This window comes from Bufo bufo, chromosome 8 (genome assembly GCF_905171765.1).
Source record: "Bufo bufo chromosome 8, aBufBuf1.1, whole genome shotgun sequence".
NCBI classification, from domain to species: Eukaryota; Metazoa; Chordata; class Amphibia; order Anura; family Bufonidae; genus Bufo; species Bufo bufo.
Genome location: NC_053396.1, coordinates 17,958,534 through 18,098,338, shown reverse-complemented (window position 1 = coordinate 18,098,338; position 139,805 = coordinate 17,958,534). Strand labels below are relative to the sequence as shown.

At 45.6% G+C, this 139,805-nt stretch overlaps 4 protein-coding genes across 4 annotated transcripts; 1 reads left to right on the top strand and 3 right to left on the bottom strand.

The window, feature by feature from the left end:
* Positions 1 to 41,815: 41,815 nt before the first annotated feature.
* On the bottom strand, positions 41,816 to 50,649 carry LOC120978027 (torsin-1A-like). The gene is made up of 3 exons (XM_040406264.1): positions 50,522 to 50,649; positions 43,135 to 43,259; positions 41,816 to 42,432 (listed from the first exon to the last, which is right to left on the bottom strand). Exons 1-3 carry the CDS (start codon positions 50,647 to 50,649, stop codon positions 42,188 to 42,190), a joined length of 498 nt encoding a protein of 165 aa, XP_040262198.1. The 3' UTR covers positions 41,816 to 42,187.
* Positions 50,650 to 53,773: 3,124 nt separating this feature from the next.
* LOC120977043 (torsin-1A-like) lies at positions 53,774 to 90,245 on the bottom strand. The gene is made up of 6 exons (XM_040404772.1): positions 90,174 to 90,245; positions 82,770 to 82,903; positions 78,653 to 78,915; positions 63,191 to 63,366; positions 62,673 to 62,797; positions 53,774 to 55,375 (listed from the first exon to the last, which is right to left on the bottom strand). Exons 1-6 carry the CDS (start codon positions 90,182 to 90,184, stop codon positions 55,131 to 55,133), a joined length of 954 nt encoding a protein of 317 aa, XP_040260706.1. The 5' UTR covers positions 90,185 to 90,245; the 3' UTR covers positions 53,774 to 55,130.
* A 23,449-nt stretch (positions 90,246 to 113,694) lies between these two features.
* SPOUT1 (SPOUT domain containing methyltransferase 1) lies at positions 113,695 to 131,197 on the top strand. The gene is made up of 12 exons (XM_040404848.1): positions 113,695 to 113,734; positions 125,320 to 125,362; positions 125,732 to 125,857; positions 126,204 to 126,363; positions 126,448 to 126,537; positions 127,334 to 127,383; positions 127,468 to 127,598; positions 128,123 to 128,192; positions 128,642 to 128,740; positions 128,821 to 128,923; positions 129,882 to 130,029; positions 130,996 to 131,197. Exons 1-12 carry the CDS (start codon positions 113,705 to 113,707, stop codon positions 131,068 to 131,070), a joined length of 1,125 nt encoding a protein of 374 aa, XP_040260782.1. The 5' UTR covers positions 113,695 to 113,704; the 3' UTR covers positions 131,071 to 131,197.
* Positions 131,176 to 138,455, bottom strand: ENDOG (endonuclease G). Its single transcript, XM_040404849.1, has 3 exons — positions 137,912 to 138,455; positions 131,655 to 131,764; positions 131,176 to 131,583 (listed from the first exon to the last, which is right to left on the bottom strand). Exons 1-3 carry the CDS (start codon positions 138,389 to 138,391, stop codon positions 131,301 to 131,303), a joined length of 873 nt encoding a protein of 290 aa, XP_040260783.1. The 5' UTR covers positions 138,392 to 138,455; the 3' UTR covers positions 131,176 to 131,300.
* Between the last annotated feature and the right edge of the window lie 1,350 nt (positions 138,456 to 139,805).

Genomic DNA, 139,805 nt, shown 5'->3' with positions numbered 1-139,805 from the left:
TGTCTCTCGCCAAAATCGTCCAAAAAAGACTTTTAAAACTTATGCTAATGAGGTTCGGCAAGTGCCCAGGGGCGGCGTTACTGCAGCAAGTGCCCAGGCCCCTCGGCGATGTGCCCAGAAAACCACACCTCTTTCACCCCTCTGGCTCGCCCTCCTTTCCTATAATTACCTCCTCCTCTCCCTCACAAATCTCGCTCCTGCGCCGATCCACACTTGTCCTGCACCTGCGCACTGCTGTGCCCATTATGGGCAGAGGAACTGCGAGTTGGACTGCGCATGCATCGGTCCGTAGCTCGAAATCCAGCGGGCGGAAGTAACCAGCCGCTTACAGAGGACTGCAGTGAAGCCAAAGAAGGGGTGGGTCGGTGCAGCAGCGTCTTTCCTCTAGCAGGCGCGAGATTTGTGAGGGAGAGGAGGAAGTAATAATAGGAAAGGAGGGCGGGCCAGAGGGGTGAACTAGGTGTGGTTTTCTGGGCACATCGCCGAGGGGCCTGGGCACTTGCTGCAGTAACGCCGCCCCTGGGCACTTGCCGAGCCTCATTAGGATAAGTTTTAAAAGTCTTTTTTGGAAGATCTCGGCGAGGGACAGCACAAATAAAGGTACCATTGTAATGAGGGCACAGGAGTCTATAACCTGATCTGAGCGGTCTAAAAGGCTCAGATTAGGTGACAGACTCCCTTTAAGGGCAGCTCAGGCAAGATGGTCACCCCCATAATTATGTTCAGAAAATGGAATTTAAAAATTCTACAATCGGAAAATAAAACCAGATGAGAAAAAAAGGATGCATATCGCTTGAAAAAATATGGGTGACATATTCCCTTTAATATAAATCTGTAAGTCGTTCTATGCCATCAGGTTGTTGGTTTTATTCATCTTTCGTTTTAGTTGCACTCATTACTGGGGATGTTCGGTGACAACCTGTGGACACCATTGCAGTTTCAAATGAGGCTGTCACTCACAAAAAAGGCTAGGTCTACATGATGACCTAGGATTGTGTGACAATTTAGTTTTTTTAGCCAACGGTTGGGTTACGGTTGCAGCATCTTGTGGGTCTCTATCATTATTGGTGTTGTAGTAGTGGGACGTTGACGACTTTTGGGAGTTTGTCATGCAACGTCACGTTGTTGTAGAATCCTAGCCTATGGCTGGCATCGAGCACCCGGGGATATATTGCTGCTTAAAGGGGTTTTCTGGAAGTACAAGATTGATGACCTATAGGCCAACAATATTAGATTGGTGAGAATAGGACTCCCGGGACCTCCATCAATCAGCTGTTTGAAAGGGCATCTTAAAGGGGTTGTGATGGATTTTTATAAAATTTGGCTACATGTAGGAAATACAGTAATAAAAAATAATCATACATCCTAATCCTAGGTCACTATGGTTATGTGTCAACAAATGAATCTTAAAGGAACACTATATATATATATCACAAAATAAAATTAAACCAGCACCTCCATAATGTATATAAATAAAGGCACAGGTGCACGCTACCTTGCTGCAACATAATGTGTAGAACTATAAGTAGCAGCACACTGATTAATTAAACATAATATAAATTTCAAGTCGTCCAGCATGGGATTGGCCATTCAGCGCAACGTCAATGGAATATTTTATTTTTACAGGACTGTAACAATTGTTTTTTTTCCCTCTAAGTATGATTTATTCAAGCAATGAACCAATCATAACCTGTTCCAGGAAGAGTAGGATTGCTGTTTACTGACTTACCCAAATACTCATGACATGTTGTCCTGGATATTCCCCAGGATCTCATGAAAAGAAAGGATGAGATACTTAAATATGTAAATATATGAAGCAATTGAAATTGTACAGACTAAACTTTACTTGATTTATTAAAACTAAATTTTGCAAGATCTCCCTTAGTCGCAGGCAATAGCCCTTAGGCCTGGAGAAGTTTACTGATCCTGCGTGAGAGTGAGGTTTCTGCAGATACTAGGATGTTGGCCAAACATCTGTTCCCTTTAAAGGGGTGATATCACAATACAACCTGTCCAACATTTCATCCATAGGCTATGTGATAAATGTCAGATCGCTGTGGATCCCACTGCTCGGACCCCCACCAATCACTAGAATTGAATCCGCAAGTTCCTCCGCATGAGTGGTGGTCAAGCAGGCTCCCTGCTGTCCAATCATTATGTAAAGGGTTGATAAAAGCAGCCGAGCACTGTACTTGGCGGTCTCCATCAGTCCAATAGACTTTCAATGGTACGGAACAGTGGCCCCTTATATACTAGTGGGCAAACATTCTAGTGGTGCCCCGAATGAGAGTTCCCAAATCTGTCACCCACTTCCACTGTATTAAACTAATGGCAGTGCTCTCTCGCTCTGTGTACCATTATTAAAACTATACCTTTGTAAGTGATATCTATCTTTCTGAACGGCAGACAATACATTTCATTTGGTCTGCTAATAAGCCTCCAAAGTGCCCAGTGGGGGATGATTAATGATTCCAGGAGCCCAAGCCCACCTCCTCCAAGGGCCTCCAGTATTGGGCCCCTTGTGCCTTCCTGTCTGCTCCCTCTTCTGTGCGTGCTCAGCATGTCCCTCAGTGAAATCTCACTAGTTTGGGACAGGGACAGGAAACTGCCTACACTTGCACAAAGACTTCCATGCAGTGGGCATCATACTTATTGGAGTTACAGCGCAAGTGTCGAGTGATGGCGGTTTCCTTTCCTGCTCCTGCATAAAATTTCCCAAAGGGACACGCTGACAACAACATTAGGATTCATTCACACGTCCGCAAAATGGGTCCGCATGTGTGAATGGACCCTTAAGAGGAGAGGGCATAAATAAAGGCGCAAGGAGCGGTACTGGGAACATGTGAAGCGACAGGCTTGGGCTTTTAATGGCGGCTGGCTTGGGCACTTAGAGGAAGGCTTAGGCACTAGGAACCGTTAATCACCCGAGACGCCCTCCAATCCGCTGTTTGAGAAGCCGTCGGCGCTCACAGTAACGCCATGGCCTTCTCTCTGCTCACCAAGCACAGCGCCATACATTGTATAGCAGATGTTCTTGGTATCACAGGTCAACCTCATATACTTCAATGGGGCTGATCTGAGCCTAGGTCATGTAAGCAATGTATGTGACCTCACATGGCCTAGGGAAAGCTGAGAGAAGGCTGTGATGCTACTGTGAGTGCTGCTGCCTTCTCCAACAGCTGACCGGTGGGGGTCCCCGGTTTTTAGATACTGATGGCCTATGCAGATGATAGGTTATGAGTACAAAAAAACTGGAAATCCCCTTTAAGTCTATGAGCCCATCTTCAGAGAGATGATTACAGATGAAGGGGCACAGTGCACACTCCCCCATCAGCTCAGTGACTGCTGGTGGTCTCAGCATCCGGACCCCCTCAGATCAGAAAAATAAGAATTAGTACAGTTACTCTTTACAAGCAGATGTCCACCTGCTACTCTTCACTTGAATTATGATCACTGACTCCAGCTAAGCTCCACCTAGTCTGAAACCCAGCTTCTGATCAGACCCTCCAGGTGTTCTGTTCCCATAACCATGCTTTACATTGCAGCTCTGCTTGCTTGAATTTAGATTAGTTCCAGTACACAGCAAAAGCCCACCACAAGAAGACGGTCAACGTAGGGCTAAGTGGAGCAGACATGTTGGGCCATCTTAACCAGTAAATTGGGATTTGACACCCAGTTATGATTAGCCGTTAGGGTACTTTCACAATTGCGTTGTTGGATTCCGGCAGGCAGTTCCATCGCCAGAATCCAATCCGGCAATCTGTATGCAAACGGATACCATTTGTAGACAAATCCGGATGCGTGTCCATCTCACAAATGCATTGCTATACCGGATCCCTCTCTCCGGTTGACATCTGGAAAAACTGATCCGGTATTTATCCTGCAAAACCGGATCCATTTTTCCAGAACACTTGGGGCCGGATCCGGCATTAATACATTTCAATGGAAAATAATTCCGGATCCAGCATTCTGGCAAGTGTTTCGGAATTTTGGACGGAGAAAATACAGCAGCATGCTGCGTTATTTTCTTCACCAAACAAAACGTACAGTGCCTGAACTGAAGACACCCTGATGCATACTGAACGGATTGCTCTCCATTCAGAATACATGGGGATAAAACTGATCCGTTTTTTTTCTGGTATTGAGCCCCTAGGACAGAACTCAATACCGGAAAAGTTTAACGCAAGTGTGAAAGTACCCTTAGTCAGACACCAGCTTATCAATGGACAAATCCAAGGAAAGTTCACATACAGGGAGATTTATCAAAACTGGTGTAAAGGAAAACTAGCAACCAGATTCCACCATTCATTTCTGGAAATATGAATGGTAAGATCTGATTGGATGCTAGAGTCAACTAAGCCAGTTTACCTTTACACCAGTTCTGATAAATCTCCCCTATATATATGTTGCTGCGAAAATAATCTGAAGCCAGGTGGAGGATGACTCTGCTGCTCCTGCCTGATGTTTTGGCTCCGCTAGGCTGACACAGGTCGGAGACACCTTATCTGCCTCTATTCAGTGGCACTGACATTTCACAGGAAGAGGCACGGAGCGTGGTAATGGTTGTGACAGCAATCAAGTAGAGCTCGGCATTTCGTGCGTTCATTCGTAGGCGAGGAGTAATCAAGATGACAGTCCAAGACGTGGAGACAGGTAGGGACCTAAGAACACAGAGGCACGTCAGCCTGAAGTATGCATATAACATAAAGAGTTACAAGAAAAGGGGGCAGACATCCCCTCAGACATGTCGCCATTCAGACAGACTCATACGACCTAATGACACTACATTCCTGGAATAATAATAATATTATTATTTCCTTTCCTCATCCTCCATCCAAAAAAAACATATATTCAAGTTATGGAAAATGTCATCATTATGTTTTGCTTGCCTAAAGTATTCACTGACTACAAAGAGCGTCTCTCTTTCCTTCTGGAGGAATTGACATATACATGTCATACACTGACAGCATTCATTTCAAATGACACTGTGTGGTACTTCTGCAGTGCCCTGGAGCAGAGGTACTTTGAAGTGTGGACATTTGCCTGGTTCCCCTATGCAAAGTCATCAATCCTTACTTTATTTCAATTTAAAGGGTTAACTTGCATTGACTTATGCTGTTTAATACTGTGTAACTGCATTTTACATGTTTGCTGTGATATATATCCTGTTGAATTGCACAGTGTTTGCACAGCACTATGGAAAGGGTTAATGAACACAGCTCTGAGGACTTTCTAGCTAATATCGAGAAGCTGGCAATTTTTCACAGCTACCATAGAGTTTAAAGAAGAGCATGTTTTGAAGGAAAAAAGCCAGACTTGTTTACCACCAAAACCAGACACACTGACCTTTTGAATGGCAGGTGCAGCTATGTTATTATGTCTGAAGATACTTATTGCCATTGAGAATCACTGAAGCTCTAATGCAAGTCTATGAGAGACGGAAAGTGTAACATTGTATTTGTTTGTGCTGAGTTTCTTCACTCCACCTCTCCCACTAAAAGGTTCTAGTTCAGCCAGAAACTGTAATGACCGGCATCACGCACAGGGAGGGAAAAGGGAAAGCCCTGCCCAAGGGAGAGGGAAAGGTGGTGACCCCTGACTCACCTTGCGGCTGGCACCTGACTGCCCTGACGTCCCTAGACGGGTTCCTCACCCGTGCGGTGATCACGTGCCTAAACCCTGGCTTTCCCTAGAATGAGCCCTAGATAGTGAACGGGCCGGTGGGATCGCTAGTCCGCACCACTGTCACTAAAAGGGAAACACCAGGGAGAGGACAGACAATACAAACACATAAACCCAGGTGGGCGACCACAGCAGACCACAAAGGTCCAACAGGGATCCGGAGGGAAACGTTCTGGACCAACAACCAGAGAACGCAGCAACACAGCTCCAGTAGGTCAGTATAGAAGTCCAGGCAGGAAGCTCTATCTCTGGCAACCAGAGAAGTGTGAGAAGGGAATATAAGGAGGTTGGGAGTGCTGACAAGGAACAGCTGAGGAGAAAGAGCTACGGATCCCTGAGTGAGCCAAAAAGGGTTGCAAAGAAAACCCAGAAAGTTACCATAAGGAAACAGCCCTATCTTCCTACATAGAGCGTGCAGCCAACCGCTGCGACTTCCTGACCCCGGGTATAACGGAGTCAGGCGTGGTTCTTGACACCCTTGTGACAGAAACTGTATATAAGGAGAGCAGTCAGAGCCCCTAGTGTTCTGCAGTTAGGGATCAGTGCTTAGAAGAGGAGACTCTGACAGACTGCACGAGTGACCAGAAGAAGACGCTGAGACGAGAATACTCTGCTACAGACCCTGGGCCACCAAACTTTGTCCAGGGTACTAGCCTTCTGAGAGAGAGAGAGAGAGAGAGAGAGAGAGAGAGAAGGACAGCTAGCTTAGGCCTTTCCTCAGCAACAAACCCTTCTTCTGCCCAGAAGGACACTAGAGAAGCCAGCCCTGTGCCTCGCCTGTATTGTTTTGCACCTGAATTCCTCCAGTAAAGAAGCACCCTGACTCATTGCAGACCCTGACTCTCTGGACTAATTTACCTTTTGGGTGCACCACACCTTACCATCCCTTCTGGAGAGCAGAAACATGTGGTGACACCTCGACAGTGTCCGGGGGACCCAGCATAGCTTTGGGGCCACCCCACAACTGTCCACTGCACTTCATTTTCCCTGCGGGGATTCTGCAGGAATATTTAATAGTTGGTGCTGATTCCTTGTCATACAAGGACAGCATTGATTTTACAAGAAACTGTAATACATCAGTTCCTCTGTGGGGGTGCTGCAGTAATATTGAGTAGTTGCTGCAGAGTTCTCCTCATACACAGACAGCATTGATTTTACAGGAAACGGTGTAATACTTCATATCCCCTGTGGAGGTGCTGTAGGAATATTGAGTAGTGGCTTCTGAGTTTTTGACATACAAGGACAGCATTGGTTTTATAGTAAACGGTGTAATACTTCATTTAACTTTTATTTGCCCAGGAAAGTTGAGCAATTGCTGCTGAGTTCTCCCACAGTTTACAACTGATCAGTGCTGGGCACAGCAGCAGGACACCCTGTAACCAGCTCAGTTTATGGAAGACCTTCTGACAAAACACCAAGGATGACAACTATAAATGCTGCTTTTTCATGTACTGGAGATATTAATTTCTATCTTCTTCTGAAATCCTGGAAATTTTTTGGGCATCTTGAAGGGAATGATCACCAAACTGGTTTCAAAGGGATTGTACAGGATTAGAAAAACATGACTGCTTTCTTCCAGCTCTTGGGTTGTGTCTGGTATTGCAGGTCAGCTCCATTGAAGTGAATTCGGCTAAGATGCAAAACCACACACAACCTGTTAACCTGCATGGTGCTTTTCTGGAAGAAAGCAGCCATGCGTTTCTAATCTTGTACAAACCCTTTAAATTTTGCTGCTGATAAGATGCTGTAATAAATTATATCCATTTGGTCCATTCCACTAAATGTCCACCAAGAGTTGAAATGCAGTGCTCGCTATACAGTATGTAGATAATACATACCACCTGTCACTGAGCCCTTTCAGTCAGATAGAAATGGAGGGAGCATGCCTATTTGAAGCATTTAGTTTGGGTCATAGACATTATTTCAAAGTCTGATGTTCAGACAGTGGTGGCATCAGCACCAGGCAAAACTGGGGAGATTCCAGTGCCCGCTGGGCTTGGGCTGCCAATGTTGATTTGAGTAAATATATTGTATGCTTGTCCAGCCAAGGATTTTGATGGGGAGGGGGGGCACCAATGTGTCTCTAATCTGAGACTGGTAACCTATCCAGAGGATAGGCCATTAATACCTGAATGGTAGAAGACCCCTCTAACATGCAGCTGTGTGTATGATTACACATATTTTTTGTATGTGTGAATATTTGTGCCCAGATTTGTCTGTACATGTGTGCATGTTTATCTCGGTAGCTGTACTATGTCTATGGTCCTGTGTGCCAGGGTGCAATCTATGCACAGGGGAATAGTACATGTGAATTATGTAGGAAGGATGAGGGCGTAGTTTCCTCTGTTTTACACTGTAACAATGGTATTACTATATCAGCGCTCATTCAATTGCGGGAAATGATAGATGCCAGAGATCCCAGGTTAAAAAGGAAGAGTGGGATCCAGAATGAAAAATGAAACAACTTTGCAAATAGTCTTACATACTGTGGACCTGTATGTTTCTATGGTAACAGACTACAAACAAGCCCTGTGTAGTCTGGTCCTGCAGTCATTCACCTTCCATCTGTTCCTTAAAGGTGTTGCCCCCATCTAGGCCTTTCATGGCCAAGGAGGGAATAAACACAGTAACCGCGAACCCTGGTGGCCAGAATTATGGAAACATGCGAGCCGCTGTTTCAATCTGCTGTTTCTGTAACTCCCATAGCAGCAAATAGGAGATATGCAAACAGCGTAGCGCAGCAGGTGACGATTTTTTCCTAACTTGGGAACATACACATGTAGTGTCCCACTCCAGTTGGATGGGAACACTCCAAATTGCGCTCTTCCTTCGCAGCGCCGCCGGCATCCCACGCATATAGCCGAGCGAGGACGCGATCGGCGTCCTTGTCTCCATGGTGACCCGGGGGGCAGGGAGGACCCGGCCCCGGCGTCCTCCGTCCTCTAGACAATGAGCAGCAGGGGATCTGAGCGCTCAGCTGTATTATGTGCAATACGAGTCACGTGACGCTGGCCACGTCACGTGACTCACCTGTACGTGACTCACCTGTAGGCCTGCTGGCCACAGGTTGCTTGTGATTGGTCTTGCTACCCTCACCAGCATATTGTTATATTGTGTACTCTGTGTGTTTTGACCTCGGCTCTGTTTTTAACCTTGCCTTGTGACCTCCTTGGATTTGACGTGACCTCTTGGCTTCTGACTTTGGAGTGTATTGACCTGTGTACCTGCGTGACCTCCTGGCTTTGACTTTTGCTTCCCTGACTCTGTTCACGATTTTTCCTCTTATCATCTTTAGGCCCCGGCAGGGACAAGTTGTACGCCATCAGTTAGGATGGGTCGTGCAAGTAGGTGCGGGTGGATTTCAGGGCTGCACTCTTACCTCCCTTTCGTGACAATTGCTGAATTGTTAAGTGCGGGATATTTAGTTACAGAAGAGCTTCACTATATTGAAAGGCTGAGTAACCAGAGCAAGATAAGGTACCAAGTATAGTAAGATCATCACTCCTACACAGATGAGCTGTAAACCTACCTACACCACATCACTGAGCCTGCTATTGGGATTTGCATTTCTACCATCTTGATGTATGACAAAGTGCTGCTATTGGATGATACTTATTGCAAGACTACAATTTACAAGTAAAGTTCCTGTTTGGTTCAACTACTGCCTCTCTCATCATTCTACTTTATCTCCTAATTGCACCTCACGGTGCTGGCGTCACGAACACAGGGGCCCAGCCACCAAAGCACCCTAAGTGTACCCATTACCATCAAGGGCACCTAAACTTCCATTTGGCTGGTGTTCCCTGCAATAGAGAGTGCCCCGGAGGATTTAGTGCTGTCTTCCTCATCACTGCATGCCGACCCAGGGAGCTGCAAAACCGTGAGTACGACTACTACCCCCATCAGCCCACCGTGCACTCACATACTGCCGCTGCGGTCTGGTCCGCTGCACACAGCAATGACAATGTTTCCAGAACTTGGGAGTTATAGAAACAGGTAGCTTGCTTTGCTACGATGTTTGCGTAGCTCCTATTTACAGAAACAGCGGAGCACGAGCCACTCTGCCATTTTTGTAACTCCACCTCCCCTGGCCGGCACCTACTGTGGTTACTCCCATCTCAGAAACAGCCGCTTAAATTATCTTTAAGTTGCATTTGATAGGTTTGAATGAACTGGGAGATAAATGGATGACAGTATGATTGCAGGATCAGACTACACAGTTTGTATGTTGTCTGTTACCATGGAAACACATAGGTCTGCATAGGAGCTGCAGACCTAAAATGATACATTTTTAATTAAAGGGTCTCTGAGTTTTCATAAAACTTTTGATACGTGATAGAGACATATCAAAGTTTTGAAATCCGGCTCAGCATGGACATGGTCATATGCCCTACTGCAGCCAATGACTGGCTTCAGTGGTGACTTCAGCATACACACACCTGGCACCCTCACTAACTAACTATTTCAAGCTGCTGTGGCCCTGGGAGCTGACAGTATACAGAACAGAAGCCGAATGCTCTGTACACCATGTCGTTGCCGACGTACTAAAACTGAGCTCCCATTCACTTGAATGGGAGCTGAGCTGCAGTACCACAGCATGGCCACTACACAGTGGCCCAGATTCAAGAAGCACTTGCGCGGGAACAAGTGTGATTTGCGCCGCGCAAGTACTGATTTGCTCCTATGCAAATTTGCGGCTGATTCTGTAAACCAGTTAAGCCTGAAATGCGGCCATTTTCCCGCGCACGCAGCCTAGCTGTTCCTGCGCAATTTTCGTGCAATTTTGCGCGGGGTGTAAGTTGCGCCTTCATGGAATTCCCTCAGCGAATATGCAAATTAGGTACTGCCGATGATTCAGAAACATGCGCGTGTGATGCGCATCTTGCGCTGGAAGCGTGCAAGCTTTTTTCCCTGGGCAAACTTGCTCCTGTTAAAAGCAGGGGCAAGTTAGCAAAAGATGGCCAAATGTCATCTGAAGGAGCGCGCAACTTCAGCAGCACCTAGACAGACGATCTGAACAAGCAGAGCACCCACATTTTCGGGACCTCACATCTGTGCACCAACATGCCAGGGGCAGCTATGGTTCTTGATATTCTATTGACTGAGCCGACTCGTAGGAGGGCACGGGAGAGGATTTACAGAGGGCGCTACAACCTTTTTCAGATGACTGATACTGAGGTGTATCGCATGTTTCGCTTTAGCCCTGAAGTCATCCTTGAGTTGGTAACAATCCTGCAGGATGACATCAGCAGCCCGACCCATCGGGGACAGGCAGTGCAGCCACTGGTGAAGGTAGTGGCAACCCTTCATTTTTTGGCAACTGGCTCATTTCAGCGCACAGGTGGAGTGGTGGCGGGGATGTCCCAATCCAGCATGAGCAGGTGTGTGCACCAAGTGATCCCTGCAATACTCAGACGAATGGGCACACAATTTATCAAACCAACCACGGCTGACGTGCGGCAGAAGGCAATCAGTGATTTTTATTTATTAGCCAGATTTCCACGCACTGTGGGTGCAATAGATTGTACCCATGTGGCACTACGCCCCCCCCCCCCCCCCCCCCGGCACCTCGAGCATATCTACTGCAACAGGAAACATTGGCATTCGATAAATGTGCAGATGATTGTGGATGCACATGGCCTCATATGGCATGTCCGTGCCAAGCACCCAGGGTCAAGCCATGACAGTTTTATTTACCGACACAGCCCCATCCCAACCGAGTTTGACCAGAACATGTATGGAGACAGCTGGCTGATTGGTGAGTGACATGGGTGTCAGGTATGACTGCCCCCCCCCCATGATGCACACATCACAAGGGGCACATGCACGACTAACATCCTCCTGTCTTTTCCCTTCCAGGTGACTCTGCCTATGCCCTGGGACCTCACATGATGACCCCATTTCGTAACCCTCAAACACCAGGAGAGGAAAGATATAACGAAGCCCATGCACGTACCCGTGCGGTGGTGGAGCGCACATTTGGCATCCTTAAATCTCGATTCAGATGTCTGGATAAATCAGGGGGGACCCTATTGTATTCACCCAACTTTGTATGCCAAATCGTAGGGGCATGTAGTATTCTCCACAATTTAGCTCAAAGAAGGGGCATGCACATTGAGCTACGCAATGACCTTACCCCCGAACCACGCAACCCCCCCCCCCCCCCCCCAAGAAACACTACCGGATCTTCTGAGGGAAGAGCAATCCGGAATGGTCTTGTGGAACGTCTCTTTGCACATTAAACACACCCTGATCTTGTCACAGGTATAATGCATGTATGTACACCACTGTAGTCCCTAGCACACACCCGACACATGCACCCCCAATTGGATTAGACCCAACAATACCCCATGGTATTAGGGAGCAGCAACGCAGCGTCAAGGCTCCAATTATGTTGCTGTCCATTCATACACCTTTCACATGGCAGAGGGTGACACCCATTTTCCAGCAGGAGTGCCACCCCCCCCCCCCCATTCACACACCAGTCACACTGTAGTATACACTCCTCACCGTGTGTAGGGACTACAAATAAATATAAAAACTCATATCCTGAGCATATAAAAAAAAAATAATCTCATACCCTGAGCATATAGAAAAATAATAAAAAAAATCATATTGTGTTGAGCAAAAAAATGTAGACATAAAATTATTTTTTTGTTTTTTTCTTTGGGCCAAGGGTGCCCCGGCTCTGGCTCCTCAATCTCCGTGGTGCGGAGGAGGCATGGGGTGGGGATGGAGGGGTGGGGGGAGGAGGGGGGGGAGGAGCATCAACCCCTACTTCCACACTCCTTGCAGGTGGTGGCTGCATGCCCTCCATGGCGTTGGCCAGGCGGGCAAGGATGGTGTTGGTCTGGGCCAACATCCGCATTTGGCGGGTGGTGGTATCCCGCTGATGCCGGCGGGTAACTCTCGCCTCCTCCTGCACTGCAGCGGTGTTGGCCTGCACCGCAGCTGTCATCCTGCTTAACAAAGCTGGTGTGGTCTCTAGAGCCACCAAGCAGGTGACTATGGCCTTAGAGTTGCCACTAATTTCCCCCAGGCTCTGTGCCACATGTTTGTCCCGGTCCTCATGCAGGGTGAGGGCATGCTGCATAGAGGTGGAGGTGGATGCCATGCTGTCCGCCAGACGACGCACCTCTCCCACCATGGCCCCTATATGGCGGGTCTGCAGGGCCTGCTCCTCCAGCAGACCGTCACGGAGGCTGGAGGATATACAGTATGCCTCGTTTTGGACAGAGCCTTCCTGGGAGGAGAGGCTCGGCCACGGACAGAGGGAGAAGGGGAGGGGTCCACAAGGGAGGGGCTTGCCCTGGAGGGGGATGACGTGCTGGGCGGGGGGGTGGTGGGTTGCACAGGGATGGTGGTATCCTCCTGGAGGGAGCCAGAGTCCTCCTGGATGAGGAAAAAGGAATCCTCCTCCAATACCACTTGCTCCTCCATACTTGGCCCCGGTATGATCTCCTCCTGGACCAGCATAGCCAGAATGTCCATGGGGCCTGACTGGACCCCTGGCTCTGGTCTGGATGGGCTGGGTCGAGCCGCAGCCGAAGACGGCCCAGCTTCTTCTTCCTCATCACCACCTGTGGATGACACCAAAACGACATATTTTGCTGGTGCAACACACTTCTCATATGTTCACTTGTACCCCCTCCCATGATGCACAGCAGATATGAAAGAAAAATAACTTACCAGTCCCCAAGTTCCCAACAGTGGAGTCGTACCCTTCAAGTCCCTCCACCTGCTCCTGCACGAACGTTTGTGCAATAAGCTGCTCCTCCTGATTGAGCCGGATCATACATCGCGGACCACCTCCCGTGCCACCGGTATGCTTCCTGATAAGAGCCAGTTTTTCACGGACCCTGCGCCTCATATCATTTAATTTCTTCTGGATGTCATCCCAGGTACGCACTTCATTACCCAGGGCATTGATGTCCAGGGCAATGGCTTCATATATAGCCCTCCTTTGGGCAATGGTGGTGTTTGCCCGCTGGGCACCATATAGGACTTCCTTATGCTGCTGGAGTGCAGCAATCAGGATGTCCATCTCTGCAGCCACAAAGTTGGGCTTCCTTTTTTTGGTCCCTTTGGGAGGTGCCATGTCTTGCAAAAGGGCTGAATTTCCTTGCTCAGGGGGGGTAGGAAAAAGCAGGATGAAATTCAGCAAAGAACCTGCGCAAGTCTGCTCCTATTTATTTGCTCAGTGCAAGCAGCTGAGCAGGATTTGCCCTGAAATTATGCTAGCAAACCTCTGCTGAGCCGAAAATTCCTCATTTACATAGGGGCACACCCACTTTGACTTGCACGGCCTTGCGCCCTCAGCTTTGCCTTAAACAGGAGCAAATTAAATGAACAAACGATTCCTGAATCAGGTGGCAATTTGGCAAAATTGCTCCAGCGCAGAGAAATTCAGCTGAGCGGCTCAGGTGTAAGTAATGGGCAAATCTACCTGAATCTGGGCCAGTGTATGGAGCTGTCTGCCTTCAGTTCCGTACAGTGCATTGTTTCCAACACTGAGGCAGCCAAAACAGCTGATTGGTGGGGTGCCTATGTCAGAGCCCCACAAATCTGATATTCATAACCTATCCGCAGAATAGGTCATCAATATATGTAGACCAGAGGACCCCTTTAATCCCAACATACAGTATGTCATAGCCTTACTACTGTTCTGAACTAAGGTTTTGTACACTGCCAACATGTATATTTCAGTTAATTGGATAAGAACTGTATGGATGTTTTTCCTTTAGTTATATGGAGGGACCATGCAATTAAGAAATGAAGTGTTTGTACTGAAGCTCTTTTAGGCTCAGCATTAGTATAGGATGCATGTAGTGACTGGATACTTACCTATGTAATTGCATTTGATATGTAGTGCTTAAAGGGTCATTTCCATCTGGACATTGATGGAATAAGGGGACTTTCACACTAGCGTTGTTAGAATCCAGCAGGCAGTACGGCAAACTATATAACAAACGGATAGCTTTTTTCCCCCGGATCCGTTAGACGGATCCGGTGTTATACTAGATCCGTCTCATCCGGTATCATCCGGAATAACGGATCGGGTATTTAAATTTTTACAAAGATCAAAAGCGAAACTAGCTCCTCCTATATTCAGGAAAACCGGATATGCGGCAATTTCCAGAACACTTGGTACCGGATCAGGCATTAATACATCTCTATGGAAATCCAGAAAGTGCGGTATTGTTCCGGGATTTTGGCTGGAAAAAATACAGCAGCAAGCTGCGGTATTTTGTCCGGTCAAATACCGTACAATGGACGGAATGGAAGACATCCTGATGCATACTGAATGGATTGCTTTCCATTCAGAATGCATTAGGACAAAACTGATGAATTTTTTTCCGGTATTGAGACCCTTTACCGGATTTTAATACTGGAAAAGAATAACGCTAGTGTGAAAGTACCCTAAGCCATAAACGTCCGATTGGTATGAGTCCCACCTCTGGGATCTGCACCTATGTCAAGCATAGAGAAGTGGAGCGCATGCGCAGCTCTCTTGATTCTTCTTTCCCTTCTATTGTAGATCCAAAAACAGCTGAGTCCTATTGGACCTTTTTGCTATATCCTGTGGATATATAAGTGTGGAGATGAGTATACACCTTCCACTAGCAGCATCCCAATGAGCGAGAACACCTATTGTAGAGTTGACGCAGTTGAACCCTTAGTAAATGGCCACCATACAGATCGGTCAGGGCATAACAAGAAGGGCGCAGGATGGAAGCTGTGGGCAAATCTGAAAACATGTGGACAGTCCAGCGCCACAGTGTTAAAATTGCCAATTTTTTCGCATCTTCTTGTTCAAAATCCACATTGGCACTATGGTATGCTTAGGCGTTTTGAGGCGTTCCGGCTCTTACAGAGAGCTGCAAGAGTACCGTGGGGCCAATGCGGTATGATCATGTGCATTAAGAGGGTCATTTATCATTTTAGGTTGTTTTTATGTTAGTTCTAAGTCTGGCTTTGCTTTGTGTGCCTGAACCAAATTTATAAACTGGTGCACATAAATAATATATAATGTGGTTTACACTTTTAGGTGTAAAAGTAGACCAGGGGGTTGCCTGGTGTAGGTTGAGACTTTTTTGTGACTTTTGCAAAAGTCATAATCCAGGTCTAATCTCACTTTTAGCTCTAAAACATAGACCACTGCAAAATTGGGAAGGATCCCGACATGTCGCCACAAAACTGACATATCTGCTTTCATGAATGGCCCACTAAGTTTCAATGTGAAGTTGCTGTACCTTCCACACATTGTCTTTGGAGACTGGGTTTTTAATTATTTCCTTAATTCATATACTTACAATTCAATGATGGCAAGCAGAGATCTTCAAAAGCATGGGGGCTTGATAAAGTATCTAAAAAAAATGGCATCATGTATTTATTTATCCCAAGAACATCTTTAGCTCCTTATTGATAAGAACGTGTTAAGAACGTGGGTTTATCTCAGGGCACACGGATCACGGGGTGACTGGTACAGAATGCTGCTCGATTACAGGCTCAGCTGCCAGGGACCTCCCTCAGCACTAAAAATGCCCATCATAATTACTGGTATATGAAGAATAAAGGTTATGTGATGTTCAAAGAAAATTTACTCTTAACCCCCCCCCCATCCCACACACACACCATTATATATAGCTGTCCTCATCTCTTAAAAGACTAATACACTGTCTTATGCCTAGAGGCCCTCTGCACTTTAATTGACAGGACCAGACAGTGAAAACGTCATAATGTGTGACCCTGTCAAAGTGCAGAGGACGCAGCGGTTACAGAGAGAGCAGAGCCTCTAGGTGTAACGGTAACACCCTCGTTGCTCCTAAATGCTAATTTGCATATATTAAGACAACATTTTTCTCAGCAGTGCAGGCACATATGAACATGGGACCAACACAGATGCCTTCAGCTGCCAAGTGCACATGTAACAGGTCAGCCAGTGTCATAGGTACAAAACTGCTGACAGATGCCCTTTAAATTGCTCTTCGGCTATATATGTTTCTTTCAGCCCCAGAGGAGATTGTCATCCATCTCTCCTGTGTTACTGCGTGACCATACTTACCAACATTGTAGTTGGTAAATTCTTTCCTCCTTGGGAACACCTTCAAACTTAATGGGACCGCCCATTTATGGATGGGGGCTTATATAAGACCCACCTATTTTTGGCCCAGGACTGTCCCTGCAAATTTTGCAACTATGCCTGACTAGTCAGATATAATGATCAATCAAAGGGGTTGTACAAGAAAAAATAATAGTGGCCCTTCTCCAATGCAGTCCCTCCAATGGTTCTGTACTTGTAGGTAGGGTTTCTCAATACATTTCTAAAGTCTACCTAGTGGAAATACTGACTCTCCTTAGGCTACTTTCACACTAGCGTCGGGGCTCCGCTTGTGAGCTCAGTTTGAAGGGTCTCACAAGTGGCCCCGAACAGATCTGTCCAGCTACTAATGCATTCTGAGTGGATGCGGATCAGCTCAGAATGCATCATCTGGCAGCGTTCAGCCTCCGCGCAGCAGGCGGACACCCGAACGCAGCTTGCAGCGTTCGGGTGTCCGCCTGGCCGTGCGGAGGCAAACGGATCCGTCCAGACTTACAATGTAAGTCAATGGGGACGGATCCGTTTGAAGTTGACACAATATGGCTCAATTTTCAAACGGATCCGTCCCCCATTGACTTTTAATGTAAAGTCTGGACGGATCCGTCTGAACAACTTTCAGACTTTGAATTTTTTCTAAACTATAATGCAGACGGATCCGTTCTGAACGGATCCAAACGTCTGCATTATAGGAGAGGATCCGTATGTGCAGACACCAGACGGATCCTCTCTGAACGCTAGTGTGAAAGTAGCCTAAGGGAGACCAGCTGTGTATGCAGATGTAGCGGGATAATAATATGCAAAGAGGTTTCTCCCAGGCAAAGAGAACTGTCTCACTAGCGCCACTTTGTGGAAGTGGCTCCCTATTAGTCAAAGTCATTTTTTTTAAGGGAAAATAGCCAAACTCAATATCCATCCGCAGGTGTTTCGGGTGCTTACCCCTCATCTTTGACTTATAGGGAACCAAGTCTAAAAGGTGGCGCTAGAGAGACAATTTTCTTTGCCTGGGACGTACGTCTATGCCTAATGTCTACCTAAAAATTGTTCCTAGAAGTTGCCAAGTATCATCTGGGTAAACTATGGGCCCCAATAGGAGGAGTGACACGGTGATAAATCTGGTTGGCATGGTCTAAATCAGTGATGCCCAACCTACGGCCCGCGGGCCAAATGCGGCCTGCGAAGACTTTATCAGCACAGGGCGCGCTGCGAACAGCACAGGCAGCAAAGCGATGCTGCCTGTGCCTGCAATCTCCCCGCCCACCGCCGCCTTCTAGCTAATTTATTCACTGCCCTTGCCTCTGTGAAATTTAAGAGAAGCGCCGTAATCTCGCACAGGCGCACTGGCAAAGGCATCGAAGTGCGCATGCACCGTCTTCCTGGCCTCTGCCAGTGCGCCTGTGCGAGATTACAGCGCTTCTCTTCAATTTTACAGAGGCAAGTGCAGTGAATAAATTAGCTAGGAAGCGGCTCTGGGTGGGGAGGAGATCTGTGGATGACACAGAGGGGGGATATCTGTGGATGACTCTGATGGGGGAGATCTGTGGATGACTCTGATGGGGGAGATCTGTGGATGACTCTGATGGGGGAGATCTGTGGATGACTCTGATGGGGGAGATCTGTGGATGACTCTGATGGGGGGGATCTGTGGATGACACTTACGGGGGGATCTGTGGATGACACTTACGGGGGGATCTGTGGATGACACTTACGGGGGGATCTGTGGATGACACTTACGGGGGGATCTGTGGATGACACTTACGGGGGGATCTGTGGATGACACTTAGGGGGATCTAGGGAGGGGTGTGGGGATGTTGGGGGGGAGGTCCTGGAGGGGTGTTTGGGTGGGAGTTCTGGAAGGGGTGGGAGGTCCGATAGGTATGTGGGGGTGGGAGATCCGGGAGGGGGGGCCCATACATTTTTTTGCTATGGGGCCCAGTCATTTCTAGCTACGTCCCTGATTGGTAAGATTGGGCGGAGACTGGAGCGATAGAGCGCCCTGCTGTAGGAGAAGCCGGAGGGAGATGAAGGGAGGAGGGGCCAGCTCCTGGTGGTGTTGGGCACGCGGCGCAAGCATGGCGGTGGAGGATCTGACTGAAGCCTAAAGACCAGACATCAAGGTAGACCTGCAGAAGAAGGTGACAGCGCAGTGTGTGATGTATACATATGCGTAATGTATGTAGTGCAGTGTGTGATCATCACATACTGCACTACATACATTACACACATGTATACATCACATGCCCCCTCACAGTAATAATGCCAAGAAAAGTGCCCTCTTCACAGAGATAATGCTCACACATGCCCCCTCACAATAGTTATGCCCAGATATGTGCCCCCTCACAGTAATAATGCCAAGATATGTGCCCTCTTCACAGTAGTTATGCCCAGATATGTGCCCCCTCACAGTAGTTATGCCCAGATATGTGCCCCCTCACAGTAGTTATGCCAAGATATGTGCCCTCTTTACAGTAGTTATGCCCTTATATGTGCCCTCCTCACAGTAGTTATACCCTGATATGTGCCCCCTCACAGTAGTTATACCCTGATATGTGCCCCCTCACAGTAGTTATGCCAAGATATGTGCCCCCTCACAGTAGTTATGCCCAGATATGTGCCCCCTCACAGTAGTTATGCCCTGATATGTGCCCTCCTCACAGTAGTTATGCCAGATATGTGCCCTCTACTTAGTAATGCTCACACATGCCCCCTCACAGCGTTTGCATTTCTTTCTGGCAAAGCTACCTGGTTCCGGCCCGTGAAGTTTATACCAAGTCTAGTGCGGCCCTCAGACGAAAAATGGTTGGGCACCACTGGTCTAAATAATAGACGGATTAGTAAATCTGCCCCATTTTATGTTAGTGCCATATAAATCATAGGAAACTAGAACTGCCTGGTTCTGGTGGCAAATGATTAGCACGATCCGGTCTTATTTGGCTTAATAAATCGTCCTAAAGGATAAAATGACTGCAGATTCTCAGGAAATGTTTCTCACTGATCCCAGAATACGTGAATCTCGATGACTTGTATACACTTGCAGTCTGCCCACCCGTCAGGACCTGTATACAGTACAGAGGCACATGGGATTTTGCAATATCCAGCGTGGTAAATAACTGGAAATGTATAACTTGTACCAGGGTGTAACTCTCACTAATTCACTAAAGTGCCCATACGTACTATACACCAGTAATGTGCAGGGAAGCTCGAAGTCTCAGATCGGAATTTGGAGGAGCCCCTTTTCAATGTGAACAACAAAGACAAGCAAACAAGCTTTTAGCCCAAAATCACAGCATGAAAAGAAAACGGTGGTCCTTGTGGCCGCTATGAGGTAATTAACCCTAAGAGGACCTTGCAATTTTCCATTTTTGCATTTTTGTTTTTTCACTCCCCGCCTTCCCAGAGCCATAATGTTTTTATTTTTCCATTGACATAGCCTGATGAGGGCTTATTTTTTTTTGCAGGGCAAGTTGTACTTTCTAATGGCACTATTTAATGCATATGATGTAGTGGGGAGCTGAAAAAAATGCCAAATGGAGTAGAATTAGGAATTGGAATTCTGACACAGTTTGATGTTTTTTTTGTTTTTTTACAGCAATCCCTATTGACCTTCATTCTCCAAGTCAATACGATTACAACGATGCCACACTTGTACAGTTGTTCTTGCGTTTTAATACTGAAAAAAAAAAAAAAAACCTTGAAAACAATATTTTTTTTCTTTTCATCGCCATATTCTGACCCCTATAACTTTTTTGTCGTTTTTTACATTTTTGGGGGAGGTGAAGTGACCAAAAAATGGCAAATTGGCCATTTAGAATTTTTTTCTGTTATGCCATTCGCAGTATGGGATAAATATTGTTATACATTAACCCCTTAAGGACCAATGACGTACATGTACGTCATTTCTGTCCGGGACTTAAAGACCCGTGACGTACATGTACTTCATGGTGATCGGGGGGGTGCAGCAGCTGCGCCCTCCCCAATCAGCGGCAGGGGTCCAGCAGTCACTGATAGCCGAACCCTGCTGCATGCGCCGGCATCGGTGAAATCACCGATGCCGGCGCATTAACCCTTGATGTGCCGCGGTCAGTGCTGACTGTGGCACGTGCGATGTCGGGCGGGGATCGGAGCTGCCATCGGGTCCCATTGCTGCTGTGACGGGGACAGCCCGATGCCTTCCTTATGCATCAGGGCTGCCTTCCGGTGGAGAGCCTGTGAGATCCAGCCCCCTGGATCTCATAGACAGGAAGCTGTATGAGTAATACACACTGTATTACACATACAGCCAATGCATTCCAATACAGAAGCATACAAAGTATTAGAATGCATTGTAAAGGGGATCAGACCCCCAAAAGTTGAAGTCCCAAAGTGGGACAGAAAAATAAGTAAAAAAAAAGTTGAAAAAATACACTCCCCCCCAAAAAAAATTAAAGTTTAAAGTAAAAAACATCAACTTCATTTCCCCCAAATAAAGTAAAAAAATTTCTGTAAAAAAATAGGGAAAAAAAATTAAATAAAAACTGTGATAAATAAACCATTTTTTTGTCACCTTATATCACTAAAAGTACAACACCAAGCGATCAAAAAGGCGTATGCCCGCCAAAATAGTACCAATCTAACCGTCACTTCATCCCGCAAAAAATGAGTCCCTACCTAAGACAATCGCCCAAAAAATAAAAAAACTATGGCTCAGAATATGGAGACACTAAAACATAATTTATTTTTTTAAATGCTGTTATTGTGTAAAACTTAAGTAAATAAAAAAAGTATACATATTAGGTATTTCCGCGTCCGTAAGAACCTGCTCTAGAAAAATATCACATGACCTAATCCCTTAGGTGAACACCGTAAAAAAAAATTAAAAGCAATTTTTTCTCACCTTACATCACAAAAACTGTAATAGCAAGCGATCAAAAAGTCATACACACACCAAAATAGTACCAATTGAACCGTCATCTCATCCCACAAAAATCATACCCTACCTAAGATAATTGCCCAAAAACTGAAAAAAACTATGGCTCTCAGACTATGGAGACACTAAAACGATTTTTTTTGTTTCAAAAATGAAATCATTGTGTAAAACTTACATAAATATAAAAAAGTAGACATATCAGGTATTGCCGCGTCCGTAATAACCTGCTCTATAAAAATATCACATGACCTAACCTCTCAGGTAAATTCCGTAAAAATATAAAAATAAAAACGGTGTGAAAAAAGCCATTTTTTGTCACCTTACATCACAAAAAGTGTAATAGCAAGCAATCAAAAAGTCATATGCACCCTATAATAGTACCAATCAAACCGTCATCTCATCCCGGAAAAAATGAGCCCCTACACAAGACAGTCGCCCAAAAAATTAATAAAACTACGACTTTCAGAATGTGGAGACACTAAAAAATCTTTTTTTTTTCAAAAATGCTTTGTTATGTAAAACTGAAACAAACAACTAAACAAAGTAGTCATATTTGGTATTGTTGCATCTGTAACAACCTGCTCTAAAAAAATACTACATGATCTAACCTGTCAGATGAATGTTGTAAATAACAAAAAAATTAAAACGGTGCCAAAACAGCTATTTCTTGTTACCTTGCCTCACAAAAAGTGTACTATAGAGCAACCAAAAATCATATGTACCCTAAAATAGTACCATCAAAATTGCCACCTTATCACGTAGTTTCCAAAATGGGGTTACTTTTTTGGAGTTTCTACTCTAGGCATGCATCAGGGGGGCTTCAAATGTGACATGGCAGCTTAAAATTATCTGAGTGAAATCTGCTTTCCAAAAACCATATGGCGTTCCTTTCCTTCTGCGCAATGCCGTGTGGAGGAACAGCAGTTTACGACCACATATAGGGTGTTTTTGTAAACTACAGCATCAGGGCAATACATAGAGTTTTGTTTGGCTGTTAACCCTTGCTTTGTAACTGAAAGAAAATGGATTCAAATGGAAAATCTGCCAAAAAAGTGACATTTTGAAATGTTATCTCTATTTTCCATAAATTCTTGTGGAACACCTAAAGGGTTAACAAAGTTTTTAAAATCAGTTTGAATACCTTGAGGGGTGTAGTTTGTAAAATGGGGTCATTTTTGGGTGGTTTCTATTATGTAAGCCATACAAAGTGACTTCAGACCTAAACTGGTCCTGAAAAAGTGGGTTTTTGAAATTTTCTGAGAAATTTCAAGATTTGCTTCTAAACTTCTAAGCCTTCTAACGTCTCCAAAAAATAAAATGGCATTCACAAAATGATCCAGACATGAAGTAGACATATGGGGAATGTAAAGTAATAACTATTTTTAGAGGTATTACTATCTATTATAAAAGTAGAGAAATAGAAAATTGCAAATTTGCAAATTTTTCAAACATTTTGGTAAATTTAGATTTTTTTTATAAAAAAATAAAATAAATTGGACTCAATTTTATCACTGTCATGAAGTACAATATGTGACGAGAAAACAATCTCAGAATGGCCTGGATAAGTAAAAGCGTTTAAAGTTATCACCACATAAAGTGACACATGTCAGATTTGCAAAAAATGGCCTGGTCCTTAAGGTGAAAAATGGCAGGGTCCTGAAGGGGTTAATACTACGGGCATTTCACATGCAGCAATGCCTATAATGTTTTTTTTATTTTTGTTTATTTACTTTTCTTTTAGTTTTGGAGGAAGAGGTGTGATTTGAGAACACTCCATTTACTATAAACTAATACAGTGCTGCCACCTGCTGGCATGTATTGTTATATTCCATTAATAGCTTGATACTCCAGGCCAGGGCCGGTATAAGGCAGGGGCCGAAGGAGCGGGTGCCCTGGGCGCTACCATTTGCGGACAGGAGGGGGGCGCAGGTGAAGTGCCAGCAGCAGTGGCGTCGCCAGGGGGGGGCCAGAGGGGGCCACGGCCCCCCCTACATCATGCTGTGCCCCCCCAACTAAAATGACCCCCCCCCCCCCCCAAGTGAGCAGCCGCCGCCGGGCACAGGGAGATGAGCGCTTCCATTGCGCTCATCTCCATTGTAAACTGTCTGTGCCAGCGGAGGTGCAGGGGAGGGAGAGGCGTGTCCCTTCCCTTTCCTCTGATAGGCTGCAGGCAGGCACCGAAGTGGAGGAGAGGCCCCGCCCCCTAATTACTCCTGTTTACCTTTCTAAAGCTAAAGGACCTTTGATGATGTCATCACAGGTCCTGTAAGGGAACTGCACAGTGTAAAGTGTAGTTCCCAGGTTAGAACAGTGCATCTGCCAGGACCTGTGATGACATCATCTTCAACATCACAGGTCCTGCAGAATCTAGCAAAGGAACTGCACCAAAAATGGTGTAGTTCCTAGGTTTCAAAGGTACATCTGCCAGGACCTGTGATGACATCATCACAGGTCCTTCAACCCCTAACAGCAAGTATTAAAAGTTCACAAGCAGCTCTGTATTGATCCATACAGACTGGAATGGAGAGGTAAGAGGAGGTCCTCCACTTCTCATCATTTACCCCCCCCCCCCCTCCATGCCCTGTTTTTACTCATTGCTCACTCATGTATACTACTTCAGACAGTTACCACTACCTCATGTACCTCACAGTGACTAATGCATAACTGACCACATATTTCTATAAACACTGCATCTACAGTATTATACCTTCTATGTGTCACATCAATACACTGCTCTGTATATATATATATATATATATATACACACACATACATGCACACACACTGCATATATTACACAGTATTATACATGCAATATGTACAGATATATAGTATATACCGCAGTGCACTGATATGTGAGGTATGAGGTATAATAGATGCTGTGTGTACAGATATCAGTACACTTCTGTATATACTATATATGTGAGGTACGAGGTATAATAGATGCAGTGTGTACAGATATATAGTATATACAGCAGTGTACTGATATGTGAGGTACGAGGTGTCAATACACTGCTGTATTTACTATATACCTGTACACACTGCATCTATTATACCTCGTACCTCACATATTACACTACTGTATATACTGTATACACTGCATATATTATACCCCGTACCTCACATATCAGTACACTGCTGTATATACTATATACCTGTACACACTGCATCGATTATACCCTGTACCTCACATATCAGAACACTAGGGAATATACTATATACCTGTACATACTGCATCTATTATACCGCGTACCTCACATAACTGTACACTGCTGTATATAATATACATCTGCATCTATTATACCTCTTTTGTGTGCCAGGGCTGTTTTGTAATCCCATTCCGGCCCTGATGGCATAAATTATAAAACGCAGCAGCAAGAATAGTTCATGGAACAAAGGGAGGGGCTATAAAAGGGGAATGGGGGCCCAATTTAGATTCCTGCTATGGGGCCCAGTGATTTTTATGTACGCCCCTGGCTGCAGGCACTAGGCCGGCAGCCTATCAGAGGCCGGCGCAATGACGTCATCGTGCCGCCTGAGCCTTACATTACAGCGTGGGACACAGGAAGAGGCTGCATCGCATCGCTGACACTTAGGTAAGTATAAGTGTTTTTTTTTTGTTTTTTTTTACAATAGTGTTACTGGCACATTGGGGGGGCTTATTACAAAACTGGCACATGATGATGGGGGGGACTTTATACTGGCACATGATGATGGGGGGGAACTTTATAGTGTCTGTGACTTTCAAAGTCCCACAGTCCTTTGTTCTATTGCTTTAAGTATATTCTTGTTTTGAAACAACATTGATTCTTTCTTACAAACGGGGGTCGGGGCACAGTTTGCCATCTTCGCCCTGGGCACCAAATGGCCTTGTCCCAGCCCTGCTCCAGGCGATTAGTGTAACGTAACAGCTTCTCCCATCTCAGCCGGGGAACACTGTTATGGGCTCATCTGAGGGGTTTAATGTATGGAAACAGCAGAAAACCTGCAGCTATGTTGCCAGCTGCACACATGAGCACGCTCAATCTTTAAAGTGGCAACTTCCTCCGTACATGTACGGTGGAGGTCGCCAAGGGGTTAAAAATTGGGTGGCAGTCAATGTGGCTGCTTTGGGTACCATCATAAATAGGGGGTAGTTCATGTCGCTGCTATGTGGTAATTATAAATTGGGGACAGTCCATGTGCGACGCACGAGCAATGACCAGGGGTCCCTTAAAGCAGTGGTCCCCAACCTTTTTTGCACCAAGGACCGGTTTCATGCAAGACAAATTTCCCAGGGGCGGGGGAAGGGGGCGGGGCTTAGGGGGTGGGCGGGGCTGACTGATTTACGCGCATAACAAAACACAAGGTGCTAGTTTTAGAGGAGAACAATAAGAAAAAAATATTTTTCATTACACCTCAGGTCAGACCAGCAATCAGACCTCAGATCAGACCCCCAATGGCTCAGATCAACCCCCAAACCTTTAGACATCTATCAGCCCCCAATGTCAGCCATAACCCCCCCAATGTCAGCCATAAGCCCCCCCAATGTCAGCCATAAACCCCCCCAATGTCAGCCATAAACCCCTCAATATCAGCCATAAGCCCCCCAATGTCACCCATAAGCCCATTAGCCCCTCATGTCAGCCATAAGCCCCCCATTAGCCCCTCATGTCAGCCATAAGCCCCCATTAGCCCCTCATGTCAGCCATAAGCCCCCTATTAGCCCCTCATGTCAGTCATAAGCCCCCATTGGCCCCTCATGTCAGCCATAAGCCCCCATTGGCCCCTCATGTCAGCCATAAGCCCCCCATTAGACCCTCATGTCAGCCATTAGCCCCTCATGTCAGCCATAAGCCCCCCCATTAGCCCCTCATGTCAGCCATAAGCCCCCATTAGCCCCTCGTGCCAGCCATAAGCCCCCCATTAGCCCCTCATGTCAGCCATAAGCCCCCCATTGGCCCCTCATGTCAGCCATGAGCCCCCCATTAGCCCCTCATGTCAGCCATTAGCCCCTCATGTCAGCCATAAGCCCCCATTAGCCCTTCATTTCAGCCATAAGCCCCCCCCATTAGCCCCTCAAGTCAGCCATAAGCCCCCCATTAGCCCCTCATGCCAGCCATAAGCCCCCCATTAGCCCCTCATGTCAGCCATAAGCCTCCCATTGGCCCCTCATGTCAGCCATAAGCCCCCCATTAGCCCCTCATGTCAGCCATTAGCCCCTCATGTCAGCCATAAGCCCCCCATTAGCCGTTCATGTCAGCCATAAGCCCCCCATTAGCCCCTCATGTCAGCCATAAGCCCCCATTAGCCCCTCATGTCAGCCATAAGCCCCCCCATTAGCCCCTCATGTCAGCCATAAGCCCCCTATTAGCCCCTCATGTCAGCCATAAGACCCCCATTAGCCCCTCATGTCAGCCATAAGCCCCCATTAGCCCCTCATGTCAGCCATAAGCCCCCCATTGGCCCCTCATGTCAGCCATAAGCCCCCCATTAGCCCCTCATGTCAGCCATTAGCCCCTCATGTCAGCCTTAAGCCCCCCCATTAGCCCTTCATGTCAGCCATAAGCACCCCATTAGCCCCTCATGCCAGCCATAAGCCCCTCATGCCAGCCCCATGTCCCTCATGTCAGCCCCATGTCCCTCATGCCAGCCCCATGTCCCTCATGTCAGCCCCATGTCCCTCATGTCAGCCCCATGTCCCCCAGGTCAGCCATCAGCCCCCAGTGCAAATAAAATAAAATAAAAAAACCACTTATCTCTCCTGCTCTTGGTCACCCTCACCATCGCTATCCTCTTCATTCTGCTGTCGGCTGGCTGTGTATAGCGGCGCACAGCGTGAGGTCACAGAGAGACCTCACGCTGTGCGCAGCCCTGCACAGCCGATAGCCGAGCCGAGGACCAAGAAGTGGTGAGTACAGTTCCTTCACCGCTTCCTGGTCCTTCTGTACTAATGAAGCGCTTCCATAATGGAAGCGCTTCATTAGTACAGAGTTAAAGATGGCCCTGATCGCCGCGGCCCGGCTAACAATCCTCCACGGCCAGGTCCTGGGCCGCGGCCCGGCGGTTGGGGACCGCTGCCTTAAAGTAAATGTTTTTTGTGACGCCAGTTGCAGTGAAGCAACAAGGGCACAGGGTCCCTTTTAATGATGTAGTAGATAGTACCCAGGGGTAGGAATGCCAGAGTGGTGTAGGGTGGCCTAAATGTCCCTTAATGTTGGTGCACGTGTCACCGTGCTCCTACCTGGATACGCTGAATCCCAGGCATTGTCGTCCGAAGCAGAGCAAATAGAGTGAATAATTGAAGGATTTTAAGAAATAAATTCAGTCCAGACTTTGTGATGAAGTTGAATAACCGCTTTACTTGGCATAAACGTTTCTCCAACAGTTTGCAGACTTTATCTTGGTTCCCAGCAGGCTTTGGCATTAACTGTGGCAGGCAAACTCATCTCTGCTACATCTGTTGCTCTCTTGCTCTGCTGTGCTGATAGGATGGCTGTATAATTCAGCTTTCTCTCTGGGTGCTGCAACTTCACTTTGTAGTCTGTCTCTAAACTAGTCCAGGGAACTTTACTCCTGGCTTCAGAGGCTTCCAGCTTCTGCCTCCATATCCTGCTGAGCTGAAGGTGCTCCAGCTGGCCTGGGCAAGGCACACCCAACAGGGAAGTGCACCTGCTGCCTTCCCCTAAAAGGGGGTAAACTAGACCTTCTCTTAGCAGGGGGTAAGCTGGACTAACTCTCACTGGTCCCCACCCTTCTGACAGGCAGTGGGACACGTCCACCACACCACAGAGGGGGGTTGTTAGAATGGAAGAAAAGCTCCACACTGTCCCTGTAGCTCTGCCATTTATGCTGCCACCTGCTGGTAAACTAGGCATATTACAATTGAACATAATTGAGAAATAGGAAATGCACATTTTGAAGGACCTGGAAATACACAAGATGACACTAGGTTAACCATAGGAGATAGCAGTGAGGTGCAGAAGTAGAAATGCCACTCTGGGGCGTTACACATGTGGCTGCTATGTGGTCATTATAAATAGGGGGCAGTCCTTACAGCTGCTATGGGGCTCATTATAAACACAATGTGATGGAGCATCTCCATTCCTTCAACCCCCGGCAGCTTGGGGCTCGGGGCACACCCTGATGTTGGGACTCCACCCTAATGGTAGTTGTGGTGCCCTTGGTACTGTGGGTTTGGTGCGGATGCCAGGCAGAAGATGTAGGGTGCAGTGGCCGGTGTATAGTGCTGGAGTTAGTAACCAGGCCAGGTGTACAAAATAAATAAGTCTCCCTTTACTTCATAAGTGTTAGGAATGAGCCGTCTCATTGAAATGAATAGGACAGCTTGGGTGTAATTACACCTGCTCACCGCTGCGGATGCGATGGCGAGCAGGTAAACAATGAAGAGGAGGAAGCGCTGGCACGGCACGCGCCTTCTCTTCAAAACAGCTGATCGGTGGGGGTGCTGGGTGTCGGACCCCTGCCGATCTGATATTGATGACCTATCCTGTGGATAGGTCATCAATAAAAATAACTTGGACAACCCCTTTAAGTGCAGAATGGGAGTTGTAGTATATCCAATGGTATCAAACACATTTCCAAGCAATTCACAGGTCATATCTTCCCAGATACAAATGTATGGATGCAGGCCAGAATAGGCGTAGTAGTACTCTTTCCCTCCTTTTCCAAATTTTCTCTAAATCTGGCAATATTATTCTTGTAAGCTTGACTAAAATTCCCACCTTAGGGGTACAGGATTAAGATACGGTTGGCCAGATCGTGTAAAAGTGAGGAAGAGTGTATTAGCAATGTCCCTCTCAATAAAGTCTATCAGCCTTAAAGGGGTTCTCCAGGAATTAAGAAAATGAAAATACGTAAATATTACTTTATTATAAATAGATTCTCAAATATCTTTCATTAGTTATAATGGCTCGTTTTCTCTGGGGAGCAATCGTTAGGAGAAATAAAATGGCCGCCGTCCTATTAGTACACACAAAACCTGTCCTAATCACACAGGAGGACAAGTTACTTCAGAATACTGAGCTAAAGAGCTGCCTCATCCTCCTCTCTGCTCTGCTTTTCAGGGATAATGGTCCGGAATACTGTTTAATATGATCTTCAGCTGAATCTCTGAAGGAACGGAGTTCATGAGGATAAATGAAGTACAGACAGGAGGTGGGGATGTGGCTGTGTTCTGCAACTCAGGCCTAGTACACCAAAATGTCTGCGGGCGCTGAGTCAGAATTAGTAAACCCCGATAGATCCATACAAAACTATATAACCAAGGTTAGGGCGAGCACACAACACTTAGACCACAATATTGAATAATGTGAATAAAATTTAATCAAATCACAATCATACTACACGTGTATAATATAAAATCTACAATTAGCATTGCTCCCTAAAATACAAATAAAATCAATGAGATTAAAATCAATAATAGTACTGGATTCCGCACAATGGAGTTAATAAATGAAATCAGTCCCTTATATTCACAACACGCTGGAATGTAGGTATATCTATACCATATAGGTTGCTTAACAGTTACTGAACTTCAATATCCAGTGCGCACGCACAAGTTGGTAATGAGGCTCCCAGCTCCTACACACTAATCTGGTGCTTATATAGTCTGTGGGTTCAAATGTGGGCAATACGAATCCACCCAACTGAACTCCTGCTCATATGGTGTCTCGGACCTCAGTATCGTTGAGCACAAAATGTATACGGTTATTTATGCTGGTTTTAGTACAATACAAAACTATACTGGGTACAATACAATACATTAAATAACATCACAGAAGTAGCCTATTTTGGGGTACTGCATCTGACCTGTAAATTCTTCTCAGTATAAGGACCATACAGTAAGGACAGTATAGAGGGGGTAATCCAAAGGGAAAAAAGTCTAGCAGGCATATCTTCCATTGAAATATTGCAAGCTTTATTTCCATACTTTTAAAAACAGTGTGCACATCATAAAAATCTGATGCGTTTCGGACACACGATGTGTCCTTAATAGTAGCCAAACATTTGTAAATGTATCCACAATACAAATGTATTCAAATGTGTAATGACGTCACAATAGTTCCACCCACAAATACAAATCTCTTGTTCATCACACTGGGTAATGCAACCCAAATATCATAGAGCATGTATCCCTGTATTTCAGACCACAGACCAGACTCCGATATTCAAACCTCAGACTAAACTCCATTATGCAGTCCACAGAAAAAACACAATAATTCAGACCCCAGACCACATCATTCAAACCTCATAATACAGACCCCAGCACCTTATTATTCAGACCACAGATCATACCCCAGATTCCAATCAGTGGCGGATATAAATTGGGACGTTTGGGTCGGTTGCCCCGGGCCCGACATCGCTAGGGGGCCCAACGCCGACCCAAACGCCATAAAAAAAACTACCGCGGGGCACGGGAGCGCATAGTTCCCTGCCCCGCCGCCGTCTGCCGATCAGCGCCATAGGCTTCAGGCCTAGCAGGCCTGAAGCCTATGCGGTAGTAAAATACCAGCGCGGGCGGGCGTGATGACATCATCGCGCCGCGCCTGTGCCCGGACGCAGCACACTGACATGTGTGCGCAGATCGACGAGTGCGCGCCGACTGGGACCCAGGTAGGTAAGTATTAGCTTTTATTTTTTATTTGCCAACTGCCAACTTTGGGGGACATTACTGAAGGGACAGTGGGGGGCAAACTACTACGTGGGGGCAAATTACTAGTGTGGGGGAAAATTAGTACTCTGGGGGCAGTGTGGGGGACATTTAATACTGTGGGGGCAAATTACTACCGTAGAGGGAATTAATACTGTGGGGGCAGTGTGGAGAAATTAATACTGTGGGCCGGGGGCAGTGTGGAGAAATTAATACTGTGGTGGGCAAATTACTTAATGGATGGCAGTGTCAGGGCAAATTATCTAATGGGGGGCAGTGTGGGTGGTTATTACTTGATGGGAGCAGAGTGTTGGGGGCAAATTACTTAAAGAAGGGCAGTGTGCGGGGCAAATTACTATATGGATGGCAGTGTCAGGGCAAATTATCTAATGGGGGGCAGTGTGGGGGGTTATTACTTGATGGGGCAGTGTGTGGGGCAAATTACTTTGTGGGGGGGATTACTACATGGGAGGCAGAGTGGGGGAAATTACTATATGGGGCAATGTGGGGGAAATTACTACATGGGGCAGTGTGGGGGAAATTACTATATGGGGCAGAGTGTGGGAAATTACTATATGGGGGCAGTGTGGGGGAAATTACTATATGGGGGCAGTGTGGGGGAAATTACTGTATGGGGGCAGTGTGGGGGAAATTACTATTTGGGGGCAGTGTGGGGGAAATTACTGTATGGAGGCAGTGTGGGGGAAATTACTGTATGGAGGCAGTGTGGGGAAAATTACTACATGGAGGCTGTGTGGGGGAAATTACTATATGGGGCAGTGTGGGGGAAATTACTGTATGCGGGCAGTGTGGGGGAAATTACTATATGGGGGCAGTGTGGGGGAAATTACTATATGGGGGCAGTGTGGGGGAAATTACTATATGGGGCAGTGTGGGGGAAATTACTATATGGGGGCAGTGTGGGGGAAATTACTATATGGGGCACTGTGGGGGAAATTACTATATGGGGCAGTGTGGGGGAAATTACTGTATGGAGGCAGTGTGGGGGAAATTACTGTATGGAGGCAGTGTGGGGGAAATTACTGTATGGGGCAGTGTGGGGGAAATAACTATATGGGGGCAGTGTGGGGGAAATTACTATATGGGGCAGTGTGGGGGAAATTACTATATGGGGGCAGTGTGGGGGAAATTACTATATGGGGCAGTGTGGGGGAAATTACTATATGGGGCAGTGTGGGGGAAATTACTATATGGGGCAGTGTGGGGAAAATTACTATATGGGGGCAGTGTGGGGGAAATTACTATATGGAGCAGTGTGGGGGAAATTACTATATGGGGGCAGTGTGGGGGAAATTACTATATGGGGGCAGTGTGGGGGAAATTACTATATGGGCCAGTGTGGGGAAAATTACTATATGGGGGCAGTGTGGGGAAAATTACTATATGGGGGCAGTGTGGGGGAAATAACTATATGGGGGCAGTGTGGGGGAAATAACTATATGGGGGCAGTGTGGGGGAAATTACTATATCGGACAGTGTGGGGGAAATTACTATATGGGAGCAGTGTGGGGGCGTTTCTATTAGGGGACATTATTTTTGGGGACACTATACAGGCATTATTACCTGGAGCACAATATAAGGTGTTATTATTACTGGGGGCACTGTAGGGGACATTATAATCGCTGTAGACACTATAGGGACCTTTGGGGTAATTTATCAAACTGGTGTAAAGTAGAACTGGGTTAGTTGCCCATAGCAACCAGATTCCACCTTTCATTTTTCACAGCTCCTTTGGAAAATGAAAGGTGGAATCTGATTGGTTGCTATGGGCACCTAAGCCAGTTGTACTTTACACCAGTTTGATAAATGACCCCAATTATGAGAAATCGTCTGTGTAACAAACTCCGTAGAGACGAGATGCGGGTGAAAGAATTTGTCATGGCGTTCTGGGTCAAACGGAGGAGAAGAGGAAAGAGAAGATCTACATGACAGAAGATGTCACTGGATGTAACAGGTGTGTGAAGTTGTATTCTACTATATGCAGAGCGGGCTCACTACTGTGACCTGTGTCTCATCTTCTCCTCTCCTTTTTTTTATCGTAATCATATGTATTTTAAATTTGCCACCTAAAATTTTTATTTGTCACCTGCAGTCCTATGTAACAGCCCAGATAACAGTGATAACTTTCTGTGTACAGATAATGTAGTAGATGTTCCATGCAGTCCTATGTAACACCCCACATACCACAATAATTCACTGTGTTATGTGGGGTTTTACATAGGACTGCAGGTAACATCTATGAAATCTGTACTCATAGAGTTACGAGATCGTGGGGGTCTGACTCCTGGCACCCCCGCCAATCAGCTGTTTGAGGAGACCATGATGTTAAAGTGAGCGCCGCAGCCTCTTTGCTCGTTACCAAGCACAGCGCTGTCCATTTGAGAGCACTGCGCTCGGTATTACAGCTGCGCTCAGTATTACTCAGATGGGACAGAGCTGCACCTAGGCCATGTGAACGTTGTCATATGGCCTAGGAAGAGACTTTGGCGCTTACGAAGCACCGCAGCCTCTTCATACAGAAAAAAATAAATAAATAAAATGGGGGGATGCCGAGTTGGGTAGACAGCCCCGGGCCTATCATGCACTTAATCTACCCCTGACTCCAATACTCCTCAGGTCAGACTTCTTTAATTACTCACCTCTCCCAGCTCCTTTTCTGCAGACCAGGCTCCTCTGTGACTCCTTGAGGCCTCATGCACACGACCGTTGTGTGCATCCGTGGCCGTTGTTCCGTGATTTTCTACGGACCCATTGACTTTCAATGGGTCCGTTGAAAACTCAGAAAATGCACCGTTGTTCATCCGCGGCCGTGATCCGTGTTTCCTGTCAGTCAAAAAAATATGACCTGTCCTATTTTTTTGATGGACAACGGTTCACGGACCCATTCAAGTCAATGGGTCCGTGAAAGAACACGGATGCACACAAGATTGCCATCCACGTCCGTGATCCGTGGCCGTAGGTTACTTTCATACAGAGGGATCCGAAGATCCGTCTGCATAAAAGCTTTTTCAGAGCTGAGTTTTCACTTCATGAAAACTCAGATCCGACAGTGTATTCTAACACAGAGGCGTTCCCATAGTGATGGGGACGCTTCTAGTTAGAATATACTACGAACTGTGTACATGACTGCCCCCTGCTGCCTGGCAGCACCGATCTCTTACAGGGGGCTGCTGCCTGGCCGCACCTGAGGGGTTAATTGTGCATATCATAGCCCCCTATAAGAGATCAGGGGCTGCCAGGCAGCAGGGGGCAGACCCCCCTCCCTCCCCAGTTTTAATTTCATTGGAGGCCAGTGCGGCCCCCCCTCCCTCTATTGTATTAATTTCATTGGTGGCCAGTGTGCGGCCCCCCCTCCCTCCCTCCCTCTATTGTATTCGTTTCATTGGTGGCCAGTGTGCGGCCTCCCCTCTCCCCCCCCCGCGATCATTGGTGGCGGTGGAGAGTTCCGATCGGAGTCCCAGTTTAATCGCCGGGGCTCCGATCGGTAACCATGGCAACCAGGACGCTACTGCAGTCCTGGTTGCCATGGTTACTTAGCAATATTAGAAGCATCATACTTACCTGCTGCGCTGTCTGTGACCGGCCGGGAGCTCCTCCTACTGGTAAGTGACAGATCATTAAGCAATGCGCCGCACAGACCTGTCACTTACCAGTAGGAGGAGCTCCCGGCCGGTCACAGACAGTGCAGCAGGTAAGTATGATGCTTCTAATATTGCTAAGTAACCATGGCAACCAGGACTGCAGTAGCGTCCTGGTTGCCATGGTTACCGATCGGAGCCCCAGCGATTAAACTGGGACTCCGATCGGAACTCCTCGCTGCCAACAATGATCGGGGGGGAGAGGGGAGGCCGCACACTGGCCACCAATGAAATTAATACAATAGAGGGAGGGGAGGCCGCACACTGGCCACCAATGAAATTAATACAATAGAGGGAGGGAGGGGGGGCCGCACACTGGCCACCAATAAAAATAATACAATAGAGGGAGGGAGGGGGGGTCGGGGGGGGAGGCCGCACACTGGCCACCAATGAAATTAATACAATAGAGGGAGGGAGGGGGGCCGGGGGGGTCCACACTGGCCACCAATGAAATTAAAACTGGGGAGGGAGGGGGGTCTGCCCCCTGCTGCCTGGCAGCCCCTGATCTCTTACAGGAGACTATGATACACACAATTAACCCCCCTCAGGTGCGGCACCTGAGGGGTTAATTGTGCTGATCACAGCCCCCTGTAAGAGATCGGGTGCTGCCAGGCAGAAGGGGGCAGTCATGTACACAGTTCTTAGTATATTCTAACTTGAAGCGTCCCCATCACCATGGGAACGCCTCTGTGTTAGAATATACTGTCGGATCTGAGTTTCACAATCTAACTCATATCCGACAGTATATTCTAACATAGAGGCGTTCCCATGGTGATGGGGACGCTTCAAGTTAAAATATACCATCGGATTGGAGAAAACTCCGATCTGATGGTATAATAGGGACTCCTGACTTTACATTAAAAGTCAATGGGGGACGGATCCGTTTGCAATTGCACCATATTGTGTCAACGTCAAACGGATCCGTCCCCATTGACTTGCATTGTAAGTCAGGACGGATCCGTTTGGGTCCGCATGGCCAGGCGGACACCAAAACGATTTTTTATTCATGTCCGTGGATCCTCCAAAAATCAAGGAAGACCCACGGAAGAAAAAACGGACACGGATCACGGACCTACGGACCCCGTTTTTGCGGACCTTAAAAAAAACCGGTCGTATGCATGAGGCCTGCTGAGTTCACACGGGCGTTGCGGGAAAAGGTGCGGGTGCGTTGCGGGAACATGCGCGATTTTTCAGCGCGAGTGCAAAACATTGTAATGCGTTTTGCACTCGAGTGAGAAAAATTGGCTTGTTTGGTACCCAATCCCTCCAGCGCTATTGTACTAAGCATTCTGTATTCAGAATGCTATTATTTTCCCTTATAACCATGTTATAAGGGAAAATAATAATGATCGGGTCTCCATCCCGATCGTCTCCTAGCAACTGTGAGTGAAAATCGCACCGCATCCGCACTTGCTTGCGGATGCTTGCGATTTTCACGCAGCCCCATTCACTTCTATGGGGCCTGCGTTGCGTGATAAACGCACAATATAGAGCATGCTGCGATTTTCACGCAACGCACAAGTGATGCGTGAAAATCACTGCTCATGTGAACAGCCCCATAGAAATGAATAGGTCCAGATTCAGTGCGGGTGCAATGCGTTCACCTCCCGCATTGCACCCGCGCGGAATACTCGCCCGTGTGAACTCAGCCACTGTGTGCACTACCACAAATTGAGTGACGAGTTAAAGAAAAACTGCCATGCCTGTGTTAGGGCGACAGTGCCAGGACAAATATTTGATGGGATCACCCTTAAAAAATAGGGACAGTCACAGCAAATTTAGGACTGTTAACAATCATGCCTCCCTGGTCTTGTATTCTGAATCAAACCAAAAACCCACACAGAGCTGAGGCATAGTATGTCCCTTGCCTACCTAATGGCATAAGGGTCACATACACCCTTTCCACTAAAGTAATAGGGGGTATGCACCCAAGCATTGGGTCCGAATGTGCTGTGACAGTAAGTAAATCAGGCTTTCTCAAACTGCAGCCCTCTAGATTATATAAGCCCCTAGTATGTACGCAGGATATTGTAGGGGTCTCTAGTGCTATTACTCTCAGTTTTTCCATAGATCTCTATTAGGCCTCATTTTATTAATCGTACAGTAGGACATGGAGACATGTAGCTCTGTTTAGCTAAATTTTAAAGACTCTGCTGCCCCCTACTGTTCAAAGACAACAAATATTAATTTGTGACAGCACCTTGTCTCACCATACAGTAACTCAATGACTAGGAACTTAGTATAGCTGCCACTGGGGAAGTGGATGCTTTAACCACAATTGGTTTGACCCATGAATCATCCTTCAACTTTTCATAAAAGAAAAAAAGACTCTCCCCAAAGACCGGACAGAATAGAGCACTGCAAAGGTGCCTGGCATGTGGGCATCCAAGAAGAGTATGGTTAGTCTCTTTTACCCAATCAGTTTGGGGCAACACGTCACTGTCAACTGGCACCTTAAAGGGTTTCTCCACTTTTTTCTTACTAGTGATCTATCCTTTGGATAGGTCATTAGCATCTGATCGACACCTGGGGCCCTCGGTGATCAGCTCTTTGAGAAGGTAGCCAATGACATCACAACTATGTATTAGGTGCCTTGTTTAGTTGAACAGTGCGGTGTATGGTTATACAGATGGTCAATTTAGATACCCATGTCGGCCATTTTTGCTTTCTCACACTCTGGCAGTTTATGCGATAGATTTATTTTGTTGGGTTAATTTTTCACATAGTCCGTTGGTTTGTGGGCGATAGAGAGTCGTACATATTTTTGGAATATCTTGAAATAGGAATAATTGTGAGCCCTGGTCAGTCAGAATCTTTTCTGATGGTCTGTGGACTTCAATAAACCTCTTTTCAAACACATCCACAGTGGTTTGTGCTGCTAAGTCTTTTACTGGTACCACCATGGCATACTTACCATAATGCTCAATGATTGTTAGAGCGTACACATACCCATCTCGGCTGGATCTTCATTTAACGAGGTCCAAAGCAACAAGCTCAAATGGCCTAGGACTCTTAATAGGGTGCATGGTGTCTTTTGTCTGGGATGGTCATCCCTATTGATGGCATAGATAGTACTCGTGACACAATTTCTCTGTCATCTCATATTCCAACCCATAAATATCTCTGTCGGATTAGTGACTCTGTTCTTTGGCACCCAAAATGCCCTAATTAATTTAGGTAGGATCCAGGATCAGATGAGCATCCTATCTGGGTGCTACAATTTGCTTAACATGGCAATGTATCAGAGGATCAATGGTTTTTCACGTTGAAATTGGGTCCAATCCATTCTGGCTGTTTGTGGGTGGACAAGATTTTGCTGACTGTGCCCTCTTGCAGCGATGGCATTTTAAAAGACAAAACATGCAATGCGACAACTCACTGCAATATAGAGTACAAAATTGCATAATAATTACAAGTGCTACACTATAAGTGAGAGATACTTGGCAAATCGTTTTGTACAAAATTATTTAAGCCTGTCTGCCGCACGTCAAGGCGATCTCTGTTAGACGGGTTCCTAACACTAAATTCTACCTGTTAAGTGCCATGAAGGCTACCATACACTTCAGGGAGTGTAGGTTCCACATGCATGCTGGGTCTGCCTCAATAACTGTCATTTTGGGTGCCAAAATGGCCTCCACTGTATTCAATGAGTGCAGGTACCAAAATGCATGCAGGCCCACTCCACAACACCCCAGGCGACAAATGGCCACCAAAGACTGCAGTGAGAGTCCACAAACTATCTCACTCCTGGTGCCAAATGGCTTCAGTGAGTGAGGGGGAGCAGGCCTGACTATATACTCACACTAATTAAAATCAGCCTATAGGGCAGACAAGGTGGTCAGGAGTGCATGACTGAGGAGGCAGCCACACCTCCAGTACAAACTGCAAAGAAAGACAAAAAAGGGGGTCAGTCAGCACATACCAAACCGCAGGAGCACATTGCTATGGCAGGGAACAACATTAAAAGACAAAACACAGGTAGAATTTAGTGTTAGGAACCCGTCTAACAGAGATCGCCTTGACGTGCGGCAGACGGGCTCAAATAATTTTGTACAAAACGATTTGGCAAGTATCTCTCACTTATAGTGTAGCACTTGTAATTATTATGCAATTTTGTACTCTATATTGCAGTGAGTTGTCGCATTGCATGTTTTGTCTTTTAATGTTGTTCCCTGCCATAGCAATGTGCTCCTGCGGTTTGGTATGTGCTGACTGACCCCCTTTTTTGTCTTTCTTTGCAGTGATGGCATTTTGCTTGAGCCCGAAGGCGAAGAAGGCTGGCATTTCAACATCCCACCAGTAGTCATCAGGCTGTAGGTAGTCTTGACAGTGCCTTTGCATTAATTTGCCAGAACGGTATTTGATGGTAAGTTTATACTTATCTAGAGACCCAATGCTGTTCTATGGCACCTATACTTTCAGTGGTAAGATAAGCCAACAGGTTGTTGCCAGTATAGGCCACAAATTCTGTAGCCAAATATTCCTTGAATTTCTTTGTAACCGTCCTGGCCTAGACGAGTAATTCTAGTTTAAAAGAGCTTTAAAGGGGTTTTCTGAGATTTTTTTTTTTTTACTGATCACCTATCCTCAGGATAGGTCATCAGTATCTGATAGGTGGGGGTCCGACCCCCGGGAGCGCCGCAGATTTCTCTCGGTTTTTCCTAGGCCAGTGACGTCAGGTTAATCGTTCACGTGGCCGAGGAGCAGCTCAGTCCCATTAAAGTGATTGGGGCTGAGCTGCGATACCAATCATAACCGCTATACAATGTACTGTGCTGTGCTTGGTAAGCTGTGAGAAATCGGCAGCACACACAGGAGCGCTGATCGGCGGGGGTCCCAGGTGTCAGACCCCACCGATCAGATACTGATGACCTATCCTGAAGATAGATCATCAGTAAATAAAATCGCAAAAAACCCTTTAATTAGCATTATTCCTCTCAGTTGGCCTAAGTGAGTTACTGCCATATACAATGACTCTTTCCTGTTGGTTCTGAACGTGGTCCAACACAGCTCGCAAGCCCGTTTTACATGCCTCAGTATACAGTCTGAAAGGCTTAGTATAAGTCTGGGTAGGAGAGAATAGGTGCTTAAGATCATTTACATTTGAGTTCATTAAAAGCTTTATCCTGAACATCAGTCCACGCCATAGCAGTCTTATCTGAACCTCTTTTATTAGGCTGGCCTTTCAACAAGTCTTGCAAAGAGGCCTCAATCTTAGTAAAGTGCTGAATAAATCCTAGAAATTTCTTCACCTCATAGAGGCAAATGTCCACAAACGACCAAAGTACCCCTGCTCCAGGGCACTGCAAACACAGTTAGTAATGTAATGTTATGTAGCCATATGACATTACACCACAGATTAATAAAAAGCAAAAAAAAGTTTATAAAGTGTAAAAGTCTCCTAATGAAAATAGATAACATTTTTTTAAATAATTAAAAATAAATAAAAATTGCTTCTATGGAGATCCATTAGGTTAAAGCGCTCTCTCCAATCCAAACCGTCCCCCTTAGAATACCTTCTGGGTAACCCGGCTTTCTCCCCTGGACTTCAGTCTGGGGCCTTCTCGTGGTCGGTTGAAAAAAAATTGTGCTCCCTCCGGGCTTTCCTAGTGCGGGGTAAAATCCTAACTATGCCAGATTTCATTGAGAAATTCACTCCACCAGTTTGTGAGCAGTTTAATGTCCGGAGAGTTTTCTCCTTTCTCCACTCCGTAAAAAATGGTTCCCATGAAATTGACTATACCCCTTTTGAAAGGCTAATGTCTTTCTCTCTATATAAGCAGGGTATACTGTCTCGGATTTATTCTACCCTCACTGCACCCCCAAAGGACTCTAAGCTTCGCTATATGTTGGAGTGGGAGGCTGATCTATTAGAGGAATCCAGTGTATCTAGATGGCACCAACGCTCCCAGACACTCTCCAAACCACTCTGGCGGAGACCTCAATTAAGATCCTTCACCGGACATATCTGGTGCCGGCCAAACTACATAACTTCTACCCAGAGGTCCCTTCTACTTGTTTCCGGGGTTGTAGAGAGAAGGGCACGATGTTTCATACCTGGTGGACATGTCCCATAGCCTCCAGGTTGTGGGGTCGCATTGGCGATCTGCTCTCATCCTTGTTGGGGCACACCCTCCCCCATACACCCTCAGTCTTTCTTCTTGGTGACAAGCCATCTAAATTAACAAACGCTAAATTTAAATTGGCCCAATTTATCTTGCTCGCTGCTAGGATCCATATTGCTTCTCAGTGGCGCTCCCTATCACTAAACTACCAAGCGGTGATTGATAGGATCAACAAGATTTATCAATTTGAATGGTTGTCAGCTATCCGTTCGGATACATTTCCCTTATTTGAGGGAGTCTGGGAGCCTTGGTCGTCCTCCCCCCACTCTGCCAATCTTTCTCACTACCCAGAACTTTGATAGGATACAGTATATCTTATACGCAACTAGGAGATGGATAAGAGGGTGGGTCTTCTCGTCACTGTTCGCCACCTGAGATTAAACCCAATAGATGCAGAACTGCATGAATGCTACCCCTGATTTTATGCTATCCTTTTTATTTTTGTATAATTTGTTTTCTGTCTTTATGTCTTTTATTTTATTTGTCTCGATTGCCTATTTGACTGGACAATTTGTGCTTTATTTTATGCACAATGTAATCTGTACCTTATTATTGTGTAAAACTTTAATAAATACCATTGAAACATAAAAAATAAATAAAAAAATAAAAAAACAGCTCTGGCACTCTCGCTGCAGCATCTTCCTAGGTCACACTCACTGAGCTGTGAGGAGGCTGCCGCACTCACTAGAGCTTGCAGGGAGTCGGACCACCACCCTTTAGATATTGATGTCCTATCTAGAGGTTAGGCCATCAATATTGAAGTCCCAGTAACCCATTTAATTTAGATGGACCACAAAAAAAAAATCTTAAAAATCTACAAATAAAAAAATGGACGTAAAAGTATGTAAAGAAAGCTTATAGCTAATAAAGTGCAGTGAGGTTAAAAAAACAAAAATTACCAAGGAGTTAAAAATTAGCACACCGCCACTACGAAAAGTAGAGAATTGGAATTGTGCAGTACAGACCAACAACGAGCACTATGGTCCCTTCAAAGAGCTGGTCGTGGGAGTGCTGAGAGTCGGACAGCACCAATGTAATATTGCTGGTCCATTTGTAAGTCCTGGATTAAAGGAACAGACTGATTTTTGTGGCCACTGTTTTGCAGCCTTTCACAGAGCAGACCCTCTCCCTCTCAGGGTAGTAGGACATTTCTCCAGCGATTTTAGTGACCAGTTCTTCATTTATCGTTCTGTCACGCTGACGAAGCTCTGCCCTCACACACATCCTTACGTGTTCCTCTTCCAAAGGAAGGAACGGTACAAAGACGTCAATCAGATTTCTGTCTATCAGACTACAGTGCCAAAATCCACCTAAAAGGAAATACATACAGAAGCTTTACCAGGGTAATAACGCGTGCGCATGGGCCCTATAGACAAGCTTGGAACATTCCAACATGACATCCTTTAACATAAAGTGGTGTGGTCAGACCCCACCAATCTAGTAGTTATCATCTATCCTATGTTTTTTGGGGCTTAAGTATTGATCACCTATTGTCAGGATAGGCCAACTCCCAGCACTCCACCGATCAGCTGTCTGAAGTGGCTGCAGGGCTTGTGTGCGCTGTAGCCTCCTTCTTGACCTATGACATCACATCCTTCAGTCGCATGGTCTTTCTGTACCTTAGTCCCATTCAAGTGGATTGGACTGAACTGTAATACCAAGCATGGCCACTATACAACGCACAGTGCTACGCTTGGCATACTATGAGGAGGCTGCAGTGCTCTGCAAACAGATAGATGTCATAACCCCATCGATCAAATATTGATAACTGATACCTAGTATAGGTCTTCAATACTTAAAGGGATTGTCCAGGATTTTGTTATTGATGGCCTATCCTCAGGACATGTTTCAGAATAGCTCTGGCACTGAAAGTCACTGCTGGAACGACACCACAGTGTACTGGACAGAGCTGATTGCTGCAGTGCTGCTCCCATTAAAAGCAGGGGTGCAGGATTTCGGGACACCATCTATCTGATATTAATGGTACAGCTGACACAGGTTATTTCACTTACCCTGTATGTCGAAGGAAAGCTTTGATAAATGGCTTTCCACATCAGACAGTTTAATGTCTTCTCTTTTCTTTTTATTCCTCCAAAACTCCAAGGCCAACTCCGTAATCTTCTCTCCCCCAGTATTACTGTAACATAAAACACATGAAGTCTGAAGATGCTGTGATACTCCAGAGGTTATGGAGTATCCGGCCAAGTATCACAGAACATATGACCTGCAAACAAACCAAGTTTCTTCTCCGCAGGCTCCATACCTAATTGTCAGTGGTGCTGCTGCCACCATTCACCATAAAAACAACCTACTGGCTTTGGTATATAGTACAAGCTGTTTTCATTGCTGCTAAGATCCAGAGAACAACAGCCACTGCCTGGAAGTTGGCACCAGGCCTATGTCACCATCAGCGTCTACACTCCACTAATATGGTGTTGGTTGTGGCAGGCGCAGCAATATGAAGTGCCTTTTGCGCTGTGGCATTAGAAGAATTTTGATATCTCTAACTTTTTAGTCCAACCAGACTGTTTATTACTCTGTAATTCCTCTAGCGCCATTCTATGGAAACAGTAGGTTTAAAGAGCAGACCAAATGCTAAGATAGCTTCTTTATTAACTTCAACTTTTCTTCATATATAATATCCGCAGCAGATAGTCCATGTACAAACACGTGTTGCATAAAGATTCACAAAATGTCTGCATGAATAAGATGGTGGTTTAACTGTTCAATCTTGTCATTCAACCTAAAATGGTGGATATATTTCTCTCTTCAGTATCTGTACTCTCACTTTAAGTTTTTTAAGCACTTTATATTCTCTCCGAGAGGTATATCTGAGATTTGCTATTGGTTTGTTTGTATGCAATTATTTGATGATTGATTGCTTTTATGGCTCAGTATGATCTGGTATAAGCAGTTCGTATTTGTATGGTGGAACTGTAAACAAACAGATCTAATCATGATATTAACAATAGGAACATTATATAACTGTCCTAAAGACCTATTTTGGCCTCTTTGCTTCCATAAAACACAGCTCTTAGTGGAGTGAATGTCTGTTCAGCTCCTCTCCTCTGATGTAATGATTCTAGCAGCTCCTGCTAGAGGAATTTCCCACACAGGCTGTGTGGGAGGCTGGCTGTGATTGGTCAAGACTCTTGCTCAGTAACAACAGTTTAACTCTGTTGTGTCTGCTGTGTCATTGAGCTTACCCTACATTCATATAATGAATCTATTATATGACATCCAAAACATGAAGTCACTGTAAATAACTCTGCGTTCTGTCTCTAACATATAAACATAGGAACTGTATTAAGGTTATTAACAGGTCTAGCTGTATAAACATATAAGCCGTATTAGCAACCTAGGACAGGTCTTAGCCGGCCAGCTACACTGGTTGCCCCTGTGTACTCCCCCTACATCTCACTAAAAATAAGAACTGTGCATATCAAAAAGCTCCAGCATAGGCGGTAGGGTTGCCTCCCATTCCTACATCCCTATGCAAGTGCTTTCAAGCATCTCTGTAGGTGTTGGTCCTTGGCATGGCAGCCCTCACTGATCACAACATTGAATTATCTTGCAGCTACAGTGAGTCCCTAAGGAGCCAGTGCAGAGGATGAGAGTGGTAGCGGTCATGATGAGATGTTGTGTCATGGTGTACTCCCTCAGGCCGTCACTCCATGGGGATTAGTGCAGTAGAATTGTAGCTTGAAGAACCAGGCCAGAAGTAAATATATAATGTATAGCACCAATTACTGAAGTATAGAGGCAGGTTTGATGGCAACAGCTTAGGACTTGAGGGTATAGGTGTTCACTGTAAGATTCAGACTTCAACTTTATCTGGTCTAGTGGTAGCTTTGGGTGATGGGTGTCTGAGCCGTAGTCCCTCGCCTTGCAGCAGTGTCTGAAATGCAGGATTTTCACTCTGCTGTTTTGTCTCTAAAGTGCTTTCTTGAGGCTCACTTGAGTTGGTCCCCCTAGAAACTCTTCACCAGGAGCAGGAGCTCTGCAGTGTGCTTCCTCTCTCTTCTAGGTTACATTATCCCTCCTGGCAGGACACAGGATCAGCCCACTCCTACCAAGAGGGGAGGAACGTGGTGGTTAGCCCTGTTCCTGCCAATCATACCTCTCACTGGAACTTACTACCAAAACAACATAAAATATACATAACATTATAATACATGAACAATAAACAATTTGCAGATACCCCCAGGTATTGCACAGTCCCCTGGCCAGGAGGCGTGAGGTGGAGTGGATGGGGGTGGTAGTTAAGACAGTGGTGGAATATCTGCTCCAGTGCTCCCCTAGAGCCGTGCAGGGGAGGGACACACACTTTTTTCCCTGTTTTGGGTGTCCCCTGCCTCGTGGTTGCTCAGAGTGCTCTTGGTGTTGGTGGGTATTGAGTTGTGGAGTGCAAGGCAGTGTCCCGTATAAAACCAAACAATTTCCTACTGCTGGAGTGTAATATCATGGTTGCCTCTGGTTTTGGTGAAACAGATAACAGTTTGTTACTGAAAAGTGAAAATATACTGTGACACAGTGAGGGGTTGTGTCTGGCAAGGCAGGTATTTTCCTCCCAGCATGTGCAGCTGGGCTGGTTTCCAGCCAGGTGAGGTCAAATACGGGACCGGAGTTTAAGTGCCGGTCCGGGTTTTGTTCAGAGCTGAACCTGGACATACCTCCATTTTCACCCCGGCAGCCCCCCTGACAGGAGCATCGGAGCAGTTCATGCTCCGATGCTCTCCTTTGCCCTGCGCTAAATCGTGCAGGGCAAAGGCATTTTTTTTAGATCCGGTGACGTACCAGGGCTCTCCATGGGGCTGCCAGGTAGCCCGGTGATGTCACCGGCACTGATGGGTGGGATTTAGCCCTGCACTAGCCAGTAAAACTGCTAGGGCAGCGCTAAAGCCCGCCCATCAGAGCCGGTGATGTCACCGAACACACTGCGGTTTCCGCCCCGGCAGTCTGTTATTAAAGACAAAAGAGACCTTGCCCTGCGTGATTTAGGGCAGGGCAAGAGAGCGCATCGGAGGATGAGATGCTCCGATGCTAGCCTCAGTAGCGGCTGCCTGTGTGAAAATAAGGGTATGTCCAGGTTGAGCTCTGAACCCGAACAACCCCTTTAAATAGGCAGCTGGGCTCAGAAGAGATGTCTCTGTTTTTGGGATCTTAGACTTTGTGCCATGCTGGAGGGCTGAGAGACGCACGGTGGGGGAAAAGGCCCCCTAAAGCCTGCTGTGGACTACCGGAGGCAGAACTGCCAGCAAGGTGACTTGTGTTATATGAACTTTCCATTGTGTGTGAATTAACACCAAGACTGTAAAGTTACGTGCTGTTTTGTGCAATTGCTTGTATTTTTGAGAACTTGTATTTTGCCTTTGTACTGCGCCCGCTTACCCTATCTACCATAGCGAAACCCCACAATACTTACTTGAAAAGTAACCATAGATCCTGTCAACCAGTTTTTCCCAGAGACTGTGAATAATCCAAGCCATCTTTCTGTTCCAAAAATCTCTCAATTTCTCTCTCTAGCTATATCGAAGAAATACTACAGTGCCCAGCTGAGGGTTGTAGTCCTTTAGCAGGTGACCAATCTGCCTCTTCAGTATGCCTGGGAACCCTGAAGCTTCTGACCCAGACAACTATGCTGTAAAGTCCATAGCCACACGTCCAGCACTCTGCCTTCGTAATGGCTGCTCAACAATCCAGAATAAATTCTCCTTATCTTCCTCGGAAGCTGTTTTTTGGCATTTTCTCCTGCTGACATTCCCCGGGGCTGGCTGCTCACTCCACTACGGACTGATTTCTAGTGACAGGTAGCTCACCAATGATCTTCAAGGTGAACTACTCATTTGGTTCACATTCCTGACAAAAGATTAGTTTGTCAGGACCAAAAGCAAGTGGCAGGGTGAGGCAGTGAGGGACACATCAGCTCCAGCAGACTTGCTCACTATTACTTGCTTTTCAGTTCCTGCTGCTATAAAATGAAAGTAGAAGAACACAGCACCGCCAATACAAATCTAAAAAAATTCCCAGATTACGTCGCCTGGACAGAGCCCATGTGCCAGTGTGTGTTCACCTGTTTTTGCATCACTGGAGGTGATTTATCAGAAATAGGGCAAAGGAAAACTGGCTTAGTTGCCCATAGCAGCCAATCAGATTCCAGCTTTCATTTTCCAAAGGAGCACTGAAAAATGAAAAGTGGAATCTGATTGGTTGCTATGGACAACTAAACCAGTTTTCCTAAATTGCCCTCTGTCAAGGCCTGTACTGTCCTATCATGTGGAATGGATGTGCAAAGTGCAATAGTATCTCATGTAATGCACCTGTACTCTGGTGACCAAGAGAAATCTTTTATAGCCCTTAAAATATCACTGGAGTCACAGACAAAACCAGACAGCCCATACTTGCCAACCTTCCAGTTGGTAAAATCAGGGAATCTAGCCCCCGTGAACGCCCCCACTCTAACCGTGAACACCCACTTATGGGCGCAGTTTGCGTTAGCGTCACACATTGTTGGCCCAGGACACCACAAATTTGCTGGGACTGTCCCTGAAAATCAGGGACAGTCCTGGCAAATTCTGGAGAGTTGGCAATTATGGACAGACGTTGAATCAGGGGTTGGAGGTGATCATCCAACCAAATGCCCAATTGTTCAAAAAGGGAATCCACCTTTCGAAATAATTGTGTATTTTAGGGAGGGGATGAAATATAGGTGTCTTAGGCTGGGGTCACATCTAAGGTTTTGTCTCCGGCAGTCTGTTCCTTTGCCGGAGGTTACCATATCTGGCATGGCCGAATACCACCGTGCACCGCCGGATCCCCATACACTGCAATAGGATCCGGCGGCGATCTGGCCGCTTAGCGGCGTATGTGCCAACTTTCGGCCAGACAATAAAATGCTGCATATGGCATTTTTTGTCCAGCCGAGGGCTGGCATGTACACCAGATACAGTGAATTGCGGCAGTAATTCCCCTGATGGAACAGACTGCCAGAAATAAGGACGCAGATGTGAATCCAGGGTGAGGGTTGTTCATGTGATCCACCTCCTGTTTTTGTGTTAATATCCCTAATGTTAAATGGATTATCCCATGATTAATGTAAAGTACTGAAAGTCACACAATCTAGTAAATCTAGAACCAGCCCTGTATCTCACTCACATGGATCCAGAGATCTCCCCATTCTTTGCTGCAATTGTTCTGCTAGATTTATTTCATGCTGGCAGCTCACAGGACGTGTCCTTTGTCAGAGGGTTTGTCCTTTCTGCTGTAGCTGGTGGCAATTGAATGATGGAACTGAGCACGTGCTTCCGTCTCGTTGAGCAGGACAAAGAAATTAGAAAAAAGAGCAAACAGCAGGTGGCGCTATACAGATAGATTTCAGCAAATAACAAAAGTAGCTATGATACATTTTTAATTACATGCAATTACAAAGGTATTCAGATCCAGATGCTGGTTTGAAATTGTAGAATACGTTTTGTGGGACATCTATTCTTGTTGTATATCACCCAGGTCACTGTGGGGTTTTCTTGATAACCTTCTATATATCTTTTTAGCATTTGGGTTTTAGCACTGCACTGAGAGCTGTACAATGGGAACCATGACTGTTTCAACATGACCTGGACAAGGGAGCCTACCATTTGCACCAGGCCGAGGCGCATGTGCACTTCGCTCAACGAATACGCTGCCAGGAGTCCGCGGTGCATCAGGCTGAGCATAGTGCGCAGGCGCCGGATCTGGCAGAGGGCCGGCCGGATCTGGCGGAGGCGAAGCTGAGGTGAGGAGGGCGGCGATTAAGACTGGGAAGGAAGCGCTGGGCACCAGACGGCCGGGCACCCTGTATTAACTGACGTCCCCTTGGGCACCTTAGGTAGGCGATTGACCGGTTATAAAAACCATTTTTTTGGGTTAATAGAGCCACAAGCAGGTTTAATAAGGCCAGTTTAGGATTCATGTTATTAGTACGGACATGGGCATATGTATAGCGTATAGGGCTAAAATCTCATGACAGAATCCCTTTAAAGTCAAGCCTGTTACAAGGATTACAGTTGAGATATTATTTGGATTATCATCGTTGCCATATAAATGAACTGTATTGATGACTGAGGCAAGTGATTAAAGGGGTTGTCCCATCTACCGTTTTCATACTTACCTGCTGCGAGCTGCGCTGTTCACTTCCTGGTTTCCGGCTTGTGTGGCTGGGCGGGCTTGGTCAGCTTGATTGAAGGCTTGTCCCGGCCGGGCGCTGTCTTGAACGCACACGCCGTCGCGCATGTGACATGGTGACTTCTTCCTGGACAGTATAGTACAGACCCGGCGTGCGTGTTCGCGGGCCTGTACTATACTGGCCAGGAAGAAGTCATGATGGCGTATGTGTGGCGGCGTGCGAGTTCAGGACAGTGTGCGGCCCAGCCGGGAGAAAATAAGGTGTCTTCTGCGCAAGCGCGACCACAAAATTCGGGAGAAGAGCGGTGGCCGTAACTACGGGAGACGAAATGACAACAATGAGGTAGGAGGGGATGAATATTCTCAAGAAGAAGGGTGGTAATTGGTTAATAAAATATATTTCTAAAAATGATCACTGTCAAATCATTACCAGATTTAACAGTGATCATTGTGATGGGAATACCCCTTTAAGTAAAGGTTATGTTCAGATGTAATGTGCCTGGTTCACCAGAGGTGGCAGCAAACATGGCAGTGCTAATGTTGCATAGGATGGAACCCCTCTTCCCATTCTAATTCTCCCTCTCTAAGGAGAGGAGGAAACTAGTTAGTTGGAGGGAGAGTGGAGTCACCCCCTGTCAAGGAAGGAAGCAGTTCCACGTCCCTGCTGGACGGGTCCTGCCTAGGCCAGCTAGAGCACCTTCAGCTCTATGCTGGATATGGAGGTTACCGCTTGGAGCCTCTGAAGGCAGGAAGAAAAGTTATTTGGTATTAATTTAGAGTCAGACTACAGAGAGAGAGAAGTTGCAGCCTAAAGCAGAAAGCAAAGATTCCATTGGAGCATCTCAGTACAGCAGAGCCAGAGAGCAACAGATGTAGCATGGTTGAGTGTGTTCGCCTGCCAGAGTTGATGCTAAAGCAACCAAGATAAAGTCTGTAAACTGTTGGAGAAACGTTTGTTCAAGTAAAGCTGCTGTTGAACTTCACACAAGGTCTGGACTCAGTTTATTACTTTTCCTTTGCACCTAACGGTGCTGGTGTCACGAACACCAGGGACCCTGCCGCCAAGGCACCTTATCAAAAACCCATTCTACTCAGGGCACCTCAAACACCATCTGGCGGGAGTCCCTGGACAACAGAGTGTTCCCTGAAGGAAATGGTGCTGTCCTTCCCTTCACTGCACGCCGGCTCAGGGAGCGCTGCTAACCGTGAGTAAAACTACTACTACCCCCATCAACCCACCGTAGCTCACGTGTTGCCCCTGCAGCCTGGTCGCTGCAGATCCTCCAAATGTTTTGGGCCTGAACAGTGACAAAGTTCAGACAGTGGTACTGCGGCTCCCTGGGGGAACAGCCGTGGCTGGTAGGCATCGCTGGCCCAGCGAAAGGTAATGAGCCGGGGGCAGATGGTCCCCAGCTTAGGGAGTGCCATGTCACGATTGGGGTCGGGCTACTCCTATGCTATGTTTTTATGTTTAACAATAATGGGTGGCACAGTATTGCAGTACAATGGTATTTATTTTTCACATTTTAATGGCATACAATACAATAGCATCCCAACTGGGACACTGAAAGAAAAGAAACAAAAGCATGAGACATCAATTAAAGACACAACCCTGGTGTCGCAGTAGTCTATCACAGGATAAGTCCAAGAAGATCACATGTGTAAGTCCATTCCTGGCTGCATCCCCACAGGTAGTACACTCACACACATGGCTGAGCACCCCCCAGCCCGACCCAAGCCGATATCTAAACAGTGCTTTGTGCATGGAGCCAAACACCTAAAATCTTCTCGAAACGATCCGGAGTTCCTCTAGCAGCATATGTTAACTTATACATGTGTAGCTCTGTATTTATATATTATATCCACTGTTTGAGAGTAGGGGTCTTAGGTGACTTCCAGTTAAGGAGAATAATCTTCATCCCGTAAAACATTAGCAGGCGGAGCAGGTTTCTGTCATGTCTAGCAGGGACCAGGTCCATCACGAGGCCAATCAAACACACTATAGGAGAGAAGATCCCCGGGAGTCCCAGCCTCGTATTTATGAAAGTGCAGATCTGACCCCAGTATCGCTGTTAAGTGGGACAAGCCAGACCCCATTATGCAGTCCCCAGACCATATAATTCAAACCTCATAATTCAGACCCCAGCACCTTAAATTACCAGACCAGACCCCAGACCAGACTCCAATACTAAAACCTCAGGTCAGAACCCTTGAATTACTCACCGCTCCTAGCTGCCAGCTCCTTTTCTGCAGGCCAGGCTCCTCTGTGACTCCTCAAGATGCTGTGTGAACCGTGAGGAACAATTTAAAGAAAACGGCCATGCCTCTGATAGGGCGAGAGTTCCCAAGACAAATATTTGAAGGGATCGCCCTTAAAGAATAGGGACAGTCACAGCAAATTTAGGACTGTTGACAACCATGCCTCCCTGGTCTTTCATCCTGAATCAAAACCTACACAAGGCTGGCCCAGGTACCTACCCAACGACATAAGGGTCACATAAACTCTCCACTAAAGTAATGGGGGGGGGGTCTAAGTACTGGGTCCTTATGACAGTAAGTGAATCAGGATCAGGGAAGCGACCCTCTGGATTATTTAAGCCCCTAGTATGTATGCAGGATATTCTAGGGGTCGCTAGTCCCATTACTCTCTGTATTTACCTAAGAGCCATATTAGGCCCCATTTTATTTAGCCAATTGCTGAAGACTTTGCTGCCCCCCCCCCCCCCCCCCCCATTCAAAGACGGAACAAAAATTTAGGCAGGACTTTGTATGAAACAGAAGACTCTCTCCAAATTGCACAGAACAGTGCAATTAAATAGGGTGGTCATGCCCGGCATTTGAGCAAGGGTGGGTTTTCACTCACAATTTAAGATTCAAGTATAGTTATGTACACTCACCTAAAGAATTATTAGGAACACCTGTTCTATTTCTCACTAATGCGATTATCTAGTAAACCAATCACATGGCAGTTGCTTCAATGCATTTAGGGGTGTGGTCCTGGTCAAGACAATCTCCTGAACTCCAAACTGAATGTCAGAATGGGAAAGAAAGGTGATTTAAGCAATTTTGAGCGTGGCATGGTTGTTGGTGCCAGACGGGCCGGTCTGAGTATTTCACAATCTGCTCAGTTACTGGGATTTTCACGCACAACCATTTCTAGGGTTTACAAAGAATGGTGTGAAAAGGGAAAAACATCCAGTATGCGGCAGTCCTGTGGGCAAAAATGCCTTGTGGATGCTAGAGGTCAGAGGAGAATGGGCCGACTGATTCAAGCTGATAGAAGAGCAACGTTGACTGAAATAACCACTCGTTACAACCGAGGTATGCAGCAAAGCATTTGTGAAGCCACAACACGCACAACCTTGAGGCGGATGGGCTACAACAGCAGAAGACCCCACCGGGTACCACTCATCTCTACTACAAATAGGAAAAAGAGGCTACAATTTGCACGAGCTCACCAAAATTGGACTGTTGAAGACTGGAAAAATGGTTTCTTGAACATGACAATGAGTTCACTGTACTAAAATGGCCCCCACAGTCACCAGATCTCAACCCAATAGAGCATCTTTGGGATGTGGTGGAACGGGAGCTTCGTGCCCTGGATGTGCCTCCCTCAAATCTCCATCAACTGCAAGATGCTATCCTATCAATATGGGCCAACATTTCTAAAGAATGCTATCAGCACCTTGTTGAATCAATGCCACGTAGAATTAAGGCAGTTCTGAAGGCAAAAGGGGGTCCAACACCGTATTAGTATGGTGTTCCTAATAATTCTTTAGGTGAGTGTATATGCATCTTCAAGCAGGCCAGCATTTTCCTATGCCACCACCAGGGGGAGCTCGATGCCAAGAGATTTTACAGCTGCCACTGTGTTCAATGGTAACTGTGTAATAATTTCCAATGCACTGAATCTCCAGTGTGGACAACAGTCCAAAAGATAAAGACAGCATATGATGTTGATGGCCAGGTGGAGAAAAAAAATGTAATCCATAGTAATCGTATCGCGTGGTGCAACGTGTCAGCCTCACGCAAGCCTTTTTCAAGTATGCACCACTGGATACGATCGCCATGGATTCAAGTTTCTTCTCCACTTGCCAATCCGGATTGTGTGCTGCCTTCCTCATCTTTTGGTTTGTTTGTTGCGAGTCACAATGGGCCTGGCTCTACTGGGTGTTCACCTGACTGCATTGGGTGTGCACTGACTATTCTTCATAGATTTTGTCGGAGTGCTGTCCGAATATCTTTTAGGGGTGTCTGTACTGAAGGGAAACAGGAGATGAAGGGCTGCATGGGGGAGATTTATCAATGCGTGTATAGTATTTTCCTGGAAATATGGTGTTCAAAATGAGCGTCATATTTATGAAACATGTGAGTGAGTCAGAACATGATTTTTCTATTTTTTTCTTTACAGTCAGGATGAGAGAAAACTCCTATCCCATCCATATAGCATTTCGGCACCATCGTCAATGCAGATCTGTTGCCGGGACAACAACCTTACTGTCAGGTTAATGCAGATCGGGTGCTCACAAACAGAGGGGGCTCGTTTTTTCACCTTACTGATTCCTATGACTGACAGTTTTATACTGTGAGTCCGGGGCCTAACTATGGTCCCCAGAACTGCACTTATAAGTCCCTGTTAGGGAAATATATACGCACAGTAAGTAACATCATGTTATATAGCCATATGACATTACACGTGACTAATAAAAAGAAAACAAGTTTACAAAGTGTAAAAGTCTCATAAACTACATAAAAATATTAATAGAAATAATTAAAAAAATAAATCAGTGACTCAAAAGACCAAAAAAAATTATTTTATAAAATATTTTTCATTGAATAAAAATAATCTAAAGGTAAAGAACATACTATTTGATATTCCCAAATTGAAATGGGAGAATTTTATTCCATTCTTCTATAAAAATCCATATAAATTTAACTTTAAAGTGGTTGTCTGGACATTTAATATTAAGGGTGCATTCACACCACCGGATGTATTTTGCAGTCCGCAAAAAATATAGATGACGTCCGTGTTGCATCAGTTTTTTTTTTGTATCCATGTCCGAAAAACAAACAAGACTGGGACATGTTCTATTTTTTTGCAGGGCTACAGAACAGACATACAGATACAGACAGCACACAGTGTGCTGTCGGCATTTATAGTGAAGCCATTGGAATGAATGGGTCTGCATCCGGTCGGGAAAAAAGCGGAACGGATGCAGACTGCAAATACAGCCGTGTGAATGGCTTATTCTCAGGGTAGGTCATCAATATCTGATCCGTGGGAGTCTGACTCCTGGGTCATCACGATCATCGGTCACGTGGTCTAATAACTGTTGAGTTCTATTCAAGTGAATGGGCCTGGGCTGCAATACCAAGCATAGCCACCATACGATGTACGGCGCTGTGCTTGGCATGCTATGAGGAGGCTGCTGCACTCACGGGAGTACTGTGGCCACTTCAAACAGCTGGCTGGCGGGAGTGCCAGGAGTTGAACCCCCACTGATCAGATATGGATGACCCATCCAGAGGATACCCCATCAATACCCCATCAATATTGAACTTCCAAAAAAAACTTTAAATTATATCTCACCCCAAAAAAAATTGTAAGAAAACGTACATAGGCACGTAGAAAAAAGTTATGGCTAATGTGTGTTGTCAGGCAAAAATTCCAAACTTGAAGGACTTATCCAGGTGTTAAAAATGGATGCAACCACTACAAGTATGGAACTGTGCATTACAGACCAAAGTAAACAACGAGCATTATGGTCCCTTCAAAGAGCTGGTCGTGGGAGTGCTGAGAGTCGGACAGCACCAATGTAATATTGCTGGTCCATTTTTAAGTCCTGGATTAAAGGAACAGACTGATTTTTGTGGCCACTGTTTTGCAGCCTTTCACAGAGTAGACCCTCTCCCTATCAGGGTAGTAGGACATTTCTCCAGCGATTTTAGCGACCAGTTCTTCATTTATCGTTCTGCCACGGTGACGAAGCTCTGCCCTCACACACATCCTTACGTGTTCCTCTTCCAAAGGAAGGAACGGCACAAAGACGTCAATCAGATTTCTGTCTATCAGACTACAGTGCCAAAATCCACCTAAAAGGAAATACATACAGAAGCTTTACCAGGGTAATAACGTGTGCGCATGGGCCCTATAGACAAGCTTGGAATAGGGCCCCATTCCTCCAAGACATCCTTCAACATAAAGTGAGTTCTGGCGATTGGTGTGGGTCTCAGTGGTCTAGCAGTTATCACCTATATCAGGGATGGCCAGCCTGCGGCTCTCCAGCTGTTGCAAAACTCCCAGCATGCCCAGACTGCCTACAGCAGGGCATGGTGGGAATTGTAGTGTCACAACAGGTGGAGAGCCGCAGGTTGGCCATCCCTGACCTATATGGTGTCTTTGCCAAAATTCCATATTAACACTTAGAGGACCAAACAATTTTCTGTTTTTGATAATTTTTATTTTTTTTTTACTTCCTGCCTTCTAGGATTCATAGCTTTTTTACTTTTCTGTTTAGATTTTTGAAGACTTATTTTTTGCTGGACAAGTTGCACTTTCCAATGGCACCATTTAATATGGCATACAATGTAATAGGCAGATGGAAAAAAACCGTGCAATTTTCACGCACGGTTGCTAGGAGACGATCGGGATGGAGACCTGATCATTATTATTTTCCCTTATAACATGGTTATAAGGGAAAATAATAGCATTCTGAATACAGAATGAATAGTAAAATAGCGCTGGAGGGGTTAAAAAACAAATAAATAATAATTTAACTCACCTTAGTCCACTTGATCGCGCTGCCGGCTTCTCGTCTGTCTCCTTCTTTGCTGAACAGGACCTGTGGTTAGCATTCATTGCAGGAACAGGACCTGTGGTGACTTCACTCCGGTCATCACATGATCCATCACATGATCTTTTACCATGGTGATGGATCATGTGATGGATCATGTGATGACCGGAGTGACGTCACCACAGGTCCTGTTCCTGCAATGAATGCTCACCACAGGTCCTGTTCAGCAAAGAAGGAGAGAGACGAGAAGCCGGTAGCGCGATCAAGTGGACTAAGGTGAGTTAAATTATTTTATTTTTTAACCCCTCCAGCGCTATTTTACTATGCATTCTGTATTCAGAATGCTATTATTTTCCCTTATAACCATGTTATAAGGGAAAATAATACAATCTACAGAACACCGATCCCAAGCCCAAACTTCTGTGAAGAAGTTCAGGTTTGGGTACCAAACATGCACGATTTTTCTCATGCAAGTGCAAAACGCATTACAATGTTTTGTACTCGCGCAGAAAAATCACGCGTGTTCCCGCAACGCACCCGCACATTTTCCCGCAACGCCCGTCTGAAAAAGGCCTAAGGGTCTTGAAGATGCAATGTTCAGATCACTTCTGCCTTACATTACAATGAATTATCATTGCAATGTATTGCAGACTATGTTCCCCGATCTCAGCGCTGAGAAAGCCGTTCGACCGCTGGGAGTGCAGCGCTCTGGGGAAAGCCACAAATGTCTGTGATTGACGTTATTGCAGATACAGTTCTGATCAAAAGTTTAAGACCACTTGAAAAATTGCAAAAAATCTTTTTTAGCATGGCTGGATCTTAACAAGGTTCCAAGTAGAGCTTCAACATGCAACAAGAAGAAATGAGAGTGAGACAAAACATTTTTTGAGCATTCAATTTAATGAAAACAGCGAATAAACTGAAACAGGCTGTTTTTCAACTGATCAAAAGTTTAGGACCACAAGCCTTTAAAAGGCCAAATCTGTGCAAAGATGTGGATTAATTGTCATTTTCTGTCAGGTAGTCACACGTTGTGATGGCAAAGGCAAAAAAAACCTCTCCCTTTTTGAACGTGGTCGGGTTGTTGAACTGCATAATCAGGGTCTCTCACAGCGCGCCATCGCTGCTGAGGTGGGACGCAGTAAGACAGTCATTTGGAATTACTTAAAGGATCCTGAGGGTTATGGAACAAAAAAGTCAAGTGGAAGACCCCAAAAAATTTCATCAGCACTGAGTCGGAGGATCCAATTGGCTGTCCGTCAAGACACTGGACGATCCTCGACCCAAATTAAGGCCCTTACTGGTGCTGACTGCAGCCCCATAATGTCATGCCCTGCTCAGACTATGTGCAGAGGTCTGCCAGATTAGCAGCACGTGTCTAGTCATTTGTTTTGTTTTGGAGTTGAGCTGTATCCGCCTCCCTTCAGGTGCACTGGGTGGGGTCATTGGTTTGAGTTTAAATTACGCCCACTCCCTGTGTCCTGTGCGGGTTATAGCTTCTGTCTGGCTGTGGAAGCAAGGAGGGAAGGATTGGCTTTTCCTGCTCAGATAAGATAAGTTGGTTTCTGATTTATTTGGTTTGCTGTCTAGGCTGTTTGAGTGTCGTCTGTCCCCTCCTGGTTCTGAGGGAGCAGGCTGCCCCTTTTCCCCTTTCACCATCTCAGGGATTCTAGGGTATTTTCAGCCCAGGCACGAGAACACATTATTCTCATCTTTAGGGTCTGAATGTGGGCATAGCAGTATAGGGAGAGCTGTTAGGGATTTGCTAGGAGGTGACCTTATCCCCAGCTTCTCGCCTAGAAAACTTGTTTGTTTAGTTATCTGTGTATCTTATATCCTGTCCGCCGTGACATTATAACCCGCCATACTTTGACTGCCATTACTCAGCGGTTTTGTGATGGCGTCAATTAATGCGCTAGTTGACCGCATGCAGGGATTATCTCTAGAGGTTGCGGATCTGCGTAGTTCGGTCACACGGTGTCAGAATGCTCTGGCATCAGGTGCAGGTCAAATTTGTGGGGAGCCTAAAGTCGCTCTTCCTGAGAGATTTGCTGGGGGTGCGGATGACTTTATCCGCTTTAAAGAGTCATGCAAGTTGTATTTTCGGCTGCGTCCATCTTCGTCAGGTGATGAAAGTCAGAGGGTTGGTATAATCATTTCTCTGCTTAAAGGGGACGAGCAATCCTGGGCCTTTTCTATGCCGCCCGGTTCTCTGGCCCTCCGGTCGGTGGAAGAATTTTTCAAAGCCCTGGGATTAATTTACGATGACCCAGATCGCGTAATTTATTACAGGGTGAACATGCAGAGGTTTACTGCGTTGAGTTTAGGAGATGGGCTACAGAGTCAGAGTGGAATGACCCCGCGTTACGTAGCTACCTCAGTATCTCTCAGATTTTGCGGATGTCTTTTCGGAGGGTGGGGCTCAGGAATTGCCCCCTCATTGTGACTATGATTGTCCAGTTAATCTCATCCTAGGGGCTAAGTTGCCAAAGTCTCGGCTTTACAATCTTTCTCAACCCGAAAGAGAGGTCATGCGGAAGTATATCGCCGAGAGTTTGGCAAAAGGTCATATTAGGCCATCTAAGTCTCCGGTGGCAGTAGGTTTATTCTTTGTAAAGAAAAAGGATGGATCACTGAGACCTTGTTTGGATTTCCGGGAATTGAACCGTATTACAGTCCGGGATCCGTATCCCCTTCCTTTGATCTCCGACCTTTTTGATCAGATTGTTGGTGCCAAGGTGTTCTCCAAGTTGGATTTGAGAGGTGCCTACAATCTGATCAGAATCAAGGAAGGGGATGAGTGGAAAACAGCCTTCAATACGCACGAGGGTCATTTTGAGAATCTGGTTATGCCTTTTGGGTTGACGAACGCGCCAGCGGTATTTCAGCGATTCGTCAATGACATTTTTCAACATTTGGTGGGGAGGTTCATGGTAGTTTACTTGGATGACATTTTAATTTACTCTCCTGATCTGAAGACCCATCAGGATCATGTGAGACAGGTTTTGACGATCCTTCGGGAGAATAAATTATATGCCAAATTGGAGAAATGTGTGTTTTCTGTGCAGGAGCTTCCGTTTTTGGGATATCTGCTTTCTGACTCTGGTTTTCGGATGGACCCCGAAAAGGTCCGGGCGGTTCTGGAATGGGACGGACCAGAGAATCAGAAAGCTTTGATGCGGTTTTTGGGGTTTACTAATTATTATAGAAAATTTATTTTGAACTATTCTACCATTGTAAGACCTCTCACTGATATGACTGTCTGGTCGGATGAGGTATTGCAGGCCTTTTCGACTATTAAGGAGTGTTTTGCGTCTGCTCCCATTCTGGTGCAGCCCTATGTGTCTCAGCCATTCGTGGTGGAGGTTGATGCATCAGAAGTGGGGGTTGGAGCGGTGCTGTCGCAGGGTTCATCTCCTGGCAAGTGGGTCCCGTGTGCTTTTTTTTCCAAGAAGCTCTCGGTCGCCGAGAGGAATTATGATGTGGGACTAGTTCCTCTGGGATGCCAGAGGAGGAGAGATTTTCTTCTGCCTTGTCTTCTATCTGGCGGAGGATCCAAGTGAATTTGGAGAAGATGGGTGAGAGGTATAAGCGAATGGCTGACAAGAGACGTGTGACTGGTCCGGACCTGTGTGTGGGTGATCTGGTGTGGTTGTCCACTAAAAATATTAAACTGAGAGTGCCAAACTGGGTCCAAGATTTATTGGTCCGTACAAAATATCTGCGGTGATCAATCCAGTAGCGTTTCGGCTGGATCTTCCGCAGACTTGGAGGATCCATGATGTGTTCCACAGGTCTTTACTGAAAAAATATGTGAAACCGGTGGAACCATCGCCATTGCCCCCTCCTCCTGTTCTGGTCGATGGAAATTTAGAGTTCGAGATCTCCAGGGTTCTTGACTCTAGAGTTCTTCGGGGTTCCCTTCAGTACCTGGTACACTGGAGGGGATACGGCCCTGATGAAAGGATGTGGGTTCCGGCGCTGGATGTCAGTGCCAGCCGACTGGTGAGGGCTTTTCACAGATCCCACCCGGATAAGGTTGGTCCGGGGTGTCCGGAGGTCACCCGTAGAAGGGGGGGTACTGTCATGCCCTGCTCAGACTATGTGCGGAGGTCTGCCAGATTAGCAGCACGTGTCTAGTCATTTGTCTTGTTTTGGAGTTGAGCTGTATCCGCCTCCCTTCAGGTGCACTGGGTGGGGTCGCTGGTTTGAGTTTAAATTACGCCCACTCCCACTCCCCTTTGGTTTGCTGTCTAGGCTGTTTGAGTGTCGTCTGTCCCCTCCTGGTTCTGAGGGAGCAGGCTGCCCCTTTTCCCCTTTCACCATCTCAGGGATTCTAGGGTATTTTCAGCCCAGGCACGAGGACACATCATTCCCACCTTTAGGGTCTGAATGTGGGCATAGCAGTATAGGGAGAGCTGTTAGGGATTTGCTAGGAGGTGACCTTATCCCCAGCTTCTCGCCTAGAAAACTTGTTTGTTTAGTTATCAGACGGCATCTGAGACTGAAGGGCTTCAAAAACAAAAAACGTCTTCAAAGACCTCGTTTCCTTGAACGCCACAGAACTGCTCGTTTGGACTTTGCAAGAGAGCACCAAACATGGGACATTCAAAGGTGGAAGAAAGTTTTATTCTCTGATGAGTAAAAATGTAACCTTGATGGTCCTGATGGTTTCCAATGTTACTGGCATGACAAGCAGATCCCACCTGAGATGTTTTCTACGCGCCACAGTGGAGGGGGTGCCATAATGGTCTGGGGTGCTTTTTCCTTCAGTGGAACAATGGAGCTTCAGGAAGTGCAGGGGCGTCAAACGGCTGCTGGCTATGTCCAGATGTTGCAGAGAGCATTCCTCATGACTGAGGGCCCTCGTCTGTGTGGTAACGACTGGGTTTTTCAACAGGACAACGCTACAGTACACAATGTCCGCAGGACAAGGGACTTCTTCCAGGAAAATAACATCACTCTTTTGGCCCATCCTGTGTGTTCCCCTGATCTAAATCCAATTGAGAACCTTTGGGGAAGAATGGCAAGGGAAGTTTACAAAAATGGACAACAGTTCAGACAGTAGATGGCCTTCATGCTGCCGTCTTCACCACTTGGAGAAATGTTCCCACTCACCTCATGGAAACGCTTGCATCAAGCATGCAAAAACGAATTTTTGAAGTGATAAACAATAACGGCGGAGCTACTCATTACTGAGTTCATGTTTGGAAGCTGGATTTCTGTTTTGGGGAGGTTTAGTTTTTTTTTGGAGGTGAGGTCCTAAACTTTTGATCAGCTGAAAAACAGCCTGTTTCAGTTTATTCGTTGTTTTCATTAAATTGAATGCTCAAAAAATGTTTTGTCTCACTCCCATTTCTTCTTGTTGCATGTTGAAGCTCTACTTGGAACCTTGTTACGATCCAGCCATGCTAAATATGATTTTTTGCCATTTTTCAAGTGGTCTTAAACTAGTCATGAGGAAGGATCGCTATTGTCTCTGATCCGAAACATGTAGACTGGACTGTAACTGGCTTTTATCTACACTGAAAAATAAAGGTAACATTTTACCGAGCTTGACCTTTTTCTCTTTTTACTTAAGTAATGCTGTGGTTCTTGGCGTGGTCCGTGCTTGGTGTGACAGGGTTTGAGCACGCCTATACTCTCTCTTTGCCTACCTAAATTTTTGATCAGGACTGTATTAGCCCTTGGTGTCTGCTGTACGAAACAGCAGGCACTTGGAAGCTGTGGCGCCCGCTCCACTTTTAAAGAGATGACATCCGCCATACATATACGATGTATGTTGTCAAGGGATTAAATGGGTTTTCTGGGGCTTAAAAGGGTTGTCCAAGATGGCTGCTTTGTTATAAAAACAGCTCCACACCTGTCCATGGGTTGTATCTGGTATTGCAGCTCAGTTCCATTGAAGTGGGGCTCAGCTATAATACCACACACAACCTGTGGACAGGTGCGGTGCTGTTTTTGGAAGAAAGTAGCCATCTTTTTTAAGTCCTCAACAATCCTTCAATATATTCATGAACTGATCATCAAGATAGCTCATCAATATCAAGTCGGTGCTAGTTTCAAATTCCAGCAACCCCGATCATCTGTTTGAAGGGGCCACTGTGGGCTCTTTCTCGCCCCGTGATGTCAAATCAACTGTAGCTCAGTTCCATTCATGTGGATGGGACTGAGCTGCAATATCAAGCATTGGCACTATTCTCAATATACTATATACTTAATATACTTAATATACTATGAAGTGGCTGCAGTGCTCTTCGAACAGCTAGGTGTCGGACCCCCACCAATCTAATATTAATGACATATGCCTAATATAGAGATAGACCATCAATATCTGATTACTGCAACCGGAAGTTGGGACTGGAACTACACAGCTCTGTGGGCAGTGTACTGGACATAGCTGGTGGTTGCAGGGGTCATCTCATTGAAGGTGGGGGTGTGGGCACCAGACAACCACCTTTTAAGATATTGATGGCCTATGATAAGCATAGACCATCAGTAAAAAAAAATCCTTGAACACCATTTAAACTCTAGAAAATCCCAGTGTGGATTATATGAATCCTCCCAGTACTCCGGACACAGCTTATCTAACTTACCCTTTTTGTTGAAGGCATGCTTTGCTAAATGGCTTTCCACAACAGACAGTTTAATGTCTTCTCTTTTCTTTTTATTCCTCCAAAAATCCAAGGCCAACTCTGTAATCTTCTCTCCTCCCGCATTACTGTAACATAAAACACGTGAAGTCTGAAGTTGCTGTGATACTCCAGAGGCTATAGAGTATCTGGCCAAGTATCACAGAGCATATGACCTACAAACAAACCAGTTTTCCTCTGTGCAGGCTCCATACCTAATTATCAGCATTATACATCAATACTGAGTAGTGTAGCTGTGAATTCAGCACTGAGGTAAGATAGAAAGCTTACTTGAAGCTACTAGAGCTACTTAAATGTACTAGAAGTTACTATTATATATTGTATAATAGTTTAACAGCTAGCATTGTATTCCTCACTATGGCCACCCAAGTGATCACATTATGTTACCAGCGCCTGGAATTACCTATGCCACTCTGTGCCATCAAAAAGACTAGAAAACCATATAACATGGTTGAGCTTACCTGAGGAAGATAAATATGCATTTTCGGAAAGATAGTCCGTCCAGTTGTTCATAGGTATCCAGGTAAGGTTTGATGACATCAATGAGGCCTGGCGGCATCTTATCCATCTCATCAAATATGAAGATGGCCCGTTCACACCGCGTCACTGTACCATGGATGCGCTGTTTTATAGTGTTCTGTCAAAACGAAGAAAATGTATGTCCTACAATTTTCTAATTTACACTGTTTGACAATTAAAAAAAATTTAAATACCGCACTAAGAAGCAGTTGTTGGAATGGAATGAAACTTTCTGTATTTGAATGTAATGATGATATATGTGAGTGTTTACAATATAAGGCCTTATGCACACGACCGCAAATTGCGGATCCACAAAACACGGAAGCCGCCCCCATGTTCCTTCTGCAATTTGCGGAACGGAACAGGCGGCCCATTGTAGAAATGCCTATTCTTGTCCGCAAACCGGACAAGAATAGGACATGTTATATTTTTTTGCGGGGACACGGAACGGAGCAACGGATGCGGATTGCACACGGAGTGCTGTCCGCATATTTTGCGGCCCATTGAAGTGAATGGGTCCGAACCCGAGCTGCAAAAACTGCGGCTCGGATGCGGACCAGAACAACGGTCGTGTGCCTGAGGCCTAAGAGTGAAAGGAGAAGTCTATTGGAGAAAACTGTACAATTGAAAGGAGGCTCTAGGACCCTGTTGTACCACCTCTAGCCTGGATACAAGATGAGATACGGCCTCTATCCTGGATACAAGATGAGATATGGCCTCTATCCTGGATACAAGATGAGATATGGCCTCTATCCTGGATACAATATGAGATATGGCCTCTATCCTGGATAACAAGATGAGATACGGCCTCTAGCCTGGATACAAGAGGAGATACGATGGGGCATACAGGTTCCATATGGTATCCTACGGCACATTTGCCCACAGATGATGCAGCTGGGCCTGTAGATCCTGCACACTCGTCGGTTGCTGAAACTGGTGTCCCAACTGGTCCCATAAATGCTGGATTGGTGATAAATCTGGTGACTGGGCAGCCAAGAAAGTGTTGGAATCTGGAGGAGACATTCCTGGGAAAACCTTGCTATATGCGGCCGAGCAGTATCCTGGTAAAAAATGCCAGCTTAAAGAACTGCCATGAGAGGAACACGTGTGGCTGCAGGATGTCCTGCACATATCGCTGAGCTGATCCTATGCCTCGTATTACTACAAGGGGTGACCGACTGTCATATGCGATGGCTCCCCAGATGATCACACAAGCAGTTGGGCAGTGTGTTGCTCCAAGTCAGAATTGAAGTGTTTACCACGGGGCCTCCATACATGAACCAGACTTATGGGATCCCAAATAGAAGCTGGATTCATCACTAAAGATGATAAGGTTCTAGTCTGGAGCAGTCCAGGTTTCTCATTCATGACACCACTGCAAATGAAGGTGAAGGCTGGATGTCAATGGCAGGACATGTAATGAGCACCATGACAAATTTGCTTCTGCTAAGCACCTAGAAATGGTCCAGGCAGAGACAGGGATGTGTAATGAAGATGCCACCTGTGTCTGCATAGTGGACAACAAAACTGTGGGAGCTGCACGTGCTTGACGGCAGATTAAATGATTGTCTCTACTGGCAGTCTGTCTGGACCACCCAGAGCCTGTTCGCATTGTATGTGAGCCCTCACAAAACCACTGCTCCGAACAGCTATGTTAGAACAGGCTACATGGGGGATAATTCATCAAAATGACCATTCTGCTTCTCTTAGTCCAATAATGTGCCCCTCTCACAATCTGTCAACTGAGCAAACTTTTTTTTGAGTGCATCTTAGAGGCATGTCTAACAGTCAACGATCTCTCACCAAGAAATACACTACCCAAAAGTAGCCTCTGAGAGCCTTTTTATAGGGATGCGGGGGAAACACTCTTACGATTTTACACTTTTGTGGCAAAACCCAGTGTGTAGTCAGACTACACCTGTAATCTGCCTGAGACACAACTGCAGGATGAGTTTTGCAGCAATCTGACATTTCTATCTGGGTGCAGTATTTTTTGTCAATGAGTGTACTTTGTGTATCAATCCCTTGCAATAGTAACTCTTTCCAGACTTCCGCTGCACGGAGGAAATCCGGTCTTTAAAAATTACTCCCACTTGCAAGTGCAGAGGGTGCAATAGCCACCGGGTTTCTGCTGTTTCATACAGCTGACACCCGGGGCTAATGTCTGAAATCTGTGATAACGCCAATTGCAGTCATCTAACACTTCAGATACTATGGTCAAATGCAGGGGCGTAGTGTGTGTGTGTGTGTGTGTGTGGGGGGGGGGGGGTCAGTTGCCCCGGGCGTCAAATTGTAGGGGGCGCCAGGCGGAAGGCAATAAAATGAGGGTGATGGAAGCATATGGCTTCCATCCCCTCCGTTCCGCCTGGCCTGAAGCTTTAAGAAGCAGCAGAGCGGCGCAGGAGTCCAGGAGATCGCGATTATATCACCGAGACCTCCTGCGCCAGGTCTCGCGAGATGACGAGATGATGTGATGACGCGGCGCAGGAGGGCAGGGTGATGTGTTCCTGAACGCCTGCGCCGGGACGCCCCAAGCAAAGACTACAGGAGGTGAGGAAGAGAGGTGAGTATTATATAATTTTTTTTATGTAAGTACTGGGGGTACTATGGAGGTGGGCAGAAAAGATACAAAGGAGGCCAGTATATTTAGAAAGAATGGGCACCGTTTTATATTGTACAGAGGGGCCATAATATATAATAATGATACAGGGGGGCCATAATATATAATAATTATACAGGGGGCCATTATATATTAGAATTATACAGAGGGCCATTATTAATAGCCTCTCTGTATAATTATAATATATAATGGCCCCTATGTATAATATATAATGGCTCCTTTGTATAATTATTATTTATTATGGCCCCTCTGTATATTTATTATATATAATGACCCCTAGTGTAATATTAGGATATATAATCGACCCTCTGTATAATTACTATATATAATGACCCCCCCTGTATTATTATAATATATAATGGCCCCCTCTTTATTATTAGGATATATAATGGCCCATTATATATCCTAATATTACAGAGGGGCCATTATATATTTTACAGAGGGGGCCATTATATATAATAATAATAACTAATAATAATAAAACTCTGCAGAGATGGCGGTGGTATAAGCGGGACTTCTGTTCGGTGAGCCGAACACTTGGTTCTTTTTAATCGATTTGTTTATCGAAAATATTGAAATATTTTCGATAAACAAATCGATTAAAAAGAATCAAGTGTTCGGCTCACCGGACAGAAGTCCCGCTTATACCATCGCGTAATTAGGTGAGATCACCGACCAACACGAGCAGCGAGGACGTATTGGCGTCCCCAGCCTACCGCCTGCACACAGCCAGGGATAGGACTTTGAAACAAGCGTAAAAGGAGGTAAGAATCCTTCCCTTTTTCAAGACTATATGCTGCACATGCACCTATTTGGATCGCTTGTTATAGACGGCTGATTAAAGCCTACTGCTCAATAGCAAGAGCATACACAGAGACATATGCGAACCATTCCATGTGGATGACGCACTAACCGGGACAATTCAAACAACCATTGCAGCACTTATTAACGTGCATTGTACCACCAGATATTTCACAGTGACACAAAGACTTTATAATTTTATACTTCGAATCAATTTCTTCACCGTATTTTTGTATGAACACAAAGACACCTGCACTAAGTTTGGATTCCAGGATTGATTACTTTTTCCTTTTTTATATATAATAACTGAGCACTTTTTTGCCACTACAGGCATTGTGGTGCATATTGCACGCCATTCAAACATGCTTGCTGTTACCTGAACATTTTTTTGCTGCTGCTATTGATTGCTACAATTGTCATTTATTGTTCATTTTTCCAGATATCCATAGTTATTGTGGTCCTATATATAATTATGGTCGTTCTGACCAAATCCTAGGAATTTTAAGATATTTTATGTGATTGTGAATTTATATGTATTTTATTGTATAAATCACTGATAGATATAATTACATTTAATAAATACCAGTTTATGCCATAGAGTGAGTGCTCGCTCATATTACAATTTTCATACGAAAAAAATAAACATCATAGGCATCTCTGCATCCAAAAATGCCATACAGCCGTAACTTATTTTTCTGTTCAATTATTTAAATAACTATATGTATGAAGGTCGATTTATTGGCCTGTATTTGTGGGAGGGGCGTCAGCAGCACTTATACAGTTGCAAGAAAAAGTATGTGAACCCTTTGGAATGATATGGATTTCTGCACAAATTGGTCATAAAATGTGATCTGATCTTCATCTAAGTCACAACAATAGACAATCACAGTCTGCTTAACCTAATAACACACAAAGAATTAAATGTTACCATGTTTTTATTGAACACACCATGTAAACATTCACAGTGCAGGTGGAAAAAGTATGTGAACCTCTAGACTAATGACATCTCCAAGAGCTAATTGGAGTGAGGTGTCAGCCAACTGGAGTCCAATCAATGCGATGAGATTGGAGGTGTTGGTTACAGCTGCCCTGCCCTATAAAAAACACACACCAGTTCTGGGTTTGCTTTTCACAACAAGCATTGCCTGATGTGAATGATGCCTCGCACAAAAGAGCTCTCAGAAGACCTACGATTAAGAATTGTTGACTTGCATAAAGCTGGAAAGGGTTATAAAAGTATCTCCAAAAGCCTTGCTGTTCATCAGTCCACGGTAAGACAAATTGTCTATAAATGGAGAAAGTTCAGCAGTGTTGCTACTCTCCCTAGGAGTGGGCATCCTGTAAAGATGACTGCAAGAGTACAGTTCAGACTGCTAAATGAGGTGAAGAAGAATCCTAGGGTGTCAGCTAAAGACTTACAAAAGTCTCTGGCATATGCTAACATCCCTGTTAGCGAATCTACGATACGTAAAACACTAAACAAGAATGGATTTCATGGGAGGATACCACAGAGGAAGCCACTGCTGTCCAAAAAAAACATTGCTGCACGTTTACTTTTTGCACAAGAGCACCTGGATGTTCCACAGCAGTACTGGCAAAATATTCTGTGGACAGATGAAACCAAAGTTGAGTTGTTTGGAAGAAAAACACAACACTATGTGTGGAGAAAAAGAGGCACAGCACACCAACATCAAAACCTCATCCCAACTGTGAAGTATGGTGGTGGGGGCATCATTGTTTGGGGCTGCTTTGCTGCGTCAGGGCCTGGACGGATTGCTATCATCAAAGGAAAAATGAATTCCCAAGTTTATCAAGACATTTTGCAGGAAAACTTAAGGCCATCTGTCCACCAGCTGAAGCTCAACAGAAGATGGGTGTTGCAATAGGACAACGACCCAAAGCATAGAAGTAAATCAACAACAGAATGGCTTTAACAGAAAAAAATACTCCTTCTGGAGTGGCTCAGTCAGAGTCCTGACCTCAACCCAATTGAGATGCTGTGGCATGACCTCAAGAAAGCGATTCACACCAGACATCCCAAGAATATTGCTGAACCGAAACAGTTCTGTAAAGAGGACTGGTCAAGAATTACTCCTGACCGTTGTGCGCGTCTGATCTGCAACTACAGGAAACGTTTGGTTGAAGTTATTGCTGCCAAAGGAGGTTCAACCAGTTATTAAATCCAACGGTTCACATACTTTTTCCACCTGCACTTTGAATTTTAACATGGTGTGTTCAATAAAAACATGGTAACATTTAATTCTTTGTGTGTTATTAGGTTAAGCAGACTGTGATTGTCTATTGTTGTGACTTAGATGAAGATCAGATCACATTTTATGACCAATTTGTGCAGAAATCCATATCATTCCAAAGGGTTCACATACTTTTTCTTGCAACTGTATACCAGGCAGGCGCCTCCCTTGGGTGTGACGACGGTGCTGTGTATACTTGGAGTATCCTGAGTCTGCTGATGCGGCACGTGAGTTCCAGGTCAACAGGTTCCGTTCCTGGTTGGCGCTTAGGAACTGAAACTAAGGTCGTTCCAGTCCGGGTGAGTGTTCGCTGCACGCTCGTGCAGCACCGTCTAGTTTACAGTCCGGTCGGCGGTGTGTCAGTTTTCTTAGGTGAGGAGGAGCTGGACACCGCACCGGAACAATCTGCCTGGCAGCCCACGTCATGGCTCCCGCGCGGCAATACGGCTAGGGTGCAGGAGTCAGCGAGACTCCGTCTTGTTTTTCATGCAGGTTTCTCATGTCTTGCACGGGCCGGCGTGCTTTACGAAGGGGTGGGGGTGGGAAGTGCACGGGCCATTACTGTATTCATTTAATGTGAACAGATTCTCAGTCACACACGGCATGCCCGGTTAGTCATAGCACGGCCGGGTCACTACACGAGGGGGACACAGGGTGAATACCAGTACATTATAACCTGGGTATAGCTGCTTGCTCTATATCATCATACAGGTACATACAATTCATTTCAGCGGGACATGTGTAGTCGCACGGTTGCATGCCCAGGTTGACAGCGTGGTCCGTTGTTACTAAGTACAGGTATATATATGTGACTCACCAGCTGCACATTCATGTTATGCGGCATGTACCCAGGTTACGCCCAGGGCACGCCAACATGGTCCATGCCAACATTTTCTGGGGGGTACATTTTCACTTGCCGCACCTTTTATACAGCATACCCAAGTGTAACAGCATGATCTATGTTGTTACATATAACCAATATTACTACGTACGACCTCATGTCAGTGTCAGCATACTACCAGAGCCAGGGTCGTCATAGCACGTCATTTCTCCTTTTCAGGTCATGTCACGGAAAATTTATAAGAAAATAATAATAATAAAACTTTATTAGCATACGAGTCACGTTACGGGTGGATTTTTCCCATTAGGTTACGGGCTTCGCATCTTGACGTTTCTTCAAAGGTTGTTATAGGTTCAGAATATTTGGTAAGTCATATTTTCATCAGTTTGCGGTATCACGACATCAGACCGGACAAGTCACTCAGGCCACGGCGGTTTCAACCATTATTTTATTATGTCTTGTCTAGCAGGGGCAGTCACTTGGTGACACAAGTTACGTTCACTACCAGTCGGCAACTTTGTAAGTTCAACTTACGGTGTGTCACAGGTTTGTTTTACTTGTGTCCGGGGTTATAGGTTGTAAAAATAAAAAAATGAGGAAAAAGGGTAAGTCACGTCTTGTCACAACATGTCGTCATGTTCGTCAGTGTAAAGACATGACTCACATCCACCTAGTTTCATTTAGAGTCAGTAGGTGACATAGAGGAAGCTTCCGTGAATGAGAACACTACCAGGATGTCGGAGCATGGCATTATTCTGTCGCTTCGAAGCTGGACCATTCCTAAGCTCACTTCGGAGTTGTTGAGGAGGGGTGTCCCTTTTTTGGCTACCGCAAGGAAAGCAGAGCTGTACCGCTTACTCGTGGCAGAGTCAGCTGGCTCTTGCCACGAGGAGGGGTCTATGGCCACCATACAGACTTCCCTTACACAGTTGCATGTCATGATCAATAACTTGTCGTCTTCAATTACCAATATTTAGGCGAGGTTGGAAACAGTGGAGTCTCGGGCTGCAGTAGTCACTCGTCCAGCACGAGATGTACCCGTCGCCTCTACCGCTGGTTGCTCAGGTACAGTGTCCCCTATGCCCTTCATCACACCAGCGCATTTCATTCCGGCCAATGTCAAGAAAGACATACTTGAGGGTAGAGACGTAAGTCTAGCATCCCTCTTAGGCTACTTTCACACTAGCGTTCGGGGCTCCGCTTGTGAGCTCCGTTTGAAGGGGCTCACAAGCGGCCCCGAACGCATCCGTCCAGCCCTAATGCATTCTGAGTGGATGCGGATCCGCTCAGAATGCATCAGTCTGGCGGCGTTCAGCCTCCGCTCCGCCTGGCCGTGCGGAGGCAAGCGGATCCGTCCAGACTTACAATGTAAGTCAATGGGGACGGATCCGTTTGAAGATGACACTATATGGCTCAATCTTCAAACAGATCCGTCCCCCATTGACTTTCAATGTAAAGTCTGGACGGATCCGTTCAGGCTACTTTCACACTTAGAAATTTTTCTAAGTTATAATGCAGACGGATCCGTTCTGAACGGATGCAAACGTCTGCATTATAGGAGCGGATCCGTCTGATGAAACATCAGATGGACCCGCTCTGAACGCTAGTGTGAAAGTAGCCTTAATTGCCACTCAAGATCTCACCGAAAACAAAGTTATAGCTTGTGGTGAGGATTCGGTGGTCCTCAAGGGCTGAGGTTATAGGCTCCATCGGTAGCTAACGATTCCTGAATTCGTTCTGGCGTTTAGCTTGTACAGGGACGTTGTTTTCTTTGTCCGTCCAGACAGGAGGGAGGTACTGGATCTCTACCTTTATAAAGTCACTGATTTGGGGCACAAGTATAGCGGTACTGCGTTTTATGATTACCACTGTTCTTTTTCTGCAAAATCAGCAGTCAGCAGTCAATTTCAGTTTAGCACAAATTAGGCCAACATAGACACTGAGATTTTCTGCAGACACTTTGCAGGTCTTAAAGCCCCATCGTGCTCACTTTGTCAGTCCATTTTTCACGTGGTGTCACAGTGCAACCACAGTGTCGGAATCAAGTTTCAAGGTTTCGCCAGCAGGTCCGTCGGGCACTCAGAGAGGCGTGGGAGTGGTGGATGAGTTAGGTCGCCCTATCAGACTTTTAGGAAGATCCCAAATTTGAAACAAAATCGAGAGGTGCCCATACGGATAGGAGTTAGGGCCAGGAGCAGGGTTTTATAGGTGGTGACCCTTTTCCTTCCCTAGCGGTGAGGCCTAGTGTCTTTTCCCTTCTTTCTTGTTATCCTTTGGTGTTCTCCCCTACAACATCTGTGACATTATCCAGAGCCAATACCGCCATTTTTTGTTCTGATCTGTGCAGCTATGGGTGCTATGACTGCACTGGTCAAACAGCTGCAAAATCTGACTTTGGAGGTAGCAGACCTCCGTGCGATGGTTTTGCAGATTCAGAGTCGACAGGCTGCTGGTTCCGGTGGTGGGTTCCAGGCCTGCCCTGAACCGAAGGTAGCTCTCCCGGACAGGTTTTCCGGGGGTAGTGACAATTTCATCCGGTTCAGGGAGTCGTGTAAATTATACTTTAGGTTGCGTCCATACTCTTCTGGGGATGAGTGTCAACGGGTAAGTAGGATTATTTCATTGCTAAAAGAGGACGCCCAATCTTGGGCTTTTACTCTGCCGACCGGATCACCGTCCCTCCGGTCGGTAGATGAATTCTTTAGAGCCTTGGGTCTTATCTATGATGACTCGGATCGGATCTCTCAGGCTGAGACCAAGTTACGGGTTTGGGGCAGGGAGAACGTTCTGCGGAAACCTATTGCTCAGAATTTAGGAGATGGGCTACGGATACAGAGTGGAACGATTCTGCTCTCCGTAGCCAATTCTGCCAGGGTCTCTCTGAGAGACTGCAGGACGCATTGACTTTTCATGAAAATCCTGAGTCATTGGAAGCAGCTATGTCTCTTGCTATAAGTCTTGATAGACGCCTAAGGGAGAGATCTAGGGGTCCTCACCTTCAGGACGTACTGTCCAATAAGGGTACTGCTTCCTTTGACACTTATGGTGGAGAGACACGGGTGGTTGTGCCTTGTGATGAGCCTATGCAGTTAGGAGGAGCTACTCCTGGAACTATTGGCAAAAGCTTGGGTCATGTGAAAGGAGTCTGCTTTTGTTGTGGCAAGAAGGGTCATTTGGTGAATATTTGTCCGTACTTGCAGCATCAAGGTGTAAACAAAAAGAAAAAAAAAACGTTTAATCCCCAAATTACTATTGGTAGTATGGGTGGGGAGCAAGAAAACCTACTTTTGTCTTTTACTGGTAGTACCCGTTTTCTCCTGTCTGTCGAAGTGGCGCTAGAGTCCAAAACTGTGAAAATTGAAGCATTTATCGACAGCTGGGCAGGAGTTAACTTGATTGATGGACAGTTTGTACGCATTCACGGGTTGACTACTTATGCATTAGAGAATAGTATTTCTGTCTTTGCAATTGACTCAGCACCTCTCGCCCAAAAATGCCTGTAGCATTTAGTGAATGACATTTATTTAAGAGTGGGTGATTTGCATCAGGAATCTATCTCCTGTTATGTGTTGGAGGGTCTGCCTGCTCCGTTGGTGTTGGGCTTACCATGGTTAAGCAAACATAACCCTAACATTGATTGGACAACTGTCTTAATGCATCGTTCTCTATGATGACCACTAAAACTGTACCCTCGTTCATGTCTTCTCTGAGAGTGGTAATCAGGAGTTGCCTCCACACCCGGAGTATGACTGTCCCGTCAATCTTATTCCTGGAGCTAAATTGCCCAAATCTCGGTTGTATAATCTTTCGGAACCCGAAAGAAAGGCTATGCGAGAATATATCACCGAGAGTTTGGCAAAGGGACATATTAGACCATCCAAGTCCCCAGTGGCTGCTGGATTTTTCTTTGTAAAGAAAAAAGATGGTATCCTGAGACCATGTCTGGACTTCTGTGAGCTCAATCGTATTACCGTCCGTGATCCTTACCCCCTTCCTTTGATTCCGGATTTGTTTAGTCAGATTGTCGGTGCCAAGGTGTTCTCTAAATTGGATCTGAGGGGGGCATATAATCTGGTAAGGATCAAGAAGGGGGATGAGTGGAAGACCGCATTTAATACCCCTGAGGGTCATTTTGAAAACCTGGTCATGCCCTTCGGGTTAACCAATGCTCCTGCGGTTTTTCAACACTTGGTCAATGACATCTTTCATCATCTGGTGGGGAGGTTTGTCGTTGTATACCTTGATGACATACTAATTTATTCACCTAATATGGAGACTCATCAGTATCATGTGAGACAGGTGTTACAGATCCTAACAGAGAATAAGTTGTATGCTAAGATGGAAAAGTGTGTATTTGCTGTACAGGAAGTGCAATTTCTGGGTTACCTGCTCTCATCCTCAGGTTTTCGTATGGATCCCGAGAAGGTCCGTGCCGTGTTGGACTGGGATCGACCCGAAAATCTGAAAGCGCTTATGCGGTTTTTGGGGTTTACCAACTACTACCGTAAATTTATCTTGAGCTATTCATAGGTTTAACCTTTAACAGACATGACTAGGAAGGGTGCCGATATTTCTATCTGGTCTGATGCGGCATTACAGGCCTTTTCTGCTGTGAAAGAATGTTTTGCTTCGGCCCCTATTCTGGTGCAACCGGACGTGTCTCAGCCATTTATTGTTGAGGTTGACGCGTCTGAGGTTGGGGTAGGAGCAATATTGTCGCAGGGTCCTTCACCCAGTAAATGGCACCCATGTGCATTTTTTTCTAAAAAACTCTCGACTTCTGAAAGGAATTATGATGTGGGGAATGGGGAATAGGGAATTGCTGGCCATTAAGTTGGCGTTTGAGGAGTTGCGGCATTGGTTGGAAGGAGCAATTCATCCTATTACGGTAATTACGGATCACAAGAATCTGGCCTACTTGGAGTCGGCTAAGAGACTGAACCCAAGGCAGGCCAGATGGTCATTGTTTTTCACCAGATTCAACTTCATCGTCACTTATCGCCCTGGGGTTAAGAATGTCAAGGCGGATGCTTTGTCACGTAGCTCTCCTGGGGGGGGGGAGTATAATGACCCTAGTCCCATTTTATCTGAAGGGGTGGTTATATCCGCTATTTATCCTGATCTCGAGGCCAGGGTGTTGGAGGCACACTAGGATGCTCCGGACTCTTGTCCTCAGGGAAAATTGTGTGTTCCCTCCGAATTACGTCACAAGGTGTTCGAGGAACATCACTGTACGGTGCTTGCTGGGTACCCTGGGAGCAGATCGACTGTCGATCTAATCTCTCGCAGATTCTGGTGGCCGGGGTTGCGTAAGTGTATTGAGGACTATGTGTCAGCCTGTGGTACCTGTGCACGTGCTAAGGTGTCACATACTCGGCCTTCCGGATCTCTGCTTTCTTTGCCTATCCCGTCCAGACCGTGGACTCATTTGTCCATGGATTTTATCACGGATTTACCGAATTCTTCGGGAAAGACTGTGATTCTGGTGGTTGTCGATCGTTTTAGTAAAAATGGCACACTTTATTTCATTACCTAGTCTACCCAATGCTAAAACTCTTGCGCAGGTGTTTGTCGACAACATCGTGAAACTACATGGCACTCCCTCTGATGTGGTGTCCGATTGAGGGACTCAGTTTGTTTCCAGATTCTGGAGAGCGTTCTGTACTCGTCTGGGTGTACAATTGTCCTTCTCTTCGGCTTTTCATCCTCACTCGAATGGACAGACGGAGCGCACTAATCAGAATCTGGAGACTTACTTGAGATGTTTTGTTTCAGAGAATCAGGGACAGTGGTCTTCATTTTTGTCGTTAGCTGAGTTTGCTATAAATAACCGTAGACAGGAATCCACTGATAAGTCGCCGTTTTTTGGGGTATATGGGTTCCATCCACAGTTTGGTACATTTTCTGGTGCTCATAATTCCGGCATTCCTGAGGAGGAACGATTTTCCTCTTCTTTGTCTTCTATTTGGCGGAAAATCCAAAATAACCTGGAAAAGATGGGCAACAGGTAAAAGCGTGCGGCTGACAGGAGACGTATGAGTGGTCCGGACCTGAGAGTGGGTGATTCTGTGTGGCTGTCTACGAGAAACATTAAACTTATGGTACCTTCTTGGAAGTTGGGACCAAGATTTATTTGTCCATATAAGGTCACTGCCATTATTAACCCTGTAGCCTTCCGTCTTGAACTTCCTCAGGCATTGAAAATCCATAACGTATTTCATAAATCGTTGTTAAAGAAATGTGTTGAACCTGTTGAACCGTCCTCCTTGCCTCCCGCTCCTGTCATGGTGGACGGCAATTTAGAATTTCAGATAAGCAGGATTGTGGACTCCCGAGTTCTCCGGAGATCCCTCCAGTATCTCGTTCATTGGAGAGGGTACGGACCAGAGGAGAGGATGTGGGTTCCAGCGACTGATGTTAATGCTAGCCGTCTAGTGAGAGCATTCCACAGAGCTCATCCTGATAAGGTCGGTCCTGGGCGCCCAGAGGTCACCCGTAGAAGGGGGGGTACTGTCACGCCGGTGACCGGTTTGAGAAGGTCTGAAAGAATATCTGCACATTAATTATCTGACAGCCTCTTTTGGTTTCACTTTGTCTGTGTGTTGCTGGTATGTCCACACCCCCTGTTCAGATGTGGATCATGTGACCTTCACCTCCCCCTATTTATTCTGACTTTACCCATCACTCCTTGCTCTGGATAGCTTCATTTGGTTTTTGGAAGAGCTGGAGTGTGGTTCATGGTGAAGTCCTGTTCGTCCATCAGCCATCAGCCTCAGAAGTTAAGTGTTCCGCTTGTTGTGTTTTGTATTCCCCCCCACCTTTGTTGTTTACTAGGCCTCAGCGAGACGCTGGTTCCTTCACCAGGGAAGGAGCGGGTTGTCTCTGCCCGGTCATTACTATTAGGGCAACTGAGGGCCACCAGGGTTTTCTAGGTTCCTGTGTATGGGCATCTCTACCATCGAGAGGTGCCCATACGGATAGGAGTTAGGGCCAGGAGCAGGGTTTTATAGGTGGTGACCCTTTTCCTTCCCTAGCGGTGAGGCCTAGTGTCTTTTCCCTTCCTTCTTGTTGTCCTTTGGTGTTCTCCCCTACAACATCCGTGACAACAGGTTTTTCAGGTCAGGCGAGTTCACGTGCACTTCCTCCAATAGCAGTTTTGTCAGCCTCACCCAGTTGAGCCTGAGTCCCGACGGTTACATGCTGCCCTTACCAGTCACCAAAACATCTCAAACAGGACCCCCAACAAATCATTTTCTTTCCAACATCACATTCATGGTGCTCGGTCCGTGTCTTTCAGCAGTTACTGGCAGCATTAACAGACCGAGACCCATAGAGTCCTCTGTTGCCGTTTCCCACGGCACCACTCACCACCTCTCAGTTTGTGTGTAATGTCCATATGCTGGTGTCCAATTTAGGAGTGAACCCAGCAGCTATATCAGGCCATTCCTTCAGGATAGGTGCAGCATCTGCTGCCTCTAGGAACAAAGTTCCGGCCCATATTATCCGAAAATTAGGTCGATGGCGCTCTTCGTGTTTTAATAGGTACATACCTCAACCTAATCGCGAGATGTTTCTCGCATTTGAGAAGTTGGTCATGTAAGTGTTGTTTGCAATAAACTGTTATGTATCATTTAGTTGTGGTGTTTACCCTCTTTAGGCATTTCTCCAATGAAGTGGTTACGGCACAATTCAAGCAGCTTAGTTTAGTTAGTTAGGCAGGTAGCGTGTCGCGTAAGGCTATATGTCACAGGTAGCCGTGAGCACAAATAAATATATATATATATATATATATATATATATATATATAAAGATGAAAGACGGACAGCACTCCAAGTAAAAGTAGTGGTGTTTATTCACCCATGTGGATGGCAACATTTCAGCTCATACAAAAAGGCTCTTGTATGAGCTGAAACGTTGCCATCCACATGGGTGAATAAACACCACTACTTTTACTTGGAGTGCTGTCCGTCTTTCATCTTTATTATACGGGGTAAGCTGCTACGTCCCTGGACCTAGCACCCACATTGTTTTTGTCCGGTGCCGCCATTTGTTTTCTCTTTTTTTATTTATATATATATAATTACCCAGGAAAATATTTAACAAAGGGGAAAAAATATCCTTTAATAGCACTAAGTACAACAAATGTTTATTTTTTTCTTTATGTGTCTGCTTGCCGTATGGTCATTTTTTATATAGGGGGTAGTAGCTGCAGTGTGGGCTTGTTGTGGTGTTCTATATTCTTGTATTGTTATTAGTTTATATACAAAGACTTTCAGATACATCCTTGAAAAATTCAGTGCAGACTATCTGGTCGTACATAGTCTGTTGGCTGTGCGTAAATGTTTAACATAAAAATTTGTGGTAGTTACAAGATTTTGGGGGCAGACTTTCTGTAGCCTACCCCCCTTCAGCAGGAGAAGCTAATGTGCACTGTAGAACTGCATAGTTTGCCACCTTCAAAGGCCCAGATAGGTATACAGTTAAAGGTGTTTTGCGATTGAAATATTGATGACCTATCCTCCAACTATATTAAACTAATGGAGGTCCGACTCCCGGCACCCTCAACGATCAGATGTTTTTGCCTTGTGACATTATTTCCATCAGCAACTGCCTTCCTGCAGCTCAATTCCACTCAAGTGGGATTGGCCTGCAATACCAAGCACAGCCACAGTACAATGTATGGCGCTGTGCTCTGTATACTATGAGGAGGCCATAGCACTGCAGACCCTTAAAACAGCTGAACAGCAGGGGTGCTAGGAGCCAGACCCCGACCAATCTGTTGTTGATGACCTGTCCTGAGGCTAGGTCATTGATATTCAATTCCTGGAAAACCCTTTTAACACCCCAGACACATTCACACACGGTCCCGGATATTGTCCCAGTATTTTACCTTTGCTATGTTCTCTTCTGGGGAAAAATGGTGCATTACATCAAACAGCTGTACACATTTTTTCCTCTCGCCCTCTGCAGGATAGAGATTCCTGACCAGGACCTGGCTCACAAGGTTCTTGCCGCCACCAGTCCAACCATGAAAGGAAAGGACTAAGGGCTTCTTAGGGTTGGTGTTATTCCAGAAATCAGGCACTGCCTTGAGAATTACTGGCGCCACCAAGTGCTGCCCAAATACATTGGTGGAATAGTCTTTCTCCAGAGCTGAAAAAGGGAAATGCACAAGAATGAGATTTTTATAGTATATTAATAGGAAATATAGGAATTTGCTACAAAATATGAATGAGCTCTATTTTTCAGATATGATAAATTACAGAATCCTGGCTCCTTGCTGCCAACACTAGGGGGAGCTCACTGCATAAGGACTGATACAGCCACCACTAAGAGGAGCTCACTGCATATGAATTGATATAGCCACCACTAGGGGGAGCTCACTGCATATGGATTGATATAGCCACCACTAGGGGGATCTCACTGCATATGGATTGATATAAGCACCACAAGGGGAAGCTCACTGCATATGGATTGATATAAGCACCACCAGGGGGAGCTCACTGCATATGGATTGATATAGCCATCACTAGGGAGAGCTCACTGCATATGGATTTCCACACAACAGATTTGCCATGTTTTAACGCCTTCTATCCTGGGCCAGTTTTCGCTCTTCTGCCCAGGCCATTTTTTGCAAATCTGATGTGCGATTTATGTGGTAATAGCTTTGGAACACTTACTTATCCAAGCCATTCTGAGATTGTTTTCTTGTGACACATTGTACTTCATGATAGTCATAAATTTGAGTCAATATATTTCACCTTTATTTGTGAAAAAATCCCAAATTTACCAAAATTTATTAAAAATTCCCAAATTTAAATTTCTCTACTGTTATAATAGATAAAATGAAAAAATTTAAAAGAAAAAATGAAAAAATTCCACAGCACATCCAAAGATGAAAAAAGTAGAAAAGGCTTTATTCACCAGACCCGCGATGTTTCCATCCGCTTTCTGGTCTCTTTCTTAAGCAGTGAGCAGAAAGATCCCAGAAAGCGGATCGAAACGTTGCGGGTCTGGTGAATAAAGCCTTTTCTACTTTTTTACTCTTTGGATGTGCTGTGAAATTTTTTCATTTTATCTTCATTGGAGGTGGATCGCCCCCACAGCCACTGGCACTCCGACCGCACTTTACAGACAGCTGTGCTGCCCACACCTGCCCACACATAAAAAACCTATACATATGGGGTATCGTTGTAATTGTACTGAACCAGAAAATGAAAAAAAAGCCCTCATACAGCTATGTGACTGGAAATATAAAAAAGTTATGGCTCACGGAAAATAGGGAAGAAAAATGAAAAACCAAAAATGAAAAAACCTCCGGTATCCAAAGGGTTAACACCATGCCATTTTTTCAATTTGTTTATTTTCTCGCTGCCATATTTTGACCCCTATAACTTTTTTGTAATTATGTGTACGGAGCTGTGTGGGGGCTAATTTTTTGCCGGGCGAACTGAACTTTTTATTGATACCATTCTCGGGTGTGTGAGTTTTTGATCATTTTTTATTTAATATTTTTGTAGAAAAGGAAGCGACCAAAAACTGCAAAATCGGCCATTTTTACACTTTTTTTCCGTTTTGCTGTTTGCCGTATGGGGACTATATCTATATTTTTATACTATGGGCATTTTCGCACTCTGACCTGATGCTGCAGGAGGTCAGATGACTGCAGCGCCGGCCCTAAGAAGAGAAGAGAGCCAGGAAAGGGAAAGTGGCGGCAGGAGAGGAAAGTGTTATTTTACAGTCTGATCTGAGGTCTGATTATGGAGGTCTAATGGGGGTCTGGAGTGGTCTATGGGGGGTCAGGAGGTCTGACCGGGGGGTCTGACTGGGGGGGTCGGGAAGTCTGACTGGGTGGGGTCTGGAGGTCTAACTGAGGGTCTGGAGTAGTCTAATGGGGGGTCTGGAGGTCTGACTGGGGGGTCTAGAGGTCTGACTGGGGGGTCTGGAGATCTGACTGGGGTGGGGGTCTGATTGGGGTCTGGAGGTCTAGTGGGAGTCTGGAGGTTTAATAGGGGTCTGGAAGTCTGATATGGGGGTCTGGTCTGAGGTCTGATATGTGGGTCTGGAGGTCTAATGGGGGTCTTATATGGGGGTCTGGAGGTCTAATGGGGGTCTTATCTGAGGTCTGATATTGGGTCAGGGGCAGGGGGCACAGTGGGCATTATTACTGTGAAGGGGGAACAATGGGGATTTCTACTATGGAGGGGGCACAGAGGGCACTACTAGCACAGTGGGCATTACTACTATTAAGGGGGCACAATGGGGACTATTACTATGAAGGGGCACAATGGGCATTATTACTATGAAGGGGGCACAGTGAGTATTATTACTATAAAGGGGGCACAATGGGCACTATTACTATGAAGGGGACACAATGGGGATTATTACTTCAAAAGGGGCAAAGAGAGGGCATAACTACTGTGAGAGGGCACAATGTGGGCGTAACTACTTTGAGGGGGCAGACATCTGTACAATACTACTGTGAGGGGTACAATTTTTTTAAAGTATTGGGGGGGGGGGGGGCAGAGAAAGGACCCGGGTGGCAAACACACTACTAATACCTAATATGTATACTTTTTCTTATTTATTTAAGTTTTACACATTAATAGCATTTTTGAAACAAAAAAAATTATGTTTTGAGAGCTGTCTGAGAGCCATACCCTTTTTATTTTTTGACCTATTGTCTTAGGTAGGATCTAATTTTTTGCAGGATGAGGGGAAAGATTGATTGGTACTATTTTGGGGGGGGGGGGGGCATATGCCTTTTTGATCACTTGGTGTTGCACTTTATGTGATGTTAGGTGACAAAAAATTTTTTTTACGGTGTTCACCTGAGGGGTTAGGTCATGTGAGTTTTTTATAGAGTTGGTTGTTATGGACGCGGCGATTTATTTATTTCACTTTGACACAATAATAGCATTTTTGAAACAAAAAAAATAATGTTTTAATGTCTCCATGTTCTGAGAGCTATTATTTATTTTAGATTTTTTTTATATTTTTTAGAGATTTTCTTATTTAGGGGCTCATTTGCGGGATGAGGTGATGTTTTTATTGGTACCATTTTGTGGGATACACGCCTTTTTGATCACTTGGAGTTGCATTTTTTGTGATGTAAGGTGACAAAAATGGCTTCTTTTTTTTTTACACAGTTTTCTTTTTTTTTAATGGTTTTATTGGACGGGGTGGATCATTAGATATATTTATAGAGCCGGCCGTCACGGACGTGGCAATACCAAATAGGTCTATTTTATATTTTTTTTTCTATTTTCTTATGTTTTTTTTATTACTTAATTGGGTTGTTTTTTTTAATATGTGAAACCTTTTTTTTTTATAAAACATTTTTTATTAATTTTTTTATTTTACACTTTGCGTCCCCCATAAGGTCATACAAGACCTCTGGGGGACATTTAACTTCACTTTTTTCCCCCCCCTCTTGATTTCTCCTGTAACTGGGGCTGACATAGTAGCCCCAGTTACTGTGGAAATACAGCCCCCAGAGAGGCTGCACAGCGGTATACAGCGCTGTACAGCCTCAGTGCAGGGCTGATCGAGGTCTGTGGAAGACCCGACAGCTCCTGCCCTCCCCCTGGCCCCGACAGTCACATGACCACCAGTCACATACCGCTTCCTGATCTGTATACCCAGCCCTCATTGAAAGGGTTAACGTCTAACTTGCACCAAATAGCAGCTGCACGATTAGCGTTCCAGAACGTCCATTCAGAGATAAACGACCAGCCCAAGGACGTTACTAGTACGGCGCTGGTCGGAAAAGGGTTAATGTCCAACTTGCACCAAATAATGAAGTTATAGTCTAATATACAGGTAGAAACCATACAGATAGTTTAGTACGGGGCAATTTTGCTAATTTATTAATGCACATTTAACCATTAATTCTCCAGGTCAAAAAGAGGGACGTTTAAGCATCAAAGAGGGACAGGGAGACATGGGTCAAAAAGAGGGACACTTGGGAGGCATGCTCCACTACACGCCCAGTCCAGGAGACTTACCTGCAAAGTTTGCCGGTGTGTCGCCTGAGGTCCATAGATACCATACTCCAAATACAACCACAATGACGGCAGAGACAGCAGCAATCATCCTACTTGTAGGTCGTCTCCCGGGACCCTCGTCTCTCCTCTGAAACCTGAATACAATGATTACTACAGTTTTACTTTCACTTTCTTCAGCGTAGAGATCCTGGGCGTGACAAGAAACTAAAGAACATTCAAAGGGTAGAAGTCACAGTATCATATATCATTTTGAAAGGGGCGCTGGGGAGGGGTGGATCTGCCATGAGAGGTAAGGCTTAATGATGTCATCTTCTTCACTTAAAGGGAACCTGTCACCGGGATTTGATGTATAGAGCTGAGGACATGGGTTGCTAGATGGCCGCTAGCACATCCGCAATACCCAGTCCCCATAGCTCTGTGTGCTTTTATTGTGTAAAAAAAACGATTTGATACATATGCAAATTAACCTGAGATGAGTCAGAGCTTGAAAATATGACTCTTCTCTGGTCACACAAGTAAGATATGACTCTTTCATGTTAATTTACATACAAGGCGGGAAGTACAAAAATGCATAACACTTATTGAATTCGTCTGCAAATGAAATTAAAAGTGTAATTTATAGGTTTAGGGTAAGACAAGTAACATTTAGAAACGCTCAGTGAGGGTAGCATAGTACAGGTGACAGGTTCCCTCTAAAGGGATTATCCCACGATTCATGTAAAAAATTAAAATCAGACGTCATATAGTACATAACAGTCTCTTTCTAACAAAGCTAGAACCGGCCCTGGACCTCACATGTATGCATTATTTGTGACACCCCTTTGGGCAGCCCTCAGTAGGCAGGGTGCATGGTGGCTCTCACTTCACTATGGTGCAGTGCCTCCACCCAAATCTTGCTTGGAGCTCTATAGAATAGCAGGAGGGTCTTCCTCTTTTGCCAGGGGACGACTTGGGAAACCCCTGCCCAGCTCAGTACACACTCAGGAAGGAGCTATAACATTTTTTTTCCCATCTACAGTGGATATAAAAAGTCTACACACCCTGTTAAAATGTCAGGTTTCTGTGCTGTAAAAAATGAGACAAAGATAAATCATTTCAGAGCTTTTATCACCTTTAATGTGACCTATAAACTGTACAACTCAATTGAAACTGTACAAACTGAAATATTTTAGGTGGAGGGAAGAAAACAAAAATAAATAAATAAAATAATGTGGTTGCATAAGTGTTCACACCCTCTTATAACTGGGGATGTAGCTGTGTTCATAATTAAGCAATCCCATTCAAAATAATGTTAAATAGCAGTCAGCATACACCGGCCATCATTTAAAGTGCCTCTGATTAACCCCAAATACAGTTCAGCTGCTCTAGTTGGTCTTTCCTGAAATTTTCTTAGTCGCATCCCACAGCAGAAGCCATGGTCCACAGAGAGCTTCCAAAGCATCAGAGGGATCTCATTGTTAGAAGGTATCAGTCAGGAGAAGGGGACAAAAGAATTTCCAAGGCATTAGATCTACCATGGAACACAGTGAAGACAGTCATCAAGTGGAGAAAATATGGCACAACAGTGACATTACCAAGAACTGGACGTCCCTCCAAAATTGATAAAAAGATGAGAAGAAAACTGGTCTGGGAGGCTACCAAGAGGCTTACAGCAACATGAAAGGAGCTGCTGGAATATCTGGCAAGTACTGGCTGTGTGGTACATGTGACAAAAATCTCCCATATTCTTCATATGTCTGGGCTATGGGGTAGAGGGGCAAGACGAAAGCCTTTTCTTACGAAGAAAAACATCCAAGCCAGGCTACATTTTGCAAAAACACATCTGAAGTCTCCCAAAAGCATGTGGGAAAAGGTGTTATGGTCTGATGAAAGCAAGGTTGAACTTTTTGGCCATAATTCCAAAAGATATGTTTGGCGCAAAAACAACACTGCCCATCACCAAAAGAACCCCATCCCCACAGTGAAGCATGGTGGTGGCAGCATCATGCCAAGGGGCTGTTCTTCTTCAGCTGGAACTGGGGCCTTAGTTAAGCTAGAGGGAACTATGAACAGTTCCAAATACCAGTCAAAATTGGCACAAAACCTTCAGGCTTCTGCTAGAAAGCTGAACATGAGGAGGAACTTCATCTTTCAGCATGACAACGACCCAAAGCATACATCCAAATCAACCAAGGAATGGCTTCACCAGAAGAAGATTACAGTTTTGGAATGGCCCAGCTAGAGCCCAGACCTGAATCCGATTGAGAATCTGTGGGGTGATCTGAAGAGGGCTGTGCCCAGGAAATGCCCTCGCAATCTGACAGATTTGGAGTGTTTTTGCAAAGAAGAGTGGGCAAATCTTGCCAAGTCAAAATGTGCCATGCTGATAGACTCATACCCAAAAAGACTGAGTGCTGTAATAAATTCAAAAGGTGCTTCAACAAAGTATTAGTTTAAGGGTGTGCACACTTCTGCAACCATATTATTTTATTTTTATATTTTTCTTCCCTCTACCTAAAAGATTTCAGTTTGTTTTTCAATTGAGTTGTACAGTTTATAGGTCACAATAAAGGTGGGAAAAGTTCTGAAATTATTTATCTTTGTCTAATTTTTTTATTTCACAGAAACCTGACATTTTAACAGGGATGTGTAGACTTTTTATATCCACTGTATATAGCTGTATACGGGACAAGTTGTAGTTTTTAATGGTGTCATTTTGGGGTACACATAACATAACTTTCTGATTAACTTTCTGGGAGGGAGATGGGAAAAAAACAGCAATACTGCCACTGAGTTTTTACATTATAAATTTTACGGTGTTCATTTTTTACATAAATAACATAATATCTTTATCTTTCTCTGGGTCAGTACGATTACAGTGATGCCAAATACATTAGTTTTTTTAAATGTTTTATTACTTTTGTGCAATAAAACCCCTTTTTTTAAAGGAAGAAAATCTTTTTTCATCACCGCTTCCGAAGACCCATAACTTTTTTATTTTTATTTCTATCGAATTGTGTGAGGGCTTGATTTTTGTGGGACGACTTGTAGGGGTAAATGACACTTTTTGATCACTTGTTATTAAGTTTTTTTTTCTGTGGCATCTAAGTATAAATGAGCAAATCTGCCATTTTTTTTTATTTTTACGGCGTTCACCGTGGGGGATAATTTACATATTTGTGTAGTGCGGGTCGTTACAGACCGGGCGATACGAAAACTTAGCCTTAGCGATACCTTAGCCTTTCCCCCTGGCCCCCCTGCTATTGGCTGCAGGGAGGAGAAGTTGCTCATGGGATTTGTAGTCCACTTCACCTCAGAGGAATCAGCACTAATGCCTGCTGCTGTGAGTTCCTGCTTTTAATTGACAGCAGCAGCATCCGCCAGACCCACTGCTTTCACTGCAGAGGTTACATGTAACCTGATGAAGGGGAAGTGTTATCCCCGAAATGCGCTGTTTCCTGCATATTTTCAAATGGGCAAGTCTTCATTATAACAAGCTGGACGTGGTTCTTTGCGCCATAAAGTGCTTCATACTGGCATACTAAGGATACCCAGTCCAATATACCGTCAGGTAGGTGACAGACCTCATTCAGACATATTGTACCTGTGTTTAAAGGCGCCCATATACCTCGACCGAATGCCTCTATATGGGTGCATGCCCGGAGTGCTATGTAAGCAGCTGATAAGAGATAAATGAGAGTGGGCAGTCAGCGCTTACTTTTGAGAAGGCATGGAGACAGGGAACAGCTGTTCTACAGGATATAGGGACAGTTATATACATTCCCTATATACAGTTATAGTATATATAACTGTTAGGGATGAGCGAATCGACCGGATGAAATGCATAATAGTTCGTTTGAATACTGTATGGAGCGAGGGCTCCGTACAGTATTAGAATGTATTGGCTCCTATGAGCTGAAGTTATTACTTTGCATAATTGCCGTACTTCATAAATCAATTTCTACTGTAAAAAAAAAAATCCCGAACTCGGGTTCGGTTCCAGTAGAACCTGATTAATGAAGTGTAGTGTCCCACTAGGTAGGCGTGGGCACTACACAAGGGTCAATTGGTTCACGTGTTACTTCTGCTCACAAGGGACAGTAATATTATATTTAACTATGCATTTAATGTATTTTTCTATGTGTTTTTACATGCAATGTTTTCCCCTGTGTCATGCATAACAGGCCTATTAGGGTGTAGTTAGGCATCCTAGACACTAGAGGGAGATAGGGAGCCCCTAGTATAAATGTTCAGGCCCACACAGGGAGGAGTTAGGTCATAGTCAGGAGTCTGTGGAGACAGAAGTGAGAAGGCACCAGCCCGAGATATGCTGATAGCCTCCTCCTGACATGCAGCTAGATAGTCCTGGTTTCTAGTTGCACTAGGAGGCTAGGAAGAGTACAGCCTACCTGGAGACCAGTCAGCCAGCCAACACAGATGAGATACCCCAGTAGTAGGACAGCACCTCCTGGGAGAAACCTGCAGCCACTTTTCAAATCCAGCAGTGAAGACAGCTAGGAAAAGAAGGTATTGTAACCTTAAGCAAGTGCCAATACTGGAGGAAGGATTTTATACCAAGGATTTAAGCCAGCACGTAGCCATCCGGGCCTTGGGATCCAGCCAGCTAGAATAGCTGTCGGGATAGAGCAGCATTGCACTGCAAAGCATTAACTGTTTGCCCTCCAAGTATCTTGCAAGATTGAAACCTGCTGTGAAGTAAACCTGCTGTGCATTTAGTATTGTAAAGGACTGCATTATATACCATTGCAACTGATTGTAAAAAGTTGGACTGTTTCACCAAGTAAAGTAACGTTTGGTTTACCAACTGCGTACTCTACAAATCGGTGTGCCACCGTTACAGGCACTGGCGTCACGATCCTTAAAGGGACCTTACCTAAGGCACTCAAAACACCTACAACATCCAGGGCACCTCACCCAACATCAGGCCTGGTCCCTATCTACAGAGTGTGCCCCAGAGGAACTAGTGTCTGCCTCTCCTTTCACTGTTGCATGCCTGCCCAGGGTTCTCCTCAGAAAAGTGAGTAACCCTCGATTGCCAATACCGTGACCTCACTGTCGCTGTAGCCTGCAGGTCTGGCGTGCTGCATAAATTATTATGGGAAGTCTCGCAAGACTTCGCAAAGTAATACCTCCGGCTCATAGGAGCCAATACATTCTAATTATGCGAATCGACTTCGGATGTTTCATCCCTAATAACGGTCTCTATATAATGTAAACCAGCTTTTTCCTGCCTTCTCAATAGCGAGTGCTGTCTGCATTCTTGCATTCACCTCCCGTCAGCTGGTTACACAGCACACTGGGAATACCGCTATACAGAGGGAACATAGACTGTCAGCGCTCACAATGTAGAGATTGCAGCCGGGCAGAAAACTATATGTAAAATATATAGAGAGATGGATAGATAAATAGATGGGCTTTCCTTAGTTACACTCATTTAGAAAGCACTGCTAAGGGACAAAATGGACCAATTCAGTAACTAAAGTATATTACAAAATGTGTATTATTGCTGCCCCTATACATTACAAAAAAAAAAATCATAATTAAATGACAGTTACACTGTAACACAAGGACAGTGACCAATGCCAATTCTCGAGAAAGAAAAATGAAGCTGAATGCAATAATAAACTACATTATCCACTTTTTTGTGAAATTTTAGTTTTTGCTTAATACATTTGGAAAAAATTCAAAAATTCTGGTTTCACTTTGTCGTTATGGGGTATTGAGTGCAGAATGATGGGGGAAATGTGAACATTTTTATTTTAGCACACAACTGCAACATAACAAAATGTGCAAAAAGTATTTCCAAATGCAGTGTAGATGTTAGATCCAGAATAAGAACCCTAAAACATGGGCACAATACACCCATTGGAATAAGGCCCTATTATTCACGGGGAATGGAATGTGTGTGTTATATTGGCGCTCCGTGTTCTGCTACTACAGCGACCGGGCCGCGGGGGCAATATGTGTGAGTGTTGGTGGGCCGATGGGGGTAGTAGTAGTTTTACTCACGGTTGGCAGAGCTCCCTGGGCCGGCGTACAGTGAATGGAAGGACAGCACCAGTTCCTTCGGGACACATTCTGTTGTCCAGGGACTCCTGCCAGGTGGCGGTTGAGGTGCCCTTGGTGGTGTGGGTTTAAGGTGCCGTGGAGACAGGGTCCCTGGTGTTCGTGACGTCAGCACCGTAAGGTGCAAATAGGTGATAAGTTCGCACAATAAGGAGACCAGTTCTCTTAACAAATTCCCAGTACTTTACTGAAGCTGATCCAAAGGTCATCAATGTGTGCAAAAGTCATTTACAGCAAGGGGGCTTCTACAGTGGCTCAGGTTAGTTCCCAAAAGTTGCATAAGGGGTAGTTTCACTCTATAGCAATCAATCTTTCTCCCTTGTTTCTCCAGGCTGGAGGGATGGACTATCTCTGCTGCACTGCATAGTCATATACTTCTGTATCCTCTCTAGGAATACTATCTCCTGACAGATGGCCTTTCTGTCTTTGGTTATGGTGGGCAGCTGGTAGCTTAGAATCTCTCCACCTAATGCAATGGACACTACAGCCTGATAAACGACAATATTTTGCCAATATTCTCACTCCCTCTCTGGGTTGCCTGGATCTTCTGTAATCTTTCCCTTCTATGGGCTGGTACATGGAACTAACTCTGGAGTTGATAACTCTGCAAAACTCTGCAAAATGGCTGCTGAGATGCAGCTTTTCCCACAGAAATCACACTCTCCTCGTTCTTCTCCTCCTCTCAGAGAGCAGGGCGGAATCAGCCCTGGGAGGTTTGTTAGAACCTCCCCATCCCTATGCAACTTTATGGGAACTCAGGCACAAGCACATTTTCATGAAACACAATTACAGTATTAAGCAGAGTGTTTCAGGACACTGCACTACTAGGGGCGGGCAGAGGCGTCTGGGACTCAGTCCACTTCTGCCTGGCTGGCAGACTCCTGTGCTCTACGCTGCAGGCCGCAGCCTGGCTGCAATGTCTCTACCTGTGTGTGTATTTGTGAGACTTTTCCCTGCAGTTAATGCCCTGTCCGATGCTGTGCTCAGGATCCATGATCCCTCGGTGCCACGCACTGTTGTCTATGCCATGCACCGTTGCCTATGACCGCCAGTGGGTATGCAGCCAACCACACCAAGACTATTCCAAGAGATAGATGCACTGTGGTCTCTTCAAACAGATGATCCCCACCCAACCTCACCAATCAGATATTTATGATCTATCATTAAAATAAGTCATCTTTTGCTTCTAGAAAACCCCTTTAAGCCCCCTGTATAGGCTCACGGTGGCAAAAAGCAATGGCCTAGTCAAGGAGTGTGAATGAAGTGTGTAGTCCGGCAGATGTTGCGTGACATTAAGATTTGCATTTGCGACACAAACATAATGTATATGTCATTTACCTGTTCTCCATTGTAGTTGGCTGCAGGGGCAATTCATCATTTGTGCTTTGGCCGGCTATGGACTGAGGATCTTTGTCCTGATGGATGATAAACCTGTTTTTGGGGTTCTGTGTTGGGACAAGAATTGGTTGAGTTATTGGGAAGCAGTGATCCCTGGAGCCAGGTCATGTGACTGATGCATGGTGACCTTAGACGGCACTCAAGGAGCTCTGGCCTCTTCTAACTGTTGATAGCTGGGGGTCCCGGGAGTCTGATCTCTGCCAATCTGAATTTGATGACCTATTCTGAGGATAAGTCATCAATATTTTTTCCAGGATAACCTCTTTAACCTCTTCTACCCCGGGTTTTTTTTGTTTTTGCGTTTTCGTTTGGCGCTCCCTGCCTTCCCAGAGCCATAACTTTTTTATTTTTCCTTTTACATACCCGTATGAGGGCTTGTTTTTTGCAGGACACGTTGTACTTTAGAACGCCACCATTTAATATTGCATATGATGTAGTGGGAAGCGGAAAAACATTCCAAATGGGGTAAAATATAAAAAAAGAAGCAATTCCGCGACAGTTTTACTTTTTTTTATTTCCAACTTTCAATGCGTGATAAAACTGACCAGTTACTTTTATTCTACAGGTCAGTAACAATCCGTCAGTACCTTATATGTATAGTTTTTCTTGCATTTTGATAGTGATAAAATAATAAAGTTAAAAAAAAAAAAATCTGTTTTATATTTCAACTCCATTTGACCCCTATAACGTTTTTGTAATTATGTGTACGGAGCTAATTTTTTTTGTGGGGCGATATGTACTTTTCATTAATACCATTCTGGGGTGTGTATGACTTTTTGATCACTTTTTATTTTATTTTTTTTGTAGAAAACGAAACGACAAAAAAATGACGAATCTGCCATTTTGACACTTTTTTCCGTTTCGCTGTTTACCGTAAGGGGAAGATATTTTTATACTATGGGTGTTTTCACACATGGCGATACTCATGATGTGTATTTTTTTTTGGGGGGGGGGAAGGGGTTAATTAGAATTTTTATGTTTTTATTTTTGAAAACTTTTTTTTATTTTTTACATATTTTATAGTTCCTATAGGGAACCATACCAAGCAATCCTTAGATTGCTATTCTAATAGAACCTAATGCACTAGCATTGGAGTCTATGAGAAAATTAATAGTTTCCTATAGAGCCCTATTACAGGCAAGGGCTCCATAGGAAACTCAGGAGTGGGCGCCATCTTTAAAGACCCGGCCGGCGCCGTACTCAGGGGCCTAACTAGAAGTGACTGGGCCCCACAGCAAATATTTGTAAGGGCCCCCCCAGCGCGCTTCGCACCTCCCTCCTCCTGTGTAAACCCCACTCCTTTGGTACAGTGTATAGGTATACGGTATATTGTGGGGCACAGTGTAACGGTATACTGTATATTGTGTGGCACAGTGTAGCGGTATACTGTATATTGTGTGGCACAGTGTAGCGGTATACTGTATATTGTGTGGCACAGTGGATGCTATATGTGTATAACATAAACATATTTCATATGAAAACTTACAGTTACTTGACCCTTGGGGATCTCGGACACCACTTCAACACTTGGCCGGGGGAGTCGGCGGAACTGATGTTGTGCTTTATCCTAATGAGAAAGATTTCATAATAAGGATTTGGAGAAGGGGCAGAGGGATAGCAGAGCAGGGAGAGGCTGGTGCTGCTACTAGGGGGTCATACCATGGGGGAGTAATAAAGTCCACTATAATGCCCCCCCCCCCCCCCCCAGTAGTAATGATTCTCCTTATAATGTGACAGTGCAAAAATAGCCTCTTGTAATGCCCCCAGTTGAGCTAATGTCCCCATAGTGCCCCCATAGTGCCCCCATAATGTCCCAGTATAAAATACCCCTATATAGTGCCCCCAGTAAATTCCCCCATAGTGCTCCTCTCCCCCCTTCCTGCTAGTGCCCCCCATAATGTACCAGTATAAAATGCCCCATATATAGTGCCCCAGTAGATGCCCCTCAGTGTCCGGCCTCTGATAGGCTGCCGGCCTAGTGTCCCCCATAATGCCCACCAATAATGTGCCAGTAAGTGTCCCCATAGATGCCCCCCCATCATGTGCCAGTATCAAGTGCCTCTCTCCTCCCCCCCACATGTCCCAGTATCATAGTGCCACCCCCCCCCAATGTGCCAGTATCAAGTGCCTCTCTCCTTCCCACCCCCCATGTCCCAGTATCATAGTGCCATCTCCCCCCCCCCCCCACAAAAAAAGTGCCAGTATCAAGTGCCTCTCTCCCTCCCATGTGCCAGTATCAGGTGCCAACCCCTCTTCCCCCCCCCCGTGTGCCAGTATCAGGTGCCAACCCCCCTCCCCCCCAGGTGCCAGTATCAGGTGCCTCTCTCCCCCCCCCCATGTGCCAGTATCAGGTGCCAACCCCCCCCCCCCCCTATGTCCCAGTATCATAGTGCCATCTCCCCCCCCCCCACAAAAAAAGTGCCAGTATCAAGTGCCTCTCTCTCCCCCCCCCCCCCCCCCATGTGCCAGTATCAGGTGCCTCTCTCCCCTCCCCCATGTGCCAGTATCAGGTGCCTCTCTCCTTCCCACCCCCCATGTGCCAGTATCAGGTGCCAACCCCCCCCCCAGGTGCCAGTATCAGGTGCCAACCCCCCTCCCAGGGCCGTTTGAAGGAATTTGGGGGCCCCAAGCAAAATAGACATGGAGGCCCCCCCTCCCTCCCTCCACGCCATCCCCACCTTACGCACGCAAAGCCTACAGGAACCACAGTATAGCCATACAGTTTAAGTTCACCCACACTTTATATAAATAAAAAAGGAGGTTTACAGTGCAAATACTGCTGTTGCATTTAATGTGCATGAAATTTGAACATTTTCAACAAATGTCCTACTTACTCTCCCCCTCCCTGTTTTTTTTTTTACTCCCTACCCTACCTTAGATAAGCTCCTCGCTCTCTACCTGCAGTCCTGGCTGTCACTCAGTCCGGCCGGGAACCGCGCGGTACAGGTCAGGAGATTCAGTTTCCTGTTCCCGAGGCACAGAGAGGCACGGAGCATTATCAATCATGTTAGTGCTCCGTTTTCTGCTGTCTCTTTCACAGAGCAGATTACCTGCACAGGATCCGCTCGTGTTAAAGAGCCCTAAGCCCAGTGCATGGCTACAGTCACCCAGTCCTAATAAAATCTGGTCCTACCTTATCCAGGGTGTTGCTGGCGTTGGCGTGATGTCCACTGGATCCAGAACAAGGTCCCTGTGGTGATAGAGAAAAAAAGAATAATCACATAAGGAAGGGATGGTGACTGCCCCTGTGAAATCACCAGCAGGGGGCGCTGTGCTGGCCTGTAAGACTGAGCCATGCCAATGTATAGCAGGGTAATCTAGGACATTTTCCCTTGGACAATGCCCACCTTGTGGTCCCTTCAAAATAGTTATGTCCTCCTTGTGGCCCCTCACAGCAGTTATGCCCACCTTTGTTCCTGTCACAGTAGTTATGCCTACTTTTGTGCCCCTGTAGTTGTAGTTATGGGCATAACTGTCGCTGTAGTTATGCCCAGATATGTGCCCCCTCGCTGTAATTATGCCCAGGAATGTGCCCCCTCGCTGTAGTTATGCCCAGATATGTGCCGCCTCACTGTAGTTATGCCCAGATATGTGCCCCCGCACAGTAGTTATGCCAGATATGTGTCTCCTCACAGTAGTTATAGCCAGATATGTGCCCCCTCAAAGTAGTTATAGCCAGATATGTGCCCCCTCAAAGTAGTTATAGCCAGATATGTGCCCCCTCAAAGTAGTTATAGCCAGATATGTGCCCCCTCAAAGTAGTTATAGCCAGATATGTGCCCCCTCAAAGTAGTTATAGCCAGATATGTGCCCCCTCACAGTAGTTATAGCCAGATATGTGCCCCCTTGCTGTAGTTATGCCCAGATATGTGCCCCCTCAAAGTAATTATGCCCAGATATGTGCCCCTCACAGTAGTTATGCCCAGATATGTCCCCCTCACAGTAGTTATGCCCAGATATGTCCCCCTCACAGTAGTTATGCCTACTTTTGTGCCCCCTCGCTGTAATTATGCCAAGATATGTGCCCCCTCACAGTAGTTATGCCCAGATATGTGCCCCCTTACAGTAGTTATGCCCAGATAGGTGCCCCTCACAGGATCTGAGAACCTGCTGCTGGAGATTTCTGAAGTTGCTATCTTCCAAGAGCAGGCCTCCAAGGCTGAAGTGAGCCGGGCAAGCTCTATTATGGCATAACAGACATTTAATAAACTGGAAGATCGTAACAATCTTACTAGGTGGAGGATAGAAAGAACTCTCAGTATAATGATACCAGGAACATCCATGGTGTGCAATTATTCAGATGCTAAGCACAGAATCCGGGGCCAGGATGTACTGGACATCACTATGGCCTACAAGTTACCAGACGCCGGGGATACTCTCCATAGGCTGCAACTAAAATAAAACTAGGAACATTCATCCTGAAGCCAGCATGGTGTTTAATAGGGGTTCTCCAGGAATTTTAAAAAAAAGAAAATACTTACATGCACATACTGCACATCACACATGTTATTACATACAGGCACATAGTACACATCACACATGTTATTACATACAGGCACATACTGCACATCACACATGTTATTACATACAGGCACATAGTACACATCACACATGTTATTACATACAGGCACATACTGCACATCACACATGTTACTACATACAGGCACATAGTACACATCACACATGTTATTACATACAGGCACATAGTACACATCACACATGTTATTACATACAGGCACATACTGCACATCACACATGTTATTACATACAGGCACATACTGCACATCACACATGTTATTACATACAGACACATACTGCACATCACACATGTTATTACATACAGGCACATACTGCACATCACACATGTTATTACATACAGGCACATAGTACACATCACACATGTTATTACATACAGGCACATACTGCACATCACACATGTTATTACATACAGGCACAGTACACATCACACATGTTATTACATACAGGCACAGTACACATCACACATGATATTACATACAGACACATAGTACACATCACACATGTTATTACATACAGGCACAGTACACATCACACATGATATTACATACAGACATAGTACACATCACACATGTTATTACATACAGACATAGTACACATCACATGTTATTACATACAGGCACATAGTACACATCACACATGTTATTACATACAGGCACATAGTACACATCACACATGTTATTACATACAGGCACATAGTACACATCACACATGTTATTACATACAGGCACATAGTACACATCACACATGTTATTACATACAGGCACATACTGCACATCACACATGTTACTACATACAGGCACATAGTACACATCACACATGTTATTACATACAGGCACATACTGCACATCACACATGTTATTACATACAGGCACATAGTACACATCACACATGTTATTACATACAGGCACATACTGCACATCACACATGTTATTACATACAGGCACATAGTACACACCACACATGTTATTACATACAGACACACAGTACACATCACACATGTTATTACATACAGGCACATACTGCACATCACACATGTTATTACATACAGGCACATACTGCACATCACACATGTTATTACATACAGGCACATACTGCACATCACACATGTTACTACATACAGGCACATAGTACACATCACACATGTTATTACATACAGGCACATAGTACACATCACACATGTTATTACATACAGGCACATACTGCACATCACACATGTTATTACATACAGGCACATACTGCACATCACACATGTTATTACATACAGGCACATAGTACACATCACACATGTTATTACATACAGACACATAGTACACATCACACATGTTATTACATACAGGCACATACTGCACATCACACATGTTATTACATACAGGCACAGTACACATCACACATGTTATTACATACAGGCACAGTACACATCACACATGATATTACATACAGACACATAGTACACATCACACATGTTATTACATACAGGCACAGTACACATCACACATGATATTACATACAGACATAGTACACATCACACATGTTATTACATACAGACATAGTACACATCACATGTTATTACATACAGGCACATAGTACACATCACACATGTTATTACATACAGGCACATAGTACACATCACACATGTTATTACATACAGGCACATAGTACACATCACACATGTTATTACATACAGGCACATACTGCACATCACACATGTTACTACATACAGGCACATAGTACACATCACACATGTTATTACATACAGGCACATAGTACACATCACACATGTTATTACATACAGGCACATACTGCACATCACACATGTTATTACATACAGGCACATACTGCACATCACACATGTTATTACATACAGGCACATACTGCACATCACACATGTTACTACATACAGGCACATAGTACACATCACACATGTTACTACATACAGGCACATAGTACACATCACACATGTTATTACATACAGGCACATACTGCACATCACACATGTTACTACATACAGGCACATAGTACACATCACACATGTTATTACATACAGGCACATACTGCACATCACACATGTTATTACATACAGGCACATAGTACACACCACACATGTTATTACATACAGACACACAGTACACATCACACATGTTATTACATACAGGCACATACTGCACATCACACATGTTATTACATACAGACACATAGTACACATCACACATGTTATTACATACAGGCACATACTGCACATCACACATGTTATTACATACAGGCACATACTGCACATCACACATGTTACTACATACAGGCACATAGTACACATCACACATGTTACTACATACAGGCACATAGTACACATCACACATGTTTTTACATACAGGCACATACTGCACATCACACATGTTACTACATACAGGCACATAGTACACATCACACATGTTATTACATACAGGCACATACTGCACATCACACATGTTATTACATACAGGCACATAGTACACACCACACATGTTATTACATACAGACACACAGTACACATCACACATGTTATTACATACAGGCACATACTGCACATCACACATGTTATTACATACAGACACATAGTACACATCACACATGTTATTACATACAGACACATAGTACACATCACACATGTTATTACATACAGACACATAGTACACATCACACATGTTATTACATACAGGCACATACTGCACATCACACATGTTATTACATACAGGCACAGTACACATCACACATGTTATTACATACAGGCACAGTACACATCACACATGATATTACATACAGACACATAGTACACATCACACATGTTATTACATACAGGCACAGTACACATCACACATGTTATTACATACAGACATAGTACACATCACATGTTATTACATACAGGCACATAGTACACATCACACATGTTATTACATACAGACATAGTACACATCACACATGTTATTACATACAGACACATAGTACACATCACACATGTTATTACATACAGACACATAGTACACATCACACATGTTATTACATACAGACATAGTACACATCACACATGTTATTACATACAGACACATAGTACACATCACACATGTTATTACATACAGACACATAGTACACATCACACATGTTATTACATACAGGCACATAGTACAGATCACACATGTTATTACATACAGACACATAGTACACATCACACATGTTATTACATACAGACACATAGTACACATCACACATGTTATTACATACAGGCACATAGTACACATCACACATGTTATTACATACAGACACATAGTACACATCACACATGTTATTACATACAGGCACATAGTACAGATCACACATGTTATTACATACAGGCACATAGTACACATCACACATGTTATTACATACAGACACATAGTACACATCACACATGTTATTACATACAGGCACATAGTACAGATCACATATGCACTCACTTTTATGTAGGATTCCTGGGGCTCCATCATGCAGTGGAAGGGCAGTCCTACAGCTAGTAACACTGCCTCTCCTGACAACCCTCCCCCTCCGACCTCGGTCCAGACTACATAGCTGCATCATTTACACCAGCTCTGGCTGTTTAAACACCAGCAGCTGTGTAAATAAGAGGGTAAGGGTTAACAGGGCACCAGCTAGCCATGGGGAAGGGGGCAGTGACCAGCAGTTCTTACTGCAATGTGGCTCCTCTGATCAGGAGCAGGCTGGGAGGAGGAGTCTTCCTATGATGTCTTCAGTCTGCTGAGTGCCGGACCGCAGGGCTGGCAGCATGATTAGACGTCACCACCAGCACTGCTGCTCATTGGCTACCTGCTACAGAAGTCGGGAGAGTAAAGAGATCGCTGTGCCCGGGTCTGAGAAAGGCTTGTACCCGGGCACAGGATTACAAACCCGGTGGGGTCATTCCCATACCGGTGGCAACCCTAGCTGCAGCCTTAAAGGAAGCAAAACAAGCATCGGCTCTGCTTGGGGCCCCGGGCCAGCTCGGGCCCCCAAGCAATTGCTTGTTTTGCCTGTCTGTTAGCGACGGGCCTGCCCCCTCCCCCCCAGGTGCCAGTATCAAGTGCCTCCCGCTCCCCCATGGCAGTAACAGTCGGGTATTAACCACTTAAGGACCACAGGTTTATACCCCCCTAAAGACCAGGCCCTTTTTTACAAATCGGCACTCCACAACTTTAGCGGTTTATTGCTCGGTCATGCAACTTACCACCCAAATTAATTTTACCTCCTTTTCTTCTCACTAATAGAGCTTTCATTTGGTGGTATTTCACTGCTGCTGACATTTTAACTTTTTTTGTTATTAATCGAAATTTAACGATTTTTTTGTAAAAAAATGACATTTTTCACTTTCAGTTGTAAAATTTTGCAAAAAAAAACGACATCCATATATAAATTTTGCTCTAAATTTATTGTTCTACATGTCTTTGATAAAAAAAAAAGTTTGGGTAAAAATAAAATGGTTTGGCAAAAATGTGAATTTCCGCTTTTTGAAGCAGCTCTGACTTTCTGAGCACCTGTCATGTTTCCTGAGGTTCTACAATGGCCAGTGTAAGGAAAATTTACTCTCTTCCCTAACGGTGTGTCCCTTAACACATGATTTCAGTGGCCAGCTTGAATTAAGCCTTACCGGTACCGGGAGAATGAAGAAGATAGACCACATGAACACATGTCTATTTCCAATCCATTCTGGTTTATTCACTGCGTGCCAACACTTAATATAGGGGAGGATTGACCTCCCATTACATCCAATCATATGTTAGCATTAGTCTTATCGTATGGCCTGAATACACATGAGCTCTGCACTTACAGAAATAGATGTTTCATAGTAGCGACAGTTAATCATTCAGGTATAAACATGAGAATGACCTTGTGAAGTAAGGCTGGTTAAACAAATGTATGTATGCATTTTCTAATCTGGTCTCAATACTACAGAGGGAGAAAGGCACAAATGGAAATCTTAGAATAGTGCACTGGCCTGATGCAATCGTAATACACGTTGCTGTGTAAAACAAAATGGAGTTACTTATACGCCATCAATCCCCTCTTTAGAACCTTATATTTATCTTAAACTATATGGTTCTTTCTCTGCTCTTCCTTGGTTTGCTTGTAAGCCTTTAGGTATTCCATATACCCTTCAGGAGTATAATCCTCAGGCTTTGTTGGGGTTGTGTTTGCCTCTTCTACCTCTACCGGAGTATAGAGGAATGTTGAGTGTACCCCTCTTTCGGACACATTTTTACATACGGCCAGAAGGGAGGGCACACACTGTAGACAACAGCAGAGACCCACTATTGCAGCGATCACGGCAAATGCCACTCCTACAACATATCTTATTTGACCAAAGTCAGGTATCCAGCCAAAAAGCCAGTCCCACCAACCTTGGTCAACATCTTGTTTTATATGTTTAATCATGTCTTCTAGTTGGCCTATTTTATCTTTTATACCACGGGAGTGATCTGATAAATTGAAACAACACATCCCTGCGAACGCTGAGCATCCTACACCATGTTGGAGCAATAAATAGTCAATAGTTGCCCTATTCTGCAAGATAGCCTTTTTATATGATTGTATATCCAGAAGCATATCTTGCAGAATTGCACTAGTGACATTTATCTGTTTTACCATAAAACAGGCAAGTTTTGATATTGTCCTGTGGTTATATATGGCCAACCCTGGTACTCCTATCAAAGATACCCCTAAACTCATATATTCTGATCTAGAGAGGAGATTCACATTATAATCACAATTTTCTGGTAACTGTAGGGAAGTGTCTCTCGTGAGTCGTGTCTGCATTGCTGGGAATAGTGGTATCATTGCTAATGTCAGCCTGGCTATTGTACAGGGTCCCTCTGTAATATTGGCCGGTATGTATGTGTGACTAGTATTTCCACAGGCCAATACCCATCCTGCTGGTAGAGGTACATGTTTGTCTAGGGATGGTACTGTTTTAGTAATATTACATTGCATATTTTTTCCTGATACTATCTTTTTACAACTATCTATATCTCTATCACAAATATTTGGCTTAGTCTTATTCTGCATTTTTGCTTGTATGCAGGGAGGCAATAGTGTCTCATCACAGGTGAAGTTATAACATATTTCTGCTGCTGTGACAAGACCTGTAATTATTTCTATCATATTACTCTGCAGAGTCTCATATGTAGGACAGTCATAACAAGCATGATAAGGATTTACATATCCATATTTAACATCATGATCCTCCAAATCTGTGTCATTCCATTGGGAACGTAGGAGCCCCGTCCATACAGCTACTGGGGTGGGGACTGCTACCAGACATGTCTCCAAAATGTTAGATGCCGATAAAGTGGTTCGGAGACAAAAGTCAGTTAAGTTCAGAGTTTTGGCCAGGTACAGCCATAAGTTCTCCTTTGTCTTCCACAGATTGTCTTCCCCTCTGCATTCTGTTTTCAGGTATATCTGTCTGTCCCACAGCCATGGGACAGTAAGTAGGAGACACAAAATTGCAATTATTAAGGCACTGCATCTCAGCCATCTCGAGGAATTTCCCAACTGCGTCATCTCGTTGAGGGTCAAGGCTGTCTGCCTCCGTTAGTACCCCTTCTGTATCTTCTTCGAGGTCAAGGCTGTCTGCCCCCGTTAGTACCTCTGGGCCTCGTTGGAGGTCAGGGCTGTCTGCCCCCGTTAGTACCTCTCTTTTCTTCACCAACTTAATCCTTGTGGCGTGGATCCACGTGGGTGACTGTTCAGTGAGGACTGCTGTTCTGGTGATCGCGACTACCTCGGTGGGTTGTCCGTAGGTGAAACTTCCTGGTTCCTTTCCCTTCTTTAAGATCTTGATCATCACCTGGTTGCCTATCCGGAATGGACGGGTTGATTCCTGTGAAAGAGAAGGAGACTTACAAGCCACTTTTTCTTCAGTTTTACTGAGGACTTTGATCAGATTAGTACTTCTCTCTGATCAGGTCCAAGTCCCCTTCCTGCACCACCAGGGGGCGTCTTGCCCATGGTGTGGGGAAAGGCCTACCCATGAGTATCTCAATGCTGTTTATGTCCTACTCTGTGGAATGTCCTACTCTGTGGAAATGTGCTACTTAAGATGGAAGCACTGTGTTGGGGAATGCATAACTTCCCCTCTTCGCAGACTAATCCTATCTCAGGATTTTTCTGCAATACTGGATAACACCAGTCCTGCTGTTCCTGTTCAGTGACATACCACTGAAGATCAGTAAGTATTTGCAGCATCTCAGGGGTTGGAGATGCCAAACATGGCATCTCCCAATGGTTATACAAACCTGTGAGGTTGCTTTTGGCAACTCATTTCGCCATCTTAACTGCCAGCGCATTGCCCTGTGAGACATGTTCCTTACCATCTGCTGCCGTAAATCCTCTCCTCTGCCAGATCATACCATGGTCCCACACTACCCCATGTGTGTACCTACTCTCAGTATGAATGGTGACAGGTCTATCAGCATGTAGAATACATGTCCTAGTGAGTGCAATAAGCTCAGCTGCCTGCTGTGTTGAGTGCGGATGTCCTTGAGTAGGCCTACAACATCATGAGTGGTGTGCAAAATGGTGTAATGTCACATTGTGAAAGAATTTGCCGACTCTACCATCATAGCACAGGCTGCAAGAGAACGCAGACATGCCGGCATCCCCTGGACAGAGGTGGGCATTACCTTTGAGAAAAACACACAAGGACGCAACTTGCCTCCGTTTTCTTGTGTCAGTACACCCGCCATGGTTTTACAATTTTGGCGTGCAAACATGTGGAAGGGCATATTATAGTCAGGGAGGCCCAGCCCTGGACTCGACATGAGCGAACATTTCAGATAATCAAATGCATTGTACATTTCAGAAGACCATTTAATCAAATCTGGATTTCCATCCAGAGTGGCTTGCCTCAAAACATTGTCAATAGTGGGAGCAACCAGTAATCCATTGTCTACCGTTTATCATACCAAGGAAAGATAACATTTCTTTCTTGGTGTGCGGGGCGACCAAACCCGCAATAGACTGGACTCTTTCTGCGCTGATTCTCCGTTCACCTTTTGTGAGGACAAAGCCCAAGTATTCAACCTGCATTTTACACCATTGCATTTGCTTAAGTGTCACTTTGTGACCACATCCTGACAACCATTATAACAGTGATAAACCATCCTGAATGCTGGCCTCCGCTGACATGCTACACAGTAATAAATCATCAACATATTGCAGCAGCACAGAACCTTGGGGGGATGTACCATGACTCTAACATCGCTCGGAGGACTATGCTGTACACTACAGGTGAATCAGCATATCCCTGGGGCATCTCTGCACCAGGTCAGTTGGCGTCTGTCAAAGGAAAAAGCAAAAAGTAGTCTGGTTATCTTATCAACTGGGATAGAAAAGAAAGCATTTTTCAGATCTATCACACTGAACCAAACAGCGTCTGCTGGAATGGCAGATAATAATTAAGTGACATCAGGTACAACAGGGGCTATAGGCACAATGATGTTGTTGATGGCCCTTAAATCCTGTACAAAGCGGGCAGCACCATCTGCCTTTGTCACTGGATTCACGGGCGTGCTGTAGGGTGAAATCACCTCTTCCAGGATTCCCTTTTGTAGGAATTCTTCTATCATTGGCCTAAGCCCATCAAGTTTCTCTTTTAACAGCAGGTATTGTTTCTGGAACACTGAGATGACACCTGGTTTCACAGTAGCTGTGTAATGTGTGCAATCTATGAATCCTGTGTCATATTCATTTGAGGACCATAATGCAGGGTTAATGTTATTCTGGGTGGTCCTGTATGTTCGCAAGAATCAGTGGCACTGGTGTAGAGACTGGAATGAGACCTGAGTGTACTCTTATGTCCTGATTCTTTGATACCTGCAAGTTAAGCCTAATGAACAAATCTCTCCCTAATAGGCTGACTGGGCAATCTAGTATAATGCTAAATACATGACATGATGTATTCCCTGTCCATGGTTTCTACTGGTAAGGAATCTGTTCTGTATGTCCTTGTCAGTACCCCATTTATTCCCATAGAGGGCTCACATTTCCTTCCTGACACTCTGAGTCACCTAAGTCCGCCCCTTTTGGTGGACGCTTTGGTCTTTCTTCTGTTCAGCCATTAGTATCTTAGCTGTCCATACGAGCAGAGCTCTGATGTTAAGCACAACACTGAACATGTAACATGTAACTGCAAACATTGAAACAAACAGATCTGACAATACAGACATGAACACACAAAGGGCCCATAAAAACTTTTCATTGAAATAAAAATGTACAGCTTGATCAATGCTGTTGGTACCAATAAAAAACCCAAAAACTTCCAATAAAATAAAATAAAATTCTTAATGCGCATATTTAAAAACAAATACCGTATTCCATACGCATTCATATACATTTTCATGTACTCATCTTCACAAACCAGCTCATAACCACGCCCTTATACATAAAATATGAATTACACACACAGCTCTGCTACGTACATATAACTCAGAGCCACACCCATTCACATTCCACTGAATCATGTATCTTTCACCCAATCACACAATCTCTTTGTTACATCCCAAAACTTGCAGCACAGACAAACACAGCAATTGCTGATGGTCTGTCGCTGTAAAACAATATACATGTTAATCATACAGTCATTTTGTTAAAATTAACAAATCATCTTATATGCCATGTCGTTTTTTTTTTTTTTTTGTTTTTTTTTTTAGTGTTACACACATCGCCACTTATTGTATATAACTAACACTTCCCCCATTTCCTCTGCCTTGCGTCTCCTATTTCAGGAGTGTTGAAACAGGGGAAGTAAAGCAATACATCAAGACGTTCAGCTGTACCACATGTTCCTCAAACTTTTACTCACATCTGAATAAGAACTTATTGGGTGCAACCTTAGATTGTTACGAGTGGACACTTCCAATTAGCATCATCACTGCAGGCACATTTTAAACCATCGGAACATACAATTGGGAAAGATACAATCAATACTGGAGCCCTGTCTGGAATATCTTATAGATAACACAGGTTAGTATCTTCACATTGCTGCTTATGCAATACCAATTAGCAGCCCCCCTCCCCCCTCAACCCCCATATGAAATTCCTGAGCAGAGGAGGGGGGTGAGATGGGAGGGGGCTCTCTCTGAAAACACATCTCAAACAGGACAGGAAGAAGTTTTTTTTTTTTTTTTTTTTGTAGTACTACAAGTGACATTTTGGAATGTGGTGGGGGGGAGGGATGCCTCAGGGCAACCTTTGTTCTCTATAGGATTCAAAATCCTCCATCTTGAAATAAGAAATGCTGCTCATTTCATTTCTCTAACTTCAAGTTCTCTCAGTCACTTCCATATACACTTTTTCACCATAACTCAGCTTGCACCAGGCTATTATTATCCTTTAACAACTTCTCTCTTCAACTATCAATACACTTATGCATTAACTGTCCATCTTTTAGTGCTGTAATCTCTAATTCCAGGGACTATAAATCGTCACTATTTAAACACACACAGATCATTAGGGCAACAAAACTTAACCAGTTCATTTCTGAACGTTTAACACAAGCCCTTTCTAATTGCAAACACTGAGACACTTTTTCCCTTGCCATGAATTAACTTCCTGACTCTGCTGTGTCTTGTCACTCACCCTAACCCCCCTTCACAATCACGGGAGTTCTGATGTAACTGATTTTCATCCCTGTTGCCAGCCGGGCATAACATTCTGTTTCACATTTTATTCTACTTTTACTGCGTGTAGTATAACTAGTATGCGGTGTGCCAATATTTAGACCGCGCTCCATTATGTTTCCAAATGTTGGCATGGGGGGTCGGTATTTTTCTTCTAGTTTTAATGGTATAACCACTGTTACAGCATCTTCCTCAATCTGAGTCAGAACTGGATACAGAGGTGCCGTGGGGGTGGATTTATTATAGGGTGGAGGGGGTTTCTGACTTCTCTTCTTTGTACCTACCTCCTGTTCTATTTCATGTAGAGACCTATCATTTTTGGGACTTTTTAGATTCTTATTCTTCTTGCTATTACCTGCATCATACCAGTGGGGGGGCTATTTCCAGCCATTGTTCTGCACTCCTGGACATGTAATCCATGTCCCAGGAAGGATCCGCATCGAAATGCGGCCAGGCTGTTTTATCACCTAGACATAGTCCTTTGACCATATCCATATGATAAATACTATTATCACCGTCCCTGCGGAATGGATCTGCAGCATCCATTACCTCAGTCCAGCCTGCTAGATTATCTACCCACGGGTTGATCAGGTAATAGTTTGTTGGACTAACACGGGCTACATAGATTTTGCAAGTCTCTCCTGGTTCTGGTTTAGGGAATTTAGTTTTAGACCCTTGTCCTCCCATGTTAGTATTTATAGTTCAAAGAATAAGTGAGACAATCACTGTCAGGACTGGCTGTACTGCACTGAAATAGCGCCGACAAGACCTGTCAACTGATCAGCTGATTCGTATCTTAATGTCTCTCTATACTCTTTGGACCCCTATCGACTATTGTTGTTTCGGACTGCCACTTGCGTTCAAATTTTCCGGGTCAACAGATCGCTCTTAGCCGAAAAACTGGGGCGTCTTGCAGTCCTCCACAACACAAACAATTTTACACATTAACAGTAGTTAACCCAAAATACATCAATTTGATAATAACAGTGGGATATGACCGTACACTTACCAACCGATCAGTATCTCACACAAACAGATAATCTTATTACTTCTAAAATACTTATACTATATATACATAAGAGTTAATTCAAGCTTGTATCCTTCTGTTCCCTGAACAGATATCCTTATATAGTGCACTATCTCTTAACGATACGGACTCAAATGAGCCTCTTACAATCAACATTTTATAACGATATGGACTCAATGATATGAGCCGCTTACAATCAACATTTGCGTGTCTCCCAGACATCGCAGTCCACTGAAATCATAAATAGATGGTTCGACTTACTTGAATGGGATTTTGGTCATTGCTCCCAGGTCCAAGGCGGACAAGATGTCTTTCACGGTAGACCTGAAGAGTTGACCCTCCCAATCCCGGACTGAGTCCCCAGATCTGTAAGGAAAATTTACTCTCTTCCCTAACGGTGTGTCCCTTAACACATGATTTCAGTGGCCAGCTTGAATTAAGCCTTACCGGTACCGGGAGAATGAAGAAGATAGACCACATGAACACATGTCTATTTCCAATCCATTCTGGTTTATTCACTGCGTGCCAACACTTAATATAGGGGAGGATTGACCTCCCATTACATCCAATCATATGTTAGCATTAGTCTTATCGTATGGCCTGAATACACATGAGCTCTGCACTTACAGAAATAGATGTTTCATAGTAGCGACAGTTAATCATTCAGGTATAAACATGAGAATGACCTTGTGAAGTAAGGCTGGTTAAACAAATGTATGTATGCATTTTCTAATCTGGTCTCAATAATACAGAGGGAGAAAGGCACAAATGGAAATCTTAGAATAGTGCACTGGCCTGATGCAATCGTAATACACGTTGCTGTGTAAAACAAAATGGAGTTACTTATACGCCATCAGCCAGACAGTACAAACACCCCACAAATGACCCCATTTCGGGAAGTAGACACCCTAAGGTATTCGCTGATGGGCATAGTGAGTTCATAGAACTTTTTATTTTTTGTCACAAGTTAATGGAAAATGATGATTTTTTTTTTTTGATTTTTTTTTCTTACAAAGTCTCATATTCCACTAACTTGTGACAAAAAATAAAAACTTCTATGAACTCACTATGCCCATCAGCGAATACCTTGGGGTGTCTTCTTTCCAAAATGGGGTCACTTGTGGGGTAGTTATACTGCCCTGGCATTCTAGGGGCCCAAATGTGTGGTAAGTAGTTTGAAATCAAAATGTGTAAAAAATGACCGGTGAAATCCGAAAGGTACTCTTTGGAATGTGGGCCCCTTTGCCCACCTAGGCTGCAAAAAAGTGCCACACATGTGGTATCACCGTACTCAGGAGAAGTTGGGGAATGTGTTTTGGGGTGTCATTTTACATATACCCATGCTGGGTGAGAGAAATATCTTGGTCAAGTGCCAACTTTGTATAAAAAAATGGGAAAAGTTGTCTTTTGCCGAGATATTTCTCTCACCCAGCATGGGTATATGTAAAAGGACACCCCAAAACACATTCCCCAACTTCTCCTGAGTACGGAGATACCACATGTGTGACACTTGTTTGCAGCCTAGGTGGGCAAAGGGGCCCATATTCCAAAGAGCACCTTTCGGATTTCACCGGTCATTTTTTACACATTTTGATTTCAAACTTCTTACCACACATTTGGGCCCCTAGAATGCCAGGGCAGTATAACTACCCCACAAGTGACCCCATTTTGGAAAGAAGACACCCCAAGGTATTTCGTGATGGGCATAGTGAGTTCATGGAAGTTTTTATTTTTTGTCACAAGTTAGTGGAATATGAGACTTTGTAAGGGGAAAAAAAAAATCATTTTCCGCTAACTTGTGACAAAAAATATAAAATTCTAGGAACTCGCCATGCCCCTCACGGAATACCTTGGGGTGTCTTCTTTCCAAAATGGGGTCACTTGTGGGGTAGTTATACTGCCCTGGCATTTTCCAGGGGCCCTAATGTGTGGTAAGTAGGTAAATGACCTGTGAAATCCGAAAGGTGCTCTTTGGAATGTGGGCCCCTTTGCCCACCTAGGCTGCAAAAAAGTGTCACACATGTGGTATCGCTGTACTCAAGAGAAGTTGGGGAATGTGTTTTGGGGTGTCATTTTACATATACCCATGCTGGGTGAGAGAAATATCTCGGCAAAAGACAACTTTTCCCATTTTTTTTATACAAAGTTGGCATTTGACCAAGATATTTATCTCACCCAGCATGGGTATATGTAAAATGACACCCCAAAACACATTGCCCAACTTCTCCTGAGTACGGCGATACCAGATGTGTGACACTTTTTTGCAGCCTAGATGCGCAAAGGGGCCCACATTCCTTTTATGGGGGCATTTTTAGACATTTGGATCCCAGACTTCTTCTCACGCTTTAGGGCCCCTAAAATGCCAGGGCAGTATAAATACCCCACATGTGACCCCATTTTGGAAAGAAGACACCCCAAGGTATTCAATGAGGGGCATGGCGAGTTCGTAGAATTTTTTTTTTTTTGGCACAAGTTAGCGGAAATTGATTTTATTTATTTTTTTCTCACAAAGTCTCCCTTTCCGCTAACTTGGGACAAAAATTTCAATCTTTCATGGACTCAATATGCCCCTCACGGAATACCTTGGGGTGTCTTCTTTCCGAAATGGGGTCACATGTGGGGTATTTATACTGCCTTGGCATTCTAGGGGCCCTAAAGCGTGAGAAGAAGTCTGGAATATAAATGTCTAAAAATTTTTACGCATTTGGATTCCGTGAGGGGTATGGTGAGTTCATGTGAGATTTTATTTTTTGACACAAGTTAGTGGAATATGAGACTTTGTAAGAAAAAAAAAAATAATTCCGCTAACTTGGGCCAAAAAAATGTCTGAATGGAGCCCTACAGAGGGGTGATCAATGACAGGGGGGTGATCAGGGAGTCTATATGGGGTGATCACCCCCCTGTCATTGATCACCCCCCTATAAGGCTCCATTCAGATGTCCGTATGTGTTTTGCGGATCCGATCCATGTATCCGTGGATCCGTAAAAATCATACGGATATCTGAATGCAGCCTGACAGGGGGGGGTGATCAATGACAGGGGGGTGATCAGGGAGTCTATATGGGGTGATCACCACAGTCATTGATCACGTCCCTGTAAGGCTCCATTCAGACGTCCGTATGCGTTTTGCGGATCCGATCCATCTATCAGTGGATCCGTAAAAATCATGCGGACATCTGAATGTAGCTTTACAGGGGGGTGATCAATGACAGGGGGGTAATCAATGACAGGGGGGTGATCAGGGAGTCCAAATGGGGTGATCACCACAGTCATTGATCACGCCCCTGTAAGGCTCCATTCAGACGTCCGTATGCGTTTTGCGGATCCGATCCATCTATCAGTGGATCCGTAAAAATCATGCGGACATCTGAATGGAGCTTTACAGGGGGGTGATCAATGACAGGGGGGTAATCAATGACAGGGGGGTGATCAGGGAGTCTATATGGGGTGATCAGGGGTGATCAAGGGTGAATAAGGGGTTAATAAGTGACCGGGGGGGGGGGGGGGGGTGTAGTGTAGTGGTGCTTGGTGCAACATATTACTGAGCTATCTGTGTCCTCTGGTGGTCGATCCAAACAAAGGGGACCACCAGAGGACCAGGTAGCAGGTATATTAGACGCTGTTATCAAAACAGCGTCTAATATACCTGTTAGGGGTTAAAAAAATCACATCTCCAGCCTGCCAGCGAACGATCGCCGCTGGCAGGCTGGAGATCCACTCTCTTACCTTCCGTTCCTGTGAGCGCGCGCGCCTGGCTCACGCGAGATGACGCCAATCGGCGTTAGCGTAGCCTGGGGGAGCCGCAGAGATGACGCCTTTCGGCGTTAGCTTAGCGGTAAGTGGTTAAAAAAAATAAAAATAAACACTTCCACTTACCTCCATGTCAGCGATGCGATGCAGCCTCTTCCTGTATATCCATATATGGAGTACGTGCTTGCATTTCAGAAAAATTTCTGCTGGGATTCGAACCCACGACCTTCTGTATCAGAGGCAAAGCATTTAACCACAAGACCATAAGAGCTGCCTTGCAGCTGACTGAAAAAATATGAGACTTCCTACTGTTATAGCTGGCTAAGTGTGCATCTATACACATGACAGCTGCTCATTTATAGAGATATAGCAGAGCTGAGTGTGCTGGGACAGCTGTCATATAGAGATTTTTCTTTTTTCAATCAGTTTCAATCAGTTTCCATGCAGCCTTTATGGTTGTGTGGATAAATGCTTTGCCACTGATACATTGGAGGTTCTGGGTTCGAATCCCAGACACATCAGGAGACTTTAGGAGACCGTAAGATTAGATCACATTAGCGAGAGGGCCTGGTCAGCCGCTGCTGCTGTGAAGGGGCCCTGAACATTAAGACATCGATATTTAACTGAAAATAAACGGTCACACACGCTGCCGGGGTGCCTGCTTCCCCGGTAGTTACGCCACTGGCCGTACTAGTATGCCACTGGTCGGGAAGGGGTTAACAAGCATTCCTAAGAAAGCTCTTTCCCAATTATGGAACTGATTCTTGTCCCCTGTGAAACTGATTTTCTGATTTGGGGGCAAACTGTAATACAGTACATACTTTTTTTTTCCAGAAATGAAGGCCCCCTTACTGTCTTTGACACAAAATCTAAAAATGCAAGTGAAATTTGCATTTCTATAGAATTTTCCCGCACATACCTGTGCAATGCTTTCTTTTTTCTTCACAGGTCTGAAACTTGAAGGAGCAGCGTGGACAGGACCATTCCTACCAAGCAAAAAAGAAATACGGTACAGCTCATGCTCAGAAACATATTTGTTCTGCACCATCTGATGTGTATATGAGGATGTTCTGCAGCTGTGGTGTGTATTATGTTGTTCAGCAGCTGAGGTGTGTATTATGTTGTTCTGCAGCGGCTGAGGTGTGTATTATGATGTTCTGCAGCAGCTGAGGTGTGTATTATGATGTTCTGCAGAAGCTGAGGTGTGTATTATGAGGTTCTGCAGCAGCTGAGGTGTGTATTATGTTGTTCAGCAGCTGAGGTGTGTATTATGTTGTTCAGCAGCTGAGGTGTGTATTATGTTGTTCTGCAGCGGCTGAGGTGTGTATTATGATGTTCTGCAGCAGCTGAGGTGTGTATTATGATGTTCTGCAGAAGCTGAGGTGTGTATTATGAGGTTCTGCAGCAGCTGAGGTGTGTATTATGTTGTTCAGCAGCTGAGGTGTGTATTATGTTGTTCTGCAGCGGCTGAGGTGTGTATTATGTTGTTCTGCAGCGGCTGAGGTGTGTATTATGTTGTTCTGCAGCGGCTGAGGTGTGTATTATGATGTTCTGCAGCAGCTGAGGTGTGTATTATGTTGTTCTGCAGCGGCTGAGGTGTGTATTATGATGTTCTGCAGAAGCTGAGGTGTGTATTATGAGGTTCTGCAGCAGCTGAGGTGTGTATTATGTTGTTCTGCAGCGGCTGAGGTGTGTATTATGATGTTCTGCAGAAGCTGAGGTGTGTATTATGAGGTTCTGCAGCAGCTGAGGTGTGTATTATGTTGTTCAGCAGCTGAGGTGTGTATTATGTTGTTCTGCAGCGGCTGAGGTGTGTATTATGTTGTTCTGCAGCGGCTGAAGTGTGTATTATGATGTTCTGCAGCAGCTGAGGTGTGTATTATGATGTTCTGCAGAAGCTGAGGTGTGTATTATCAGACCTCACTGATAGCGACTGACAAAGAGGGGACCAATGCGGAGCCCTGTTGCCTAATAATCTTCCCTTGCAACCCCACTGACAGCAAGAGCAGAGGCCTAAGGGGGCTCCCAGCAGCAGGACCCCCACAATCAGAAGACTTACCTCTGAGCTGAAGCACGGCGTGTCAACAACGCAGTCACAAGGGCAGCTAGAACAATAGTCCCGAAGGCAGCGGTAAGAGAAGCAGTGGTCAAAACCATGGTATTCACTGGTCCCGTATGAAGCCGGCAGGTTTACTCTGGTGACATCTACAATACTTTCACTTTTCATTCAGTTCCTTTTAATCATTTACAGGAAACACAAAGGGCGGTGTCTAATGTGCAATAACCGTACAGACTGGGCAGATAACAGCGATCACAGATCTTCCTGCTCATTTCCAGCTTTCAGCTATGTTCACACGTCAGATAATAATCCATAACTGACCCTTGGATTTCTGCTGTGGACGTTCACAGGAATTAGCTCCATGGTCATGAATGGGGCGAAACCTGATGGAGGATTCAATTCTGAGCAGAAGTCTCCAGTGCATGTGAATGGGGTTGGATTGGTCTAAGGCTGAGTTCAGACTTGGATTGCAAAGGGTGAAATCTGCACAAAATAATAGGCGCAGCGCAGAGCTAATAATCTACGTAACATGCAGGAGCAAGGGCTGAACTCTTATCCATTCGTATCATCACGGACAATGGGGGGGGGGGGGGGGGGCATGTCGCTAGGATATGGCCCCATTGTCTTATAGGTGCGGGTCCCACCGCTGGGACCCGCACCTATATCGAGAACGGAGCTCCGCAAGTGAAGGAGGGCGCACTGTGCATGCGCATCCGCCCTCCATTCTTTTTCTATGGGGCCGGCGAAAGAGCCCCATAGAAATAAATAGGAGCGGGGACGCACATGCGCAGTGTGTCCTCCTTCACTTGCGTAGCTCCGTTCTCGATATAGGTGCGGGTCCCAGCGGTGGGACCCGCACCTATTAGACAGTTGCCCCCATTGTCTATGATGAGACAACCCTTGGGCATCAGGAGAGTTGGACTGAAGTCAACAAGCGCCCATATAATACATGAGCCCACAGGAGCCTGAGACGTGGTACCAGGCGCCTGGCTAATCTAGGAGCACCTTGGCATCTCAATATTGCCCATAGGTCCATGTAGAGAGGTTAATGTACCATGGAAGGCTATCTGTGGCTGAGGCTCCTATGGTGGCATCTCTAGCTGTGGCATTTATAGGGCATCATTGATGCCGCATCAATAACTGGACACATTGGGAGATGTGTGGAAGACTTGTAAGAACTTTAGCGTCATTAAAGGTATATTAAACTGATTGATTTAGTGTTTTATTTATTATCAGAATCCGACCCACTTGTAAATTCACTTCTATCCCAGGTTTTTGTGCTTCTGTTATTGCCAGCTGTGGACTCTGGCTGCAATGCCAGGCGCCAGCCACACGAGGGCAGCAGAGGCCCGGCTCACCCCGCGGTTGCTAGGAGAGGCCTGTCAAACCGGAAGTGCTGGCCACACGTGGAGCAAACATGGCGGAGAAGAGACCGAGGCTGGAGCAGGTGAGGAGGGTCGCAAGGCAGAGGTATAGGGAGCGGGGACGTGGAGTCCTCACGTCAGCTCCCGGCTTCCTCCAGTCAGGCCATGTGTGCTGTAGATAACGGTCTAGGCATTGGAGTCTGTACAGACTGAAAGATGCTGGGAGATGTGCCTGTTATTGCAGCTTCCACTTATAGGTGGCCGAGCTGCAGTACCAGACACAACCCATGGACAAGTGTGGCGCTGTTTACTTTTTTTATTCTACATTTTTTTTGCAACCAATTTAAGCTGCATTAAACAGCCCTATGAAGGCACTTTGGCGCTATTGTAATCGCCGCTTCTACTGCAGAAACACCACCAGCATCCACAGAATGTCAGCCCTCACAACTGATCATGGTGCATCTCCGCTACCTGTGATCAGTTTTACACTGAGTAAATCCATTATCCATTCACACGACCGTGGTTTGGTTCCACATCCGAGCCGCATTTTTTTGCGGCTCAGGTGCGGACCCATTCACTTCAATGGGGCCACAAAAGATGCGGACAGTTTCGTGTCCTTGCAAAGATTATAAGTCATGTCCTATTCTTGTCCGTTTTGCGGACAAGAATAGGCATTTCTATAATGGGCCACCTGTTCCGTTCCACAAATTCCGGAAGGCACGCGGGCGACATCCGTGTTTTGTAGATCTGCAATTTGCGGACCGCAAAACACGACACGGTTGTGTGAACAAGCCCTAAGCCTTTAAAGGGATTCTGTCAGCTAGCTTTAGCCTATAGAGCTGAGGACATGCGCTGCTGGATCGCCACTAGCACATCCATAATATACATTCCCCATAGCTCTCTGTGCTTTTATTCTATATATATATGCAAAAGAGGCAAGTAAGGAGCCCAAGGGGCTGTTACCAACGTTTCAGGAGCCCAGCACCGCCCACTGTGAAGGAGCCCAGCACCGCCCGCCTCCTCCGAATCTTCTCCTTGGTCCCGTGATGTCACACAGAGAGCCGTAATTTCGCACATGCTGTGTCGGCTAGGGCTGCAACAAGTACTCAATTAAATCGAGTAATTCGACACAAAAAAATCCTCGATGCAAATATTTTGCATCGAGGATTTGTTTGTGTCACGTGACCACGGAGCGGGAGTTAAGCGTTTGCTATTACTCCTGCTCCGTGGTCTCCCGCTGGTCCGCACTGCACTTGGAATACTCACCTTTCCAGCAGGGGGCCTCCGGACACTTCACTGCACTATCCTCCTGACGTACGCACGCCGTGACCGGACGCGCTGTGTGACGTCAGGCCCAGAGCAGCTCGGAACGATGGAGTGTCGGCGGCGCCCCTGCTGGAAACGTAAGTTGGTGACACCGAGGGGGTGGAGGCGCGACTATGGCCAGGCGCCTGGAGTGCACAGCGTCATAGCAACCAATGACGCTGTGCACTCCGGGTGTCAGAAGGACGGCAGGAGGGCACAAGGGAGAGCAGAGGCTAAGACACAAGGAGAGATGATGGCACAAGGGGGAGTGGAGCTGATGGCACTTGGGCTGATCACACAGGGGGGAACGAAGGGTGTTGGGACTGATGGCAGGAAGTCTGATAAGTTTTTATAAAGGAAAACAGTCTATTAATTCATTTTTTCTTATTAGAGTACTCGATTAATCGTAAAAATAATCGGTAGAATACTCGATTGCTAAAATAATCATTTGCTGCAGCCCTAGTGCCGGCATAGTGTTCCTTCCCTGTGCTAGCATCAGCCTCAGGGAATGAACTGCGCATGCGTGAGATTACAGCGCTGTAAGGCCCCTTGCAGATGAGCATTCCTCCCGCAGCGAGTCCGCATCACAGCACCCGGCCTGACCTCCCAGCACTGATGGGATTCACATAGCATTATATTGATTTATGATGCTATGTAACCCTTAGGCCTCTTTCACATTGTTGTAGGAAAATGTGCGGGTGCGTTGCGGGAACACGCGCGATTTTTCCGCGCGAGTGCAAAACATTGTAATGCGTTTTGCACTCGCGTGAGAAAAATCGCGCATGTTTGGTACCCAAACCCGAACTTCTTCACAGAAGTTCGGGCTTGGGATCGGTGTTCTGTAGATTGTATTATTTTCCCTTATAACATGGTTATAAGGGAACATAATAGCATTCTGAATACAGAATGCATAGTACAATAGCGCTGGAGGGGTTAAAAAAATAAAAATTAACTCACCTTAATCTACTTGATCGCGCAGCCGCCATCTCTTCTGTCTTCAGTCACCTGTGGTGACGTCACTCCGGTCATCACATGGTCCATCACATGATCCATCACCATGGTAAAAGATCATGTGATGATCGGAGTGACGTCACCACAGGTCCTGTTCCTGCACACAGCTAAGATGAAGACAGAAGGAGATGCCGGGCCGCGATCAAGTGGATTAAGGTGAGTTAAATTATTATTATTATTTTTTTTAACCCCTCCAGCGCTATTTTATTTAGCAATCTGTATTCAGAATGCTATTATTTTCCCTTATAACCATGTTATAAGGGAAAATAATAATGATCGGGTCTCCATCCCGATCGTCTCCTAGCAACCGTGCGTGAAAATCGCACCGCATCCGCACTTGCTTGCGGATGCTTGCGATTTTCACGCAACCCAATTCATTTCTATGGGGCCTGCGTTACGTAAAAAACGCAGAATATAGAACATGCTGTGATTTTCACGCAACGCACAAGTGATGCGTGAAAATCACCGCTCATGTGAACAGCCCCATAGAAATGAATGGGTCCTGATTCAGTGCGGGTGCAATGCGTTCAACTCACGCATCGCATCCGCGCGGAATACTCGCCCGTGTGAAAGGGGCCTTACAGTTCTGTAATGTATTGGATAACACTGGCATAATGCTGCCAGTGTTATCCAATATACTCCAGAACTGTAAGGGTTACATAGCATCATAAATCAATATAATGCTATGTGACCCCCGTCAGTGCTGGGAGGTCAGGCCGGGTGCTGCGATGCGGGCTCGCTGCGGGAAGAACGCTTGTCTGCAAGGGGCCTAACTGTGTGACCTCGGAGGAGATTCGGAAGAGGCGGGCGTGGCTGGGCTCCTGAAACGTTGGTAACAGCCCCTTGGGCTCCTTACTTGCCTCATTTGCATATATATAGAATAAAAGCACAGAGAGCTATGGGGAATGTATATTGTGGACGTGCTAGTGGCGATCCAGCAGCGCATGTCCTCAGCTCTATAGGCTAAACCTAGCTGACAGAATCCCTCGTCTTACGTCAGCAAATGGCATTTATCATGTAGAGAAAGTTAATACAAAGCTCTTACTAATGCATTGTGATTGTCCATTTTGCCTCCTTTGCTGGCTGCATTCATTTTTCCATCACATTATACATTGCTCGTATCCAGGGATTATGACCACCCTAGAATCCAGCAGCGGTGGTCGTGGTTGCACATTATTAGGAAAATTGCTGGCTGTGGGAGTGAACATAGACACGCGTGTGCAGCAGCTCCCATCCTCGTACCTGCAGTGCAGCGGTGGCCATAACCCCTGGATATGAGCCGTGTATAATGTGATGGGAAAATGAATCCAGCCAGCAAAGGAAGCAATATGGACAATCACAGTACATTAGTATGTGCCTTGTATTAACTTTCTCTATATGATAAGGGCTCATGCACATGACTGCGTGCTGGCACGGGCACCGACTTTGGGGCAGCCGCATGCGGATCGCGGACCCATTCACTTGAATGGGGTCCGCGAACTGCATCCGACGGTCCGCACCACAAAAAAGTTGTGCATGCACAACTTTTTTGTGGTGCGGAGGCACGTATAGTAAATTCAAGGAAGCACTCCGTAGTGCTTCCGTGGGCTTCAGATCCGTGCCTCCGTTCCGCATCTCCCGTATTGTGGACCCATTCAAGTGACTGGGTCCACGATCCGTGATGTGGGATGCACACAGCCGGTGCCCGTGTATTGCGGACCCGCCATGGCCAGGCAACGGCCGTGTGCATGAGCCCTTAATGTCATTTGCAGGAGTGAGACAACCCCTGACCTCACTGATGTCAGCGGTGTGTCACTCACGAGCGGAAAGTAAGAGGTTGCCGATAACCAGCATCATAATCCTTGCAGCCCAGGCCTTGAAAAGAGTCAAATCTACCTGAGAAGAGTCCTGGTTATACATAATCTCCTGCTCTCCCGCCACCTGCTGATGATTGGCAGTTCTCTCCTAGAGAGAAAGGGAGAAAACTCTGTAGAAGCCGGTCAGTCATCAGCAGGAGAGCAGGAATTCATGGATAACCAGGACTCTTCTCAGGTGGCCGGGACTCTTTTCCAGGCCCAGTCTGCAATGATTGTTGTGTTGGTTCTCGGCAACCACTTACTTTTAAATGACAGATCGCTGAAATCCACTCACCTGTCTCTACTTTATTCTACCGTTAGTATGGGCAGCATGCAACATCCGTGCAGCGGGCCGGACCCATTCAACTTGAATGGGTCCGTGGTATGTCCGTACTGCAAAAAAATATGACATGTCATATTTTTTTGCGGTGCAGAACCATGGAAAGAAACACCACGGAAGCACTCCGTAGTGCTTCCGATGTTCTGTTCCGTGACTCCGTTCCGCATCTCTGGAATTGCGGACCCATTCAATTGAATGGGTCCGCATCCCTGATGCGGAGTGCACACGGCCGGCGGCTGTGGATTTCCAACCCGCCGTTTGCGGGCCACAATACGGCCACGGCCGCCCAACGGGCGTGTGCATGAGGCCTAAAGTTGATGACAGGTTCCCTTTAAGGAAGGCTCCTGTGTGCACTATATATCCTCACTAGTAGTCAATCATCCTATACACTGTGTACCATACAAATAGTAATAATTTACAGTCCACGGCCATAGCTGGTCTGTTCAGATCTGATTTAGCGTCCATTGGTCAGTTACCGTGGGCCCCGGGGTTATGGGGGATGGGGTGCCCGGGTGTCTACACTCAGTGAGAAGTTATGGCTTTACACTCCTTGTTCCTTATCACAGTTAGGCCCCTTTCACACGAGCGAGTATTCCGCGCGGATGCAATGCGGGAGGTGAACGCATTGCATCCGCACGGAATCCTGACCCATTCATTTCTATGGGGCTGTTCACATGAGCGGTGATTTTCACGCATCACTTGTGCGTTGCGTGAAAATCGCAGCATGCTCCTCTTTGTGCGTTTTTCACGTAACGCAGGCCCCATAGAAATGAATGGGGTTGCGTGAAAATCGCAAGCATCCGCAAGCAAGTGCGGATGCGGTGCGATTTTCACGCATGGTTGCTAGGAGACGATCGGGATGGAGACCCGATCATTATTATTTTCCCTTATAACATGGTTATAAGGGAAAATAATAGCATTCTGAATCCCGTAACGCACCCGCACATTTTCCCGCAACGCCAGTGTGAAAGAGGCCTAAGAAGAGCGTAGGAAGCAGTCTCCTCAGATGTGTGAGCTTTGTACATGTTGTGCAAGTGTAGAAGAGCCAGTATGAAGATAACCGATTAGATACGAAGTCTTGTGTCCACACAACATGGAGGTTTGAGGCCTGCAGCCTTCTCCTCCACATATTTTCATTAGATCTACAGGTCTAATGTGTTGGAATCACGCCATAACAAATAGACCCTAAAACTTGGCTCCAGAGTCACCTCCAACTGGGGTTGTCCTCTGCAGGACATTTGAGGCCCATTTTTGTATTAGACCGTGGGCCACTGGAGGATCCTCCATCTCTAGTACTCTGCTGACCCAGTCCACCCCTGTGTAATGTCATTGAGTCGCCTTCATTGTCAGTCTGCTGGGTGACAACCATTATGGGAGCCAGAAGATGGCACAGGAACAACACGGCTCTGCCCGCTTGTTACTGCAGTGCTGCTTCCATTCACTTCATACAGCTGGTGAACAGAGTTGTGGACTGTCGGACACCGGCCACTCAGATCCTGAAGATAGACTATCACTTGTGCCCCATAGCAAGAGCAAAATGGAGCCTTATACCATTCTTGAAGCAGGACAGTCTGGTGAATCTGGTGCGTGGCGTTGCTCCTGCCGATCTCGGTTTTAGGAAGAGTGGCTCTTTAAGAGACCTGCAGTGTTTTATGGTCTACAGTGGTAATAAGTGCCGGCACAATGTAATGTATCTCTAGACTGTCAGATGTGTCCCTATCTATATTGCACATATATAACATTACTGGTAGACCTTCACCCTGTGTAGACATAACGGCAGGAGGAGCGGTCCAGGAAATGTCTGTTTATAAAGCAAGAGACCGTCAGACCAATGTTTTATTTTTTTCTCAAAAGTACGTTAAATGGGTAGACTCACGAAGACCCACGTTCGGGTTCCCCCTCTATGAGCCGAAATGGAGAGTCTCTCAGAAAGCGCAGTTCTATCTCTGGTGGCAATGTTTATTTGGCGATTAATTTTGATATCGCTGTATTCGCACTGACCCACGGAATAAGGTCGTCAAAAACCTTAACAGGATTGCCATATTTTTCAAATTTTACCGCACCCGTTTTCCAATACAAGCTACGGTGAAATAAACAGCGAGATTAAAAATACAACTTGTCCCACAAAACACAAGCCCTTCAATGGCGACGTGAACAGAAAACGAAAACATGATGGCTCTTGGAAGGCAGAGAACGAAAATGAAAAATTTAAATAGACAGTGTCTGGACAGGGTTAGGGCTCTTTCACACGAGCGGTTGCCATGCGTGGAATCCGCTGCGTAAAAGAGAGCCAAGTCCCGCTCTGGACGGAGCATTAACATGATTGATAACGCTCCGCACCTTTCTACTACAAAATGACAGTGAGATAAAGTTGTCACCGTGATTTTGTAGCAAAAAGATCAGAGAGAGGCGCGGAGCGTTATCAATCATGTTAATGCTCCCTCCAGAGCGGGGCTTGGCTCTCTTTCACGCAGCGGATTCCACGCACGGCATCCGCTCGTGTGAAAGAGCCCTTAAGGGCAGCTGGCACTATACTTAGGGACACAGTCAGGGAAAATACAAGGATTCACAATATGGACGCTTCCGTTTCTGTGTGCACCCCTGTGATGCTGTTTTCGGCATCCTTGTGCCTATGATTTAACATGGAGGAGAAGAAAATCCATGAGAATTAAAGTTGGGGCACGTTCTGTTGCAGACCGTATCACAAAGGTATTCTCTCCTGTAAAGCTTGACTTGTAGGGGAGACTACGGTGCCACCACATGGCATACTTGCCAACAGCAGTTGGTAAATTTGGGGTATGTAAGCCCTACCCCTGGGAACACCCCAAACCTGCCTGGATCTGTGCATTTTTGGCCCGGGACAGTCCAACCTTGCCAGGGCTGTCTCTTAAAATTCGGGCACAGTCCCTTCAAGTTTGGGACTCTTGGCAACTATGATATGGCAGCAGTTGTGATGGCTTTGGGACGCTTTGTGTTAGGGGTGGGCGATATGGCCTAAAATCTAGATTGCGATATATTATTTTCTTCTGTATGTATACAAAAAATACAAATTGCAAAACTTTTCAAGAAATGTTTAATATGTGTAATGTGTAACAGATCTTTTTCCAAACAATGTAAAGATGAAGACTAAGTATTAGTAAAACACACATTTCATACATGTATCTCCCCCAGAGCCAGTGCCATCAGCCCCATGCCATTTGCCAATTGCCATCATGAGACATGTCCCCCAGAGCCAGTGCCATCAGATCAGCCCCATGGCCATCCTTTGCAAATAGAATGGAATTGATTTTCATTCGCAAAATATTCTGCCACAAAATCTGCCCCCTTAGGGCTTATTCACACGGCCGTTGTGGGTCCATGGCCGTATTGCGGCCTGCATACAGCGGGTCCGCAATACACGGCCACTGGCCCGTGTGCACTCCGCATCATTCACTTAAATGGGTCCGCAATCACGGAGGGAACGGAAGCACGGATCGGAACCCCACGGAAGCCCTACGGAGTGCTTCCGTGGTGTTTCTGTCTGTGCCTCGGCACCGCAAAAAAATAGAACTTGTTCTATTTTTTTGCAGTGCGGACGGATCACGGACCCATTGAAGTTGAATGGGTCTCGATCCATCCTGGCCACCGCACGGACGTTGCCCATGCATTGGGGACCACAAATTGCAGTCCCCAATGCACGGAATGGCTGCACAACGGCCGTGTGAATAAGTCCTTACATTGCAATAATGGTCACCGATGTCGCATCCAAACCTTCATTTGCTGTTGCCAGCAGTTCTACACGGCCAACGTCCTGAACAGTGGTGTCATCCCACGTAGCAAAACACAAAAGTCCGTACGGTATACAAATAAATGAAGAGATTGCCTAGAATCACACGGCCGTTAAGAATCAGCAAGTAGTAAACCTGAGTAGATTTGCAGACTGTGCCGACTTCTGGTGTTTGGCCATGCGGCAGCCATTAGGTGGAACAGCGTCCTTACCACCATGGCACCTCTTAGTAATACATATTATATAGCATTTCCAGTACATGGTGACAGTGTATAAAGTAAAACACAAAAATGTTATTTTTTTTCTCTATTTCACCAAAAAATTTATACAAATCAAATTACAGTGCATGCCATTAAAAAAGCAGATTTCCTTTCTTTTCCATTCCTTTACAAAAAATATAAATAAAGGTTAGACTGTTCAGGACTGGTCCTCTTCCTGAGATTTTCATGACCAGGCACATTTTTTATTTTTTTATTTTTTTTTATTTACAGTACATACATTTTTGACAGCCATAAGGTTTTTTCGTTCGTTACATAAATCATTTTTAATTGTTGGATTTCTTATGACTGTCATTAAGCAGTGCGGCCAGTGTCACCGCGTAGCCCCATCCTTATCATATATTCACTCCAATAAACATTCTCATCACTTTGGATGTTGTCTAGCCTGGCTGAGGGACTGGGGGGCTCATTAAGGACCATCCACGCTGCTGACTGTAAATGACCAACAAGTTATCAACTAAAAGCCATGTGTTCGTTGCTTCATGAAAAACGTTGATATAGTGTAATAGTGCACAATATAATCCTGTTTTGCCCACTGTATTGTGTAGTAAAATGCACACGGTCAAGTGCACGAGACCGAAAACATTTCCATTTATGGTAGCTGTACGGTGGGCCCCCAGAATCAATTCCACTGGCGCCCCAGTCCGACACTGCTGGGAGTTGTGGTGTTGCAGAAAGCTTAGGAGCCACAATTTGAACGGGCTGCCATTTCCTGGATGGGAGTGCTTGTACTTGTAGTTCCACAGCAGTGTGCTCTTTATTATTCTCCTGTGTTATCTATGTCTATTGAAGCCAAAGTAAAGCCACCTCTCAAAGGGGTTGTCAGAGTTCCGTTCTTACCCCCTCCATTCTAGTGCTGCCACTCTGTGAACCCGCTGTCCCATATACTGCATGTGACAGTTGAGGCCAGTGATTGGCTGCTGCAGTCATGTGTAGTATTTGAGATGACACTGCTGCGGTCATGTGTTGTATTCGGGATGACACTGCTGCGGTCGTGTGTAGTATTTTGGATGACACTGCTGCGGTCGTGTGTAGTATTTTGGATGACACTGCTGCGGTCGTGTGTAGTATTCGATATGACACTGCTGCAGTCATGTGTAGTATTCGGTATGACACTGCTGCGGTCATGTGTAGTATTCGATATGACACTGCTGCGGTCATGTGTAGTATTTTGGATGACACTGCTGCGGTCATGTGTAGTATTCGATATGACACTGCTGCAGTCATGTGTAGTATTCGGTATGACACTGCTGCGGTCATGTGTAGTATTCGGTATGACACTGCTGCGGTCATGTGTAGTATTCGATATGACACTGCTGCAGTCATGTGTAGTATTCGGTATGACACTGCTGCGGTCATGTGTAGTATTCGATATGACACTGCTGCAGTCATGTGTAGTATTCGGTATGACACTGCTGCGGTCATGTGTAGTATTCGGTATGACACTGCTGCGGTCATGTGTAGTATTCGGTATGACACTGCTGCGGTCATGTGTAGTATTCGGTATGACACTGCTGCGGTCATGTGTAGTATTTTGGATGACACTGCTGCGGTCGTGTGTAGTATGTGGCATGATACTGCTGCGGTCGTGTGTAGTATGTGGGATGATACTGCTGTGGTCATTTGTAGTATTCGGGATGACACTGCTGCGGTCCTGTGTAATATTTGGGATGACACTGCTGCGGTCCTGTGTGATATTTGGGATGACACTGCTGCGGTCCTGTGTAATATTTGGGATGACACTGCTGCGGTCCTGTGTGATATTCGGGATGACACTGCTGCGGTTCTGTGTGATATTCGGGATGACACTGCTGCGGTCCTGTGCGATGTTCGGGATGACACTGCTGCGGTCCTGTGCGATGTTCGGGATGACACTGCTGCGGTCCTGTGTGATGTTCGGGGTGACACTGCTGCGGTCCTGTGCAATGTTCGGGGTGACACTGCTGCGGTCCTGTGTGATATTCGGGATGACACTGCTGCGGTCCTGTGTGATATTCGGGATGACACTGCTGCGGTCCTGTGCAATGTTCGGGATGACACCTTTGTGGTTATGTAAACAAAGCCCAGGAGGATCGGAGCGGCTGTGCTGGATCGGAAGGCGGCCTGAACAGCTGATAATAACTTTTAAATAGTTTTTACCCCTTTCCTGCCTTTTTTTTAGGCTGGCTACACAGCTGTCACACCTGTCAGGACCCCAATGTAGCGCGCTAGCATAGAAATAAATGGGGTTACAGCATGACTAGTACATGTACTACACCCTGACCCCGAATCACAAAAAAATCAGACTGAGTTGGATTTCTTGTGATTCTGGTTTCGTGGCAAATGTGCAAGCCGCACTGCGACCCCAGTCATTTCTATGGTAACACCGCCACACTGCGATCCTCGGGTGGGACAGCTTTGTTCTGTACCTTTTTAAAGGACATCTGCCAGAACCTACCCTGATGTAAATGCAGCTGCATATAACTCTTGTCTCATGTCGATATGCTGTGGCAGTCCAGAGATATGAGGTATTTTATAGATGCCATTAGTACCTTGGTGCCTGTTCACACATCAGTATTTTTCCTTACTGACAGTGGGTCAGTAAAAAAATCACGGAGACGCGCACTTCTTTGGTCAGTGATGCGGACCAAACACGCCCATTGAAGTCTATGGGTCCTTGAAAATCACGAACACAACACAGATGGCATCCGTGGTGCGTCCTTCTTCGCGGAAGCCAGATAGAAAATGCTCTTGAAATTAATTTTCCGCTGAGCAACGTCCGTGGATTACTGATGACACACGGAAAGTAAAAACAGACACGCGGACATCTTCGCGGATTAAATAAGGGCGCTTTTTATATGTAAATAATACTGACACAGAAATGTGAGTGAGGCCTAACTTGACAGCAAGCAGAGATCTTTAACAGTGAGGTGTTGAAACACCAATTATATTAGCAAGTTGCAGAAGTGTGCACAGGGCGATCAGAGGGACACTCCCAGCCAAGGGGCGGAGCATGACACTGGCGTTCTCCCCTTGGTGATCTTTGACGTCATGTGTCATGCTCCGCCCCCTCAGGCCCTGGAACAATCTGCAGTGAAAGACTTGACATTTATCTTCACCCTCTGATCGTAATCCATTTTTTTGTGTGTTTCAGGAACCTGAAAAGAAAGTAAACTGGAGAAAACATAAGGAGCAAAGTAAGAGCTCATTTGTCCTTTACATAAGTCTTAAAGGGGTTTTCCAGGTTGAGGATAGTGATCATCCATCTTCAGAACAGGTCATTGGTATCAGATCGGTGGGGGCCACAGCTCTTCAGCAAGCACAGCATCTTCTAAGTAGTCTGCCTCGGCCCATCTCCCCGCGTGCGGTCTGTTTAGTAATGGCGGTGCGGGGTACGGCAGATTTGTTCTATGCACGTGAACCTGCCGTACCCTTCACCGCCGATACTACGGTAGGTGTAAAGAATGTAGAGGCCGCAGCACAACGACGCCGTCCTGAGGTCAGGTTGTCAGTATCCAGAACCCAGAAAACCCCTTTAACTACCTGACGACTTATATGAATTGCAGGAAGAGAGCAGAAAAAACAATGGAGAGAAGCGAAATTGCTGAAAGAGTTAGAAAAGGCGCAACTGCAGAAACGGAAAGAAACCGAGAAGCTGGAGCAGGAGAAAGAAGTGAAGAAGGCATCAGACGGTACAGTCATAATTATGTTACTAGTGTCGCCCTACCACCGACAGCCAGCGAGGGCAGCGCAGCTCCTAAGTCTCCTATTTCCGCGACTATCAGGGCATGCTGGGAATTGTAGTTTTAAACCAGTGGGAGACAATTGATCTACAGAACCTTAGGAAGAATCAAACGTGTGATCGTGTGAAATGGGAGTTCAGGGGCTCTCACTGCAAAAAAAATGCATGCTGTTCTGCTGGGACTTGTGGTGTGCCTCTTTGTATACAGCCCCTGCTGACCCTCGTACTTTTTAGCAGCTCTGCATATCCATCACCCTCGTGTGATAAAGGCGGCTTTCACTGCGTTTCCCCCTTAGGTCGTCTGTATACAGTGAGTGTGGCATTGCCTGGTTCCATTATGGAGAACGCCCAGTCCCCGGAGCTGCGCACGTACCTGGCCGGCCAGATCGCTCGGGCGTGTGCTATTCATTGTGTGGACGAGGTAGTGATATTTGATGAGCATGACGAAGGATCAAAGTACGTACAGCATACCCCAGGGGGCGAGCAGCAATGTCCGCCGCTGTATGTTCTCCGCTGACTTGTCTATGTCTTGTCTTTCAGAAGCCTGGAGGGGGAGTTTGAAGGAGTTGGCAAAAAAGGCCACAGCTGTGTGCAGCTGGCACGCATACTGCAGTACCTGGAGTGCCCGCAGTGAGTACAGACCTGTCAGGGAATATAACGGGGCTGTGCCGAGTTCAAAAGTCATCTGTTCCTGTCCCCCTGTATGAATGGAGCGGCAGGCAGCGCACGATTGATACCGCTCTGTTCATTCTCTATGGAACTGCTGAGCATTGTACTCGGAGAGCAGAAGAATGAACGGAGCCGCAGCGCACATGCTGGACCTGCCTTTCCATTCTCAGGATCGGTGGAGGTTCTGGCAGTCGGGCCCCCACTGATCAGGTCATTATCCCCGTCCTGTGGAAAGGAGAGAACTTTTAACTGGGCACATCTCCTTTAAGGAAAAGTCCGTGAGTAATCCGAGTTAAGCCTCATTCACACATCAGTGATTGTGAGCCAAAACCAGGACTGGAGCCTCCACAGACATAATGTATAAGGGACAGATCTGTGTTTAGAGCCGCACCTGGTTTTGGCTCAAAATCACTGTGTGAATGAGGCATTATAGGAGACATTTGGTGACAACCACTGGCAGCAGCCCACAGTGCATTGCAAAAGTGTTTAACCCCTACAGAAGATAAAATGCTGCTTGCAGAAGTATTCATTAGTACATGGTAGCGTGGTATCTTTCATCTGTATGTACTGTACTTGCAGCTTCCACAACACAGGGGTTAAATACGACTTCCCATTTCAAGTCCGTGGAACATTAGTTGATGTGTCATGGCCACTGTAGTAGTCTGTGGAGCTCACAAACTGCTCTCTTGGTGATGCCCTTTGTTGCTCTTCTACAGGACATGTGTGATGTCTTATACACTCGTCTTTTCTTCCATAGGTACTTAAGAAAGTCATTCTTCCCCAAACATCCAGATCTGCAGTTTGCAGGTAAGTGTACGATATATGGATGACAGGCAGGGAACCTTCCTGTGTTTGGTGTTCGCAATCATTCTCCGTGTTAACCCTTTCTAGGGCTTCTGAACCCCCTGGACAGTCCTCATCATGTGAGAATTGATGAAGAGTCTAAGTACCGGGAGGGAGTCGTGTTGGATCGGCCCATCAAGCCTGGCAAAGGCTCGTTCGTGAACTGTGGCATGAGGAAGGTACTGGGAATACCTGTCATACGCAGCTTTATACCTCTCCGTTTAGTGCTATGAAAGATGTCTTTCTATGTCATACACAAACAAATATCAGAAAGATGAATTTCGACACGTCCGATCTTTTGTTCACAAGGAGATAAGCCGTCGCCAGAGATGTCTGTCAGCAGCTTACGCTGGTATCACCCATGCGGTAAAGCTGCCATGCACCACTAGTCCCCTTTGACTATAATGGGACAGGGAATCGGCATGTTTATGGCATAAGGGACAAATTTTGGGCGGACAAAAACTGGTGCGTTCACCAGTTTTTGTCTGGCCGAATCCCATTATCTGTCTTGGGGTGAATATGGTGAACTCCAGCACGCTGTCCCTCTGCCGGAGCCTGATAGCTTTACCACATGTGTGAAACTAGACTTGCATGTGCACACTCAGCCGAGCATGCATGTGTAAAGGGGGGGGGTCTTGAGATTTAGATGTCTGAAGTGTGTGAATGCTGGTCAGAAGTCTCATCCCTTCTCATGTCTCCACAGGAGGTGCAGATCGACAAGCAGCTTCAAGCCGGAGTCAGAGTCACCGTTCAGATGCAACCTGAGAATCCAGGTAAATAATCACGGCTCACGAGATAGGCATCCAACATTGATATGTTCATTGGACCTGAACCTTCACCCCGATGTTTAGCCTGTAAAGCAAAAAATAGGAAAGAAGCGATGTAGGAAGTAGTAGTTCACACCAGTGAGGGAGGAAGTAGCGTCTTCTCTTGTTACTCCTCAGTATAGTTAGCAGCCTATCCACTTGAATAAAGATGATGTGCAATACCAGCCCATGGACAGGAGAGGTGCTGTTTCTTGAGCGAAAAGCAGACCCTTTTTTTTTTTTCTAGTTATGTAGAACCCCTTTAATTTAAGGGGTAAATAATGGAAAGGATTTCCACTGCCAGGACAAATATTGGTGGGAACAGTACGGGTCTGAACGTCTTCCATACACATCTCTCAGCTATTGCGTCGTTCATCAGATTATTTGTATATTCATTATATATGATCTGTGTCCAGACCGAAAAGTAAGAAAAGGAATTGTGGTCTCACCGCAGCATCCAAGGACTGAAGATGCCATATACTGGGGGTACAGAGTGAGGCTGGCATCGTGCCTCAGTGAGTATCCGGACCCACTCATGACCTGATGTTGTGTGTGTGTCTCATGTGCTAAACATATAATCGTCTTTATATCTCAGGTGCGGTTTTCACTGAATGCCCCTTTAAGGACGGCTATGACCTTACTATTGGAACCTCTGAACGAGGAAGCAGTGTGGAGGATGTGGCGCTGCCAGATTTCCGGTAAGCATCAGGTCCTCTAAAGGGGTTTTCCAGGTGTAAAATATTGATCTATCCTCAGGGTAAGTAATCTATATCGGTTTGGTGGGGGGGTCTAACTCCCAGGACCCCTGCTCATCAGCTGTTTTGTAGAGGCCGCAGCACTCCTTGGTCAGTAACATCACGTGAATGGGCCTGAGCTGCAATATAAAGTACAACCACTGTACAATATATGGCACTGCAGTGCTCACTGTGGCATGGCCGCCTCTTCAAACAGCTGATCGGCCAGGGTGTCGGGAGTCAACCACCCCACCCATCAGATATTGATGACCTATCTTAAGGATAGGATCTGATCCTGTTTTGGCTCCTGACAGATGTCATGTAGCTCTATCTGTCCAGCATTATTCCTCTGTTGTATGTCTATTTTTGGGACTGCCGCATACCCACCAACAGTGCCATTTTTCACGATTGGAACTGCAAAGAGGCGGGAATAACAAATTAAGTTATGCCTGTTGCTGGGCTAGATGCTGTAGTGCATATGTGCATTTGCTTTTTGAATCCTTGTCTTGCCTTACCCTGTCTCGCCCTGTACTTGGCATATCACAGTTTTTCAGTACTGTACACACTATTGATAGATGTGGTCTTGGTTAGGGTCCATTCACACGTCTGTAGAATGGGTCCGCATCCGTTCCGGGTGCGGAGCCATTTATTCTCTATGGGTCAGGAATGGATGCGGACAGCACACAGTGTGCTGTCCGCATCCGCATTTCTGGAGTACGCCCCCGATCTTCCGGTCCGCGGCTCTGGAAAAAAATAGAACATGTCCTATTCTTGTTCGGACAAGAATAGGCAGTTCTATGGGGGTGCCGGCCGGGTGTATTGCGGATCCGCAATACACTACGGACGTGTGAATGAACCCTTAGTGTGAATTTCCAAGGACTATCAGGCAGCACAGTAACCTTATCTTTTGTTATGCTGTCAGACATGCTTTGGTTGTGTTTGGAGGACTTCGAGGACTGGAAGCCAGCGTGGACAGTGACCAGAACCTGGAAATAGAAGAACCTAGTATCTTATTCAGCCATTACCTGAACACATGTCCAGGCCAGGGCAGCCGCACCATCAGAACAGAGGTTGGTGAACACACTGCGGCTTACACGTCTGCAGGGGAGCAGTGAGGAACACTGTGAAATTCTGATGTCCTCCCCGAGGCAGGACGGGAGCAGAATTTAGAAGAACACTTGGCAATAAAGTCTGAATGTCAGAAATGAGCGCTAGATAGTATACTATTGGATCACACCTTAAAAAGCGGTCGGGCTCTGATAATGGTACTTTAGTGAATGGTACAGTACATGCAGTTCACTATTATAAACATGTATTGTTCCTACCACTGGGATTGGCACCAGTCACAAGAACAAAGGAGTTTTACTACAAGCGGTGCCATTCTTGTGTATGAGCAGCCACAGTCCATTCCTATGAATCAGACTTAGCTGCAGTACCAGGATTAGCCTATGGATACAGAGTGGCGCTGTGTGTGGTAAAGCTCAGAAGTAACTAAAGTGACGCACTGTCCATTCAATCAGCGATAGGTTATCAATATACACCGCCTGCACAACCCCTTTAACTGCTGTAAGTAGCATGTGCTAAACATATAGTCATCTTTACATCTCACCGAATGCCCCTTTAAAGGGAACCGGTCACCAGGATTTTGTGTATAGAGCTGAGGACATGGGTTGCTAGATGGCCGCTAGCACATCCGCAATACCCAGTCCCCATAGCTCTGTGTGCTTTTATTGTGTAAAAGAAAACAATTTGATCCATATGCAAATTAACCTGAGATGAGTCCTGTACGTGAGATGAGTCAGGGACAGGTTAATTTGCATATGTATCAAATAGATTTCTTTACACAATAAAAGCACACAGAGCTATGGGGACTGGGTATTGCGGATGTGCTAGCGGCCATCTAGCAACCCATGTCCTCAGCTCTATACACAAAATCCAGGTGGCAGGTTCCCTTTAAGGACGGCTATGACTTTACTATTGGAACCTCTCGCTATCTGTTTCATTTCACGTTTCTTTTTTTTTTTTCCCTCCTCAAGGAAGCCATATTGATCTCACTCACCGCATTGAAACCCAGAATAGAAAGTGCAGTTCAGAAGATCAAAGATGGCTGAACAACGGACTGTGTCAACCAGTATCGGTGGCAGACGAACTCCCCCATTCATGGTGTGGACATTGTAAACTTATGGACTGTACCTACACACGACCAGACCACCTCATCAATTAAATTCTTTTATTATATTTGCTGGATTTTTCCTAATTATATCAAACCACAATGGGTAAGTGTCCACAGACGTCCTAGTGACTGGGCCCCATGTACTGGTGGGTGCAGCTCCAGACGGCGTCACTTCCCTCCCGCCGTGATGGCCTTCAAGTTGCTTGAGCTCTTGAGTATATTGGGAACAAAAAGTAGACCCGAGGCTCGCTCAATGCTCTCTATCGGGACTAAGAAGCGATCCAAGGGGATCTTCTCATCTACAGGGCAGTTCGGCATCACATAGGGCCGCAGTTCTATCTCTCCATTGTACTTCTCCAGGACGACCACCTTGAAGAAGTGCGTGGGGACGGCAACGTGGTTTGCACCAATGACCTGGTATTTCACGTACATCTTCCCATCGACTTCCATTCTGCAAAGTGTTAGAATAGGTCAGTGAGGTGAATGAGGTTACAAATCGTGCATCTGCGTCCTGTGACTTACTTGGGGAGGAAGAGGGGCCCGGTGCACACGTACACGTTCTTGTTACTCCTGGTTAGACCACGGCAGTATTTCTCCAGGTTATTCCAGGCGTTCTGATTAAGATTTGGATTCTGTAAGAATGAAGTGGCCAAAATCAGCATATACAGCAATGGTCTCCAACCGCTGGTACAGAACTACAACTCCCAGCATGCCGGGAGTTTTGTGACTGCTGTAAAGATCATTGTTCCACAGGATTAGGTCTTATTTTCGCGTCAGTGAATCACGGATGTGTGCCGTCTGTGGTCTCCATGGACTGCTTACGTACCCATTGACTTTAATGTGTGTATTCACACATCAGTGGTTTTTCATGGACCATGGTGACCCCACATCAGCGCGCCCTATTTTTGGCCGTGATTGCAGATCTCTCACGCGCATGATGCCATCCGTGTTTGGTCCGTGGTTTTCATGGATGGTTGCAAAGAGATTAATTTTCAACCTCGCAGTGATCTGTGGAATACAAATGACATATGGAGGGCAAAAACTGGACACAAGGACCAAACACGGATACTTCATGGACAAGTGACTGACCATCTTGTCTCGGGTGTCATCAGACATGTGAAAGAGGCCTTAAAAATGGGTTTTCAAGATTTTAATACCTATGATTTATCCTCAGGATAGGCCATCAGTATCTGATTGGCAGAGGTCCCAGACCCCCACCTATCAGCTGTTTGAGATGGCATCGGTGCCCCTGTGACCTCTCTGCCCACCAACACAGTGCCGTACGTAGTATAGTCGCTGTGCTTGGTATCGCACTCGGACCCATTCACTTTAATAAGGCTGAGCCGCTCCTCGGCCATGTGACTGATGACCGTGTCGTCACTGCCCTAGGGAAAGCTGAGAGAAGGCCGCGGCGCTTACAGGACAGCCGGTGCCTTCTCAAACAGCTGATTGGCGGGGGTCCTGGGTGTCTGATCCCCACTGATCAGATACTGATGACCTATCCAGATCATTAGTATTAACCCATAGTGCTGTACATATACTGTGTTATGCGTCTGAGGGTGTGTGGAGCGGGCCTCTGCAGTGGGCCCTCTCCCTACGTGGCGGGTGCCGGGTGTATCATACAGCTGGTGGCTGCCCGCACTGGCAGGAAGCGAGGATCGGTCCTCTCCTGTCATTTAACCCCTCAGGTGCCGCGATCAACGCTGATCACAGCACTTGTGAGTGAAGGTAGAGGGATGCGGCTCCCTCTGACTTCCGATCGGAGCCCCCGCAGTGAAATCACGGGGCTCTGATTGGTTGCCATGGCAGCCTGGACGCTGCTGAAGCGATCCAGGCCTGCCATGGCTTTCTCCATACTAAGCTGTGCACGAGGCATAGCTCAAAATGGAGAATGTAAAAATCCTATTCACCCTAATAGATCTCTATTAGGGTAAATAGGAGAGGGGATCAAAAGATCCCAGGTTCTAGGCCCCTAAGGGGTCTAAAAATGAAAAAAATTATATATATATATATATAGGTTTGTTCCCCCCCCCCCCTTTCCCAAATTTACATATAAAAAATATATAAATAATAAGCAAATAACAATATTGGGTATTACCATGTCTGAACTATTAAAATATAAAAAAAATCCCTGTGCTGTAAACGCCGTAAAAAATGAAAAACACGCAATTACTCTTTTTTGTTATCTTGTCCCCCCAAAAAATGGAATAATAGTGATCAAAAAAAAAAAAGTTTGGTATCGCCACATTTGTATTGAGCCGCAGAATAAGAACGTCATGTCAGTTTTAGTGCATAGTGAATGTTGTGATGTCAAAACTCCCAAAATCTTGGTGGAATTCTGCTTTTTCTTTTTTCAATTTTGCCACACAAAGAATTTTTTCCTGTTTTCTAATACAAGACATGGTAAATTAAATGGTGGCATTAAAAAGAAAATGCATGTTGTCCCGCAAAAAATAAGCCCTCATATAGTTATGTGAACGAAAAAAAAAAAAAAAGTTATGGCTATGGGAACGTGGGGAGGAAAAATCCAAAATATAAAAATGAAAATAGGCCCGGTCTTTAAGCGGTTAAAATAACAGAAACCCTTTAAACAGCAGGACGTCCTTCCTACAGCTTATGCCTATGTGCTGGCAGTATTGGAGATCAGTCGTCTGTGTGACAGTTTCCATTAATATAACCTGGAACCAGCAGCAGGTCTGGATCCTGTAAGGGTTCATTTGCACGTTGCTGTTATTGCCGCAAGTTTTTTTCAAAAAATGACTGACCTATGAATGACCCCCATAAGACGATTCAATTAAAGAGCATCCGTCGGCAGGATCAACCTTCTTAATCCAGACATAATGCCTGGCAGGGCTGATGCTGCTGAATAAATCCATACTGCTCTTGTTGAAATCTGTTGTACTGTTTTTCATCAAAATGAAATTAAAAAAAAAAGCATTTTTTTAATGTTTATGCAAATGAAGGCTTCAGTGCACCAGGGGCAGGCCACAGAGTCTGGGTGCACCTTGGCGCCTCCGCTTTCATGCTCTGTCCACTCCCATCATTGACAGGAGTAGACATCATTCCCGCACCAAGCCTAGCGTCTGTACATGCGCCGGTGCTGTATGGTCCAGGAGCGGGATTACATGGGCGAGCAAGAGGACAACCCTGATGCCTGGCCCAATCGATAAAGCAGAGGAGCACCCAGAGGCTGCACTGCAATTCAGAGTTCAACAAGAGCGGTATGGTGTTAATCAGCAGGATCAGCCCTATCAGGCGTTATGCCGGGTTTATGATGGCTGAGGCTGCTGACAGATGCTCTTTTAAGTGCATTGGTCCAATGATGATATTTTTTCATATTTTGTAAATGAACTGTTGCTTACGGATCTTCTGGGAGCTCACAGGGGACTGTGCACTCAGTTACCACTAGACAGAGCACAGGCAGGGGCGGATTGGCCATAGACTTTACAAGGACATTTTCCGGTGGGCCGATGCCCAGGGGGCCGTCTGGGCCCTCCTCACAGCAGCCAGTGGAAGTTTTTGGGGATGTATTTTGTGATTGACTGTGGTATTTGGCTCGGTTGGGGCGGTATAATGTGCCACAATATGGTGTTGCTGGCCCTGCCGTCCATCAATTTGGACCCAACTACAAAACGGGGCCACTTTTAGTATTTTTTTTTTCCAGGGCCACTTTAAGTTCCCGGTCTTCCCCTGTCCACATGTGACAGGACAGGTCTAAGGCAGTCCATGTGAGGACCATATATAACTTGCCAAAAGTGGGTAAGTCTTTTCTTTGAGAAGTTCTCAGCTTTTCTTCGGTCTGATCCAACCTTTAACATAAAGTATCTGTCAGACCAGGCAATAGGGTGAGTTTTTTTCCTAGAAAAAGCGCCAGCTCTGCCCGTGTCTGGTATTGCAGCTCATCCCCATTCACCTGACTGCAATACCTAACCCAGCACATGAACTAAAGACCCTTTTTCTAGTCTCAAACAATCCTCTATACCAGAACGTCCCCACTTACGTACAGCACTGGAGGCAGCAGCTGTCCCCGTGCAAAAGGTGGAAGCAGGGGGCACTACCACCACTTATGGAAAACTAAATTAAAACTGCACACAAGCACTTGGGACTACATCATATTAAAGGGGGTTTCTGGGTGTTTAATTCTAATCACCTATCCTCAGGATTGGTCATCAGTATCAGATCGGCGGGGGTTTAACTCCCCCTCCGTTTAGCTGTTTGAAGAGGCCGCGGTGCTCCGGTGAGGGCTGCAGCCTCTTCCTATAGACCAGTGACGTCACATCCATTGGTCACATGGCCTACAAGAAGCGTAGTCCCATTCAAGTGAATGGCATGAGCTGCAATATCAGGCACAACCGCTATGCTTGGTAAGCTGCAAGGACCTCTTCAAAAAGCTGATCAGCAGGGGTTCCAGGTGTCGAACCCCAGCGATCAGATACTGATGGCCTATTCTGAGGACTGGTCATCAGTGTAAGGCCCCTTGCAGACGAGTGTGTCCGGATGCGTCCCGGTGCATTGCGGCAAACCCGCGTGAGTAGGTACGTAATTGCAGTCAGTTTTTACTGCGATTGTGTTCCGTTATCGCGCGGGTGCAATGCGTTTTGCACGCGCGTGATAAAAAAACTAAATGTGGTACCCAGACCCGAACTTCTTCACTGAAGTTCAGGTTTAGGTTCGGTGTTGTGTAGATATAATTATTTTCCCTTATAACATGGTTATAAGGGAAAATAATAGCATTCTTAATACAGAATGCTTAGTACAAGGTCAATTGAGGGTTAATTTTTTTTAATTAAATTAACTCACCTCCTCCAATTGATCGCGTAGCTGCCAGTCTCCTGTTCTTTCTTCAGGTCCTGTGGTGACGTCACTGAGCTCATCACATGGTCCATCACCACGGTGATGGACCATGTGATGTGACGTCACCACAGGTCCTTTAGCCGGCAGCTCATGATTAAAGTAGAAAGAAGAGACCGGCTGCTACGCGATCAAGAGGAGGAGGTGAGTTAATTTTTTTCATTTTTTAACCCTCAATTGACCTACTAAGCATTCTGTATTAAAGAATGCTATTATTTTTCCTTATAACCATGTTATGAGGGAAAATAATACAGTGAAAATCGCACCGCATCTGCACTTGCTCGCGGATGCTTGCGATTTTCACGCAGACCATTCACTTCTATGGGGCCTGCGTTGCGTGGAAAACGCACAATATAGAGATTGCTGCGATTTTCACGCAACGCACAAGTGATGCGTGAAAATCACCGCTCATGTGCACAGCCCCATAGAAATTAATGGGTCCGGATTCAGTGCGGGTGCAATGCGTTCACCTCACGCATTGCACCCGTGCGGAAAACTCGCCCGTCTGAAAGGGGCCTAAGGGTCCATTCACACGTCCGTAGTGTATTGCGGATCCGCAATACACCGGGCTGGCACCCCCCATAGAACTGCCTATTCTTGTCCGCAATTGTGGACAAGAATAGGACATGTTCTATTTTTTTGCAGGACCACGCTCCGGAAATGTGGATGCGGAGAGCACATAGTGTGCTCTCCGCATCCCAGTCTGCCTTATTGAGAATGAATGGGTCCGCACCCGTTCCAGATATTGCAGAACGGATGCGGACCCATTTGCGGACGAATCGACCCTAAAGGTGTTATCAGAGATGCGACCTGATCCCGTGCAGTGGCCACTTCCAGGATCATGTGCCTGATGTTGGGCATTTGATCCTAGCCTGGAGTTAGAACTCGCAGCGCGTGCGCGAGTCTGAATCTCCCACTAGCGCTGCGGTAAGAGATAGAGACTCATGTTGTGGGTTCTAATCCCAGCCTCTGGTCACCTGTCCAATGTACGGCACATGATCCCGGAAGTGGCCATTGCGCGGGATCGTGTCACATCTCGGGTAACACCTTTAAACACCTGAAAAACCCTTTACTGAATTACAACCAAATTCTTTATTCGGTGTTCATGGTCATCGGCTGTGCGGTTTTGTAGGTTACCTCTCAAGCAGTCACCATGAACACCGGCTTAATTGGGCAGGCGCATCCCAAACGCACTGTGCGGCCGTAACTTAGGTAGTAATTAGGGATGAGCGAATCGACTTCGGATGAAACATCCAAAGTCGATTTGTATAAAACTTTGTTTCAATACTGTATGGAGCGAGCGCTCTGTACAGTATTAGAATGTATTGGCTCCGATGAGCCGAAGTTATTACTTCTCGTAATAACTTAATAAAGTGATTTCTACTGTAAAAAAATCATTTCCCGAACTCCGACCACTTGGAACCGAACCCGAGTACAGGAAATGTTTTTGTTTTTTTTACAGTAGAAATCAGTTTATGAAGTTATCACGCGAGGGAATAACTTCAGCTCATCGGAGCCAATACATTCTAATACTGTACGGAGTGCTCGCTCTGTACAGTATTGAAACAAAGTTTTATGCGAATCGACTTCAGATGTTTCATACGAAGTCTATTCGCTCATCCCTAGTAGTAATGTTTCAACATGACAGCCATCACTGACAACCAAGGGCCCCATTTCAGCCTCTGGTTATGGTTGCAAGACGTGATCCCACCAAATTCACGTGACCTGAACTTAGGTCGCCATAGGGTTGATGGGTCCTGCATCCTGTAACACCGACACTAAACTGCAGCTGTCTGAATGAGGCCTGACTCCAGTATTACGTAAACCAGTGATCTACAACCCGTGACTCTCCAAAACTACAACTCCCAGCATGCCTTGGCCGTCAGTACTGTATATATAAATCAGTTTCAAGTTTAAGAGAAACCAACCTGAGGGTAAATGTTGCTGAGTATGAATGTCTCATCCATTGCCTTCTGGCTCCACCTGTGATTGGCCGCAGCTGCCAGATGCCCCCGGTCAAACCCACTTCCTCGGTAGTCCGCGTTGGTAGCCTGGTGATAAGGGTGCACAGACTCATCTTCTATGAAATCACAGCCCTGGCGGTTGGCGCTGCCCTTTAACCGTTCACCATTAAGCTGCTCCAAAACCCAGGCTGGGCCCCGAAGCCTGGCATCGTAGCTCAGTACATGGGACTGCCGAGTCTTGAGCTGACTCAGCCCTGGCAGACCAAAGCGGGCGATCCCAGAGGGAGACGGCAGCAACACTTCAGAGGCCGCCTGGACTATAGGAGGGTAGAGGATTTTAGGAGCAGCCTCATCCTTTAGTTTCCAGCTTGTCAGTCCTGCACCAAGTGCCACTCCAACTGCCAGGGAGGCCCCGGAGAGCAGAAGACTGCGTGACCGTCTCATCTCCTTAATGGCTGCGATGCGCCTTCAAAACCTGTCCTCAGCAGTAAGGCAGCTTAGGGCCATCTTCCTGTAAGAGAAAATGGATCCATGAACCTGTCTGCAAAATTCGGCCCTGTCCCACCAGAATCGGATCATGGGGTAAGGAAGGGGCGAAGCTGCGTAGCAGGGTGAGCAATATTCTTATAACTGGGTAATGAGGTAAAGGGTCACTCCATGACACGTATTATCCATAGGATAGGTGATAAATAACTGATTATTGGGGGAGAATCTGACTGCCCCCCCAAATGGAGCAATAGTCTGCATGTCAGTCCACAGCTCCATTCATTTCTATCAGACCCTCAGACGTGAATGGAGGGGTGGACTGACGTTTGCCCTACTGCTCCATTCAGAGCCAGGACCATCGTTCTCAGGGGTCGGACCCCTGTGATCCAAAGGCACGCCCACACCAGGGTCCTGTACCGTCAGGGTGTTCTGCATGTATATTGGCCAGTATATACCCATGTAGTACCACTTACCAGATTGTCTATGTCCTGTGGCCCAAGCCAGGGGTCACTGACCTTCCGCACTCGCGCTGTTGTGAAACTGCAACTCCCAGCATGCTCCATTAACTTCAATTGGGGTTTAGAGAACTGGTGGAACAGCTGAGCATGCTGGGAGTTGTAGTTTCACAACAGCTGGCGTGCCGAAAGTTGCCGACCCCTTGGTTTTTGTTGCAAAACTCTTAGCACAAATGCTGTTGGGTTTGCCATAGATTTCATCGTCCGCGTTGCCAGAGTGAAATCTGCGAGCACAATTGACTCGCTGCGGGCATTTTCTGCAAGCTACGTACAGATTTTCTCACAGGAAATGTGTGTAGCGAGTGAATGAAATAGACGCAATATCCACGGCGTATATGCCAGGAGTGCGAAACTTAACGGTTGTGGATTTCATTTATGGCAATGCAAGGAGAGAAATGTAAGGCTCTGGAGACAACCGACTGCCAATCCTATAATGCCTCATCAAGGTACTTTCACACGAGCGTTGTTAGAATCTGACACGCAGTTCCGGCAAGCCGTATACAAACTGATAGCTTTTTTTTTTCTGGATCCGTTTCTCCGGATGAGATGGATCCAATATATCACCGGATCCGTCTAACGCATCCGGGAAAGCGCTATTTAAATTTCTTCAAAGATCAAAAGCGAAACTAGCTCCTCCTATATCCCAGTGCATGTGCAGACCGGAAAACCGGCAATTTCCAGAACAAATCTCTATGGAAATGAATGCCGGATCCGGCAAGTGCGGTATTGTTCCAGGATTTTGGCCAGAAAAAATCCAGTCTAGTCAAATACCGTACAAAGGACGGAACGGAAGACATCCTGATGCAAACTGAACGGACTGCTTTCCATTCAGAATGCATTAGGACAAAACTAATGCG

Bases quoted from the DNA above. Each gene is read 5' to 3' on its own strand.
- ENDOG (XM_040404849.1), bottom strand. From the start codon at position 138,391: ATGAGACGGTCACGCAGTCTTCTGCTCTCCGGGGCCTCCCTGGCAGTT. The intron at 131,765-137,911 runs GTTGGTTTCTCT...TCATTCTTACAG, and splicing joins TCAGCAACATTTACCCTCAG to AATCCAAATCTTAATCAGAA. The intron at 131,584-131,654 runs GTAAGTCACAGG...AACACTTTGCAG, and splicing joins GGGCCCCTCTTCCTCCCCAA to AATGGAAGTCGATGGGAAGA.
- LOC120977043 (XM_040404772.1), bottom strand. The intron at 78,916-82,769 runs GTAAGTCTCCTG...TCCCTTTTTCAG, and splicing joins CACACCGGCAAACTTTGCAG to CTCTGGAGAAAGACTATTCC. The intron at 62,798-63,190 runs GTAAGCTCAACC...TTTATGTTACAG, and splicing joins TGCATATTTATCTTCCTCAG to TAATGCGGGAGGAGAGAAGA.
- LOC120978027 (XM_040406264.1), bottom strand. From the start codon at position 50,649: ATGCCTACCAGCCACGGCTGTTCCCCCAGGGAGCCGCAGTACCACTGT. The intron at 43,260-50,521 runs GTGGGTTGATGG...TTTATGTTACAG, and splicing joins GGGGCAACACGTGAGCTACG to TAATACTGGGGGAGAGAAGA. The intron at 42,433-43,134 runs GTAAGTGAAATA...ATTTCCTTTTAG, and splicing joins GCTTTCCTTCGACATACAGG to GTGGATTTTGGCACTGTAGT.
- SPOUT1 (XM_040404848.1), top strand. From the start codon at position 113,705: ATGGCGGAGAAGAGACCGAGGCTGGAGCAG. The intron at 127,599-128,122 runs GTACTGGGAATA...ATGTCTCCACAG, and splicing joins TGAACTGTGGCATGAGGAAG to GAGGTGCAGATCGACAAGCA. The intron at 128,924-129,881 runs GTAAGCATCAGG...TTATGCTGTCAG, and splicing joins GTGGCGCTGCCAGATTTCCG to ACATGCTTTGGTTGTGTTTG.